At 43.2% G+C, this 112357-nt stretch overlaps 2 protein-coding genes and 1 non-coding gene across 7 annotated transcripts; 1 reads left to right on the top strand and 2 right to left on the bottom strand.

Moving 5' to 3' along the window:
• Nucleotides 1–28975: 28975 nt before the first annotated feature.
• On the bottom strand, nt 28976–42056 carry LOC132832863 (zinc finger protein 271-like). Of its 3 annotated transcripts, none has more exons than XM_060851054.1 (2): nt 39745–42056; nt 28976–30161 (listed from the first exon to the last, which is right to left on the bottom strand). In XM_060851054.1, the coding sequence occupies exon 1, from the start codon at nt 41748–41750 to the stop codon at nt 40782–40784; it is 969 nt and encodes a 322-aa protein (XP_060707037.1). In that variant the 5' UTR covers nt 41751–42056; the 3' UTR covers nt 28976–30161; nt 39745–40781. The 3 variants fall into 3 exon arrangements, with proteins under 3 accessions (XP_060707037.1, XP_060707039.1, XP_060707038.1); XM_060851056.1 differs by lacking the exon at nt 28976–30161 and adding an exon at nt 32089–32327; XM_060851055.1 differs by lacking the exon at nt 28976–30161 and adding an exon at nt 32314–32339.
• A 1732-nt stretch (nt 42057–43788) lies between these two features.
• On the top strand, nt 43789–97334 carry LOC132832744 (zinc finger protein 271-like). 3 transcript variants are annotated; one of them, XM_060850865.1, is made up of 3 exons: nt 43789–43849; nt 51656–51772; nt 91212–97334. In XM_060850865.1, exon 3 carries the CDS (start codon nt 91653–91655, stop codon nt 92481–92483), a length of 831 nt encoding a protein of 276 aa, XP_060706848.1. In that variant the 5' UTR covers nt 43789–43849; nt 51656–51772; nt 91212–91652; the 3' UTR covers nt 92484–97334. The 3 variants fall into 3 exon arrangements, with proteins under 3 accessions (XP_060706848.1, XP_060706850.1, XP_060706849.1); XM_060850867.1 differs by lacking the exons at nt 43789–43849; nt 51656–51772 and adding an exon at nt 72363–72442; XM_060850866.1 differs by lacking the exons at nt 43789–43849; nt 51656–51772 and adding an exon at nt 85714–85804.
• An 8097-nt stretch (nt 97335–105431) lies between these two features.
• Nucleotides 105432–105595, bottom strand: LOC132833030 (U1 spliceosomal RNA). Its single transcript, XR_009647023.1, has one exon. It is a non-coding gene; the product is annotated as a U1 spliceosomal RNA (small nuclear RNA).
• Between the last annotated feature and the right edge of the window lie 6762 nt (nt 105596–112357).

Raw genomic sequence — 112357 nt, 5'->3', positions numbered from 1 at the left:
ATTCATGTGTCGCTGGACATCGGAGTGCATCTGGGAAAATTAACAAACAGTGAATTTCATAATTAATCTTGGAGGAACCGATTTGGGCGAAGTTCACAACACAGAATTAGATAAGTTCATTGTTGTTTTAAGTCTGTCCAAGAGAAGGGCTGTATTAGTGAGTACAGTGGGTTCTTTCTTGATTATATGTTTTTGGAGCTAAGTCTCTTGATTAAACTTAAAATGTAAGCCACAGCTATTAACTTAACCTGGTGCAGTGTTTTGTAGAGGAATAAGACGTTGTTATTTTCTGGGTCTATAGATTGTGAAGGAGCAAAAATGGCCTTTGCAGTGATATGTACTTCTTGTCAGATGTGGGGGTTTAAAGGGAGTTTAAGGGTTACTGCGGATTATATTTGCCATAAATGCTGTTGGATGTGAATCATATCAGATCGAGTGGATCGGTTGGAGAGACAGATAGAAGCGATGAGGAATTTGCAACAGCAACAGTATGTGATTGGTGGCAGTTATAGGAAGGGGGGGAAAGTCTCATTTACAGTCACATAGATGGGTTAATTCCAGGAAGGGTAAGAGAGGTAGGCACCTAAGGCAGGAGTCTTTTGTGGATATACCCGTTTCAAACAGGTATGCTGTTCTGGAAAATGTAGGGGGTGATGGATTCTCAGGGGAAAGTGGCACGAACAACCAAGTTTCTGGTATTGAAACTGTCTCTAATGCAATGAGGGGTATGTCGGCTTCCAATAGATCAATTGTGTTAGGGGATTTTGTAGTCTGAGGTACAAGCAGATGTTTCTGTGGCCAGCAGAGAAAAAGCAGAAGGTTGTGTTGTTTCCCTGGTGCCAGGATCAAGGATGTCTCATGGAGAAGAGGGGCCAGCAGGAGGTCATTGTCCACATTGGAATCAACAGCATAGGTAGGGAAAAGGTTGAGATTCTGAAGAGAGATTACAGAGAGTTAGGCAGAAATTTAAAATGGGAGTCCTCAATAATAGTAATATCTGGATTACTCCCAGTGCTAGGAGCTAGTGAGGGCAGGAATAGGAGGATAGAGCAGATGAATGCATGGCTGAGGAGCTGGTGTATGGGAGAAGGATTCATATTTTTGGATCATTGGAATCTCTTTTGGGGTAGAAGTGACCTGCATAAGAAGGACAGATTGCACCTAAATTGGAAGGGGACTAATATACTGGCAGGGAAATTTGATAGAACTGCTTGGGAGGGGTGGGGGCCGGGGGGAGGGAGTGGGACCCAGGGAGATGGTGAGGAAAGAGATCAACCTGAAACTGGTACAGTTCAGAATAGAAGTGAGTCAAACAGTCAGGGCAGGCAGTGACAAGGTAGGACTAATAAATTAAACTGCAATCATTTCAAGCAAGGGGCCTAACAGGGAAGGCAGATAAACTCAGGGCATGGTTAGGAACATGGGACTGAGATATCATAGCAATTACAGAAACATGGCTCAGGGATGGGCAGGACTGGCAGCTTAATGTTCCAGGATACAAATGCTACAGGAAGGATAGAAAGGGAGGCAAGAGAGGAGGGGGAGTGGCATTTTTGATAAGAGATAGCATTACAGCTGTGCCCAGGGAGGATATTCCCAGAAATACATCCAGGGAAGTTATCTGGGTGGAACTGAGAAATAAGAAAGGGATGATCACCTTATTGGGATTGTATTATAGACCCTCTAATAGTCAGAGGGAAATTGAGAAACAAACTTGTAAGGAGATCTCAGTTACCTGTAAGAATAATAGGGTAGTTATGGCAGGGGATTTTAACTTTCCAAAACATAGACTGGGACTGCTATAGTGTTAAGGATTTTGATGGACAGGAATTTGTTAAGTATGTGCAAGACAGTTTTCTGATTCAGGAAGTGCATGTACCCACTAGAGAAGGTTCACAACTTGACCTACTCTTGGGAAATAAGGCAGGGCAGGTGATTGAGTTGTCAGTGGGGGAGCACTTTGGGGCCAGCGACTATAATTCTGTTTGTTTTAAAATAGTGATGGAAAAGGATAGACCGCATCTAAAAGTTGAAGTTCTAAATTGGAGAAAGACCAATTTTGACGGTATTAGGCAAAAACTTTCAAAAGCTGATTGGAGGCAGATGTTCGCAGGTAAAGGGATGGCTGGAAAATGGGAAGCCTTCAGAAATGAGATAACAAGAATCCAGAGAAAGTATATTCCTGTCACGGTGAAAGGGAAGGCTGATAGGTATAGGGAATGCTGGATGACTAAAGAAATTGAGGGTTTGGTTAAGAAAAAGAAGGAAGCATATATCAGGTATAGACAGGATAGATTGAGTGAATCCTTAGAAGAGTATAAAGAAAGTAGGAGTATACTTAAGAGAGAAGTCAGGAGGGCAAAAATGGGACATGAGATAGCTTTGGCAAATAGAATTAAAAATCCAAAGAGTTTTTACAAATATATTAAGGGCAAAAGGGTAACTAGAGAGAGAATAGGGCCCCTCAAAGATCAGCAAGGCGGCCTTTGTGTGAAGCCACAGAAAATGGGGGAGACAATAAATGAATATTTTGCATCAGTATTTACGGTGGAAAAGGATATGGAAGATATATAAAAGAAATAGATGGTGACATCTTGCAAAATGTCCAAATTACAGAGGAGGAAGTGCTGGATGTCTTGAAATGGGTAAAGGTGGATAAATCTTCTAGGAGAAAGTGAGGACTGCAGATGGTGGAGATCAGAGCTGAAAATGTGTTGCTGGAAAAGCGCAGGTCAGGCAGCATCCAAGGAGCAGGAGAATCAATGTTTCGGGCAAGAGCCCTTCTTCAGGAATGAGAAGAGTGTGCCAAGCAGGCTAAGATAAAAGGTAGGGAGGAGGGACTTGGGGGAGGGGCTTTGGAAATGCGATAGGTGGAAGGAGGTTAAGGTGAGGGTGATAGGCCCGAGTGGGATGGGGGTGGAGAAGTCTGGAAGAAAATTGCAGGTTAGGAAGGTGGTGCTGAGTTCGAGGGTTGGGACTGACCCCACCTTGTCTCAGTACCTTGTCAGGTCCACATCCCCCACCAACCCAACCTCCATTCCCAGCACCTTCTCCTGCAACTGCAAGAAATGCAAAACTTGCGCCCACACCTCCCCCCTTACTTCCCTCCAGGGCCTCAAGGGATCCTTCCGTATCCACCACAAATTCACCTGCACCTCCACACACATCATTTACTGCATCCACTGCACCCGATGTGGCCTCCTCTATATTGGGGAGACAGGCCGCCTACTTGCGGAACGTTTCAGAGAAGACCTCTGGGACACCCGGACCAACCAACCCAACCACCCCGTGGTTCAACACTTCAACTCCCCCTTCCACTCCACCAAGGGACATGCAGGTCCTTGGTCTCCTCTATCGCCAGACCATAACAACACGATGGCTGGAGGAAGAGCGCCCCATCTTCCGCCTAGGAACCCTCCAACCACAAGGGATGAATTCAGATTTCTCCAGTTTCCTCATTTCCCCTCCCCCCACCTTGTCTCAGTCCCAACCCTCGAACTCAGCACCACCTTCCTAACCTGCAATTTTCTTCCTGACCTCTCCGCCCCCCACCCCCACTCCGGCCTATCACCCTCACCTTAACGTCCTTCCACCTATTGCATTTCCAACACCCCTACCCTAAGTCACTCCTCCCTACCTTTTATCTTAGCCTGCTTGGCATACTCTCCTCATTCCTGAAGAAGGGCTCATGCCCAAAACGTCGATTCTCCTGCTCCTTGGATGCTGCCTGACCTGTTGCATTTTCCCAGCAACACACTTTCAGTTCAAAGATGGATAAATCCCCAGGACCTGATCAGGTGTACCCGAGAATTCTGTCGGAAGCTAGAGAAGTGATTGCTGGGCCTCTTGCTGAGATATTTGTATCACCGATAGTCACAGGTGAGGTGCCAGAAGACTGGAGGTTGGCAAACGTGGTGCCAATGTTTAAGAAGGGCAGTAAAGACAAGACAGGGAACGATAGACCGGTGAGCCTGACCTCGGTGGTGGCAAGGTGTTGGAGGGAAACCTGAGGGACAGGATGTACATGTATTTGGAATGGCAAGGACTGATTCAGGATTGTCAACATGGTTTTGTGCGTGGGAAGTCATGTCTCACAAACTTGATAGAGTTATTTGAAGAAGTAACGAAGAAGATTGATGAGGGCAGAGCAGTACATGTGATCTATATGGACTTCAGTAAGGCGTTCGACAAGGTTCCCCATGGGAGACTGATTAGCAAGGTTAGATCTCATGGAATACAGGGAGAACTAGCCATTTGGATACAGAACTAGTTGGAAGGTAGAAGACAGAGGGTGGTGGTGGAGGGTTGTTTTTTGGACTGGAGGCCTGTGACCAGTGGAGTACCGCAAGGATCAGTGCTGGGTCCTCTACTTCTTGTCATTTCCATAAATGATTTGGATGCGAGCATAAGAGATACAGTTAGTAAGTTTGCAGATCATTCCAAAATTGGAGGTGTAGTGGACAGCGAAGAGGGTTACCTCAGATTACAACAGGATCTGGACCAGATGGGCCAATAGGCTGAGAAGTGGCAGATGGAGTTTAATTGAGATAAATGTGACTACTGCATTTTGGGAAAGCAAATCTTAGCAGGACTTGTACATTTAATGGTAAGGTCCTAGGGAGTGTTGCTGAACAAATAGACCTTGGAGTACAGGTTCATAGCTCCTTGAAAGTGGAGTCGCAGGACGATAGGATAGTGAAGATGGTGTTTGGTATGCTTTCCTTTATTGGTCAGAATATTGAGTACAGGAAGTGGGAGGTCATATTGCGGCTGTACAGGACATTGGTTAGGCCACTGTTGGAATATTGCATGCAATTCTGGTCTCCTTCCTATCGGAAAGATGTTGTGAAACATGAAAGGGTTCAGAAAAGATTTACAAGAATGTTGCCAGGGTTGGATGATTTGAACTATAGGGAGAGGCTGAACAGGCTGGGGATATTTTCCCTGGACCGTCAAAGGCTGAAGGGTGACCTTATAGAGGTTTACAAAATTATGAGGGGCATGGATAGGGTAAATAGACAAAGTCTTTTCCCTGGAGTCGGGGAGTCCAGAACTAGAGGGTATAGGTTTAGGGTGAGAGGGGAAAAATATAAAAGAGACCTAAGGGGCAACGTTTTCACGCAGAGGGTGGTATGTGTTTGGAATGAGCTGCCAGAGGAAGTGGTGGAGGCTGGTACAATTCCAACATTTAAGAGGCATTTGGATGGGTATATGAATAGGAAGGGTTTGAAGGGATATGGGCCAAGATTGGGTTGGGATATCTGGTCGGCATGGACAGGTTGGACTGAAGGGTCTGTTTCCATGCTGTACATCTCTATGACGCTATGTCCTTTAGGGAGGGAAACTGCTATCCTTACCTGGTCTGCTTACAGACTCACAGTAAAGTAATTGATTCTTAGCTGTCCTCTGGGCAGTTAGGGATGGGTAATAAATGCCCATATTCTGTAAATGAATAAAAAAAAGTAAAAGGGTTAGGGCCAAATAGGGACCAAAAAGGAGATTTATACATCGAGGCAGATGGTTTTGGCTAAAATAATACGTGAATATTTTACACCTGTGTTCCCCAAAGAAACAGGTTACCCAGGTTATGGTCAAGACAAGGAAACTTAGTCACTAAAAGTGTTCAAAATTGATCAGGGGGGTGCTGGACAAGCTGTTGGTAACTTAGAATTGACAAAACATTGGGACTGAATAAAAGATGGAAGTAGAATTGAAATTGATGGGGCATTTACCACAATCTTTCAGTCCTGCCTGGACTTGGCATGTTGGTGCCAGAGGACTGGAGAATTACAAACATTACATCCTTGTTCAAATAAAAATTATGAGGATAAGCTCCTATTACAGAGCAGTCAATATAACTTTAGTGGTGGGAAAGCTTACCAAAACAAGAATTTGGGGTAACATCAATCACATAGGCAAATACAATTTCATGAAGGAGAACCAGCATACATTTCATAAGGGAAAATCATGTTCAGTTTACCTGCTGAAGTTCTTTAAAGATGGAACAGTGAGGGTTCTGCTGTTAATGTGCTAAACGTGGACTTCCAAAGGGCATCTAATGCAGTGTCACACAACGGACTTGTGAGGAACGTTAGAGCTCATGCGGTAAAAGAGACAGTACATGGAGGCAAAATTGGCTAAGGAATAGGATATACATGCATAACGGTTGATATTTTTCAGACTTGACAATGCTTGTAGTAGAGTTCACTAAAGTACAGAACTGGACCCTTGTTTTCCCTGATTTATATTTATGATCTGGATCTTAGAGTGCACTGGACAATTTTGGTAGCCCACAATCCCATCAACACACTAAAACAGCAGCTAATGAATTTAAAAGACCTTATACGGACAACAAGGAAAATAAACATCATTTACAAAATACTTCGCAAGAACTGTAACAAACATTACATTGAACAAACAGGCAGAAAACTAGCCACCAGGAAACACGAGCATTAACTAGCCACAAAAAGACATGACCCACTATCACTAGTATCCTTACGTACAGATGAAAAAGGACACCACTTTGACTGGGACAGCGCATCCGTCCTAGGACAAGCCAAAAAGAGATACACACGAGAATTCGTAGAAGCATGGCATTCTAACTGGAACTCTATCAACAAATGTATCAATTTGGACTACAGCCACCACCTCCTGAGAAAAAGAACAGGAAATTACATCAACAACATAGGAAATGGCATCACCAACCCAAGGAATTCTAAACATAAATAGAAAGCAGAACATAACACCAGCGCTTCACCAGAGGCTCACTGATTATGTTACTTGGTATGGTGATGAAACATCTGAAAATAAACCTTCCAGCTCAGTGAGCAAAGTTACATCCAGCAGTTCCTGAGTTTGATAGGGCAATAACGTGGCTATAATGTTTCCTGAGCTGGAGATGTTGAGGTTTTATTGGTGTTTGCTGTGAAAGGTGTCTCTCTGCATTACCCCACATACAACAAACTGGCACATCACCAGTTCATGGTGCTCCTAATCTGCTGTGGACAGTGCCCTGCTCATTACCCCTCATAGGCACTCTCCCTCCTCATTCACCAATGTGGGCATTGCCCCTTCCTTGTTCCCCTATGTGACCATTCTCCATCTTTAATGTGGGAACTGTCCCTCTTTATTCTCTAATGTGGGCACATCCTTTCTTCACTGTATAATGTGGACATTGTCCTTCCTCAAGTCTCCAATGTGGGCATGCCCCCTTTTCATTGTATATTGTGGTCATTTTCTCTCTTTTCCTAATTGTCAGCACTGCCCCCTCTTCACTTCATGATTTGGGTATTTCCCATCTTCACTATACAATATGAGCACTGACCTCACTTTAAAATGTGGGTGTTGCCCCTCTCCCTTGCCCTTGCAGACATAGTGTCAATCAAATAATTGCCCAAACTGTCCATTCTAACCTTACCAGTTGCAGATCCAGAGCCTTCATAACTTGGACATGAGGAAGGAAGCTTGCGGAAGATCTGTTTTACCCTTTCATTCATGAAGTGGTTTCTGAGAAGGCCAATGTTTATTGCCCATCCTTAATTGATTTGGAAGCGGTTGTGGTGAGCTGCCTTCTTGAACTACTGCAGTCCATGTAGTTTAGGTATACCCACAATGACATAAGGAAGGAGTTCCAAGATTTAGTGATGGTAATGTTATTGAACATCAAAATCATTTCTGTACTGTCAGCAATGGTCGCTGTTCGGTATTTTCGTAGCTCAAATTTTAATTGCCATGTAACGGTGCAAACTTGTATGTTGTCCAGGTTGCTGCATTCAGATTTGGCTTGCTTTAAAACCTGAGGAGTCATGAATGGTGCTGAACATTGTGCAATCATCAGTGAACATAAAAGTCTGACCATATAATTGAGGGAGGGTCATTGATGAAGCAGCTGAAAATAGTTGGACCTATGTCACTACACTGAGGAACTCCTGCAGAGGTGTCCTGGAGCTGAGATGCCTGATGTCCAACAACTACAACCATCTTCCTATGTGCCAGGTATGACACTAGCCAGTGGAGAATTTCCTCCCCGATTCCCATTGACTCGTTTTGCGAGGGCTCCTCAATACCACGCTCAGTCAAGTGTAGACATGATGTCAAAGGCTATCACTCTCATCTGACAAAAGAGTTCATCTCTTTTCTCTGTATTGGACAAAAATAATAAGGTCAGGAGCTGAGTGGCTCTGTCAGAACCTAAACTGAGATTCAGTGAGCAGGTTATGGCTGTGTAACTGGCACATGATTACATTGTTCACAATCCTTTCCAACATCAAGATTGGTCTGAATGGGAGCATTTATTAACTGGATTGGATTTTTCCTGCCTTTTGTAAACAAATGAGTAATTTTCCATATCACCAGGTAGATGTCTGTATTGGAGCTGTGCTGAGATGTCTTGGCAAGGGACAGGTTGACAGTTTAGTGAAGAGCTTAAAAATGTGTTTCTGGAAAAGGGCAGCAGGTCAGGCAGCATCAAAGGAACAGGAGAATCAACGTTTCGGGCAGTAGCCCTTCTTCAGAACGGCTTATGCCCGAAACATCGATTCTCCTGTTCCTTTGATGCTGCCTGAACTGCTGTGCTTTTCCAGCAAAACATTTTTAAGCTCTGATCTCCAGCATCTGCAATCCTCACTTTCTCCTAGTTTAGTGAAGAGGGATGGGAGGAAAGGATACCCGATGGAGTCTTCAAGATATTAACAGGAAAAGTCAGGGTAGAGAAAGATAACTTATTTTCACTGGTTGGGGATTCTAGACGGTGGTGTACTCTGAGAATTAGAGCCAGACTGTCCAAGAGAGAGGGAGGTAGATGTTTGGAACTCTCTTCAACAAACAGCAGTGGATGCTGGATCAGTTGTTAATTTTAAATCTAATTTTTATAAATGTTTGTTATGCAAAGGTATTAAGGGATATGGACCAAAGGCAAGCATGTGGAGTTTGGCCACAGATCAGCCATGATCTCAAAGAATGTGAAACAGGCTTGAGGGACTGAATGGTCTACTTTTGTTCCTGCATTCCTATGAAAACTGGCATTGAACTGATAGGCCAACTGTTCCTTTGTTGTATAATATGGTGCACTGGTCTTCTCTCCAGGTTAGGGCATGAGTTTTAAGGTTAAAAGGGAAAGATTTTAAAGGCAATGCTTTCACACAGAGGGTGATGTGTGTATGGAATGAGCTGCCAGAGGACATGATAGGGGCTAGTACAATTACCACATTTGAAAAACATTTGACAGGTATATGGATAGGAAAGATTGAGAGAAATATGGGCCAAATGCTGGAAAATGGGACAACTTAAGTTTCGGAAACCTGGTTGGAATGGATGAGTTTGGCTGACAAGCCTGTTTCCTTGCTGTATATCTCAATTCCTCTATGAGGTGGCAGATGGAGCTCATTGTGGAGAAGTATGAAATGATCTATCTTGGTAGAAAGAACAGAGAAACCATATAAATTGCAGGTCTTACTCTAAAGGGTATGTAAGAGCAGAGAGACCTGAGTGTGTATGTGCATACATTATCAGGACAGAGTGGTTAATATATCTTTCATAGAATCCTTACAGTGTGGAAGCAGGCCTTTGGCCCTTTGAATCCACATTGACCCTTTAAAGAGCACTCCACCATAACCCTACATGCCCAATCCTCCTAACCTGCACATTGTTATGAAGTTGAAGGTGTGTACTGTACCTTTAAGAGAGAGTAAATGCTTTTCTGAACTGAGAGCATACAAGCACCTGTGATCTGACAAGATGGCTGTCTCAGAGTGTACTGGAAAATTGAAAATATGCAATGTTTGGCTGTGAAATGGATTTGGTGGTTTTGACAACTCAAATTTAACCAATCAGTCTAAATTATGCCTCAGGATACTAAAACCCAATTGAGTTTGAATCTATTGTTTTGCCAATATTGAACCAATGTGACGATCCAAAGTTGGTGATATAAAAATGCAAGCATTTTGAAAATTGGAGACAGAGCAACTGCCATTGAGAGAGACCCAAGAAATTAGAAAACACTCTATCAAATGTACCTTTTGATATGAAACATGTTCACAGTAAAAAGAAAGAAGACAACCCAGAGAGATCTTCAGACGAAGAAAGATACTGAAGACAACAGCTGTTAGGTAATTTTGAAATTAAGTTGATGTAATTTTAATAAGTGTGTTATTGGGACAGCATTTTGTTATACAGTTGGAGGCAGGTAATAGGCAGTTAAGAGAAAGGGGGCTTACAGTTGTGAATAGTTGTTTAATATTCACTTATGGAGTTAAAGAATAAATAGATGTTATTTTCTTTAAATAGTGGAATTTGGGAGTTCTCTGTCACTCATATTTTAACAGATTACAAGGCGAGGTGAACTTTTTTGGGTGTTAGTTTAATTAACAGAAAGGTTCATCGCTGTGTCATAACAACATCTTTGAACTGTCGGAAGAAACCAAAGACCCAGGGGAAACCCACAGGGAAAATGTGCAATCTCCAAACAGACAGTTGCCCAAAGGTGAAATCAAACTTAGGTCCCTGGCACTGTGAGACAGCAGTGCTAACCAGTGAGCCGCCCCTTTTCTGTATCCTGTTTTAGTGTCCTATGTGTTATTAACAGGGACATTGAGAACAAGAGCAGAGATGTGCTGCTGAACCTGAAAAGATACCAGTTAAGTCTTAGCTGGGGTACTGCATATAGTTGAGAGTGCCAGGATGTGAACTCATTGAAGAGAATGCACAAGAGGTTTATGTCGGTGGTTCCAGGGATGAGACACTTTAGTTATGAGGATATATTGGAGAAATATGGATTGTTCTACCTGGAGAGAAGAAAGCTGACAGAAGACTCGATTAACTTTTCAAAATAATGAGAGGGTATAGTTAATTGGAAAAAACTGCTTCCAGTTGTAAAATAATCAAAAAAGAGAGGGCACAGATTTAAAGTGATTTGCAAAAGAATCATTGCATGATTTTCATACAATGATTAGCTTTGGTCTAGTATGCACTGACTTGTGTTGAAGGCAGGCTCATTTGAGACAAAAAAAGGAGGAAATACTGACAGAGTATGGCAGGAGAATGGCCTCCTTCCACACTAACAGCTCTGTGACACTTTGAGGAGGTGGTGTGTTTATTGATGGCTGTGGGTCTGGACTTACATAATCATCCAACACAATTAAAAAGACATTTGTGAACCAGAAACATTTTCACAACAATCCAGAATGTTTACATGTGCACTATTAGACTAGTTCTTTTTTCTAGATTTTATTAAATTCAAATGTCATCATCTGCCATAGTGGGATTTGAAATCATGTCTCCAGAACATTTCCTTGGAGTTCTAGATTACAAGCTCAGTGACATTACTACCAGTTTCCCCAAGTGAGGAATGGACCAGAATATCCAGCAGAGATGAAAGAACCAGGACTTCTTCGGGAGATGAACTTGACATCATGAATACTGGGGCTCAGAAACTGGAGCTGAGAACAGATTCTTTATGGGTAACCCATGGACTGGGCAGATATCAACACCGAGGACATCTTCTCATGCAGTTAGCCCTATTTCATTCCCAAAGACATCAGATTTCTTCTCAAGACATAAAGGCACACTACAATCACTTGGTCAATCTTGTCTCTCCCTCTATGACACTCTCTATCCTGACAATTCTTCGTGTTATCTCCCTTTTGCAACTCTCCTTCCTGTCATGTGCTGATCCCTTCATTGCACATCATCACTGCCAAGGATACTGTGAGTCGTCTTCTGATCTGCTATCAAACACATTCAAGGATGCACATCCCATACTGATGTTGTCAGTTTGAAAGCCTCTGAGGATGAAGAATGCTATTCCCACATTTGAAATCTCTGGCAAATATTTACCAAGGCAACTGAGACAGCAGCTGCAATAAGTGAGGTTTTATTCAGATGGGACAATGGCAAGTTTAAATCTCCCCCTGACCTACTGCTGAAAGTCACCTCCATCTCACCAGTCAGTTTCCGAAGCTTCAGAAAACTTGTGTTGCTTTAGAAATATTTGGATTGACTGTGAGAAACATCAATCAGAGAGCCCACCCACTCTGCCCACTCACTCTTCTTCCTCTTCCAGAGCTGTTGTGGAGGAACCGGCATTGGACTAGAATGGATAAAGTTAAAAATCACACAACACCAGAATATAGTCCAACAGGTTTATTTGAAAGTACAAGCTTTCAGTGTGCTGCTCCTTTGTCAAGTAAGGAGATGGTGAGTGAAGGAGCAGCTTTTATATAAAATTATATCCCATAATTTTGTCGTCTGCAAGGTGTTAGAAAGGATTCTGAGGGATAGGATTTATGACCATCTAGAAGAGCATGGCTTAATTAAATGCAGTCAGCACGGCTTTGTGAGGGGCAGGTCATTTCTCACGAATCTTATTGAGTTCTTCGAGGATGTTACTAGACAAGTTAATGAGGATCGAGTGGTGGATGTGGTGGAGATGGATTTCAGCAAGGCATTTGATAAGGTTCCCCATGATAGGCTCGTTCAGAAGGTCAGAAGGAATGGGATACAGGGAAATTTAGCTGTCTGGATACAGAATTGGCTGGTCGACAGAAGACAGCGAGTGGTAGTGGAAGGAAAGTATTCTGCCTTGAAGTCAGTGGTGAGTGGTGTTCCACAGGGCTCTGTTCTTCGGCCTCTACTCTTTGTAATTTTTATTAATGACTTGGATGAGGAGATTGAAGGATGGGTTAGCAAGTTTGTAGATGATACAAAGGTTGGAGGTGTCGTTGACAGTATAGAGGACTGTTATAGGCTGCAGCATGACATTGACAGGATGCAGAGATGGGCTGAGAGGTGGCATATGGTCACAGAAATTTGAGGGTTCGTACATTAGGTTGACCTTACATGAGGATCAATGGTCAGCACAACATCATGGGCTGAAAGGCCTGTTCTGTGCTGTACGGTTTTATGTTCTAATATCCGCACCAATCTTCAGGCAGTCTGACTATCCTGTGGGCAATTGGGGTGGAAATGTCCCTTATGCTGTGTGAGATGATCCATTTGAGAGAGTTGTTTACGGTGCCTTGTGCTGAACTGTTTGACTGGAGCTGTATGTTGGATATTGAGTGTGTTTATTGGAAACATTTTCCTTCTGATTTCCAGGCTGAGTTTTGTTGATGGCTCATTTCTGATTATGAGAAGGTGAGGTATAATTATCTGATTTTCATTGATTTCCTATTGCTGAGTTTTTCCTGTCTTTTCAAACTCCTCCAAGACCTCCAGTACCCTATCTCTGTAACCTCCACACAAAAGAAATCATTTTTATTGTTATGGGACCTTTCAGAGGTTCCAAACGCAGTCAATTTGAAGTCTGGTCATTGCAGTAATGTTGAAAATGTGCAACCAGTGTGAATACAACAAAATTTGACAAACAGCAATTTGAAAATGACCAGACAGGTGGAGGTGATGAAGACAATAATATTGGTCAAGATATTGGAATTAACTCTGTATTTTCATTATTTCAAAAGGAAACAAAGAGCTTAGGGAAACAAAAGATGTCCCTAAAATGTGGTACCTCTGACAATGCAGCATTCCCTCACGGTAAGTCCCGGTGTCCATATTCTCAAATGGAATATGAAGCCACAACTTCTGATTCAGAGCTGAGGATATGGCCTTGATAATCACTTCAATCTTAGATCCTGTTAAGTCACCATTGCTCCTCTAATTTTAGTCTCTGTAGCATCCGTTTTATCTGTTCCATTTTTGGTGTCTGTGCCTTCAGCTTTCTGAGCCCTAATCTCTGGAATTCTCTCACTAAATCTCTCCACCACTCTCTTTCTTTAAGATACTTCTTCATATCTACCTTTTTGTTCAAATATTTTCTCATCTTGCTTAATATCTCATGTGGCTCAGTGTCAAATTATGTCTCACACTGAGCCCGTTTGTGGAGAGAGAGGCTGAGGTGGTCTGGGGAATGTTCAGCCATGAATGTTGGAGTTGGTACAGAAGAAATTTACTGGAATTGTTCCAGATTAGAGAGGATTACATGGAGAGACTAGTTTGATGATAATCATGGAATGACGGCACTGCTGGACTGTGAGAATGTAATGGCATACAATCGCGCTGCTGGTAATGGCTCACTGCACCTCATTGACGCCCAGTTTTGGGAACCGTCCTAAATCTACTTCTCCCATTGGTGGTGAACATGATGAATGACTCCTTCATTTGTTGGGAGAGAAGTGGTAGTTTTCTTTGAATTTGCTTGATCTGAAGTCAGAACTCCTTGGAGTCAATATTGAGGTCTTACCCACCTGCCAATGTGATTGGACATTCACAGGGATGGTGACAGGGGAGTTTGGGATGTTTCCAGATTAATATGATTCAGATTGAGTAATCTGTGGAGGAGCTCTCCTCACCACAGACCTTGGTAAGAGAGACTACACAGATTTCACTGGGTTGAGATCACTTTCATTTTATTCTGACACAATGTTGGGATACTCCAGATCTCTCTGATTTTCTTTAGTGTTGGACTTTACAGTGACTGTATATCATTGTTTGCTCAGCCACTTCAGAGGGCAGTTCAGAATCAATCATGATGTGAGCGCATAGTGAATTGATGGTCCATTTTGCACTCTGCCTAACTGTCTTTTCCATTGCCTCATGGACTTGGGAAGATGGGGGTCCAAGCAGAGGAAACAATGTAGCCACATTGGATAGTAACCAGGAGCAGGCGATGTCCTGACTTGAAACAAAGGGTGTGTGAAAGTCAAGTGAGGAAAACGAAAGAGTCCCTACACGGGAATAGCAGACTGGTACTCACTGTGGAACAGTCTCTAACTGAGGAATCAGTCCCTTCAGCAAAAGAGGAGAGGGAGTTGGAGAAAATCATATTTCCTTTTCCTGTTTTAGAGAAGGATTACAGTATTCTGGTTTGGAGAATACAAAGAGGACTCCACAGGCTCAAAATGTTGTCCTAACATGCAAGATCTATCTGTTGAACTGCTGAGTGAAAGTGAAACTATTCAAGTGAATTGTGCAAGCAACACTTCACACATTCATTAAACGTCATGAAACGCCTACATACATTCACTGGGGAGAAGCCTTTCAAGTGTAATGTGTGCAACCAATCATTGTCAGATGCATGGCATTTCCTTGCATTCATATGTGAAATGTGTGAGAAACCATTCTCAGAGTTAACGAACCTCTGTGTACACCAATGTATTCACATGGGGGAAGATGTTGTTCATATATGAAGTGTGACAAAGCCTTTACACGATTATCGAACCTCCTGGTCCATTAGACAATCCCCATTTCAAATTGAGATTTGCAATAAAGTTTTTGTGGCATCTATGAGACTGCTGATACACCAAAATGTTCACACAGAGGAAAAGCCCTTCTGCTGTGACAAGGTTTTCACCCACTCTTTTGATCTGAAGAGACACAAGAGAATTCACACTGGGGAAGAAGCCCTTCAAATGTGAAGTGTGTGACCAAATCGTTACACATGCATCAATACTTATGAAGCATTGACGCACCCACACTGAGGAGAACCTGTTTGAGTGTGAGGTGTGTAAGAAATCGTTCTCACAGTCGTCTACCCTCTGTGATCACCAGCGCATCCACACAGGCGAGAAACCATTCACATGAGAGGTGTGACAAAGCATTCCCATGGTCAACCCACCTCTGTGCACACCAAATGATTCAGACAAGAGAGAAATCATTTAGGTGCGAAGTTTCTGATAAAGCTTTTGTGATGCCCTTGACCCTTCTGAGAGCAGAGAATTCACACAGGGGAGAAACCATTCAAGTGTGAGGTTTGTAATAAAGCTTTCCTTGTGTCCTCAAGCCTCCTGTTACACTACAGGATTCACATGGGGGAGAAACCATTCCAATGTCAGGTGTTTTACAGTGCACCCACACTGGGGAGAAGCCTTTTAAATGTGATGTGTGTGACAAATCATTCTCTCAATCATCACCCCTCCACACACACTGGTGCATTCACAGAGGAGAAAAGCAATTCATGCATGAGTTGTGACAAATCATTCTCCTGGTCAAATACAAATCTTGAACACAAACATCTTCACACAAGGGAGAAACTATTTACATATGAACTGTATGAAAGATCATTCTTGGCATTGCCAAACCTTTGCGCGCATCAGCACTTCAACACCAGAAAGAAACATGAAGTGTCAAGTGTGCAATGAGAGCTTTGGATGATAATCCAACCTGGTGGAGCACCAAGGCATTCATGCTGGTGAGAAATCAGTAAGCCTCGAGGAAGAGTCGAAGAGTGTGTTGCTGGAAAAACACAGCCAGTCTGGCAGCATCCGAGGAGCAGGAGAGTCGACGTTTCAACCATATGCCCTTCATCAGGAATGATAATGATGAGGATGCTGGCACGGTGGCACAGTGGTTAGCACTGTTGCCTCACAGCGCCTGAGACCCGGGTTCAATTCCCGGCTCAGGCGACTGACTGCGTGGAGTTTGCACGTTCTCCCCATGTCTGCGTGGGTTTCCTCCGGGTGCTCCGGTTTCCTCCCACAGTCGAAAGATGTGCGGGTCAGGTGAATTGGCCATGCTAAATTGCCCGTAGTGTTAGGTAAGGGGTAAATGTAGGGGTATGGGTGGGTTGCGCTTCGGCAGGTCGGCGTGGACTTGTTGGGCCGAAGGGCCTGTTTCCACACTGTAAGTAATCTAAGTAATCTAATCTAATCTCGAGGAGTAATGAGGATTCCCAATGAAGGGCTTATGCTCGAAACATTGACTATCCTGCTCCTCAGATGATGCCTGACTGGCTGTGCTTTTCCAATATGTTGGAAAAGATCTGCTACCCTGCCAACCCATAATAGACCCACACAGAACATAGGAAAGCAAACTTGGCCAACCTATACCAAAAGCACCCAGAATGCCTCAGCAGGGACCAAGCAGGCTGACAAGCGAAATCAGACAGCACTCGCAGACAAGAGAATACACTTCCCAACACCCACTAATAATGGCAGATCAACACAGTTGTTCCAAAGCCCCAAGGGCAGTCTCATAAACCAGCAATATCAAAGCCACATAAGAACAGGTCAGACAGAGAGGCACTACCATGAGTATTGCTCCCAGGACAAGACAATGGAAGCACCTTACTGTTTCAGAAGAGACATTAGCACCTACCTGCGAAGAGAACTGGAAGCTCTGGATCCATTGATACTGTCAGGATGTTGCCATTGTATCGAGAATCAGGACATTCATCTGATAACTGTTTTCCAATTAGCATCATTGTATCTAGATTACCTCATTTCCAGATACATTGTATCTTTCCCCATTTCTAGTTAACCTTATTGTACAAGATTATTATAAAACCTGGCTTCTTCCTCAGCTCAAGGAAGACAACCCTTGATCTCCCTGTACAGACTGTCAGTTCTGTGTCAGCCTAGTCAATTTCTCTTCCAGCAATATCACTTGTAATAAACAGCTTGTCAATTTCATCCAATCTGGTTTGTGTGGTCTCTACTTTATTGGGCTAATTTCTCCGACACAGCACCACACTCTTCGACTGATCTCCAGCACCTGCAGTCCTCACTTTCTCCAAGCCTCAAGGAAGACCAAAGAGTGCGCAAGAAGTCACCATATTTAAGAAATTGTGCTACAACTTGTATGTGGTCATGGAACTACCAAATAAACCAATACCTTCACAGTAGAGAAAAGTATGATGTATACAGTAAATCATGCACTGTTACAATTTCTTGCCTTCACACAGGAGTAACCATTCATGTGCAGTGTATTGTTCTCCAGAGCAAACGTCTTCATCAGAGGATCCTCAAAGAATCAAGCTTAAGGTTTGTGGTGAAGCTTTGATGGCTTCCTCAACACCCTGGGCCATCAGGTAGTTCACAGGTGACAAATTCTTCAGGTGCAATGTTTGTGAGAATCCTTTCACCCACTCTTGCCACCTCTCAAAGCATCCTGAGATCCTCAATGGTAAGAAATCATTCATGTATGAGGTGTGAGACAAGGTTTTCAGAGACAATGAATCTCCTGGTCCATCAACATGCTGACAGAGTAGGAAGAATCCTATCAATGCAAGTTTCATAATGAAGTCTTCAAATGGTTGTCAGACCTCCTGGCTCATCAATGAACTCACACTGGATACAAAACCTTCTCATATGACATGTACCAGGATTGTTTCACCTCCTCCTCTTCACTCACTGTGTGGATCCACATGACTTGGAACCAGGAGACCTGCTTCTGTTGCACGGAGAGCTGTCGATGTTGTTTCCCCCCACTGCTCACACAGGGGAGCTGTCATTCAAAAGCACTGTCTGTCTCAGCAGGGTCCGTCTCAAACTTCTCCCGCCATCAGTCCCATTTTTGACAAAGAAGGTTAATTTTACTTTTGATCTGATCACCAAAAGAAGACATCAAATGTATAGAAGCTCCTATATAAACTTAGAATCAAAGATTGACTAGTGTGCAATCAACATCGTGTCATCATTGCTAAAATCAAAACAACTGTGAGAAATAATTTTCCACACTTGTGGTCAGTCTATTGTACTACAGAATTCTTGTCTACTTTTTGGACAGAGAGAGACAGGGAGACAGACCGACAGGGAGACAGGAGTGATAGTGCTTTAACCTGAGGGTTACCAGAAGAGTCCTTTGTGGTAATTTCGGTCATTCAGGAAATTGAACCCACAATGTTGGCAATACCCTGCATCACAGACCAGCTAGCCAGTGAACTGACTGCCCTCAAACCATCTGGTTTTGTCTGTCTTGTATATGAATTCATCCTTTTATGTTTGGGATTTAAAAGGGTACATTTTCAAGTCATCGAGTGAGATGTGCAGAAGGGAAACAGACCCTTCAGTTCAACTTGTCCATGCCAACCAGATATCACAAATTAATCTTGTCGCATTTGCCAACACCTGGTCCATATCCCTCTAAACCCTTTCTATTCATATACCCTCTTCATATTCAGATGCCTTTTAAATGTTGGAATTGTACCAACCTCCACCCCTTCCTCCGACAGCTCATTCCACACATGCACCACCCTTTGTGTGAAAAGTTTGCCCCTTAAGTCACTTTTAAGTCTTTCCCCTCTCACCCTAAACCTATGCCGTCTAGATCTGGACACTCACACCCCAGGGAAAAAACCTTGTCTATTTATCCGATACCCCTACCTATACCACTCATGATTTTATTAACCTCTATAAAGTCACCCCTCAGCCTCCGATGCTCCAGGGAAAACAACCCCAGCCACTCAGCCTTTCCCTATAGTTCAAACTCTCTAACCCTGACAAAAGACTTGTAAATCTTTTCTGAACCCTTTCAAGTTCCACAGCATCCTTCCTATAGGAGGGAGACAAGAATTGCACATAATATTCCAAAAGTAATCTAACCAATGTCCTGTGCAACCGCAACAGGACTCCCAACTCCTATACTCAATGCTCTGGCCAATAAAGGAAAGTATACTAAATGCCTTCTTCACTATGCTATCTACCTGCAATTCTACTTCCAAGGAACTATGAACCTGCACTCCAAGGTCTCTGTTCAGCAACTCTCCCCAGGACCTTACCATTAAGTATATAACTCCTGCCCTAATTTGCCTTTCCAAAATGTAGCACCTCACAATTATCTGAATTAAACTCCATCTGTCACTCTTTGGCCCATCTGATCAAGATTCCATTGTACTGAGATAATCTTCTTTGCTGTCCAATACACATCTGCAAACTTACTAACTATACCTCCTATGTTCATTTCCAAATCATTTATATAAATGACGAAAGTCAATGAACCCAGCGCCAGTCATTGTGGAATATCAATGGTCACAGACCTCCAGTCTGAAAGGCAACCCTCCATCACCATCCTCTGTCTTCTATTTGGAGCCAGTCTGTATCCAAAATGGTTAGGTCTCCCTGTAATTGATGTGATCGAACCTTGCTAACCAGTCCACCTTGAGGAACCTTGTCAAACACCTAACTGAAGTGCGTATAGATCACATCCACTGTTCTGTTCTCATCAATTCTCTTTGTTACTTCTTCAAAAAGCTCAATCAACTTAGTGAGACATGATTCCCCACACACAAAGCCATGACGACTATCCCAAATTAGTCCTTGCCTTTTCAAATACATGTAAATCCAGTTCCTCAGAATTACTGACGTACCAGTATACTGTTCCTGGCTTTTCCTTACCACCTTTCTTAAATAGTGGCACCACATTAGCCAACCTCCAGTCTTCTGGCACCTCACCTGTGACTATCAATGACACAAATATTAGTGAGTTTGGAGAAGATTTGTAATCTTTGTAAACAAATTTGAAAACAAGTATCTCAGCAAGGGGCCCAACAATCACTTCCCTAGCTTCCCACAGAGTTCTAGGGTAAACATGATCAGGTCCTGGGGATTTACCCACCTTTACCCATTTCAAGATATCAAGCACCTCCTCCTCTGAAATATGGACATCTTTTAAGATGTCACTATCTATTTCTCCCATTCTGTATTTTCTATGTCCTTCTCCACAGTAAACACTGATGCAAAATACTCATTTACTATCTCCCCCATCTTCAGAGGGTCCACACACAGGTGGCCTTGCTGATCTTTGAGGACTGCTATTGGTCTAGATGTCCTTTTGCCCTTAATGTATTTATAAAATCCTTTTGGATTCTCCTTAACTCTATTTGCCAAAGCTATCTCATGTCCCCTTTTTGTCCTCCTGATTTCCTCTTAAGTATACTCTCCCTGCCTTTATACTCTAAGGATTCACTCGATCTCTGCTCACTATACCTGACATATGTTTCCTTCTTTTTCTTAAAAAAACCACAAGTTCTTTAGTCATCCAGCATTCCCTATACCTACCAGCCTTGCTTTTCACCCTAACAGGAACATACTATCTCTGGACTCTTGTTATTCATTTTTGATGGCTTCCCATTTTCCAGCTGTCCCTTTACCTACAAACATCTGCCCCCCCCATTAACTTTTGAAAGTTCTTGCCTAATATCATCAAAATTGGCCTTCCTCCAAATTTCAAACTTTAACTTTTTAGATCCTATCTATCCTTTTCCATCAGTATTTTTAAAATAATAGAATGATGGTTGCTGGCCCCAAAGTTCTTTCCCACTGACACCTCAGTCACTTGCCCTGCCTTATTTCCCAAGAGTAGGTCAAGTTTTGCACTTTTTCTAGTACGTAATTCCCGTATTAAATCAGAAAATTATCTTGTACACTTGATAAATTCCTCTCTATCTAAACCCTTAACACTATTGCAGTCCCTGTCTGTTTGAAAAGTTAAAATCTCCTTCCATTACCAGCCTGTTATTCTTACAGGTAACTGAAATCTCCTTACAAATTTGTTTTTCAATTTCCCGCTGACTATTGGGGGTACATGCATAATAATAGTCATCTTTTCTGGTTTGTTAGAACATAAGCTTGTTTACAGTCAATATTTCTTTCCCTGCTAACGTTGAAACCTTGTGTGAATCGTTTGTGTCCTGAGAAGCAGTCAGGCAAGTGGATTCACCCTAGAGAAGACACTATTGTAGTGTCAGAAACTTGGCAGTCAATATATGCACAATAAGAATCCGCAAACTGGCAGTTGATCATGACCAGATTATCTGTTCTTTGTGAACTGCATCGAGGAATTCCCCTCTGCATTCACGCGGGAGAACCAATCAGAAGCAGCTTCCAGGTTGTGAACTTTCCAGGGAACTAATCAGGAGAGGGATGTGGAATGGAGGAAATACAGTAAGTTAAAAGTCACACAACACCAGGTTATAGTCCAACAGGTTTAACTGGAAGCACATTAGCTTTCGGAGCTTCGCTCCTTCATCAGGTGATAGACTATAACCTGGTGTTGTGTGATTTTTAAGTTTGTACACCCCAATCCCACACTGGCATCTCCAAATCAGAAATACAGTAATCCTGGTTTTTGCCAGCAGGGGTCGTCATTTACACGTGCGCACCTCAAATTCCAGCGCTGCCCATGGACCAGCCGCTCGTGCCTCAGATTTGAACCGCCGAAGACAGGCTCCCCACACCTGCAATGCAGTTAGAACTACAGCTCCCGTCAGACACCGCGGGCAGGTTCTTTCCGCTTATTCCATACAGCTACCTCACAGATCGCAGGCCCCAAATGCAGCATGGGTAATGTAGTTCAGAGCAGGAGCTGAGTCCCTGTGGGGGGTTTTAAGGGAGAGCTTTCTAGGCTTGGGCCTGCAATTCAGACAGGTTTGAGGAGATAGTTTATGCTTTTTTAGGCAATCAGTTATGGCATCCCCTACATCAGGAGCGCTTTTTATAAAGTCAGAGAACTTCAGCACAGAAAAAGGCTATTTGGCCCATCAAGTCTGCGCTGGTCAGAAACGACCCCGTAATTACTCTAACCCCGTTTTCCAGCACTTGTCCCAGAGCCTTGTTTGTTTCGGAATTGTAAGTGCGCATCTAAATACTTAATTGTTACCGAGAGTTTATGTCTCCTACACCCTTGCAGGCAGTGAGTTCCAGATTCCCACCTCTCTCTGGGTGATAAAACCTCCCCTCACACCCCCTTCTCAGACTCCTCCCCCTTACCCTTAAATTTATATACTTGGTTACTGATGCCTCCACCAAGGGGAAAAGGTTTCTCCCCGTCTATACCCCTCATAATTTTGAACATCTCAATCACCTCCCCACTCAGCCTCCTCCACTCCGGGGAAAACAGCTTCGTCTATCCCACTGTCCGATCTCTTTGCAGCTGAAACTCTCCAGCCCAAGGAACATCCTGGTAAATCTCCTCAGTCACCACCCTCCACATCCGTCCCGGAATGTGGATTCACGAATCGCGCACAATACTCTCGCAGCATTGGCTCCCTGCTCCTATAAACAGCACATCTCGGCTTAGAATGGCAAGTGGTCCTTCCTGAACCACTTTATTTTACCTGTTCCTGATACCTTAATAATTCTGGTCTCCTTCCTTTCGGAAAAGTCAGAAAAGATTTACAAGGATGTTGCCAGGGCTGGAGGATCTGAGCTACAGGGACGCCAGATACCTTCACCATCAAAGTTACAACATGGACTACCTTAGTCGGACAGGCAGACGTTTTTGGAAAAAGGGGGACATCCACATTGAAGCTTCTGCCGAGGTGTCATTTGTTAATATTTTGTGGAACTTGATGTAACACAACCTTCTGCCTTAGAGCTGAATGTACAGATACCGCGCCAAGACTCACCGCAACAAACCAGGGTGTGTTCAGGAGAGGAGATAAAAATTTCACACACAAGGCGAAAGTGGGGTTGTTGTCGGTCAGAAAACGAGAACAACTGAGGTACCGCCCGCGCTCGAGCACCTGACGACGGGCTCCAACCGCCCGCGCTCGAGCACCTGACGACGGGCTCCAACCGCCCGCGCTCGAGCACCTGACGACGGGCTCCAACCGCCCGCGCTCGAGCACCTGACGAGGAGCTCCAACCGCCCGCGCTCGAGCACCTGACGACGAGCTCCAACCGCCCGCGCTCGAGCTCCTGACGACGAGCTCCAACCGCCCGCGCTCGAGCACCTGACGACGAGCTCCAACCGCCCGCGCTCGAGCTCCTTGACGACGAGCTCCAACCGCCCGCGCTCGAGCACCTGACGACGAGCTCCAACCGCCCGCGCTCGAGCTCCGGATACTGGGAAGCTCTGGACTACAGCTCCCAACAGGCACCGTAGGTCGGAATATCACAACCATTCACCCATTCCCAAGCTTCCAAATCCCTCCTAGATCTTCCACCAACCTATCTAGGTAACCTTCTCAGAAAATAAAACACTGCCTTTTATGTAGAGTTATCAGATGTTCCAAAGCTCATTGCATCAATGATGTACTTTAGAGGTATGATCAATGTTGTGACATACACGGGTGCTGTGTGCTGAACCGTTTGAAACTGTTTGTTGGACATTTAATGTTTATTTGAAGCATTTTCCTTCTGATTTGCAGGCTGTTTTATTGATGCCAAGGGAGGAGAGAGCTGGGGATGCAGGGTTCACCAGAGTCAGGGATGCACTGAATGGCAGAGGAATGAGCTGGATAACGCTGGCACAGTTGGCCACGAGGGCATCCGTCCGCCTCTAGTTTGCGACCCGAGCCATCCAGAGCCTGACGGACAAGACTCTCGGCTCTGGCACCTTGTGTAGACTTGAAGTAGTTCAAGTTTGCGATTGGCTTCCAGGCGAACTGACCCGTCTGTCCGGAACTTGACATCGACCCATGCCGTGGACCCTCTCCGGTGGCGCAGTGCCCCACAATTGGAGCCATCTCAGGGACATCCTCCCAGTGTCCTTTTGCACAGCGCGGGGGTACTATCTGTATGGGTTGATGCTGCACTTTCTTCATTCCTACACTTTCGCCTGCCGCCCAGACGCACCTTGGCATAACGTTTTGACCCCAGTGGTGGAGATCTCTGGTGGAAGGCCCTCTACACATGGGCTCTGGGGCTGGAGTGCTGCACGCGTCTGTCCCGTGAAACCGGCGACTGAGCAAATTTCTGTGGATGTGCGTGTCCCGTGGCCTGGAGGAGATGGTATTTCACATTTAAGTTGAGTGAGTTCATTAGCAGCCCCTTTTTGGCTTTTTGAGGGGGCTGTTGCTAAAACTTTATTTGCACTACATCCCCCACGCACCTGATCTATGGGCACCTAGTACACCTATGCACCTTCTTGTTCCTGGACCTGGCCAAGATGGCCATTAATAGATCCACATATCAGGCCGAAGAGGGCATCGTTATTTGTGACTATATGCCCCTCTGTCACGGTTATGTCCACACTCGGGTGTCCCTGGTGCAAGAGCACAGGGTGCTAACCGGCATGGTGGTGGCCTTTCACAACCGATAGGTGCCGCAGGGGCTGCAGTGCATTATCACCTGGATAACGACGTTCTGGTTTAGTTTTGTTTCCTTAGTGTAAGTTTCCATTTGATTTTGAGTTTGCATTTGCTTTTGGTTTGGTGCCCCTGGAAGAGACCTGCTTTATTCTCCCTTTGTATCAGCTTTGGACTCCTTGAAAGAGCCAACGGGGCTTTTAATTTATCTTTGTACTGTCCCTGTCCTAGACATGCTTGATTGAGTTTGTGTAAGGGGAACTTTATTTTCATTTGCAATGGGTACAGGGACCTTTCCCTCTGATCTTTCGATTATTGTTCCTGTCCCAGGAGCATTCGTTGAGGAATGAGCTGAGGGATCTTGATTTTCAGTCGCCTTTGCGTACGATTGAGTCAAGGAATGTTTATTCCACATTTCAGCCCCTTATTGTACCTACCCCAGAATCAAGGAAAGCCGTTTGTTTATTTGTGTGTTTTCCAGTGAGTCACAGGAACTTTATTTCAGTTGAGAGTTGGGGAAACTTTTACTTTTGTTTTAAGAGAGTAGAGTGAGCTTTACTCTATACTTAACCTGGCATTGCTCCTGTCACAGAAGTGATGGGGGCAGTTTCAGTGGTGGGGGTGGTGCGGGAGTGCTGATGGTGGGGAGCTTGACTTTTCTGTTTGCATCTTTTGTGACCAGTGGTGTGCCACAAGGATTGGTGCTGGGTCCACTGTTGTTCATCATTTATAAAAAGTGTCGATAAGAGTGTTGGAGATATGGTTAGTAAGTCTGTGGATGACACCAAACTTGGTGGTATAATGGACAGTGAAGGCAGTTATCTAAAAGTAAAATGGGAGTTTGATCTCTGAGGAATGGCAGATCGAGTTTAATGCAGAGAAATATGAAGTGTTGCATTTTGGTCAGACAAATGAGGGCAAGATTTACACAATTAGTGGTAGGGCCCTAGGGAATGTTGTTGAACAGAAACAACCAGGGATGCAGGCACACAGTCCTTGAAAGTGAGTGCAGGTAGACAGAGTGCTGAAGAAGGCATTTGGCATGCTTGTATTTTTTGGGTAAAGCATTGAGTACAAGAGTTGAGATGTCATGTTTTGGCTATACAAGGCCATATTTGGAGAATTGTGAACAATTCTGGTTGCCTTGCTATACAAATGATGTTATTAAACTGGAAAGGGTGCAGCGAAGATTTACAAGGATGTTACAGAGACTGGAGGGCTTCAGTTATAGAGAGTGAATGGATAGGCTGGGACATTGTTCCCTGGAGGCAGAGGGGTGAACTTATTGAGGTTTAAAATATCATGAGGGGCACAGATAAGGTGAATAGCAAAGGTCTTTTCCCCAAGGTAGGGGAGTCCAAAACTAGAGGGGAATGATTTAAGGGGAAAGTGGAAAAAATTAAAAGGGACCTGAAGAGCAACTTTTCCTTCACAGAGGATGGTGTGTTTATGGAATGAGCTGACAGAGGAATTGGTAGTGGTGGGTACAGTTACAACATTTAAAACACATTTGGACAGGTACACAGATAGGAAATATTTAGAGGAATATGGGCGAAATGCAAACAGATGTGACTAGTTCAGTCTAGGTAACCTGGTTGGCATGAATGAATTGAGCTGAACGACCTGTTTTTGTGCTGTACAGTCCTATGACTCCCCACCTGACGTCTCTAATCCTGTTCACTGTGGACAAGGATCATGTCAGAAGCATGTTATGATTCACTTGCTGTTCTGAAAAATTCAACTGACTTTGTGGAAAGAATGCAATACAGTCTATTTAGCAGAGATAAGAAATTAGTTTCATTCCTTGTAATTGCTGGACAGAATGATTTAAGGGACTCTGTGCAGAAGGTTGCCTAACAACACAGCCTCTGAACTGAAGGTGGTTTTTCACTTGGTGCTTTAGTTGAAGGAACAAACCATCAAGAAGCAACAGGACACTACAGGCCAGTCAGTGTAACCTCGGTGGTGGGGAAGCTTTTGGAAGCAATTCTGGAGGATAGAATTAATCTGCATTTGGTGAGGCAAGAATTAATCAAGAGTATGGTTATGTTAAGGAGAGGTCATGTCAGACCAACTTGATTAAAGTTTTGAAGAGCTGACCAGGTATCTAGACAATGGCAATGCTTTTGATGTCAGCTATTTGAATTTCAGCAAGGCTTTTTAAAGGTTCCTGCATGGGAGATCGATAGAGAGACTACAAACGCAAGGAAATTTGGCAAATTAGATCCATTAGACTGAGTGGAAGGAAGCAGAGAGGTGTTCTTTTGACTGGATGTCTGTATAGAATGGTGTCCCACAGTGGTCAATATTGGGGCCCTTGTTATTTGTGATTTATATCAATGATTTAAACTTGAATGTAGATCATTAAGTAACTTCAGTAATATTGATCAGAGTTTTCAGGTGATACAAAAATTGATGGGATGGTAAATAGTGAGTTGAAAATGTGTTGCTGGTTAAAGCGCAGCAGGTCAGGCAGCATCCAAGGAATAGGAAATTCGACGTTTCGGGCATAAGCCCTTCATCAGGAATCCTGATGAAGGGCTTATGCCCGAAACGTCGAATTTCCTATTCCTTGGATGCTGCCTGACCTGCTGTGCTTTAACCAGCAACACATTTTCAACTGTGATCTCCAGCATCTGCAGACCTCATTTTGTACCCTGGTAAATAGTGAGAACAGCCTTAGACTACAAAAGGATACAGATGGGCTGATTAGTAACAATGTAATTCAATCCAGAAAAAAATGTGAAGTGGTACACTTGGGCAGGACAAACAAGGCAAGGGAATACATGATTGACCTTGGGAAGCACCGAGGATCAGAGGGACCCTGGTATGCATGGTCATCAGCCCCTTAAGGTATCAGGATAAGTGGATAACGTGGTTAAAAAGGCATATGATATACCTGCCTTTATGAGTTGAGACAGATAGTTTAAGAGCAGGGAGATTATGCTGTAACTATACAAAACATTGGTTCGGCCATAGCTAGTGCAGTTTTGGGAGTCCATATTATAGGAGGGTTGTGATAGCATTGGAGAGGATGCAGAGGAAACCTGCAAGAACATTGTCTGGGTTGGAGAGTTTCAGTTATGAAGGGAGATTGGACAGCCTGGGTTTGTGTTACAGAGTGCAGAGGAGGTTGAGAAGGGACATGCTTGAGATGTATAAAATTAAGACGGCATACATCCCTTGGTGGAGAGATCAATAGATTTAAGGTAAAGGGCAGGTGGGTTTGAGGGGGCGTGAGAGAAAAATGGTTTCACTCAGAGGATGGTAGCAGTCTGGAATTCACTTACTGTAAGAGAAACAAGGCTATGGGCTAAGTACTGGATAATGGAATTAAAACAGTTAGGTGACTGTTTTGGTCTGGCACAGACTCAATGGGCCAAAGGATCCTTTTTTGTGTTGTAGATATTTATGACTCCAAATTGGCAGCAAAAAGATCCCTCTCTGGAGGAACCAGTCACCCCAACAGTTGTTTAGGTTCTGTGGAATTCTCGGGTTGTGAGAGTGGAGAGAAATTGTTAAGTTATCAGAATGAAAAGAGAGGTTTAAGCCATCAGAATTGAAACCAAAATGCCAGCAGATTTATAAAGAAATTGTATACTATTCCAGCAGTTCAAGAATCAGACAATAGAATCAGACAATGAGAAAGAAGTGATATTTATCAGGAATTGAGTATCTGTAAAGGATAGTGTTGGGAAACAGGTTAAAACAGGTTAAAACATTGTACTGCTTATGCTAAGATCTTTATAGATTGTCAGAAAGCTGATTTGTTGCTTTTCTTCCTTTGTATGATAAACATTTTTTTTTCATTAGAAGTAAAGTTGCCATAGTCCCAGAGGATGATAGAGCTACTCTCTCATCAGAGAGAGGATTTGGTGGTTTAACCTGAGGGTTACTATGCCTCAGGCAAGGGGTGAGGTTATGAAGGTGGGATTTCATGGTAACCTCAGCCAGTACGATTGACCAAGCTGTTGGCATCACAAACCTATCATCCAACCAACTGAACTGACTGACCCCCTCCTATGTGTTCAGAGAAGAACCATGCTAACCATAAGAAAAATGAAACTTCTGATCTAACATGCCAGGCTTCATTTTGGAGTCCGATTTGTTGGTTTTACCATCAGCTGACATCATAACACAGTCATCTTTCAAAAGTTTCTTAAATATTTTATTCAGAAGAGGCTCATGAAAAGTGGTTCAAGATGTTAAATATTTGAAAACATAATTTGTTTAAATAATCTTTTGTTTGAACAGCTGAGTTTTACCCTCTTCAGCAGTAACTATTTCAAAGGTCTTTCCAATGGTAAGGCTGGACTTGTAAGTACCATTCTTGTTTTATTTTGAGAGGAAAGGAAGGACAGACAGAGACTGTTCAATTCACAGTGTCTGAAAGCAGATGCAACCAGGCAATCTTGAGTTGCTATGATGGCAGCTCTTGCTGGAGACTTCTCACGTTCTCTGAGCAGCCCATCTGCATCTGGATCCACATTGCGCTCCTCCAACTCTTCAATTTCTGGCTCAAAAGCATTCTCTGGGTGGATGGCAAAGTTGTGCAACACACACAACACTCACCAGTGAGAATCATAAAGTGCTTTCTGACCTCTCCAGGTAATGGAAATGTGACTTGAGGAACCAGATTATTCTGTCCACCACCTGACGTGTTGCTACATGTGTACGATTGTGTCATTCATACCCTTTGTTGCTCGTCCTCAGGTACAGTTTCATCAGCCTCGTCCTCAACAGATATCCCTCATGCCCCAGTAACTAGCTTGTAATTCCCAGTGACACACTCATGGTAAGGTACAACCTTGAGGTCACTAGGACAAAGGAATCATGTGCACTTCTCCAGTTATCCACATTTACATTTAGGATCTTCATATGGGTACCACATTCAATCATCATGTTCAGTGAATGGAAGCTCTTCCTGCTTATGAACAAAACAGGTTTCTCTTTTGGTGCCTTCAGTGGAATGTGTGTTCCATTGACAGACCCAATCACATCTGGGAAGCCAGTGATCTTAGAGAACATAAGGGCCCTTTGTTTCATCCTCATAAAGGACATATCAAAGTGAATGAAATCAGAAGTTCTATGGAAAATGGCCTCAGTGACCTGGTGAACACAGGCCCTCATACTGTTGTCGGGAATGTAACACAAGTCACCAATATCAGGCTGAGGTGACCCAGAGGCAAAGAAATTCAGTGCTGTCGTGACTTTCATCAGCTCTGATAAGGCAGTGCGGCATTTTGAGGCTGTCTTCAGCTCACCATCCAAATTTCAAAGAGATGTCCAATCATTTCCTTGCTTGTTCTGTGCCCTCAGCAGAAGGCTCATGGTTACAACACACAAAGCACGATTTCTGAGGTGCCAGGAGGTAAACATATCTTCTGTTCAGGGTTTGATTCCACAATGGATTCCGGAAAACCTGTTGAAGTAATAGCTCACATCAGCTTACAGGCAATTCGTGTATGTGGTTTATAACACATTGCATGTTTTAAAAATATTCTTAAATCAAAATGACATAATTCATTGCTCCTAATGTAATTAGCAAATTAAAGAGCTCCTTGTTACATGTATCACTTTTAGTTTTGAGAAATACTTCACTCATGAGATTCAAAAGGTGAATACTTCCTACTGCATCAGGATGCCCTTTTTAAAAGCAATAAACACCGGAATTATGTGAAAACGTCTGTACACTAAATGATATCTCCATCTTTTTCACACATTTTCCAGAGTTACACAATTGGAATACTTATTAAACATCAAAAAGCAGTTTTACAAGTTCTCCAATTCAGCTGCTGCTTTTTCTTGCTAGTGTTAAATTATTGATGAAAAAGACAAAGGAAATCTTTTGAATTAGCCTGGTATCATCCAGGATTTCAGTGAAAGTCTGCACTGCTGTTAAGATTTACATGGCTATCAACTAAGAAATAAAATATTAACTGGCAGTTTAAAAATCAGACTGGACATCTTCTGCATAGGTTCATGCATTAGAATTTCCACAGGGTCTTGATGCAGAGCTTTAGTCCAAACTGCTGAAAAGACGATCTTCATGTCTAAACATATGGGCCTGTCTCTCCAAGTTTATGGATGACACAAAATTAGTGGCATGTAAGCAACATATATAGAAACATCAAATTACAAAAGGCACATTGACATATAGGTATAGAGATTAGGCCAACATCAAAAAACAGAGACAGAAATTAGTCAAGAAGTCCAATGGAATGCTGTCCTTTATAAACAGAAAAATAATACAAAGGGACAGAATAAACAAAGAACTGTAGATGCTGGAGATCTGAAACAATCAAATACAAGGGGTTAGAAATCATGCTTCGGTGATACAAAGCCCTGGTTTGATTACGCCTGGAATACCAGAACAGTCATGGGAACCTCACCACAGGCAGGAGATATTGACCTTGGAGGGGGTGCAGTGTAAATTTACCAGAATGATCCCTGGACTGGAATGGTTACATTATGAGGAGAGATTAAACAAACTAGGATTATATTTCCCAAAGTTTAGAATGTTACGGGGGAATCTGATCTATGTTTTGAGATATTAAGGTGAAAAGATCAGATGAATGGAGATAATCTTGTTTTTACTAATTAGAGAGTCAATGATGATGGCATCATCTAAAAATTAAAGTCAAACCTTTCAGGACTGAAATGAGAAAACACTTTGACAGACAAAGGATGGAAGAAGATTGGAACTCACCTCTACAAACTACAATCGGTGCTAAATCTACTGCTAATATTGGCCCAGGTTTTCCAACCAGCGATGAAAACCCAATTTACGAAGAGCTTTCTGAATCAGGAAGGATAAATCCATGAATACAAAGAACCAACAACACGTGGATCAGAGGGGTTCCCACACCCTCTTTTATAGTAGGAAATATGCTGTATACAGTTGTTTAAACATGCTGCAGCCACTTTTGACTCAGCAGCTGCTGAGAAGCTGCTAAGGACTGTGTCGCTGGTGGGTGAGGGGTAGGGTGGGTTGGGGGAGGGTGGCAGATGGGTGAGGCGACAGGTGCGGGAGTAGGGCACTGGATGGGCGAGGTGTTAGGGTGCTCAGTGGTTGAGAGATCAGGTTACTGCTTCAGCGTGATGGTAAAGTACTGGGTTGGTAAGGCACTGGGATGTCAGAGAGGGCTTAGGTGTTTGCGTGTACTTTAGGTTGGGGGTGAGGGATGTCATGTCATGGGTGAAAGGCTGTGGATTATGGGACATGCTGGTCAGGGGTTGTTGGTTGGGGGGCTGTAAAGGTTGTATTAGGGAGGGGTTGTGTCAGTCACCGGGTTACCATGGGTACGGGTGTCAGTTTAGAGAATGCATCAGTCAGGAAGCAGGTCAGGGGTTAGGAATACTGCTGCAAATAACTCACCTCCTGACTCCCCGAAGCCAGTCCACCATGTATAAGGGACACGTCAAGAGTGTGATGGAATACTCCCCACTTGTTTATTTGAGAATAGCTCCAACAATACTCAAGAAGCCCATGAACCATCCACGATAAAGCTGTCCTCTTGACTGGCAGCACATCCACAAGCATTCACTTCCTCCACCACCGATGCTCAGTAGCAGCAGTGTTTACTATCTACAAGATGCACTGCAGAAAGTCAGCAAAGATCCTTAGATAGTACCTTGCAAATCAATGATCACTTCCATCTGGAAGGACAAGGGCAGAAGATACCTGGGAACCACTAGTTCCCTCCCTAGCCACTCAACATCCTTATTTGGAAATCTATCGCCATTCCTTCACTGTCACTAGAACAAAATCCTGGAAATCTCTCCCTGATGGACTGTAGAAGTTCAAGAAACCAACTTCCAACTGTTATGAAGGGGAGATTGACACCCCTCTTATAATTAAAACCGAAACATCCAAAGAGGAACACCTCACCTCATAATCTGATGAAGAAGTGTGACAGGGGTATAGCCTAAATCTCATCCCACAATCTGTTATAAAGGAGTGGTCAAATGAAATGAAATCCTTTTACTCACTCTACAATTAACGATTATCAGTTTATTTATCTAACTCCAACAGTGAACAAATTAACAGAATTCCTAACAAACTGAACAATTACTCGCTAACTACTACCTATTTCCTAACTGAACGAAATTCTAATGGTATGCTGTTTCATTAACACAGGCCCCACTTATATAAATCCAGGTAATAAGAATAATAAATTAAAACTCAGTCTCTCAAAATTCACACAGTTTGTATTCCAGGAATGCTCCTATTCCTCGCCACAGATTCTGCTGTCGGGGATGTTTTCTCTGTAATTCTTCTGTTCTGAAAATCGCTCTTTGTTGAATTCTGGTGTCAGGAATATTTGCTAAATGTGCCATGTTTTTTTGAGAATGTGGAGATTTCTTATCTCTTCAGATGGCAATTAGCTCTCCCCTCTCTGTCCAATTGCCCCTGTTTTTATACCATATGGACATATTAATTTCTTTACAACCTGATGGGTCCAACTTTGTCAACACCATCAGATCTAAATTTAATTGGTGCTGAGTTTCCAAATGCCTTTTGAAATTAATTGGCTGATCTGTTGTCTGGGTAAGAATGCTGCTTGGGCCTGCTAACTGAATGACGTTTTGATACAACATTTCAGTTCAAGCACCTGTAGCCGCTGACAGACATTCATTTTAAAATCTGTAAGCATTGAAAAAAAAACATTTTTAAAGGGACAGTGTAATGCTTTCCCCCATTTTACAATTTTAACACACCAACTTTGTGACACTACCACCTTCTCAAAGGAAGCTAGGGCAACAAATGCTAGCCAGCTAGCAATACCCAAGTCCCATGAGTGAATAGAATCATACAGTCCTACAGCACGGAGGTAGGCCATTCAGCCCAAACTGGTCCATGCTATCCAAAATGTCCATCTACGCTGACCCCATTTCTCTGCACTTGGCCCATATCCTTCTAAATCTTTTCTATCCATGTTTTTGTCCAAATGTCTTTTAAATGCTGTTAATGTTACCCACCTCAACCACTTCTGCTGGCAGCTCATTGCATATGCATACCAGCTTCTGTGTAAAAAAAGTTGCCCCTCAGGTTCCCTTTTATTCTTTCCCCTCTTACCTTAAACTGATGCTCTCTAAGTTTTGAGTCCAAACCCTGGGAAAAAAGACTGAGTTTATTCACCATATCCATGCCTCTCATGATCTCATCCACCTCCATAAGATTCCTCCTCAGTCTCTTACGGTCTCGAGAAAGAAGTCCTAGCTCGTTCCAATCTCTCCCTATAACTCAGACTACTGAGTCCTGGCAACATAGTTGTAAATTTCTTCTGCACTCTTTCCAGTTTAATAACATCCTTCCAAAAACAAGGTGACCAAAACTGAATACAATACTCCAAGTGCGGCCTCACCAACATCCTCTACAACTGCAACGTAGCTTCTCAACTTCTATACTCAGAGCTCTGACTGATGAAGGCTAGTATGCTAAAAGCCTTCTTCACTGCCCTTTCTACATTTGACTCCACTTTCAGAGAACCAGGCACCTGAACTCCAAGGTCCCTCTTCCACTACACTCTTTTAAGACCCTACCATTCACCATGAAACTCCTATCTTGATTTGACTTTCCAAAATGCAAGACCTCACACTTAACTATATTAAACTCCATTTGCCATTTCTTAGCCCACTTGCCCAGCTGATCAAGGTCCTACTGCAATTTCTGATAACTTTCCTCACTGTCCACATTACTGCCTATTTTAGTGTCACCAGCAAAGTTACTAATCATGCCTTGGACATTCTTATCCAGAACACTGATATAGACAACAAACAGTAATTGGTCCAGCACTAACCCCTGAGGCACACCACTAGTCACAGGCCTCCAGTCTGACACGCATCTTTCCACTGTTACCCTCTGCCTCCTACCATCAAGCCAATTGTGTATCCAATTTGCCAGCTCCCCTTGGATTCCATGCAGTCTAGCCTTCGATATGGAACCTTATCAAAGGCCTTACTGAAGTCCATAAAGACTACATCAACCATCCTGCCCCCATCAACCTTCCTGGTCACTTCATCAAAGAACTCCTAACAAGTTTGTGAGGCATGATAACTACAAAGCCATGTTACTACTTCTAATTGAATGTCTTTCCAAATGCATGTATATCTTATTCCTCAGAAGCTTCTCAAATAACTTACTCACTACAGATTTTAAGCTTACCGGTAATTTGTTCCCAGGTTTTTCTTTGCAGTCCTTCTTGAAAAAGGGCACAACACTGGCTATCCTCCTATCTTCCAGATCTCACCCGTGGATAACAATGATGCAGAAATATCAGCCAGGGTCCCCACAATTTCTTCTCTAGCCTCTTGCAAGGTTTTTGGATATATCTGGTCAGGATCAGGAGATTTATCCAGCTTCATATATTCTAATACATCCAACACCTCCCTACTGTGATATGGATTGTCCCAAGATATCACCACTAACCTCCCCAAGTTTCCAAGTCTTATGTTTTTCTCCATATTAAAACTGAAGAGAAATATTCATTTAGGACCTCGCTCATTTCCTGCAGTTCCACAAACACATGTCCACTTTGGTCCTTGAGGGTTGCAATTCTCTTTCTAGTAATTATTTTCCTTTTAATATACTTAAAGAATCTCTTTGGATTCACCCTAATCTTCTCAGCCAAGGCTATCTCATGCCCCCTTTTTGTCCTCCTGATTTCCTTCTTCAGTAAACTCCTGTATTCCCTATATACCTTCAGAAATTCCCTTGATCTCAGCTGCCTGTACTTGGCCATGCCTCCTTCTTCTTTCTGCTCAAAACCTCAATATCTCTGGTCAACCAGGGTTCTCTATTCCTGCCAATCTTGCCCTTCACCCTCAGAGGAACATATGGACCTTGAATTCTAGCTATCTCACTTTTAAAGGCCTCCCACTTGCCGTAGGTCCCTTTTCCAGCAAACAAATACTCTAATCAACCCCTGCAAGTTCCTCCTGCCTAATTCCATCAAAATTTGCCTTGCCCCAGTTTAGAACCTGAACCTATGGACCCGCTCCATTATTATTTTAAAATTAATACAACTGTGGTCACTGGTCCCAAAGTGCTCTCCCACTGTCACTTCAGTCAGCTGTCCTGCCCTATTTCCCAAGAGTAGGTTGAGTTTTGCCCCATCCCAAGTAGGACCAAATTGGGAGGCATTATTGCTAGTGAGGAAGGATATCAAAAATTACAGAGGGATCTTGATCAAATGGCAAACTGGGCTGAGGATTGGCATATGCAATTCAATCCAGAGTTCCGTACTGTATATCTCTGATTCGATGACCCTAAGTGTGAGGTGTTGCACTTTGGAAAGTCAAACCAAGGTGGGACTTATACAGTAAATGGTAAGGTACTGAGGAGTGTTGTAGAACAGAGGGACCTAGGAGTACAAGTACACAGTTCATTGAAAGAGGTGTCACAGTTGATGAAGAAGACATTTAGCCTGCTGACCTTCATCAATCAAGGCATTGAGTATGGGAGTTGGGACATTATGTTACAATTTTGTAAGTCATTGGTGAGGCCGCTCTTGGAGTATTGTGTACAGGTTTGGTTACCCTGTTATAGAAAAGACATAGTCAAACTGGAAAGAGTGCAAAGAAGATTTACGAGGATGTTGCCAGGACTAGTAGGCCTGAGTTATAGGGAGATGTTGGCCAGGATAGGAATTTAGCCCTTGGAACACAGGAGAATAAGGGGTGACCATATTGAGGTGTATAAAATCATGAGAGGAATTGATAGGATAAATACAGATCATCTTTTTCCCAGGGATGGGGAATTGAAAACTGGAGGGCATAGGTTTAAGATGAGAGGGGGAAGATTTAAGACGGACCTGAGGGATAACTTTTTCATGCAGAGTGTGGTGTTTATATGGAATGGGCTGCCAGAGAAAGTGGTTAAGGCAGGTAAAATAGCAACATTTCAAAAACATTTGGATAAGTACATGGATGGGAAGGGTTTAGAGAGATATGGACTAAATACGAGCAGTTGGAACTAGCTGAGTGGGCATCATGATCAGCATGGACCAGTTTGGGCTGAAGAGTTTATTTCCATGCTGTATTACTCTATGGCTGTATGATCCTGTTTATACTGCTTGAGGAAATTTTCCTGAGCGCTCTTAACAAATTCCACTCCATCTAAGACTTTAACACTCTGGCAGTCCCAATCTATATTAGGAAAATTAAAATCCGTTATAATTACAACCCTGTTGCTCCTGCAAGCCTCCCCAATCTCCCTGCATATTCATTCCTCTAATTCCCGTTAACTATTTGGGGGCCTATAATATAACCCTAATAACGTTACCATTCCCTTCTTATTTCATAGCTCCACCCACAAAACATCACTGGGTGATCCTTCAGTTATTTCATCTCTGACTATTGCTGTGGTACCCACCTGAATCAAAAATGCAACTCCCCCTCTCCTCTTTCCATTGCCTCTGTCCCACCTAAAGCACCTGCACCCAGGCACATTACGCTGCCACTCCTGACCCTCCCTTAGCCATGTTTCTGTATAATAAACAAAAAATTGGACGAGTTGACTAAGTGGGCAAATGCATGGCAGCTAAGTATAATATCGATAAAAATGAGGTTTTCTACACTGACAGAAAAAAATGGGAAGGCAGATTACCACCTGAATGGCAACAGATTAGAAAGGAGGAAGTGCAGTGAGGCCCAGGTTTTCTCCTACACACAGTTACTGAAAGTAAGCATGCAGGTGTAGCAGACTGTGAAGGCGGCAAATGTTGTATTGGCCTTTATACTGAGAGGATTAATGTACAGAAACAGGAATGTCTTGTTGCAATTGTACAGGGCCTTGGCAAGACCATATCTAGAGTATTGTGTGCTGTTCTGGTCTCCTTATTTAAGGAAGGATGCTCTAGCTGGAGAGGGAATGCAAAAACCATTTACCAGACTGATTCATGGGAAGCAGGACTAACATATGAAGAAAGACTGGATGAGTTAGAATTACATTCACTGGAAGTTGCAAGAATATGGGGAGATCTTGTAAAAACCTTTAAAATTCAAACAGTAAATGCAAGAAGGATGATCCCAATGACCAGGGAATCCAGAACCAGGGGTCACAGTTTAAGGATATGGGGTCAGCTATTTAGGCCCAAAATAAGGAAAAATGTCTTCATGTACAAAATGGTGAGCGTATAGAATTCTCTTCCACAGAACGGGCTTGAGGCAAAAACTTGCTTGTTTTCAAGAAGAAGTTAGATATAGTTATGGAGTCATAGAGATGTACAGCACAGAAACAAACCCTTTGGTCCAACTCATCCAATGCCAATCAGATATCCTAAGTTAATCTCGTCCCTTTTGCCAGCAATTGGCCCATATCCGTCTAAACCTTTCCCAAGTACCCTTCCAGATGCCTTTTAAATGTTGAAATTGTACCAGCTTCCACCGCCTCCTCTGGCAGTTTGTTCCATACATGCACCACCCTTTGCATGAAAATGTTGCCCCTTGGTCCCTTTTAAATCTTTTCCCGCTCACTTTAAGCCTATACCCTCTAGTTTTGGCCTGCCCTACTCTGGAAAAAGACTTTGGCTATTCACCCTTTCCATGTCCCTCATAATTTTATAAATCTCTGTAAGGTCACCCCCTAGCCTCCAATACTCCAGACAAAATAGCCCCATCCTGTTCAGCCTCTCCCTATAGCTCAAACTCTCTAACCGTGGCAACATCCTTGTAAATCTTTTCTGAACCCTTTCAAGTTTCACAACATCCTTCCTATATGAGGGAGACCAGAAGTTAATGCAGTATCCTAAAAGTGACCTCATAGTGTCCTGTACAGCTGCAACATGACATCCCAACTCCTAAACTAAATGCACTGACTGACCAATTATGGCAAGCCTGTCAAATGCCTTTGTTACTATCCCATGTGCCTCAAGGAGCTATGCTTCTGCACCCCTAGCTCTCTTTGTTTGGCAACATTCCCCAGGACCCTACCATTAACTGTATAAGTCCTATCCTGATTTGCCTTACTTAAAATGCAACACCTTACTTTTATCTAAATTAAACTCCATCTGCCACTCTTCTGCCCATTGGTCCATCAGATCAAGGTCGAATTGTATTCTGAGATAACTACACCACCAATTTTGGTGTCATGTGCAAACTTACTAACCATACCTGTATTTATCCAAATCGTTTATATAAATAACAAAAAGCAGTGGATCCAGCACTAATCCAAATATAAACCTAAGAAATAGCTTCTTCATGTTTAAAACATGATTGGAGCTGGTCCCTTATCCTGAGACTGTGTTCCTATGATTCTAGATTTCCTGATCAATGGAAGCAAACTCTCAGTGTCCATGATTCAAGCCTTTTTACAACCTTGTATGTTTCAATGAAATTGTCTCTAATTCTAAACCTCACTAAATATTATTATAATTTACTGAGCCACTCATCACAGTACATCCCTCTCATCCCAAGAGACTAAGTTAAACCTTCACTATAGTGCCTCCAGTACAATATTTCCTTTCTTAAGTGTGGAGATCAACAATGCACAGAGTCCTCCAGATATAATCTCAGCAAAGCCCTGTACAATGGCAGTAGCACTTTTCTTTGGCTGTTCTTCAATCCCTCGCTGTTCATTGTCTGAATTGCTTACTATATCCGCTTGCTAACTTTCTGCACACACTTTTCTTTGAACATCCACACTTTGATCTTTCTTACTTTTTGAAAATTATTCTCTTTCTCTACTCTAATGATCAAAGTGAACAGCTCACACTTCCCCACAATATACGTCATCGACAATCGTATTGCCCACTTACTTAATCTGTCCATCTTAGTAGCCTTTCTATGTCCTCTAAACAGCTTACCTTTCCATCTACCTTTCCATTAGCAACTTAAAGAATGAATAGGTCTACTCCAAGCGTCATCTGTGGACTGTTTGGGATGTCACAAATCATGAGCAGCTCTTTATCTTGTTTAGTTTAATGTTCATTACAAGCACTGCACTGGCTGATGTGATCCTTCATTTCGTTACTCATGTTTGGCCAGTAAAACACTGCTCTTACCTTCCTCAGACTGGACTCGATTCCTTAATAGTTTGTGTGGGATGTGCTTCAGCATCTCTTTTGGAATAATGAACCTGCTTCTTTTGCATAAGATACCACCTTGAGTGATTACTTGCTTGTCCAATACTCTCTCATATTAACAGAGTGCCCTTGATGAATTCAGTCCATTCCTTCATCATAATGTCCTTTTACATTTGAAAGGTTGTATCTTGGTGTGAAATTTGTTTGATCTCAGCAAGATGTCTGTCTGTGACATTCAATGTCTCTGCTGGGTTGATGATTTCCAGAGCACGTCATGCTGTTGCTTCTTGTTGAATCTGGAATATTTCAGATACTGTATCAGCACAAACTTCCTTCAGAGTGCAGCTCTTGACAGCAAGTCAGTGACATCCATCTGTTTCCATTGCTTGTACTTCACTTCCACGTGACAACTCAGCAAATTAAGTGATGTCCTTTGCAAATAATTTGGAATAAATAGAAATGTTTTTCGCAAGATGTCATTGGCTTGTGGTCAAAATTGACACCTAGTTTCTCTCTAAACAGGTACTGGTTGAAATACTAAAGACGATATTCCATCCATCTTTCTCAATCTGTACACAGTGTTATTCAATTTGTCTGGATACAAACATTCACTGCATGCGGGTCACTCCAAGTCCTGTTTCATTGATATCACACTGCCGTGTGACTCCATTATTGACATTATAATCCCTCAGCACTGGTGATGTCATCATTAGTTGTTTGATGGGAGTGAAAGCTGCTTCTTGTTCTGTGTCCCAGTCCCACTAAACGTCCTGCGCAGTGAGACTGTATTGAGAACCAACTCTGATGGCAGTTGATAAGAACTTGCCTAGGTCTACTTGTGTTTGCTGAACTTCCAGGAGGACCATCAATTGTGTGAAGACTTTAGAAGATTAGCATAGTGAGTGAGTCTTTTCACAAAAATCGCACCTGAAGAGTTTCCCCATTGTGAACCTGTGAGGTTTCAGGAGGATCAAAGGTATTATGAAGGTTTTTTAAAACATCTCCCATTTAAAAGGCTATTCCTGTGTGTGAATTCTCCAATGGAGCAAGAGATGCGATGACCTTGAGAATGATTTCTCACACACCTCACACTTGAAAGGTTTTTCTCCTGTGTGGAGCCTCTGATGAACCAGAAGGTTGGAAGACCTTGAGAATAATTTGTCACACACCTCACACTTGAATGGTTTCTCCCCAGTATGAACACGATGGTGTATGCGGAGAAGTGACGATGTTGAGAATGATTTATCACATAACTTGCACAGGAATGGTTTCTCACCTGTGTGAATACGCTGATGCACACGGAGATTCGATGAATACAAGAATGATGTCTCACACACGTCACACAAGAACGGTTTCTCTCCTGTGTGGATACGTTGGTGTCTCCGGAGACTCGATGAATCTGAGAATGATTTGTCACAGATCTCGCATGTGAATGGCTTCTCCCCAGTGTGAGTGCGTTGGTGTCCATGGAGGTGCGATGATGATGAGAAAGATTTGTCACACACCTCACAAGCGAATGGTCTCTCCCCTGTGTGAACCCGTTGGTGTCTGCGGAGACTCGATGAGTCTGAGAATGACTTGTCACACACCTCACATGAGAATGGCTTCTCCCCGGTATGAGTGCGTTGGTGTACACGAAGATTTGATAAGATTGAGAATGATTTTTCACACACATCACATGTGAATGGTTTCTGCCCTGTATGAATTCTCTGGTGCCTCAGAAGATGGGAGGAGTGAGTGAAAGCCTTCTCACAAACCTCACACCTGAAGGGTTTGTCCCCAGTGTGAATCATCTGATGTGTCAGGAGCCTTGTGGAGGTCATGAAAGATTTATCACAAACCTCACACTTGAATGGTTTCTCTTCCATGTAGCTGTTTGTGTTAATAGTTTGTCTAACAAAATACACCTTATCTGCTAAACTTCTGGAGCCCGCCTCACACACCTCACACTTGAGCAGCCTCTCACCAATAGGAATGAGGCTCATAAGGCTCAATGAATGATTAAAGTTCTCACCACATTTGGAGCCCACTCACACTTCTTCCCAGCCTCATCCTGACCGATCACCTAAACTTTCAGAAAGGTTGGTTACGTTGGAAGGTTCCACACCACTGACCAGTTTCAGATCTGATAACATATCAGAGCTTCCAAGACCCTACGAATTTCCAGATGATGGTTTTACTGGCCAACCTTCTCTGTGTTGAGCAATGCTTTGAAGGGACTGGATGTCCTCCCACAGTTCCTTGGGTGATGGTCAGGATCTATCTGCAGTGTCTGGTGTAGTACAGTGCAATCCTTCTGTAAACAGGAAAAAGAAATTTGATTTGTGTCAGCAACATGGAGTCCCATGGATTCAGGTCAAACGAGTTCAATGAAAACTACCACACCCCTCCCAAATGATGAGCAGTTCCTCATGTTCATTATCATAAGGGCTAAGGACAGATTCCAAAACTGGGTGTTCATGAGGTGTAGTGAGCCATCAGCAGCAGCAAGATTGTATTCCACCATAATCTCACAGCCTGACACAGCCCAGTGAAGAGGCAGGTTAGGAGCAACACTGGGGATACTTTAGAGTCCAGGTTTGAACCTAGTGAATGTATTACAGAGGGTTACATATATAGACATAATCCAGGTTAAACACCAAGAGTAACAGGTAATAAACAGAATATCCTAGAAATGGGGGTTTCCTCTCTGTGAGCTGCCAAGCAGAATGTGGGAGAGAATACACCCTGTAGTTGAATATACATCTCTGGTTGAAGAGATAGACCCTGTGACAATTTAAAGACTACAGAATATTCATCTTGGTGTAGCCAGGGAAGGAATCACTGGAGGGAGCCTTAGTGTTAACATTTAGTTCAGATGTCTCTGGAAACTCAGACAAATGGATTTTGACAAATACGATTTAAAGAAACAAAAAAGGGTGTTTTTTTTAAAGCTATGGGTGACCAGATGCACTCTGTGAAGACTGTGATTCTACAGTTAGCAACACCTGAAGTATCGCTTTAGTATCTTAAAACTTAATGCATGAGTTCCTGTTTAGGGATTCTGAAGGAAAGTCACTGAACTTGAAACATTGGCTCAGTTTCTCTCTTCAGAGATCCTGCCAGGACTTACAAAGTTACTCCAGCAATTTCTGTCATTGTTTAGTTAATGTTGCTTTTCCTTGATTTACTAACTAAAAGTCTGAAATCGTCATGCAATACATTTAAAATAGTGACTGGGAATAGGAACCTCTTGAAAAGTTATAAGTCTCTGCATGGCTGTTAACAATCCCTCAATCAACTCCAATAAAAATACATCATATCGCTGCTTGTGCAAGAACCATTGGCACACACTGGCTGTCACATTTCCTACATTATAACACTGCTTTGAGGCATAGTGTCATGAAGCCTCTATATAAATTCAAAGCTTCCCTTTTTTTTGAGGTGATTATAGAGATAGGGTGACAGGAGGCTTTGGGGGGGGGGGAGTTGAAAATACAGGAAACATCCAATCGCAATAGAGAGAACTAACCATTCACTGTCCACAGGACAATACTCAGCTCCCAACGCACACAGAATTCAACAACAAAAAAATCAGTAAGAATCCTTAGACACGCCGCATCTACGAGGTATTTCCACCTCACCTCTTCATATTCAGGAATGAACCATTCACAAACAGCTTGGAAATCAGAGGGAAATGCTTCCACTAAACACACTCAATATCCAACACAGCTCCAGTCAAACAGTTCAGCTCAAAGCACCGAGTAAACAGCTCTCTCAGCTGGATCTTCTCACACAACATAAGGGACATTTCTACCCCTGACTGCCCACAGAATAGTCAGACTGCCTGAAGATTGGTGCGGATATTATGGGATACAATTTTGTATAAAAGCTGCTCCTTCACTCACCATCTCCTCACTTGGTTTTCAGTCCCTATAGGAAGTGAACCAGCTCTAGAAGAGGAAGAGGAGACAATGGGCAGAGTGGGTGGGCTCTCTGATTGACGTCTCTCACAGTCAATCCAAATATTTCTGGAGCAATATGAGTTTCCTGAAACTTGGGGAACTGACCGGTGCTATGGAGGTGACTTTGAGCAGCAGATCAGGTGGGGATTTAAATTTGTCATTGTCCTATTGAATAAAACCTCACTTATTGCTGCTGTTGTCTCAGTTCCCCTGGTAAATGTTTGACAGAAATTTCTAGTGTGGGAATGGCATTGTTCATTCTCGGATACTTTCAAACTGACAATATCAATGTGGGATGGGCATCCTCGGATGTGTTTGACAGCAGATCAGAAGAGGAAGACCTACAGTATCCAAGACAGTGATGACAAGCAATGGTGGGATCACCACATGCCCAGGAAGGAGGGAGGGGTATATGCAAAAGGTTATGAGAGGGAGTCTGCACTGAAAGTAACACAGCGTCACAGGAAGCGTCACTTGGGCTTTGGGGGTGATTTCATGAATGCTTCTCTTCTCAGACAGTAGTATTGTAAATTGAGGATTTACTTTGTAGCTGGGGAGTGATTGACTCAAAAATTGACGCTAGCGTGACCATCTCTGAGGAACACTCTAACTTTGAGATCCAAATAGGCAGTGATGCTGTGAATACAGTGGGTGGTAATGGAAAGGGGGAGGATTGTGTGGATAAAAGTCGGAGACCTGTGCAGGGGACACCAGAGGTAAAGGTTGTGTGACAGTTGGAGGAACCTCCTTGCATTGCACCTAGTTTTTTGATGAAGGGTCAGCTCAAGCTGAAATGTTAACTCTGTTTCTCTCCACAGATGCTGCTCTGCAGCCGGTCAGCCCAGGCTTTCTGGTTTCAGGGGTAGGGATATGACCACTTTGCCCCATGAGGAGCTTTAAAGTTGAACACAAATTCCACCAACTACAACAGTGAGATTCAAGCCCAGTTCTGCAGGCATTCCTAAGTTACTAGTCCAGCAATGTTACCACTAGACCATTGTCTCCCCACCTTATTCTAGTTTCAAAAACACAGAAACAGACCATTTGACCCAACTGCTTCCTCCCTGTGTTTATGCTGCACATGAGCTTTCACTCTCCCTATTTTGTCTAACCCCGTCAGCAAATTATTTTATTCCTTTCTCCCTCATGGACTTATCAAGCTTCCTAATTGAAACTATTTTGTCAACCATTCCCTGTGGGAGCAAGTTCCACATTCTTATCATTGTTTGTTGGAGAGTTTCTCCTGAATTCTTCATTGGATTTATTAGTGACCATCTTATATTGATAGCCCTTAGTTTTAAGCTCTCCACACATAAAGACGGGGAATTTCCCTTCCATTTACCCTAGAGTTCTTAATGTGAAAGATTGGGAAAATTACTATTATGTCAGCCCTCAGCCTTTTCCTAGGGAATAATGTGCTGCTCTGTTAAGTCTCTTTGAAAGTTACAATGTCTCAATTCTTAATCTCATCCTTGTCAATGGTTTTCACATCTTATTAAGTTCCTTGATGTCCTTTTTCAGTATGGAGATCATACTCCAGTGCTCTGAGTATGTTCTGAATAAGATCCCAGACAAGTTTAAAGGAATGTCTCTGCTTTTCAATATTCTTCCTTGATATTTAGACACAGTGTTTTTAAAACAAAAGTGGTTTTGTTTCCCTGTTGACATATTTGTGAAATTAACAAGGCTTAATTTACTGTCTTGTATTATACAGATACTTGGTGATGAAAAGTCTTAATTAGTCTGCATTAGGAGGTTGTTGAGAAAATCTTGTTTGGCATCTCTTTAGAATATAGAACACTGAATAATAGAGCACAGTATAGGCCCTTTTGGACAACAGTGTTGTGCTGAGCATTTATCTTAATCCCAACCTAGCCTACACACCCCTCAATTTACTGCCGTCCATGTGCTTGTCAAGCAGTCACTTAAATGCCCATAATGTCTCTAATTCTACGACCACCATTGGCAGTGCATTCCGCGCACCCAATACTCTCTGGATAAAGAACCTAGTTCTGACACCTCCCCTATACCTTCCTCCAATCACTTTAAAATTATGACCCCTCGTGACAGCCATTTCTGCCCTGGGGAAAAGTCTCTGGCTATCTACTTTATATATGCCTCTCATTACCTTGTACACCTCTATCAAGTCACCTCACTTCCTTCTTCTCTCCAGTGTGAAAAGCCTGTGCTCACTCAACTTCTCTTCATAAGACAAGCCTTCCAATCTAGGGAGGAGCCTGGTAAATCTCCTCTGCACCCTCTCTAAAGCATCTGCATCTTCGTATAATGAGGTGACCAGAACTGGACACAATATTCCAAGTATGGTCTAACCAGGGTTTTATAGAACTGCAGCAAAACCTCATGGCTCTTAAACTCAATCCCCCTATTAATGAAAGCCAAATCACCATACGCCTTCTTAACAACCCTATCAGTTGGGTGGCAACTTTGACAGATCTATATACAAGGACCCCAAGATCCCGCTGTTCCTCTACATTGCCAATAATCTTATCTTTAATCCTGTATTCAGCATTCAAATTTGACCTTCTAAAATGAATCACTTCGCATTTATCCAGGTTGAACTCCATCTGCCACTTCTCAGCCCAGCTGTACATCCTGTCAATGTAATGTTGTAGCCTGAAACAGCTCTCGATACTATCTACTTCACCGACTTCTGTGTCATTGGAAAACTTACTAACCCACCCTTCCACTTCTTCATCCAAGTTATTTATAAAAACTCCAAAGAGCAAAGGTCCAAGAACAGAGCCCTGCAGGATACCACCGGTCACCGACCTCCAAGCGAAATACTTTCCATCCATTACCACTCGCTGTCTTCCTTTGGCCAGACAATTCTGCATCCAGACAGCCAAATTTCCCTCTATCCCCTACCTCCTAACTTTCTGAATGAGCCTACCATGGGGAACCTTATCAAAAGCCTTACTGAAATTCATATGCATCACATCCACTGCTCGACCTTTGTCACTTGTCTCGTCACATCCTCAAAGAAGTCAATAAGGCTTGTGAGGCATGACCTGCCCCTCACAAAGCCATGCTGACTATCTTTAATCAATCCTTTCCAGTACCTTGCTGACCACTGATGTAAGACTGTAATTTCCAGGGGTTTCCCTATTCCATTTCTTGAACAGAGGAAAAACATTTGCCTCCCTCTAATCAGCCAGAATTACTCCTGGGGAGAATGAGGATGCAAAGATCATCACCAGAGGCACTGCAATCACATTCCTAGCTTTCTGCAGTAACCTTGAATATATCTGGTCCGGTCCTGGGGATTTATTTATCTTGATGCTTCCCAGAGTTTCCAGCACATAGACTTCCTTAATATCAATCTGTTCAAGCCTATTAATATGGTCCACAGTGTTCTCACTATCAACAATGTCCCTCTCTCTAGTGAATACTGAAATAAAAAACTCATTTAGGGCCTACCATACCTCTTCCGACTCCAGGCACAAGTTCCCTCCACTATCACTGATTGGCCCTCCCCTCTCTCTGATCATTCTTTATTCCACACGTGCATGTAGAATGCCTTTGGGTTTTCCCTAATCCTTCCCACCAAGTCTTTTTTGTGCCTCCTCCTAGCTCTCCTCAGTCCATTTTTGAGTTCTTTCCTTGTTACCCTGTAATCCTCTAAATTTGTGCTAGATCCTTGCTTCCTCAACCTTAAGTAAGCTTCCTTCTTCTTTTTGATGAGAAGGTCCTCTGCTCTTGTCATCCAAGGCCCCTCATCTTATCCTTCCTTGTCTGTCTCAGTGGGACAAAGTCATCCAACACTCGCAACGTGTGCATCTTACACAGCCTCCACATTTCTGTTGTGCCTTTCCAGTAGAACAATTGTTCCCAATTTATACTCCACAGCTCCTGTCTAATAGCAATATAATTTCTCCTCACCCAATTAAATACTTTCCAATGAAGTCTGCCCCTATCCCTCTCCATGGCTATGTTAAAGGTGAGGCAGTTGTGGTCACTGTCACCGAAATGTACTCCCACTGAGAGATCTGACATCTCGCCTGGCTTGTTGCCTAGCACCAAATCCAATATGGCCACCTGTTGGTCAGCCTATCTACATGTTGAGTTAGGAATCCGTCCTGGACACACCTAATAAAATCGACTCCATTCAGACCATCTGCATTAAGGAGGTTCCAATCAATATTGGGGAAGTTGAAGTAACCCATAATAACAACTCTGATACACCTGCACCTTTCCATGATTTGCTGTCCAATCTGTTCTTCCATCTCTCAGTTACTATTGCGGGGTGGGGGTTCCGATAGAAAACATCCGATAAAGTGACTGTTCCTTTCCTGTTACTGACTTTCACCCAGAGTAGTTATGGTAGGGGATTTTAACTTTCCAAACATCAACTGGGACTGCCATAGTACTAAAGGTTTAGATGGAGAGGAATTTCTTAAGTGCGTACAAAACAATTTTCTGATTCAGTATGTGGATGTACAAACTAGAGAAGGTGTAAAACGTGACCTACTCTTGGGAAATAAGGCAGGGCAGGTGACTGAGGTATCAGTGGGGGAGCACTTTGGGGCCAGTGACCATAATTCTATTTGTTTTAAAATAGTGATGGAAAAGGATAGACCAGATCTAAAAGTTGAAGTTCTAAATTGGAGAAAGGCTAATTTTGATGGTATTAGGCAAGAACTTTCGAAAGCTGATTGGAGGCACATGTTTACAGGTAAAGGGACGGCTGGAAAATGGGAAGCCTTTAGAAATGAGATAACAAGAATCCAGAGAAAGTGTATTCCTGTCAGGGTGAAATGAAAGGCTGGTAGGTATAGAGAATGCTGGATGACTAAAGAAAATGAGGGTTTGGTTAAGAAAAAGAAGGAAGCATATGTCAGGTATAGACAGGATAGATCGAGTGAATCCTTAGAGAGTGTAAAAGAAGTAGGAGTAAACTTAAGAGGGAAATCAGGAGAGCAAAACGGGGGACTTGAGAAAGCTTTGGCAAATAGAATTAAGGAGAATCCAAAGGGTTTTTACAAATATATTAAGGACAAAAGGGTAACTAGGGAGAGGATAGGGCCCCTCAAAGATCAGCAAGGCGGCCTTTGTGTGGAGCCACAGAAAATAGGGGAGATACTAAATGAATATTTTGCATCAGTATTTACTGTGGAAAAGAATATGGAAGATATAGACTGTAGGGAAATAGATGGTGACATCTTGCAAAATGTCCAGATTACAGAGGAGGAAGTGCTGGATGTCTTAAAACGGCTAAAAGTGGATAAATCCCCAGGACCTGATCAGGTGTACCTGAGAACTCTGTGGGAAGCTAGAGAAGTGATTGCTGGGCCTCTTGCTGAGATATTTGTATCATCAATAGTCACAGGTGAGGTGCCAGAAGACTGGAGGTTGGCAAACGTGGTGCCACTGTTTAAAAAGGGCGGTAAAGACAAACCAGGGAACTGTGGACCGGTGAGCCTGACCTCAGTGGTGGGCATGTTGTTGGAGGGAATCCTGAGGGACAGGATGTACATGTATTGGAAAGGCAAGGACTGATTAGAGATAGTCAACATGGCTTTGTGCTTGGGAAATCATGTCTCACAAACTTGATTGAGTTTTTTGATGAAGTAACAAAGAGGATTGATGAGGGCAGAGCAGTAGATGTGATCTATATGGACTTCAGTAAGATGTTTGACAAGATTCCCCATGGGAGACTTATTAGCAAGGTTAGATCTCATGGAATACAGGGAGAACTAGCCATTTGGATACAGAACCAGGTCAAAGATAGAAGACAGAGGGTGTGGTGGAGGGTTGTTTTTCAGACTGGACGCCTGTGACCAGAGGGTGTGACAAGGATCAAAAGCTGGGTCCTCTGCTTTTTGTCATTTCCATAAATGATTTGGATGCAAGCATAAGAGGTACAGTTAGTAACTTTGCAGATGACACCAAAATTGGAGGTGTAGTGGATAGCGAAGAGGGTTACTTCAGATTACAACAGGATCTGGACCAGATGGGCCAAAGGGCTGAGAAGTGGCAGATGGAGTTTAATTCAGATAAATGTGAGGTGCTGCATTTTGGGAAAGCAAATCTTAGCAGGACTTATACACTTAATGGTAAGGTCCTAGGGAGTGTTGCTGAACAAAGAGACCTTGGAGTGCAGGTTCATAGCTCCTTGAAAGTGGAGTCGCAGGCAGATAGAATAGTGAAGAAGGCGTTTGGTATGCTTTCCATTATTGGTTAGAGTATCGAGTCCAAGAGTTGGGAGGTCATGTTGCGGCTGTACAGGACATTGGGTAGGCCACTGTTGGAATATTGCATACAATTCTGGTCTCCTTCCTATCGGAAAGATGTTGTGAAACTTGAAAGGGTTCAGAAAAGATTTACAAGGATGTTGCCAGGGTCAGAGGATTTGAGCTATAGGGAGAGGCTGAATAGGCTGGGCTGTTTTCCCTGGAGTGTCAGAGGCTGAGGGGTGACCCTATAGAGGTTTACAAAATTATGAGGGGCATGGATAGGATAAATGACAAAGTATTTTCCCTGGGATAGGGGAGTCCAGAACTAGCGGGCATAGGTTTAGGGGGAGAGGAGAAAGATATAAAAGAGACCTAAGGTGCAACGTTTTCACACAGAGGGTGGTATCTGTATGGAATGAGCTGCCAGAGGATGTGGTGAAGGCTGGTATAATTGCAACATTTAAGAGGCATTTAGATGGGTATATGAATAGGAACGGTTTGGAGGGATATGGACCAGGTGCTGGCAGGTGGGACTAAATTGGGTTGGGATATCTGGTCGGCATGGACAGGTTGGACCGAAGAGTCTGTTTCCATGCTATACATCTCTATGACTCATACTGACCCAGTAGACAAACCCTCGTCAACAACCTTCTTGTTCGTTGCGAAGAAGACCATAAGATCAGAAGACAGCAGCAAAAATTAGGCCATTTGGCCTATCAATTCTGCTCTGCCATTCAATCATGATTGATAAGATTTTTCAACCCTGTTTTCCTGGTTTCTCCTTGATACCCTCAGCAATCAAGAACTTATCTATCTCTGTTTTAAATATGCTCAAGATCCGGCGTTCACAGCCTTCAGCAGGTTTCCACAGATTCACCACTCTCTGACTAAAGAAATTCCTCCCTATCTTCATTCTAATGGGTCTTCCATTTACTCTTAGGCTGTGTCCTCAGGTCCTTGTCTCTCCTGCCAATGGAAACATTTCCTCAATTTCCACTCAGTCCAGGCCATTCAGTATTCTGTAAATTTCAATTAGATCCCCCTTCATCCTTCTAACCTGCATCAAGTATCGTCCCAGAGTCCTCAAACATTCCTTTATATGTTAAGCCTTTAATTCCTGGGATCATTCTCATGAACCTCCTCTGGATCTGCTTCAGGGCCAATACATCGTTCCTGAGGTATAAGGCCCAAAATTTCTCACAATACTCTAAATGTGGTCTGATCAGAGTCTGATAAAGCCTCAGAAATACTTCCCTGCTTTTGTATTCCAATCCTCTCCAGAAGAATGACAACATCATATTTGCCTTTCTAACTACCAACTCAACCAGCAAGTTTACCTTAAGAGAAACCTGGACTCGGACTCTGAAGTCTCTTTGCATGTCAGATTTCTGACATGCCTCTATTCTTCCTACCAAAGTATGCGATATATAGTATTTCATCTGTTAACTTCTTTGCCCACTGTCCTAAACTGTCTAAATCTTTCTGCAGTCTCCCTGCCTCCTCATTACTTCTTGTCCCTCCACCTATCTTTGGATCATCTGTAAACTGAGCCAGAATGCCCTTCATCCAAATCATTAACATATAAAGTGAAAAGTTGTGGTCCCAACATTCACCCTTGTGAACATCACTCATTACTGACTTCCATCCTAAGAAGGATCCTTTTATCCCCACCCATTGCTTTCTGCCAGACAGCCAATCTTCTATCCATGCCAGTATCATGCCTCTAACACCATGCATTCTTATCTTACTCAGCAGCCTGTGCGGCACCTTATCAAAGGCCTTCTGGAAGTCCAGATAGATAACATCCATTGGCTCTCCTTGGTCGAACCTGCTCTTTACCTCCTCAAAGAATTCTAACAGATTTGTCAGGTATGACCTCCCCTTGATGAAACTATGCTGAGTTTGCCCTATTTACCATTCACTTCCAAATATTCAGAAATTTCATCCTTCACAATGGACTCCAAAAATCTTACCAATGACTCAGGTCAGACTAATGAGTTCATAATTTCCCATCTTTTGCCTTACTCCCTTAAACGGAGGGAGGGATTGGGTTGTGTTAGTAATTTTCCAGTCCTCCGGGACCCTCCCTGTCTCCGGTGATACTTGAAATATCATTACTAAAGTCACCACTATCTCTTCAGCTATCTCCTTCAGAACTCTGGGGTGTAGTCCATCTAGTCCAGGTGATTTTATCCATGTTTAGATCTTTCAACTTTTCTAGCACCTTCTTCTTGTTGATCGCCATGGTACTCATCTCTGCTCCCCAACTCTCTTGAAATTTTGGGATATTATTCATGTCTTCCACTGTGAAGACTGATGCAAATTACTTATTCAACTCCACAGCTATTTCTTTGTTCCCCATTACTACTTCTCCAGCATCATTTTCCAGTTCCCCAATGCCCACTTTTGCCTCTCTTTTTCCCCTTTCTATATCTAAAGTATCTCTTGCAGTCTTTCCTAATGTTATTGGCTAGCTTGCCCTCATATTTAATCTTCTCCCTTCTTATTTCTTTCTTCATTGTCCTCTGTTGGTCTTTGTACGCTTCCCAGTCCTCTGGTTTCCCAATGCCCTTTGCCACATTATAGCTTTCTCTTTGTTTTTATGCTGTCTCTGACTTCCCTGGTCGTCTCTAATTTTAGGCACATACAGAGAGGAGTGAACTGAGTTGTATTTAGATCACATTTTACATTTTTGGGCTTCTCTGAGCTGAGCTTTTTCCTCTGTGTGATTTACAGAGTTCTACAACTGAATATTTAAGCATTTTCTTCACTTCCAACTGGTGAGAGATGATCTTATTGAAACATATAGGATTCTGAGGGGACTGAAAAGGCTGGCGCTGAAAGGACTCTTTCCCTTGTGGAAGACAGATAAACTAGGGTACACCATTTAAAAGTAGAGTGTTTCTTTGAAATCAGATATCAAAAGATACTCTTTCTTTCAGAGGGTTGGAGGTCTGAGGAATTCTCTTCCCCAGAGAATGGTGGAGGCAGGGTCACTGGATATTTTCTAAAGTAGTGGTTGATAATTTTTTCACTAACAAGAAAGTCAAAAATACTCAGGGTAGGCAGACATTTGGAGCTGAGGCCGAAATCAGATCAGCCATGTTCTCACTGAAAAGTAGAGATAGCTTGGGGGGCCAAATGGCTTTCTCCTGCTCACAATTCAGATGTAGTCAGTATGACTGATCCACAGTAATCACTGGGCCTGATCTATGGTAATCATTGGGTTGATCCTCTGAAGTCAAACCCTTGGTGCTATCTGTTGATATAAGCATAACTAATACAGCTGATCATTGTTGGATATCCTTGCCAATGGCAATCTTTTGAAAGAGGTGTCTTGAGGTCTGGAAAGTATTCAACATATGTTGTGGTTCTGCTTGCCGAGCTGGAAGTTTTTGCTGCAAACGTTTCGTTCCCTGGCTAGGGAACATCATCAGTGCTGTTGGAGCCTCGTGTGAAGCGCTACTTTGATGTTTCTTCCGGTATTTGTATTGGTTTGTTCTTGCCGCTTCCGGGTGTCAGTTTCAGCTGCAGTGATTTGTATGTGGGGTCCAGGTCGATGTGTCTGTTGATGGGTGTTCTTGCCGTTTCCGGGTGTCAGTTTCAGCTGTAGTGGTTTGTATATGGTGTCCAGGTCAATGTGTCTGTTGATGGAGTTTGGGGATGAATGCCATGCCTCTAGGAATTCTCTGGCTGTTCTCTGTCTGGCTTGTCCTATGATAGTGGTGTTTTCCCAGTCAAATTCATGTTGCTGGTTGTCTGAGTGTATGGCTACTAGAGATAGCTGGTCGTGTCGTTTTGTGGCTAGCTGATGTTCATGGATGCGGATTGTTAGCTGTCTTCCTGTTTGTCCTATATAGTGTTTTGTGCAGTCCTTGCATGGTATTTTGTAAACTACGTTAGTTTGACTCATGCTGGGTATTGGGTCCTTTGTTCTAGTGAGTTGTTGTCTGAGCGTGGATGTTGGCTTGTGTGCTGTTATGAGTCCTAAGGGTCGCAGTAGTCTGGCTGTCAGTTCTGAGACGCTCCTGACATATGGTAGAGTGGCTAGTCCTTTTGGTTGTGGCATGTCCTCGTTCCATCTCTTAGGCATCTGGTGATAAAGTTGCGTGGGTATCCGTTTTTGGCGAATACCTTGTATAGATGTTCCTCTTCCTCTTTTCGCAGTTCTGGCGTCCTGCAGTGTGTTGTGGCCCTTTTGAATAGTGTCCTGATGCAGCTTCGTTTGTGTGTGTTGGGGTGGTTACTTTCATAGTTTAAGACTTGGTCTGTGTGGAGAGATCCAAGATGGCGGCGACTCAGCAAGTCTGAGTCTACAGAGCCCTTCCCAAAACCTGGGTAAAGTGGGTTTCCTGTCCCCACCACACTTGCCAAACCACCCAAAAAATTTCTTTAATCTTAATTAGCTGCTGAATATTATATTTAAATAGTCTAATACTGAGTGGATAATGAGTAAATCAAAGGGACCCCGCAACTCTCAGAAAACAAAGACCCCTCCCCCACCCTCCTCTCCTCTGGCTGCAGCTGATGTAAAAACAGGCCTTATAGAGATGATTGCTAGACTGGAATCGACACTCGTCAATTTCATCGCAGAATCCCGACAGCAATGGAATGCATTCGAAGAAAAGCTGCAGAAACAGAATCAAATCATGGAAGAGCTGCAGGGCCGAGTGGAGGGGGTGGAACTAAAGGCCACGACCTCTGAGGCTGCAGCTCAAACAGTTGCAGAACAGGTGAGAGCTCTGGAGCAGAGAGTCAGGGCCTTTGAAATTTACATCGATGATATTGACAACAGAAATCGGAGAAAGAATATTCGGCTGCTGGGCCTTCAAGAGCAAGAAGGGAAAGAACAGTTAGTAGCATTTCTGGAGCGATGGCTGCCGCAGATTTTAAACCTGGGGGCTGAAACTGACCGGGTAAGGGTGGAGTGGGCCTACCGGGTCGCAGTACGCGGATCTGGCCCAAACCAGCGCCCACGCCCGGTCCTGTTCCGGCTGCAGAGTTATAGGGAGAGGCAGATACTCCTGGATGCCTCCAGAAAGCTTGGAAAGGATCCTAAAGCTATGATTCATGAAGGATCCAAGATTATGTTATTTCAGGACTTCTCCCCGGCTTTGGCACGAAGAAGGAAGGCGTTTGATGAGGTGAAGGAATGTTTAAGGGACTTAGATATTCAATACACCTTACGCTACCCAGCGACGTTATGCTTTACCCACGAAGGATCCGAGTATAATTTTAGATCATCGGAAGAGGCCAAGAAACTTTTAGACTCGGTTAAATAAATCGTAAGAGACAATTTATGTTGGCTTGCCTCTCCCACACTCCGTGGGGAGAAATGGTTACTTTATTCTACTTTACTTTTGCCTCTGGGAGCGGGGTTGTCTTCCTTGCTATGTTATTATACTTAACTGTAATCTGTTGGAGTTGTAATTTTATAGTTATGTGTGTTTGTACGTGGCATTGATGCTATTAGATATACTCAGGTATGGGTGGGGTGGGGTGGGGGTGCGGCGCTCACTGTTAACTCTAGCTCGGTATTATATCTAAATCCTATTAAGGAGCGCCCGGGTCGAGGGTGGGACACTGTTTGGGAGAGGATATGGTGGAACGTTGGAAAGGTAGTAAGGCCCCCTGAGAACAAGGGGGAAGATCTCCATTCAAACATGTTGAATTTTTTTTTTGTTTGTTCTTATTGTTTGGAAATAGCTTCCTTTTAATCATACTGTTATGAGTGTATTAGAGAACATTTTCTCTTATTTGAAGGATGTAAGCGACTCAACTATACACTCTGGATGATTGTGGATTAGTTGAATTTTGATGATTATATATTTAAGATCTATTTTTATATTAATGTTTGTGCTTGAAAATTCTGCTTATTTTTGTAAATTTGTCAAAATGTTAAATTCCCAATAAAAATATCTATAAAAAAAAAGACTTGGTCTGTGTGTGTTGGTTTCCTGTGTACCCTTGTGGTGAATTCTCCGTTGGGTGTTCTCTCTACTAACACGTCTAGGAATGGGAGTTGGCTATCCTTTTCCTCTTCTCGTGTGAATCGGATTCCTGTGAGTGTGGCGTTGATGATTCGGTGTGTTTTTTCTATATCTGTGCTTTTGATGATTACAAAGGTGTCATCAACATATCTGATCCAGAGTTTGGGTTGGATTTGTGGTATGGCTGTATGTTCTAACCTTTGCATAACTGCCTCTGCTATGAGTCCCGAGATTGGTGATTCCCATGGGTGTTCCGTTGATTTGTTCGTATATCTGATTGTTGAATGTAAAGTGTGTGGTGAGGCACAGGTCCAGTAGTTTAAGTATGCCGTCCTTGTTGATAGGTTCGGCCTCCTGTGTTCTGTTATGTATGTCCAGTAGGTTGGCTATTGTTTCTCTGGCTAGGGTTTTGTCAATTGAAGTGAACAGTGCCGTCACGTCGAATGATACCATGGTTTCTTCTTTGTCTATGTGTGTATTCCTGATGACGTCCAAGAATTCCTGTGTTGATTGTATGGAGTGTTTGGATCCGCTGACTAGGTGTTTCAGTTTTTGTTGTAGTTCTTTGGCCAGTTTGTATGCTGGTGTCCCTGGTAGTGATACTATGGGTCTGAGTGGGATGTCTGGTTTGTGTACTTTGGGTAGTCCATAGAATCTGGGGGTGTTGTTGCTTTCAGGTTTCATTCTTTGCTGGTCCGCTTTGGTTATCTGTCCCTTTTCTTGTAGATTCCTTAGTGTGTTGTTTATTCTATTGGTGAGTTGTGGTGTGGGGTCGGAATCCTTCATTTGGTAGGTGTTGGTGTCTGCGAGTAGTTGTTGTGCTTTACTGATGTAGTCTGATTTATCTAGGATGACCGTCATTCTGCCTTTATCTGCCGGTAGTATGATTATGTTTTTGTCATTTTTCAGTGCTTTCAGTGCTTCCCTCTCCTTGGTGTTGAGGTTATGTGTTTGTCGTTTTCTTATCATCATGGGTACTACCGTTTGTCTCGCTGTTTGTCATCCTAGATAAATCAGATATACGAACAAATCAACGGAACACCCATGGGAATCACCAATCTCGGGACTCATAGCAGAGGCAGTTATGCAAAGGTTAGAACATACAGCCATACCACAAATCCAACCCAAACTCTGGATCAGATATGTTGATGACACCTTTGTAATCATCAAAAACACAGATATAGAAAAAACACACCGAATCATCAACGCCACACTCACAGGAATCCGATTCACACGAGAAGAGGAAAAGGATAGCCAACTCCCATTCCTAGACGTGTTAGTAGAGAGAACACCCAACGGAGAATTCACCACAAGGGTACACAGGAAACCAACACACACAGACCAAGTCTTAAACTATGAAAGTAACCACCCCAACACACACAAACGAAGCTGCATCAGGACACTATTCAAAAGGGCCACAACACACTGCAGTACGCCAGAACTGCGAAAAGAGGAAGAGGAACATCTATACAAGGTATTCGCCAAAAACGGATACCCACGCAACTTTATCACCAGATGCCTAAGAGATGGAACGAGGACATGCCACAACCAAAAGGACTAGCCACTCTACCATATGTCAGGAGCGTCTCAGAACTGACAGCCAGACTACTGCGACCCTTAGGACTCATAACAGCACACAAGCCAACATCCACGCTCAGACAACAACTCACTAGAACAAAGGACCCAATACCCAGCATGAGTCAAACTAACGTAGTTTACAAAATACCATGCAAGGACTGCACAAAACACTATATAGGACAAACAGGAAGACAGCTAACAATCCGCATCCATGAACATCAGCTAGCCACAAAACGACACGACCAGCTATCTCTAGTAGCCATACACTCAGACAACCAGCAACATGAATTTGACTGGGAAAACACCACTATCATAGGACAAGCCAGACAGAGAACAGCCAGAGAATTCCTAGAGGCATGGCATTCATCCCCAAACTCCATCAACAGACACATTGACCTGGACACCATATACAAACCACTACAGCTGAAACTGACACCCGGAAACGGCAAGAACACCCATCAACAGACACATCGACCTGGACCCCACATACAAATCACTGCAGCTGAAACTGACACCCGGAAGCGGCAAGAACAAACCAATACAAATACCGGAAGAAACATCAAAGCAGCGCTTCACACGAGGCTCCAACAGCACTGATGATGTTCCCTAGCCAGGGAACGAAACGTTTGCAGCAAAAACTTCCAGCTCGGCGAGCAGAACCACAACAACGGATACCCGAGCTACAAATCTTCAATCAGATTTTATTCAACATATTCCAGAATCTCTCCTTCAACACAGAGGGGAAGTAAAATAATTAGCTGACCAGGTGTGGGCTGATGACTGAGTTTTCTTTTCACATTATCCAAGGACAGGCTGAATATCTTATATGGAGAATTAAAGAGATTGAGAATGGTTTGCAGATCTGTTGCAGATTGGACAATACAGTGGAGGATGTTTCCCAGATCATGGTGAGGGAGGAAGAAATTCTATCACTAGAAGGGATTAAAAAGGAAGGAGTCTTAGATAGATTGCTGACATTTAAAGTTAACAAGGCACCAGATGCGGATGAGACATATTGAAAGAGTTGGAAGGAAGTGAGGGTAGAAATTGCAGGGGCTCTACCCATCATATTAAAGTCTTCCCTGAACTTGGGGGAGATGGCAGAAGAACGGAGAAATGTAAACATTATGGCCTTGTTCAAGAAAGGTTGTAAGGATAATCTGGGCATTTACAAACTAGTCAGTTTAACTTTGACGATTGTGGGGAATCTTTTGGAATCAATTATTTGGGATAGAATCAGTAGTCACATGGAACACGGTGGGTTGATTAGGAAAAGTCAGCATGGATTTCTAAAAGGAAAAATGTTTTCACTAACTTACTGGAGTTTTTGAAGGGATAAGGGAAAAAGTTGATGAGGATAATGCTTATGACATGATACAAATAGATTTCCAGAAGGCATTTGTGTCTCAAAACAGATTTGGTGGAGAGGAAGAGCCTCCACATCCCAGAACAGCAGAAAAGGCTATTTAAGAGCTGGGCACGTTTTGCCCCTGCACTCCTTGCAGCTTTCATATGGTCTGCATGCTTATTCAAGACCACCGCACCTTCCCAAATGTGATACCTCACTGGACCTGACCTCACATTGACCATGTTTCTTACCCATGCAGGTATATTTCTGTTGTTACTGCACCAAACTTCGTCCACTGATGTAAACCATTGCTGTTCCTTAGCAGAGTTCTATGTCTGGCATAGGTGTTCCTGATGCCAACTCAAAGATTTCTGTTGTCAGCGAATTTTTCGGGAACATGCTTTTCTCTCGTCGTCAGAGAGGCCAGTATCTCTTCACTAAGTCACTCTTTATTTACTCGTGGAGAATCCTTGACACTGATTCTGTTCCCTCAGTGCTAGCTCTCAGATTAAACAGGATGTCTGACAGGGCTTCCAAATATTCCCAAGTTAACAACTCCAATCAGAGAACCCACAGTCTGTGAGGTCCACCTGGCTAACCTCATTACAATCACTACAGTAACCTTTTGCATAATTACTGGATCATATGAACACTGTAATCTATCATATTTTGATATTGTAAAATACATTGTAGCTATTGATCTGTGAGTCAGAGGAGAGACATTACTCTATTCCTTGGCTCCCCTGCGTACTAAATTGGCGGAAGGTGAATTTTGGCAGTATTGGGCAAGAACTTTCAAAAGTTGGTTGGGGGCGGATTTTCACAGGTAAAGGAACAGGTGGAAAACGTGAAGCCTTCAAAAATGAGATAATGAGAGTCCAGAGTCAGTTGTGTTCCTGTTAGGGTGAAAGGCAAGGCTAGTAAGTGTAGGAATGCTGAATGTTGAGAGAAATTGAGGTTTTGGTCAAAAAAAAGGAAGCATATGTCATGTATACTGAACAGAGATCAAGTGAATCCTTAGAATAATATGAAACTAGTAGCTTTAAGAGGGAAATTGGGAGGGCATACCAGGGATGTGAGATAGATTTGGCAAATTGGGTTGAGGAGAACCTAAGGGATTTTATAAATACATTAACTACAAAAGAGTAACTAGAGAGAGAAAAGGGCCCCTCAAAGATCAACAAGGCAGTCTGTGTGTGGAACCGCAGAACTTGGGGCTATACTAAATGATTATTTTGCATCAGTGTTTAGAATGTAGGGAAATAGATGGTGACAATTTGAAATGTCCATATTACAGAGGTGGAAGTGCTGGATGTTCTAAAAAGCATAAAGTGCATAAATCCTGAGCACCTGATCAGGTGTACCCTAGAACTCTTTGGGAAGCTGGGTCCCTTGCCGAAATATTTGACTGGAGGATGGCTAATGTGGTGCCACTATTTAAGAAAGGTGGTAAGGAAAAGCCAAGGAACTGTAAACTGATGAGCCTAACATCAGTGGTGATAAGTTGTTGGAGGGAATCCTGAGGGATAGGATTTACATGTATTTGGAAAGGCAACTGGTTTCCCACAGCTACCTGGACTACACCTCCTCCCACCCTGCCCCCTGTAAAAACGCTATCCCATATTCCCAATTCCTTCGTCTCCACCGCATCTGCTCCCAGGAGGACCAGTTCCAATACCGTACAGCCCAGGTGGCCTCCTTCTTCAAGGACCGCAGATTCCCCCCAGACGTGATCGACGATGCCCTCCACCGCATCTCCTCCACTTCCCGCTCCTCGCCCTTGAGCCCCGCTCCTCCAACCGCCACCAAGACAGAACCCCACTGGTTCTCACCTACCACTCCACCAACCTCCGTATACAGCATATCATCCGCCGTCATTTCCGCCACCTCCAAACGAACCCCACCACCAGGGATATATTTCCCTCCCCTCCCCTATCAGCGTTCCGCAAAGACCACTCCCTTCGTGACTCCCTCATCAGGTCCACACCCCCCACCAACCCAACCTCCACTCCCGGCACCTTCCCCTGCAACCGCAGGAAATGTAAAACTTGCGCCCAAACCTCCTCCCTTACTTCTCTCCAAGGCCCCAAGGGATCCTTCCATATCCGCCACAAATTCACCTGCACCTCCACACACATCATCTATTGCATCCGCTGCACCCGATATGGCCTCCTCTATATTGGGGAGACGGGCCGCCTACTTGCGGAACGCTTCAGGGAACACCTCTGGTACGCCCGGACCAACCAACCCAACCACCCCGTAGCTCAACACTTTAACTCTCCCTCCCACTCCACCGAGGACATGCAGGCCCTTGGACTCCTCCATCGGCAGAACATAACAACACGACGATTGGAGGAAGAGCGCCTCATCTTCTGCCTGGGAACCCTCCAATCACAAGGAATGAACTCAGATTTCTTCAGTTTCCTCATTTCCCCTCCCCCACCTTGTCTCAGTCGGTTCCCTCAACTCAGCACCGCCCTCCTAACCTGCAATCTTCTTCCTGACCTCTCCGCCCCCCACCCCACTCCAGCCAATCACCCTCACCTTGACCTCCTTCCACCTATCACATTTCCATCGCCCCTCCCCCAAGTCCCTCCTCCCTACCTTTTATCTTAGCCTGCCCGGCACACTCTCCTCATTCCTGATGAAGGGCTCTGGCCCGAAACGTCGAATTTCCTGTTCCTGCCTAACCTGCTGCGCTTTAACCAGCAACACATTTTCAGCACTGATTAAGGATAATCAACATGACTTTGTGCATGAGAAATCATGTCTCACTAACTTGATTGAGTTTTTTGAAGAAGTAACAGAGAGGAATGATGAGGGCAGAGTAGTGGACATGATCTACTGAGACTTCAATAAGGCATTTAACAAGGTTCTGGTTAGTAAGGTTAGATATCATAGAATCCAGGAAGAGCTAGCCGTTTCGAAACAGAACTGGCTCGAAGGAAGAAGACAGGATGGTGATGTTGGGTTGCGTTTTAGACTGGAGGCCTGTGGCTATGGTAAATATGAATACAACCACAAAGTAATACATGTTGGGATGTTACATTAGTGTACATTTTGGGTTATGTGCTTGAGTCAGCCTTGCGTGACTGCAGCCTGTCAGGCGACAAAAGGTAAAGAAAGATGACCACGGCACAACATGAGGGTCTGCAGCAATCTAGAAGACAATTGTGGCAGAGTCTGATTAGTCACGGGAATACAATGTAGGCTTAGTGTGATGGGTTATGCTAATGTAACAGGTATAGGGCATGGCTTTTAGAACAGCATAAATATTAAAGTATGCTTGCTGTTCAGAGTCTTTCAGGGTTGTCTGCTCTGATGGCCACAGCTTTTGTTTTCAAATACAGACTTATCATCTTGAGGAATTATTTTTTAGATTAGATTCCCTACAGTGTAGAAACAGGCTCTTCGGCCCAACAAGTCCACACCGAACCTCTGAAGAGCAACCCACCCATTCCCTTACATTTACCCATGACTAATCCACCTAATACTATGACCAATTCACTTGACCTGCATACCTTTGTGACTGTGGGAAGAAACCCATGCGGACTCGGGGAGAACATGCAAGCTCCACACAGTTGCCCGAGCCGGGAATAGAACCAGGCTGTGAGGCAGCAGTGCTAACTACTGAGCCAGCGTGCTGCCCTCATTCCTGAAAGGTGCTATCAACCACAATAGAATTGGCATTGAGAGCAGGGTCAGAAAGAGACCTACACAAAGGAAGTGGCAGCCCAAGGCTGTTTCCTGGTCTATTGAGGACCCTCCCGAGCCTGACAGAATAAGGGCTGGCCACCCACAGAAAGAGATAAGTGTTTTGCTGATAGTTCAGATTAAATTCTGTTGAGCAAGGGGGGTCCTTGGGGATGCAGAAGTGCAGAAAAGCTGCTGAAAGGTCTCTCTGATCCAAAGAGTCCAGTAATAAACTGAAATTTGAGGAGACTCTGAGGATTGGTCAAGATAATTGTGCAGTGCGTGAGTGAGAATAGAAATTGTCTGATATAAAATTCCACGTTAGTAAGTCCTTGTGGTTACCACCTCGCCGGTCGCAAGTGCCTGCTCAGGCAGGACCTGTGTGTGTGTGAGAGAGAGAGAAACTCTGTCTCAGTGCTGAGTTCCTGGCTGCTTGCAGAAAAGTTCGTGTGTGTGTGTGTGTGTGAGAGAGAGAGAGTCAGACAGACAGACACAGACACACACACACACACACACACACACACACACACACACACACACACTCCAAGTTTAATCCTTTGTGATCTAGTTTGAATGCACAATTGCTTGTTGGTGATTGAGGTGGTTAAGGAACTATCAGTGATTGGTGATTTCTGCGGATACAGCCCTAGAACAATAGGGGTCTGCATAGGTAGAACAAATGAGGATAGATTGTCTTTTTTAATTAGTTGAAACCAAGGAAGTTTAGATCGATAAAGGACAATTACAAGCTGTAGAATTAGGGAATACTTATAATAATTGGTGAGGCGCTACTGGACTTGTAAGGCAAAGGGGAATGAACTGAGAACAAAGGCAATAGATTAGCTGGACTGAAATATATGTCAGAATGAACAAAGAAACTACAGTTTAAATATTGGGTAAAAAAACTCGCTGTATCAAAACATGACATTGCGAGGATCTTAGAGAAATGGGAAAAAAGAACTTATTAACTAAGTGGCCAAAATCAGGTACCTTTGATATAAATATTTGTGAAGAAATGGAAGGATTAATTAAAAATTACAAACCAAAAGATGATTCTAATAAGAGAAATCAGAAAAGGGAATAGGAGATAGAATTTTTAAAAATTTTCAGACAAGAGGGAGAGAAACTGATAAAAGCATACCAGGCAAGCTACCAAACAACAACGTATGCAGTCTGTGAAAGCTGAAGGTCAGAAAGACAAGTCTCTTTTGTTTCCTAACTTGCAGGAACTAGATAAACTGCCACCTTACTCGAACACAGAAAACACAAAGCAATGTCCTTTGATTCAGGGAACGGTGAAAATAGGAGAAGAGATTGAATGGACTGAGGACGAGGACAATAAAGCTAAACTGAACCAGAGAAGAGAGGAAGTGAAGGAGTTAATCAAGGAAAGGCAGCATGAGAGAGAATTGTTATGGGACATAGTAGACAAAACTAAAACACTAAGGGTGGAATTGGAGGAGGAAATCAGGTCACTGTGGACAATTAGGGAGCAGAAACAGTACGAGAAGTCTCTAAACAATAAACAGACTATTGATTGGGATTAGAGAAAATGTGACCCTTTGAAGGAGCAAAAGCGTATCAGAGGAGGGTCCAAAGAGAGCCAGCACACGACAGGTGGGATGAGTTGGAGATAGAATCAGGGTCAGGATCTGAAGGCAACTACCTGGATGAGGATGATAGCAGGGAGAAAGAGCCCCTACAGGCAAAAGGAATGATGTCTTTGCTCGTAGCCGAGGGGCAGACGGTCACAATATGTTCCCTGGGGAACCCATGATCTGGAGGGGCTGAGAAATGCATTGCCCAGGGAAGGGAATGGGAAGCGGATTAGAGCCTTTGAAGATGAAACCACAGGACAATTGTTGTCTATGGGAGATTTGAAGGTGTTGCTATAATAGGTAACGGGGCTCCCGAAGTTAGGTTGCAGACTACAAAGTAATACATGTTGGGATGTTACTGGGTTGTGTGCTTGAATCAGCCTTGTGTGACTGCACAAATTTTTGCTATAAATTCTGTGTTACGATCGAGCCCTCCACAATCACCTGATGAAGGAGCGTCGCTCCGAAAGCTAGTGTGCTTCCAATTAAACCTGTTGGACTATAACCTGGTGTTGTGTGATTTTTACCTTTGTGTGACTGCAGCTGTCAGTTGAAGAAAGATGACCATGGCACAACATGAGGGTCTGCAGTAATCCAGAGGACAATTGTGGCAGAGTCTGATTGTCAAGGGGATATAATTTAGACTTAGTGCGATTGGTTTTGCTAATGTAACAGGGATAGCGCATGACTTTTAGAGTATGCTTACAGTTAGGGGGCTTTCAGGGTTGTTTGCTCTGATGGCCACAGCTTTTGTTGCAAATGAAGGCTTACCAGCTTGAGGAATTCTCTGCATCTCCTGATCAATCCTAAAAGGTGCTATCAACCACAACATGACCAGTGATTTGTCACAAAGATTGATGCTGGGTCCAGTGCTTTTTGTCATTTATGTAAATGATTTGGATGTGAACATAGGAGGTATAGTTCGTAAGTTTGCAAATGACACCAAAATTGGAGATGTGGTAGACAGCAAAGAAGGTTACCTCAGAGTACAATGGGATCTTGATCAGATGGGCCAATGGACTGAGGAATGACAGATGGAGTTTAATTTAGATAAATGGGAGGTGCTGCATTTTGGAAAAGCAAATCAGAGCGGGACTTATACACTTAATAGTAAGGTCCTGGGGAGTGTTGCTGAACAAAGAGACGTTGGAGAACAGGTTCATAGTTCCTTGAAAGTGGAGTCACAGGTAAATCGGATAGTGAAGAAGGCATTTGATATGCTTTCCTTCATTGGTCAGAGAATTGGGTCTCGTAGTTGGTCATGTTGCAGCTGTACAGGACATTGGTCAGGCTACATTTTGAATATTTTGTGCAATTCTGGTCTCCCTCCTATAGGAATGATGTTGTGAAACTTGGAAGGGTTCAGAAAAGATTTACAAGGATGTTGCCAGGGTTGGAAGGTTTGAGCTATAGGGATAGCTGAACAGGATGGGGCTATTTTGCCTGGAGTACTGGAGGCTGAGGGGTGACCTAACAGAGATTTATAAAATAATGAGGGGCATGGATAGGGTAAATATACAAGGTCTTTTCCTGGGGTGTGGGAGTCCAAACTAGAGGGACTTAAAAGGGACCTAAGGGTCAGCTTTTTCATGCAGAGAGTGGTGCATGTTTGGAATGGGCTGCCAGAGGATGTGGTGGAGGCTGGTACAATTTCAACATTTAAAAGGCATCTGGATGGGTTTCTGAATAGGAAAGGTTTAGAGGGATATGGGCCAAGTGCTGGCAAATGAGACTAAATTAATTTAAGAAATCTGGTCAGCATGGAAGAGTTGGACTGAAGGGTATGTTTTCTGTGCTGTAGTAAGTCTCTATGACTCTATATGCTTCAATAAAGTTGCTTAATGAGAGCTCCCTTGAGTGTCTGGACTAGATTCTTCTTTTCACCACATAACACTTTGTATCATCATCAGGATATTTGTGTTTGGAAGACAGAAAACAGATAAAGAATTACAGAAGATCCATAGAATCCCTACAGTGTGGGAACATGCCCAATAGCCCAACAAGTCCGCACCGATCTTCTGAGAGTAACCCACCCAGCCCCATTCCCTAGTATCCTATATTTACCCCTGAACAATGTACCTAACCTCCACACTCCTGAACATGAATGGCAATTTAGTCCAGCCAATTTACCTAACCTGCATATCTTTGGATTGTGGGAGGAAATCAGAGCACCCAGATCCAGCCCAGGCAGACACAGAGAGAATGTACAAACTCCACACAGACAGTCACCCAAGGCTGGGATTGAACCTGGGTTCCTGGCATTGTGAGGCAGTAGAGCTAACCACTGAGCCACCATGCTGAGTGATGACTGATGGGTCAAAGGTAGGGGAAAGTGAGCATGAAGACAGAATAGCAGGAGATGTTTGGAGTCAGGATGGGGACCGGAGGTGTCCATATTGCAGTATATCTTAAGTGAAACATAAGAAACTGAGGAGATCTGAGGGAGGACAGCTTTGTCTGAATGAAGCTCATTGTGCATTCCCCCCTCTCAATTTATTGACATTCAGAAAATAATTTGTTTTTGCTACCAAAGTGGATAACCTTAAATTATACTGCATCTATCATGCATTGCCCACTCACTCAATTTGTCAAAATCACTTCATCATCTTCACAGTTCACCCTCTCACCCAGCTTTTTGATCTGCAAATTTGGAGATATAACATTTTATTCCTTGCCTCTATCATTAGACATAGGAGCAGAATTTAGGGCATTTAGCCCATCAAGTCTGCTCCACCATTCAAACACTACTGTCTGGCTGAATATATATTGTGCATTGCTGGGATCCAGTACTGATGCCTGTGGAATCCCACCTCCCCATCTAGCACCACCCCACCCACCCCCAAAAAAATCGTGCTAGCATCTCAGAAAAAAAAGCTGTTAATCTCAGCTCCCTGTTGCCTGTCTGCCAACAGTTCTCTATCCATTTCAATTCCATATGCTTTAATTTTACATGCTAACCTCTTATGAGGGACATGGAATTGAAAGCCATCTGAAGGTCCAAATAAACCACATCCACTGGCCCAGGCTAACATGCTCATTCAGCCAGTCCAGAAGCCAGATGGGTCCTATTGGTTTACCACAGATTCTGCACTCGGTCTTCATTATTTGCTGATTTGCTAGCCACATAGCCATCTACTCATGATATTAGTCCCAGACTCCATCTTTTCTTTTTCTCGTTGATTTATCCGGTCTGATTGCACGGTACGTTGGAGAGTTACAATGGAGTGCTATCCGCATTAGTTATTATCCACCAGAAGACCATACCCCAATACTCAACAGAGTGGGTGTACAGCCTTAAATGAGATGACCCCGCAGAGTACCCTATAGTTCCTAGCCCCACCAGGATATTTGATAACTAAAGTTTAGAACACTGGATAGTTACTGTCCTGGACAACAATGGATTTTGGGCCAACTATGATCGGTTTGCTGAATACCATAATTACAGTTTCTCATAATGCATGGTGTAATGAACTTGCCTGACCCCAGGGTTCCACTATTGCCCAGATAGACTTCACTGGGCTGCTCCAGCAAATATGATAGGAGGAGAGACCCTCCTGATTCAGTGAATTGATGACCTGCTACTGACATCTGCAGGGATTAAAAAGTGCATGTCAGGGCCTTATTATCCCTGTTAGAAGGTGTAGACTGTGGCAGATTTAAGATTAGCTTCAAAAATGCCCAAGTGGGGAGACCTCAGGTCTCCAACATAGGAACAGGATCTCATAGGGACTGACAGATATGTCTGAGACCTGGAAATTTGATTTGATTTATTATTGTCTCGTGTACTGAGATACAGTGAAAACTATTATTTTGCGTGCCATCCAGTCAAATTATACCTTATATAAGTACATTGGATAATTAAACAGAATGTAGAATATCGCATTACAGTTACAAAGAAGAAATATCAACTCTAATATGTAAGAAGTCCATTCATAAATCTGATAACAGCATGGAAGAAGCTATTCTTGAATTTGTTGGTGTGTATTTTCAAACTTTTATATCTTCTGCCTAATGGGAGTGGGTGGAAGTGAGTAATTGGGTGGGAGGAGTCTTTGATTATATTGGCTGCTTTTCCAAGGCAGCAGGAAGTATGAATAGACTCAATGGAGGGAAGGCTAGTTGAAGTGATGGACTGGGCTGTGTTCACAACTCTGTAATTTCTTGCAGTCTTGGCAGAGCAGTTGCCATACCAAGGCTGTGACACATCCAGAAAGGATGCTTTCTATGGTGCATCTAAAAAATTAATAAAAGTGACCGTGGACATGCCTAATTTCCTGAGCCTTTTCATAAAATTCCTACAGTGTGAAAACTGTAGGGATTTAGCCCAACAAGTCCACACTGACCCTGACCCATTCTTTTACATTTACGCCTGACTAATGCACTCAACCTATACATCCATGAACACTATGGGCAATTTAGCACAGCCAATTCAACTAACCTGTGTGTCTTTGGACTGTGGGAGGACCAGAGCACCTGGAGGAAATTCACAGAGACAGGGAGAATGTGCAAACTCCGCACAGATATATGCCTGAGGCTGGAGTCAAATCCAAGTCCCTGGTGTTGTGAGGCAGCAGTGTTAACCACTGACCCACCGTACCGCCCATACTTCGAGGAAGTAGAGGTATTGATGTGTTTTTTTTATCATAGTATTGACGTGGATGGACCAGGATAGATTGTTGGTGATATTTATTCCTAGGATCTTGAAAGTCTCAACCATCTCCACCTCAGCACCATAGATATGGACAAAGGCATGTCTTCCACTCGCTTCCTTAAGTCACTGACCAGTTCCTTCGTTTTGCCAACATTGAGGGAGAGATTGTTGCTATTACACAAAATGAGCCATTTGAAAAAATGTCGCGACTCACAAATACATAGAACTACTGAGGCTGTCTAACTATTATAGAAACTTTGTTGAGAGCTGCACAGAAATGATAGCTCCCTGCAGTTCCTTGTAAAGGCAGCAGGATAGGGTTGTCCTAGAGACAAGGTGATACTTTGGGGTGAGAAAAGAAAAGGCACATACCAAAATAAAGAAAGTCCTCTTGAAAGCACCTGCAGTGGGACTTCCACATCTTGAGAAGGTCCTTGTATCTTGATGAAAGAAAGCACCATGGCACCATACTGACTCAGAAGCATAGAGAACAGATGTGGCTTTTGGTGTCCATCTCAAAAACACAGTCACTGGCGGTGGCAGGTTTGCCATGCTATGGAGCAGCCATTGATTGTGCCTTGTGGCTCATGAAGTCTGTGATCTACTCACAATGAACAGTGGAAGGTTATTATACAAAATGCACTGTCCTGTAGGGACTAAATGAGAGATGGCTGCAATTGGTACCTGACAACTGTCAGGCAGCTTGGGAAACCACATTATTCCCTCAGGGTGAGTCTGTATGAGTGGTGCAGGCTATAGGATATTACTTAGCGCATGGAATGACACTAGGATAAGGAAATGCCTATGAGTGCCTCACGTATATAGGCAAGAGGGCAAACTAAGGATTTGATAGAAGAACCCCTGAAAGGAGTGGATATGGAGCAGTATATTGTTGGCTCATGGAAGCATTAGGGTGGAAATACTGGAATAGGGGATACTGTGGTGGTTGGAGAAGGTATGGTGTGTAAGATGGAACAATTGTTTGGGGACTACCCGACCCAAGTGGCGGAGTTCATCGCCCTGACACATTCCCTGGAGTGAGCGAAAGGTAAACAGGTCACTACTCCTTTGGGTTACAACTTCATGGTAACATGGAGCAGGAAGGGGTCATGTCACCTCCAGTGGAACTCAATACAGGCCTGAGGAAATACTTAGGCAACTGGTAAATGCTACAAAAGGATTCATGGCTGGAGATGCGATTAAGATTAAGGCCCATAGGAGGCTGACAACAAGAAGAATGTTGGCCAAAAGGCATTTGAGGAGAAACTAGAAGAAGAAGAAATAAAGATATTTGGTCTCAGGATAGAGGAACTGGCAGTGCAAGAAGTACAGCACTTAGCAGATAGAGTAGACCATGAAGAGTGGGAACTGGAAGGAGTGATGGAGAGATGTCTGATGAAGGGCTCATGCCTGAAGAAAAACATCTTTTCCAGCACCACACTCTTGACTCTGATCTCCAGCATCTGCAGTCCCCACTTTCTCCTTATCTCTGTTCTTTGGCTGTTCTGCGTATGTTTCGATAAAGGTGATCAGTACGAGATACCTCATGCATCTGGACTGGATAATTCCTCTTACCGAACAACATGGGAAAACTCAGGCAGTTTGATAGGAGGTGAGGCTACTGAATGTCATGGAGCAATAGTATATTTATCTTTGTTGTCGCACGCTTAAAGAATAAATTTTGTATACAATAAAGCAGTTATTTTGAGTTTATTCAAGCAACCCACTGGAAACCTCCTTTGTTTTGGATAACAATGATAAAGTGAAGCAATTTGGCCCATTTGATGATTCAATCAAAACACGTGTACTTGGGGTCCAGCTCCTGAAGTATTGGAGGCTGATTTCTAGTTCTAATTCTACAAATGGCTCAAGAATTGATGTGGAGGCCATCCATTTCTGAGGCATTGGTCACCTTTGTGTGCTGCTGCATCAAATTGTGCACAGATCCTGGATACACAAACACCAAATGCCACTAGGTACTGAGTTTCTATCTGTCACCAGTAGAGGTAGGGATGGGACTGGCCTCATTGCTGCAGAATGCTACAAGTGATTGAACTATATAATATCATCTGTCCTTTGTGGAGAAATTTACAAAGAAAAATACCTTTGACCACAAGTCCATCAGGAAGTGGTCAGCACATAGTGTCCTCAAGACCCTGAGGGTGGATCCTGTTGCGCAGTTCCCTGAGCAGACTGTCAAAGTCATTTGACAGAATGCCTCATCACCAAAATTTTCCAACAAGGACCAAACATCACTAGGCCGGTGGTGAAAAGGGCACTACTGGTGAGATCCTTTATATATGCCCTGGTTAGTCTGCGCCATCATGTACTGTCCTTGAAGTGGCTGTAGGGTGGTAGACACTGTCACATGGGGATGGCGGTGAGGTGGTACAGGGCCTGATACTCTTCAGAGGGCTGGTGTGGACTTGGTGGGCCAAATGGCCTGTTTCCACACTGTAGGGATTGTATGATCTATGATCTCCTGCTGGAATGTGCCTTTGCAGAAGAAGACTGGAGAAAAATTCAGTGGTTTTTGTCAAGATTCATCCTGACCAGCTCCATATTGCACAACTCTGTGCTCTACAGTCTGTTCCCCACAACAAGGATCGACTGTATCTGAAGGACTCTCAACTCAGTGAAAGTCACTCTTCGGTCTGCCCAAAACTTGTCGATCTTCCAAAACAAGGAGTTGACCCCAACTGAATGTTGCAGACTTTAAACGACAAAGTAAATCATTTCAAGGCACAAACAGAGGCAAATAGGTATGATGGGAAAGCATTAGTAAAGCACAAATATGACTGGGCAATCATAGGGAGTGGGTGAGCCCTGACCAATGGGCAAGTAACCAAGAACAGTGAATGAAAAGACTCTGGCCAAAAAATGTATCATGTTGGTTAACATCATGTTGCACAGGTTTGGATGTAACCTCTTGTGTAATTGATGGGTCAAGTGAACACTGTAATCTATCATACTTTTGAAACTAGAGATAAACTGTAACCATTGTTCTGGGAGTCAGAAGAGAATAGGAAAGGTTTAGGTGGATATGGGCCAAATGCAAGCAAGTGGGACTGGCTTAGTTTGAATACTTGGTCGGCATGGGTGAGTTGGATCAAATTGTTTGCTTCTGTGCTGGTATAACTCTATGACTCTATGTCACTCTGACCTTTGACTGACCCACATATGCTTCAATAAAGGTAACCAGTATGAGGTATCCCGAGTGTTTGGACTGGGTTATTCCTCTCATCAAACAACACGGGAGATCTATGGATATATTTGTGGACTATATGAAAAATCACTGTTGGCCACTTGCTGGAATATTTGCCTCTGTGCTGCTAACAAACCTGGTTGGGTTTCACTTCTGCTTCCAGAGGGGAAAGCATGATAAGGAGAAGCAGCAGAAAGAATCAGGAGGCTGCAGCACCTCTGTCTCTTTCTCCTGGTTGTAATTCAGAAACTTGAGAAAATCAACACTGGAATATTGTTACTAAATGGCAAACTCCGAGAAGGTTAGCTGTGACAAGTTTCCACAAGCTTGGGACCAGTTTTATTTCCAATCTAACTGAAGTTTTATTAGATAAGTTCTTCATAGTAAATGGCTGTCAGCAATTCGATTTTGCCAATGAGAAGTTAAGTGGACTACAAGGACTCATCAACCTCTATCATTTGATTTACGGAACAACGGTGATGAAGATGATTTTTCCATTTTGTTTATAAAATATTATTTCTGAAGAGCCTCTTTGTCCTCTGAGTGTGTGTGCATGTTTGTTTGGGTTTAGAAGGGGATAGAGTTCTAACTCGGAATTAAATGTTAACCAATTTTGTCATGTGATTCTAAGAATATGTTTTTTGTTATAATGAATAGATTATGTTGAGATTGTTGAAGAAGTAAAATGAAAGTCTTTTTATTGGTGAAAATCTCTTTACTGGAGAGCAGTTCCATAGAAAAACAATTGGCCATTCTGGTAACTGAATTCAAACACATAATACTGATATTGCAACTGTGCAGTAGTGTGACTTGATTATCATAATTAGAACATAATTAAGTTTTAGTCTTCACTTATGTGGCTCTCACCCCCTCTCCCACGTCTCTCTCTCTCTCTCTCTCTCTCTCTCTCTCCTGTGCATGTGCTGATCCCATCCACTGCCTTGGACGCTGTGATCAGATCTGCTGTCATACACATCTGAGGATGCACATCCAACATTGATGTTGTCAGTTTGAAAGTCTCTGAAGATAAAGAATGCTATTTCTATACTGGAAATTTCTGTTGAACATTTACTAGGGGAACTGCGACAGCAACTTCAATAAGGAGAAAGTGAGCACTGCAGATGCTGAAGATCAGATTTGAAAACTGTGGTGCTGGTCAGGCAGCATCCTAGGAGTAGAAGAATCGACTTTTTGAGCATAGGGTAAAAACAAGGACTGCAGCTGCTGGAAACCAGAGTCTAGATTAGAGTGGTGCTGGAAAAGCGCAGCAGGTCGGGCAGCATCCAAGGACCCAGGAAAATCGACGTTTCAGGCAAAAGCCCTTCATCAGGAATAGAGGCAGGGTGCCTGCAGAGTGCAAAGGTAAATGAGAGGGGGATGGGGGTGGGGAGAGAGTAGCATAGAGAACAATAGGTGAATGGAGGTGGGGATGGAGGTGATAGATCAGAGAGGAGGGTGGAATGGACAGGTGGAAAGGAAGATAGGTAGGTAGGACAGGTCATGAAGGTGGTGCTGAGCTGGAAGGTTGGAGATGGGATGAGGTGGGGGAAGGGTAAATGAGGAAACTGGTGAAATCCATATTGATGCCATGGGGTTGAAAGTGTTCCAAGACGGAAGGTGAGGCGGTCTTCCTCCAGGCGTCGGGTGGTGAGGGAGCGGAGGTGGAGAATGCCCAGGACCTGCATGTCCTTGGCAGAGTGGGAGGGGGACTTGAAATGTTGGGCCACAGGGCGATGGGGTTGATTGATGCGGGTGTCCTGGAGATGTTCCCTAAATCGCTCTGCTAGGAGGCGTCCAGTCTCCTCAATGTAGAGGAGATAGCACCGGGAGCAGCGGATACAATAAATGATATTGTTGGATGTGCAGGTAAAACTATGATGGATGTGGAAGGCTCCTTTGGGGCCTTGGATGGAGGTGAAGGAGGAGGTGTGGACGCAGGTTTTGCAGTGGCAGGGGAGGGTGCCAAGAAGGGAGGGTGGGTTGTTGGGGGAGCATGGACCTGACTAGGTAGTCACGGAGGGAATGGTCTTTGCAGAAAGGGGAAATGGGTGGGGAGGGAAATATATCCCTGGTAATGGGGTCCGTTTGGAGGTGGCGGAAATGTTGTTGGATGATGTGGTTTATGCAAAGGTTGGTAGGGTGGAAGGTGAGCACCAGGGGGAGTTCTGTCCTTGTTACGGTTGGAGGGGTGGGGTTTGAGGGTAGAGGGGTGGGATGTGGACGAGATACATTGGAGGGCATCTCCACACCTACACCAGGTCCTAGCTCCCAGCCCTGCCAAGTTTTCACCGTTCCCCCTGACCCCAGCCCTCCTCCCTCCTCACTGAGGAGTGAGGCACAGCCGCAATGTATTGTGTTGAACTATGATGGCTTCTGATTCCATGAAGAGTTGTCCATTATGATCTCTGGCTCTCACTGTCATTTCCCTATATCGGGTCAGGAATAGGGAAACCATGCGCAGGAAGAGGTGCACGATGTACTGAGAGCCAGAGACCAGTGAGTTCCCGCCTCAGCTGATTTGCTGCTGAAACCATCATCCATACCTCTGGATGTTAAAGTAAGCAGCACTGATGGAGTGGTGCCCTGTCACTCCTGGCACTGAGGCAACAATACTATGTATCAGAAGTGCAGAAGTTTAAAAGATTGTCCATTTCAATCTGGTTTTCTTCACAGTGAGGAATAAGTGCTGACCCAATCAGTGATGCTCACTTTATCTGGAACAGGAGTCACATGGAGACCAGACGAGGCAGTTGTGGCAAATTCCCTTCTCGAAAGGATAATATTTAAGTTTTTAGAAATAAATTACATTGTCTGCTTCTAGTCACAGGATGTGATAAGTGAAGGCAAAAAAAGGACTGGTGTCTCATCTCCCACACAGGGGCATAACTGACTGGCGCTCACTGTGGAACTGAAAAGGAGGTGGTGAGGTAGTCACGAGTGATCCAAAGGCATAGGGTAATCTTCTGGGGACATTAGTTCAAAGCCCATGACAATACTGATAGAATTTAAATTCAATTAATAAATCTGGAAATATAAACTAGTCTCAGTAATGCTGACTATGAAACCACTGTAGATTACCATAATAACTCATATAGCTTGTTTACATCCTTCAGAGAATGACATCTGCTTCTTTACCTAGTTTGGCTTACATATGATTCCAGAATCAAATATAAATGCCAAAGAAATGATCAATAATTTACAAAAGTTTATCAAATTTCTGTGAAGTTATAAAGGAATAAATCAACCGTATCACAAAAAATAAAAATGGCAAACCCAGCCTAGTCAATCCTGAAATCCTCCTATCCAACAGTTGGAGACTTGTTCCCAGATTAGGAGAGCAGACCCATAAGTAGTAGCCTGACATTGCCTGTAAGTTATGTTTCTGTAAGTATAACATGTCCCAGACACCACCATCAACTTCTCTGGGTTCTCCCACAAGAGATGGTGTTGAAAAAGTGGCGTACAGTTGAAAGGGGGCTGCTGTCAGTGTCCTCAACATTGTCTCTGGTTCTTATGGCATCAGATCAAATATGGGCAAAGAAATCTCTTCCTGATTGCCACCTACCATCACCCTCAGCTGATAAATCAGTCCTGCATGTTGAACATAGATTGGAGAAAGTACTGAGGGTGGCAGGGGCACAGTATATACTTTGGGTGAGGAACTTCATTGACCATCACCAGGAATGTCACTGTGGCATCACTGCTGAGCTGGTCAGGTCCTAAAGGACATAGTTGCTAGCCTGTGTCTGCGACAGGTTGCAAGGGAAACAACAAAGGAGAAAAGTGTCCTTAACCTCATCCTCAGCAATCCAAATGCACAGGTACATCTATTCATAGCAGTATGGGCAAAAAGTGACTACCATACTAAATGCTTTAGTTTGCAAATAAATCTATTAACGTAAAACTGACATCCAAGAGGTGTTGTGGGCCATCACTCATTGAATTGTGTTCAACCACAATCTGTAACTTCATGTCCCACCATATTTCCCACTTTGCCATTACTATCAATCCAGAGAATCGATTCTGATTCAGTGAAGAATGCAAGAGGGCATGGTAGAAGCAGCATCAGGCATCCTTAAAAATGAGGTGTCAACCTAGTGTACCAACAACACATACTTACACCCAAACAGCACAAACAGCAAGTGATTATATAAAGCTCAATGATCTTCAGCCCAAAAGATTAGATTGAAGATCTGTAGTCAATTGAAAACGTTAAATAACACACTGAGGAGGAAACTTCAGAAATATCTTCATCCTCAATAACAGAGAAGCCCTGCACATCTGTTCAAAAAGCAAAACTGAAGCCTTTATATCTATCTTCAATCTGAAGTACCAAGTGGATGATCCATCTGAACCTTCTCCAGAGGACCCTCTCATCACAGATGCCAATTTGACTCATTCCATATGATAGCAAGAAATAGCTGAAGACACTGGATACTGCAAAGGAAATGGACCCTGACAGCATTCTCACAATAGTATTGAAGATTTGTGCTCCAGAACTTGCCACTCTCTGAGCCAAGCTGTTCTGTACTAGCTTGGTGCCTACCTGACGTTGTGGAAAGGTGTCCAGGTATGCCTTGTTCACAAAAAACAGGACAAATCTGAGCCAGATAAATACTCCCTCTCTCTGTCATGGGAAGGGTCTTTAAAATTATTATCTGCATCCTGCTCACAGATGCCCAGGGTCACTCAGCTCCTAACCTCATTCCAGCCTTGGTTCAAACATGGACAAAAGAGTTGAATTCCTGAGGTGAGGTGAGGGTAACAACTCTTGGTATCAAGTTCACATTTGACCGATTGTAGCATCAAGGACCTCAGCAAAACTGGGAACAATGGACATCAGGGGAAAACTCTCCACTAGCTGCATACATACAACAAAGGAAGATGGTTGCATGTGTTGGAGATCAGTCATCTCAGCTCCCAGACATCTCTGGAGGAGTTCCTCAGGGTAGTGTCCTAGCCCCAACTATTTTCAGCTGCTTCATCAAGACTTTCCCTCCATCATAACCTCAGACGTGCTGATGATTGCACAAATCTTTTTAAAAATTTATTCAAGGGAGATGGTGGTCACTGGCTTCCCCAGTATTTATTCTTCAATCGCTGCAGAAGCTGGTGGTGAACTGCAGAAACTATAGAAGAGGAACAGCTACTGATTGTTCAAGGCAAGGCAAGAAGCTGTGGAAAACCAGAAGTCTATGTGTTGAGACACCTGCAGAGCTATTTGAGAGGAAGTTCCAGGATTTAGGCCCAGCAACAGTGCAGAAAACATAATTTAGTTTAATCAGCGGCATAATAGCTCAGTGGTTAACACTGCTCCCTCACAGCACCAGGGACCCAGGTTCGATTCCAGCCACAAGGAATTGTCTGTGTGGAGTCTATGCATTCTCCCTGTGTCTGCATGAGTTTCCTCTAAGTGCCCCAGTTTCCTCCCGCAGTCCATAGATGTACAGGTTAGGTGGATTGGCCATGCTAAGTTGCCCATAGTGTCCAGGAATGTGTGGGCTATGTGGATTAGACGTGGGAAAATGCAGGGTTGCAGGGGTAGGGTAGGGCTCTGGATGGGATGTGTCACACTGCTTCCACACTGTAGAGATTCTGTGAAGTCAGGATGGTGTGTACAGTCTACACTGGAGGAACACAGTAAGGCATCTTTGACAGCACTTTCAGACCCATGACCGACTACAATTGAAAAGCTAAGGGCAGCAAAAGCATTAGACCACCAGCACCAAGCAACACCATTCGGATTTAGAACTCTTATCATTTATTACAAAGCCAAAATATTCTTTAACAAAGCACATGGACTCCAATTGTTCAAGACGGAGGTGTCAGCATGAAATTCTCAAAGGCAATCAGAGATGGACCAGAGATGCTTTCTTACCTGGTGATGCCCACAGCCTATAAAAGAATAAACAATAAAAAAACTGAGAAATCAGCCACTTGAACAGGGTAGAAGTGAGAACTGGAGGAAATTGTATTTTCTTTTCCTGTTTTACAGAAAGACAGCACTGTACCAGAGGATACAGAGAAGTTAGACATGCAGATAGATCCTGACCATTATCCAAAACACAGCTCCACGGTTGTGAAAAGTCATCCAGTCCTTTCACAACATTGCTCAACACAGAGAAGGTTAGGCAGTGAAACCAAATTGGTTGAGTCAGGGGCACATTGAGTGATTGGTTAGGATCAGGCTGGGAAGAAGTGTGAATGAGCTCCAAGTGTGGTTATAGCTTTAATCAATCATCGAACCTCATGAACTACTAACTCACCCCTACAGATATGACTGTTCAAGTGTGAGGAAGACTTAGCAAGCTGATATGAATTCCTAACACAAGAATAATGTTTGTACATGGAAGAGAAACAATCAAAATGTGAGCCATATCACTCAGCTTTTATACATTCATCAACATTTGTGAATCATCAATGTATTCAAACTGGGGAGAGACCATTTAAATGTAGGGTGTGTGACAAAACATTTTCATAGTCATCAACACTCCTTGTGCACCAACACACTCACACAGGAGAGAAGCCATTCACATGCAAGGTGTTTATCAAATCATTTTCTGATTGATCAACACTCTGTGTTTATCAATGCACTCATATAGGAGAGAAACCATTCAGTTGCAAGGCATGTGACAAATTTTATTGACCCTTCACACTCAGTAATGCATTCACACAGAGGAGAAACCATTCAATTGCGGGATGTGTGATATATCATTCCCAGAGACATGGACCCTCGGTGTACACCAACGCATTCACACAGGGAGGAAACCATTTATGTCTGAGCTGTGTCTCAAATCATTCTCACAGTTGTTGACCCTCCTGCTCCATCAGAGGATCCACACATGGGAGTAATCCTCATGTGTAAGGTGTGTGACAAAAATGTTTTTGAGATCATCAAACTCTCAGTAGCAGGAGTGTGTACTATATACAAGGTGCACTGCAGAAATTCACCAAAGATCATCAGACAGCACCTTCCAAACCCAAGACCTCTTCCATCCAGAAGGACAAGGGCAGCAGACATATAGGAACACCACCAGCTTCAAGTTCCCCTCAAGCCACCATTGTGAATTGGAAATATATCACCGTTCCTTCACTGTTGCTGGGTCAAAATTCTGGAATTCCCTCCCTAAGGGTATTGTGGGTCAAGACACAGCAGGTGGACTGCAGCAGTTCAAGAAGGCAGCTCACCACCACCTTCTCAAGAGAAACTAGGGATGGGCAATAAATGCTGGCCAGCCAGCAATGCCCACATCCCACTAAAAAATAAATTTTTAAAAAATGTCTGTACACATTCATGTATTTGTACCAGGGACAAGCCATTCACATACATTGTATGTGACAAGTCATTCAGAGAATCCTCGAACCTTCATAATCAGCAAGACATTCATATTCTCCAAGTTCAGATTCATTTGCCCTGTACAAACAATAATGTCTTCACACTAGGGATAAACATACATGTCTGAGATGTTTAGGCAAAAGTGAGGACTGCTGATGCTGGAAATCAGAATCTACGTTAGAGTGGTGCTGGGAAAGCCAAGCCGGTCAGGCAGCATCCAAGGAGCAGGAAAATCGATGTTTCGGGCTTCAGTCTTGATGAAGGGCTTTTGCCCGAAACGTCGATTTTCCTGCTCCTCGGATGTTGCCTGGCTGGCTGTGCTTTTCCAGCACCACTCTAATGTACGTTTGAGATGTATGACAATTCATTATTGATATTCTCACCCTCTGCACTCATCATCACATCAAAATAGAGAGAAATTATTCAAGGCTGATACATCAATAATCATACTCACTCTCATCAAATGCTCTGCTCCATCAGAGGACCCCACACAGGGGAGCAATCATTTAAGTGTGATATTTCAGAGAAAGATTTTGTGTCATTGTTGACTCTCCAGGGACATAAGAGAATTCACATAGGGAACAAACTCTTCAGGTGCAATGTTTCAGCCATTCCCATGATCTCAAAAGACACCAACAGATCAACATTGGAGAGAATCCATTGGGGTGTGAAAAGACCTCCAAACAGTTAGCAAATCTCTTCATCTATCAATGCATTCACATGGCAGAAAGCCTGTCTGTGTGAGTTCTGCAATAGAACTTTCACACAGAGGTTAGACATCCTAGAATATCAGCAACACATGAGGACTACTCAGCTACATTCGTGCCCAATCTGTCCTCAGTGTGCAAACCTGTACACAGTCTTACTGTGCAGGATGTTGAGTGGGACTGGGACACAGAACAAGAAGCAACATTCATTCCCATCAAACATCACTAGTGCTGAGGGACTATGATGTCAATGATGAATAAATAATAAGCTGACACAGATGTGTGCAAGGTCATCTTAGAATGGACAAACACACCTACTAAAGGCATGGAGATTTGACCAAACCAGTGATGAATATCACACTACAAGAACTACCCTTCCAATTGAAAAAAACTAATGAGGCCAGAAGTAACAACAGTAACAAGATAAAGTGAAATGACAGAAAGCCAAATGTCACTTCGATAAAGCTTCCAAATTATTGCCAGAGCTTGGAATCGGAGAAGTGATCAGAATACAATCATTCAACATGGGCAAAAAATGTTAAGGTGGGCTCAGAGATAGAATATGGGAAGATAGGAAAGATATTTGAGAAAGGTCTGTTTTCATGGGAGACGGAGTAGTGTTTACAAACCCAGAAGACAAATACTGTATTAGGAAGAATCGTCAGGTGTCATGGACAATTTTGAGAAGTTCACCCAGACTTTCTCCCAGAATTTCATGGGACCTTGAAGACCTGACATAGACATATAGACGTTTTCACTACAATAGCATGAGGAGAATCACAAAATTAAGCAGTAATTAGTGTTGAACTTTAAAAAAAGAATACATTAAAAACACCTAAATCTTAATCTTTATCAAAATAACTTGTAAGAGTGACAGCCCTTGACATCAAAGTCACATTTGCCTGAAAGTGGCATCAAGAAGCCCTAGCAAACTTGGAATCAATGGGTATTTGGGCAAATTCTCCATTGGTTAGAGTTATAACTAGCAGATAGGAAGATGTTTGTGGTTTTTGGCAGTCAGTCATCTCAGCTACAAAACATCTCTGCAGGAGTTTCTCAGGCTAGTGGCCTGGGCTCAACCATCTTCAGCTGCTTTATCAATTACCTTTCCTTCAGCATAAGGTTAGAAGTGGAAATATTCGCTGATGATCGCACAATGTTCAGTACCATTTGCATCTCCTCAGATCCTGAATCAGTTCAAATACAACAAGATCTGGACAATATCCAGGCTTGGGCTGACAAGTGGCAAATAACATTTGCATCACACAAATGCCATATCCAAGAAGAAACAACCTATATTCAGTGGTGCTACCATCACTGAATCCCCCACTTTCAACATCCTCGAGGTACCATTGACCAAAAATTGAACAAGATGAGCCATTTGAATACAGTGGCTACAAGAGCAGGTCAGAGGCTAGAAATCCTGCAGCAAGTAACTCATCTCCTGACTCGCCAAAGTCTGCCCATCACCTGCAAGGCACAATTCAGGAGTGTGATGGAATACTCCCCATTTGCTTGGATAGGAGCAGCTCCAACAAAACTTAAGAAGCTTGACATCACCAAGGACAGAACTTACCTGGCAGCATATCCACAAGCATTCACTACCTCCACCACCAACATTCAGTAGCAACAGTGTGTACTATCTAACATGCACTGCAGAAATACCCCAAAGATCCTGAGGCAGCACCTTCTAAACACGCCACCACTTCCATTGAGAAGGACAGCAGATAAATGGGAACACAACCACCTTCAAGTACCCCTCCAAGCCACTCACCATCCTGACTTGGAAATACATCAGCGTTCCTTCATTGATGCTGGATCAAAATCCTGGAATTTCCTCCCTAACAGCATTGTGGGTCAACCTATAGTACATGGACTGCAGCAGTATAAGAAGGCAGCTCGCAACCGGTTTCTCAAGGGAAACTGGGGACAGGCAATAAATGGTTGCAGGTCAGAGATGCCCACACCCCATGAGTGAATTAAAAATAAAATCTTGAGGTGACATATGTGACATCTTCCAAGAAGTTTTTTCGTAAGGCATACGTTTTTAAAATGTATATTAGTCCTCCAATGCATCCCTCACACAATCCCACCATGAATAAAATAAGTTATTTTCAGAAGTACTATGTTAGTAAGATGGAGGACAGGAAAAAATTGTGACTGTAAGAGCTGCTCCTTTTTTGAGGTATTTTCAATGTTGGAGCTGATTTCCTCCAATTTTAGCAGCAGCAATTACTGCTTTATAAGCTGTTGCAGTGTTTAGAACCTTTGGGAAAAAAATCCAAAACAACAAGCACTTTGAAAAAGGAAGAAGAGAGACAAAGCAGGGACTACGTGGAAGGTGAAACAAATGGAGAAGTAAACCAGCACAACTGTCTGACCCAGCAGTGAATCTTCAATGCTGACTGCCTCTGCTGTTTCAAATAAAATCATGAAGAGCATGGATTGGGTGAATAGCCAAGGACTTTTTCCTGGAGTGGATGAGTCCAAAGCTAGAGGGCATAGGTTTAAGATGAGAGGGGAAAGATTTAAAAGGAACCTAACAAGCAAAGTTTTCCCACAGAGGGTGGTGCGTGTGTTAAATGAGCTGCCAGAGGAAATGATGGAGGCGGGTACAATTATTACATGTAAAAGGCATCTGGATGTGTATATGAATAGGAAGAGTTTGGAGCAATATCGGCCAAGTGCTAACAAGTGGGACTAGATTAATTTAGGATATCTGATCAGCATGGATGAGTTAGACTGAACAGTCTGTTTCCATGCTGAACAGTTCTTTGACCCAATGACTCTATAATTATTTGAATTATCTACTTGTTACTTGGAAGAAATTGGTTAACTTTGACACAATGTAACGTCGAGGTCTGAATAAGATCTCTGAAAGGCTGACACAAGACATTAAAAATCTGTGTATTTATATTTGGATTTAAAGTACATCTTCTGCAAAATATTTGTATATCTTCAATCCATTTTGAGGTGGATTTGAAAACTATATTTTTAATGTTCTTTTTATTCACTGGTGGGACATGGGTGTGGCTAGTTGCATTAATTGCCCATTACTAGTTGCTCTTGAGAAGATAATGGTGAGATGCCTTCTTGAACGACTGCAATATATTTCCAAGTCAGGTTGGTGAATGGCTTGGAGGGGAACTTGCAGGTGATGGTGTTCCCATGTAATTGATACCTTTTTCCTTATAGATTGAAATGGTCGTAGGTTTGGAAGGTGATGTCTAAGGATCTTTGCTGAATTTCTGCAGTACACCTTATAGACAATAAACACTGCTGCTTCTGGGTGTTAGTGGTGGAGTAATTGACTGGGGATGTGGTGCCAGGATGCTTCATCTTGGATTGTGCCAAGCTGCACTCATTCAGGCAAGTAAGGAGTATTCCATCACACTCCTGACTTGTGCCTTGTAAATGGTGAATAGACTTTGGGGAGTCAGGAAGTGAGTTACTTGCTGCAGGATTTCTAGCCTCAAACCTGGTCTTGTAGCCACTGTATTCATACGGCTGGTCTAGTTCAGTTTCTGGTTAATGGTAACCCTGAGGATGTTGACAGTGAGGTATTCAGTGATGGTAACAGCACTGAATGTCAAAGGGTGATGGTTAAATTGTCTCTTATTGAAGATGATCATTGTCCGGCATTTATGTCATGCGAATGTTACTTGCCACTTCTCAGCCAAGGCCAAATATACCATAAAATAGCTTCAGAATATCCAAATATTTTACAAAAATATGTATTTGAAATGTCAAGATAAATTTTAAGTTTTTTTGTCTTGTCTTAGCCTTTAGAAGCGGTTAAGTTCAATTTTTTTCATCAATAAGTATATATTACCGGCATTATTTTTTGGTGGGTCATACTGTCATGGTTATTTTCAGATGAGTTAACTTTTAATCATCCTAAACTACATAATATTATACTCATTACATAATGCAACCTAGAATTGATTCTTATAATAAAATATTGATAGTACTCATTGAAAAATTGTAGACTCACATTTAATGCCTCAAGGACCCATTCCAGAAAACAAACATAAATATTCTGGAATTCACAAGTTAGGATTCTGTTCAGTGATAGTAATTAACTTGTGTGAGTTGTTTCTTAAAATCATAGAATCCCTACAGCAGAAGGAGACCATTTGACCCATCAAGTCAATACTGATCTTCAGAATAGCACCCCCCTAGACATAGCCCACCAAGGTTATCCACCTAGCCTGCACATCCCTAGACACTACAGGACAATTTAACATCACCAGTCCACCCTAATTGCAATTCTTTGGACTGTGAGAGGAAACCAGAGCACCCGGAGGAGACCCACGCAGACAAGGGGAGAATGTGCAAACTCCACAGTCACCCAAGGCTGGAATTGAACCTGAGTCCCTAGCGCTGTGAGGCAGCGGTGCGAACATCTATGATGTACCTTTGTAGATTAATTTCATCCAGAGATAAATTTGGCAGTCTCCTCGAGTGGAGATCGTTTTGCATGTGGCCTAAGTCTATAGCAAGTAATATTAATTGAAACCCAGGAATGATTTAAAGTCTCTCCCATTTGAGATTTCAAGGTAGCAATACGTTCAAATGGATAAGTTAAACTTGCTGGGTGTAAAGACAGTAGAACCATAAAACAATATCACCTTTGAATTGAGGTACAGTTAATGAGCAGGAGGGGATGACTAAAGGTTTCCTCAAAGTGGCGATAACTATGCAAAGACTTAAGGAGGGAATTCATGAGTATGAACCCTGAATGCTGAAGACACAATTGGGAAGTGAGGAAAGTGGCATGGATGAACTAAACTCCAGAGTTGGAGAAGTGTAGAGATCTCAAAAAGAGATGGGGCTGAAGGTGACAGAGATTGGGAGTGAGGCCATGCAGCAATTTGTACTGGAGCATGAGAATTTTACATTAAAGGTACTGGGAACTGATGATGTGACTATTAAGCCTCAGAAATTGAAGTTGAGGGGAACTGAATCGCTGTAGGTGGGAGCTGTGAGCAAGGCCGGGAAGTCAGATATCAAGTCGAGGGCCACACACAGTGTGACACAGCTCACTTGCCAAGTCACAGAATCATTCTTCAGCACCCAGTCAATCATTTCTTGTTATTTCTTCTCTGTCCGTTTCCCTTTTAACTCCCAACGTGTTCCTCCCGCCTGTTCATGTGCTGATCCCACCACTGCACATCATCCATTCCTTGGATGCTGTGGGTCTGCTTCTTCTGATCTGCTGTCAAACACATCCTAGAATATACATCCCACATTGATGTTTTCTGTTTGAAATACTATGAAGATGAAGAATACTATTCCCACACAAGAAATCTGTCAAACATTTACCAGGGGTACTGAGACAGCAGCTGCAACAAGTGAGGTTTTACTCAGATGGGACAATGACAAGTTTAAATCTCAACCTGATCTGCGGCTCAAAGTCACCTCCATTTCCCCGGTCAGTTTCCCAAGTTTCAGGAAATTCATGTTGCTCCAAAAATATTTGTGATGTGGAGGTGCGGGTGTCGGACTGGGGTGGACAAAGTTAAAAGTCACACAACACCAGGTTATAGTCCAACAGGTTATTTGGAAGCACTCACTTTCGGAGCATACCTGATTAAGGAGCGGCGCTCTGAAAGCTAGTAATTCGAAATCAACCTGTTGAACTATAATCTGGTGTTGTGTGATTTTTAACAGAAATATTTGGATTGACTGTGAGAGACGTCAATCAGAGAGCCCACCCACTCGGCCCATTTCTCCTCTTCCTCTTCCAGAGCTGGTTCACTTCCTATAGGGACTGAAAACCAAGTGAGGAGATGGTGAGTAAAGGAGCAGCTTTTATACAAATTGTATCCTATAATATCCACACCAATCTTCAGGCAGTCTGACTATCATGTGGGTAATCAGGGGTGGAAATGTCCCTTATGCTGTGTGAGAAGATCCAGCTGAGAGAGCTGTTTACTCGGTGCTTTGTGCTGAACTATTTGACTGGAGCTGTGTGTTGGATATTGAGTGTGTTTATTGGAAGCATTTCCCTCTGATTTCCAGGCTGAGTTTTGTTGATGGTTCATTCCTGAATATGTGAAGGTGAGGTTTCATTATCTGGGAGATGCAAGGGTCTGAGGATTCTTATTGATTTCCTGTTTTTGAGATGTGTGTGTGTGTGTCGGGAGCTGGTTATTATCCAGTGGACTCTGAATGATCAGTTCTCTATGCGTGTTAGGATCTGTGTGGAGACATAGAGTCATACAGCGCAGAAACAGAACTTTCGGTACAAATAATCCCAAACTAAACTAGTCCCACCTTCCTGCGCATGACCCAACCAATTCTTATTCATGTACTTATCTAAATGCCTTTTCAACGTTGTTACTGTGCTTGCATCCCCCACTTCCTCAGGAAATTAATTCCACACATGAACCACTCTGTGTAAAAAAATTGCCGCCATGTCTTTTCTAAGTCTTTCTCCGCTCACTTTAAAAATACGTCTCCTCGTCTTGAAATTGAACTGAAAGAAAGGACACCTGACATTAAACCTATCTATACCCCTTATGATTTTATAAACATATATAAGGTCACCCCTCAACCTCCTATTTGCTCCAGTGAAAGAAGTCCTAGCCTATCCAGCCTCTTCTTGTTTCTCAAACCCTCCATTCCCCCCACATCCTGGTAAATCTTTTCTGACCCCTCTCCAGTTTAATAATATACTTCCTATAATAGGGCAACCAGAACTGGACACAGTTCTCCAGAAGAGGCCTCACCAACATCCTGTACAACCTCAACATGCCTTTCCAACTCTTCTCCTCAGTGGTATGAGCAATAAATCCACCCTGTCTATATGTGATGTAAACTTCAAAGAATTACATACCTGAACCTCTCAGTCTGACTGTTCTACAACACTACCAAAGGCCCACTTTTGAATTGTATAAGTCCTGCCCTTGCTTGTTTTACCAAAATGCAATACCTTGACCTAATTAATCAAGAACTCTTTGTAATCTTAGATAACCTTTCTTCACTGTCCATTATACCACTAATTTTGGTGTCATCCACAAAATTACTGACCATGCCTCCTATATTCCCATCCAAATCAGATATATAAATGACAAACAAAAAAAGGGAACTGACACTGATCCCTGTGGAACACTGCTTGGAACAGGCATCCAGTCCAAGAAACAACCCTCCACCGCCACTCTCTGTCTCCTGCCATTAGGCTAATTTTGTATCCAGTTGGCAAGCTCTCCCTGAGTCCCATGTGATTTAACTTTATAATTAGTGTGGAACCTTGTCAAAAACTTTACTAATGTTCAAGAAAACAATATCTACCACTTTGCCCTCATTAATCTTCTTGGTTGCTTCCTCAAAAAACTCAATCAATTGTGAGACACAATTTCCCTCTCACAAAATCATGGAAACGATCTCTAATCATTTCTTGCCTTTCCAAATGCATGTAAATCTTATCTTTCAGAATCACCTCCAACAAATGACCCACCACTTAAACTTTATCTTGCTCCAATTAAAAACTTTAACTGTTATGGAAGGCCTATCCTTTTCCATAACCATTTTAAAACAAATTGAATTATGAATATTAAACTAAAAGTGTTCCCCTAATATTACTTCAAGCACTTGCCCTGCTTTATGACGCAAGAGAAGGTAACGTTTTGTTCCTTCTCTAGCATGTAGTCCCAGTCAATATTTGGAAAATTAAAATCACCTTCTATTTCAATTTTATTATTTCCACATATATCTGTGATCTCTTCACATATTTGTTCCTCAATTTCCCTCTGACTATTAGTGGGTCTACAGTACAGTCCCATCAAGGTGATCATTCCTTTCTCATTTCTAATTTCAACCAATGGATGATTTTTCAGAAATATCTTCTCTAGTTACAGCAATAATGTTTTCCTTAATCAAAAACTCTACTTCCCCCTGCTCTTTTGCCTCCCTTTCCATCCTTCGTATAGCATCTGAAACTTGGAACATTGAGCTGCCAGTCCTGTCCAGCCCTCAGCCAAGTTTCTGTAATAGCTATGACGTCCTAATCCGATGTTCTCAAACATGCCCTGAGTTTATCAACCTTACCTGTAAAACTTTTTGCATTGAAATAAATGTAGTTTAATTCTTCAGAATTACTTCATTTTCTGACTTGCTTTTGTCTGTCTTTTCTGATTAACTTGTTCTTTTCAGGTTCAGAACGATCCTCATCTGTCTCTGCTACTTAGGATCCCACCACACATCCTCTCTAATAGTTTACAGTCTCCCATAATAGAACTGGCAGATCTCCCCACCAGAACGTCAGTCCCTTTCCAGAACAGGTAAAGTCCATCCTTTTTGAACAGAAGAGATCCCAATAATCCAAGAAAAATCATGAGAGGCATAGAAAGGGTGAACAGCCAGGGTCTTTATACCATGGTAGAGCAGTCCCAAACTTGACGGCATAGGTTTAGGGTGAGAGGGGAAAGATTTTGAAGGGACCTAAGGGGCAATGTTTTCATGCTGAGTGTGGTGCGTATGAAATGAACTGCCAGAGGAACTGGTGGAGACTGATAATATTACAACACTTAAAAGGCATCTGGTTGGGTGAATGAATAGAGGGATATGGGCAACATGCTAGCAACTACGACTAGATTAATTTAGGATATCATGTTGGCATGGACAAGTTGAGCCGAAGGATCTGTTTCTGTGATGTACACCTCTACAACTCTAACTGAATCCCTGAACAATATAACACCTCTTCAGCCATTGCTTTATCTCCTTTAACCTTTTATTCCTTCCCTCATTCAAATTTGACACCGGGACTAACCCAGAGATGACTACTTTTGAGGTTAGGTTTTTTAATCTTCTACCTAACCTGTTATTTTCATTCTGTAAAGCCTTCATCTTGCATGTTGCTTTTCTCCAAGTGCTTGTTGCACTATTCTTTAAGACATCTCGCCGTCTTGTCTCTGTTACCTTCTCAGAAAATAAATTTTTAAAAAGGTTATGGAGAGCCTTTTAAATCCAACAAAAATTCCATACTGATTTACAGAAAATGAAGTACTTTTGAACTGGTCATAGTTGTAATGTAGGAAATGTGGTAATCAAGGTGTGCACAGCAAGATCCCACAAACAGCTATGTGATAATGACTGGATAGTTTCATACTTCTTGGCGTTGATTGAGGGATGAACATTGAGCTAGGAGTCCAGGGATACCTGCCATGTTCCTTTTCAAAACAATACTGTGTAGGATCTTTTACCATCACTTTTACACTGAGAGAAGGAACCTCATTTGAGATTTCACCTGAAAGATGGCTCTCCTGACATTTCAGCTCTGCCAAACTCCTTTTGTGTTAAGCTATTTTATGATGGTGTCTGATTCTATAAAGAGTTCTCTGTCACCATCCCTGACTCTAACTGTCATTTCCTAAAGTGGGTCAAGAGCATGGTCATCAACATAGTGGTTCAAGCCAGATGTTGGCCTTTCCCAAAAGCCTGTGCTTGGATTTGATAGTTTTGTCTTATGCTATGTCTGATATCTGAATTTGAGATGTACAGACTGAGCAAGTGCAGTGTATCTAATCTCCCAGGATAGATCAGAACCTTTCAATCAGCTATATTGAAACAATATTTTGCTCAGCTTCTCACATGACCTAGTGAGGTTTGAGAAGATTTGTAATCTCGCACTACCTACCTAGTATGTTTTATTCAAATAACTTTGGAAAGCAGCAGATAAAATTTCACAATCCCCATTGAATAAATTTCTCCTGAGCTTATTTTAATATGAAATACATAATCTAAGGGTAAAACTGGTCCATGCCAGAGTTATTTGAGCTCATAGTGAATTGGAAACCTGTTTTACACTCCACCTGACTGTCTTGCCATTACCCTCACCGTGCTTGGGAAGATGGGGGTCTGGGCAGAGGAAAGAAAGTAGCCTCATTATTAGCTCTTGGTCACTATGTGGTGTCCCTGTTAGAAACAGTGGGTGTATAACTGTCAACTGAGGAAAAAGAAAGGATTTGCATCTGATCCCACATCACAGGGGAACAGCAAACTGGCACTCACTATGGCACTCACTCAGTTTTTAACTGGAGAGTCAGCTTCTTCAACAAAGGAAAAGAGGGAGTTAAATTATATCATGTTCTTTTCCTATTGCTTTGATCCCAGCTGGAGCTTATATTTATCTGTTGAGAACCCAGAATGAAAACATGGCTCAATGGATAGTAAGTTTCATTTTTGTAGTTGGCTACTGTGGTGGCCTAAACATGTACCAATTACGCTGCAAATGTTCAAGTTGTAGAGTCATACTGCACGGAAACAGAACCTTCAGTCCAAGTTGCCCCACTGACTAGACATCCCAATCTGACCTACCAATCTGACCTAGTCCCATTTGCCAGCATTTGACCTATATCCCTCTAAACCCTTCCTATTCATGTACCCATCCAGATGCCTTTTAAATATTGTAATTGTACCAGCCTCCACCATTTCCTCTGGAAGCTTATTCCATGCACGTACCCCCCTCTGCATGAAAACATTGCCCCATAGGTCTCTTTTATATCTTTCCCTTCTCACCTTAAACCTATGCCCTCTAGGTCTGGACTCCCCCACCCTAGGAAAAAGACTTTGTCCTTTAACAAAAGGACATAAATTGTTTTACACAAAAGAGGAATAAACAAATAAAGCTACATGTAGAGACATTTATGAAAGTACCAAACATAAACAGTGAAATAAAATGACAACCTATTCCCAGCAATATTCTTCACAGATATTCAAGCCCTTAGAAACATCATTTCTGACTTACCTCTTTAATTTCTTCCTCAAATGATTCTTCCCAGTTTTTTTCAGATCAGATGGTATGAACTTTTTTCAATTCTGATGGCCTAAATATTTTTCTTTTGTAGCTCTGACAATGTGAAAAGATATATATAAGCACTCAGTACTTGGAGGCTTCATAAACTAAAAGCCTACTGCTAAGGGGACTGAGCTGAAAAGTTAAATATTCTGCTGTAAAGTCAAATCTAAATCTCTGATCTTTTTCTTCTCTGTCCATCATAAACTTAACAGTGTGAACCTTTGATCAAATAAAACCACACAGGTCTTTTTGGCGTTTGCCTTTTTGAAAATTGTATCTTGAATTCACTGTCTCTAATGATTTTCTCGCCTGAATCTTCTAACAGAATTGAAACCAACACACATGACTCCAAATATCCCAATTCCAAATGATAGTAATGTATGTTATGTACTTTTTATCAGGTGTTTTACAGAAGGATTGCATGATATTAACAGAAAGGATAGACACCGCAGATAGATCCTCAGCATATCCCAGAAACAACTGCAAAACTGTGGGAAGACATCCAGTCCCTTCACAGCATTGCTCAGAGAAAGTTGAGCAGTGAAACCATCATCTGGAGATCAGTCAGGTCAGGGGAGCTTTGACATATCATCAGATCTCAAACTGGTCAGTGGTGTGGAGCCGTCCATCAGAACCAATCTTTCTGAAGGTTCGGCTGTGGATGCTCGTTCAGGGTGAGACCGGGAAGAAGTGTGAGTGGCTTTAAGTGTTCAATCATTCATCGAGCCTCATGAACCACTGACTCATTCCGACTGTTTAAGTGCAAAGAGAGTTCCTCAGGCTCAGATCTCCAAACTCACAAAGTACATCTGTTTCACAATTGTTAATACGAGGGCAGCTACATGGAACATGAACCCTTCAAGTGTGAAATGTGTGACAAATCTTTTGAGGCCTCTTCAACTCTTCTGAGACATCAACGTAATCACACAGGGCAGAAACCCTTCAGATGTGGCATTTGCAAGATGACTTTCACCCAATCCTCTGATCTCCTGACACACCAGAGAATTCACACAGGGGAGAAACCATTTATTTGTGAAGTGTGTGACCAATCATTCTCCCGCTCATCAACCCTCCGTGCACATCAACGTGTCCACACAGGAGAGAGGCCATTCACATGTGAGGTGTGTGATAAGTCATTCTCACACTCATCAACTCTGCGCACACATCAGCACATTCACACAGGGCTGAAACCATTCACTTGCGAGGTGTGTGAGCAATCTTTCTCACGTTCATCAACCCTTCGAACACATCTACGTATTCACACTGGGGAGAAACCATTCACATGCGAGGTGTGTGACAAATCGTTTTCACACTTATCAACTCTTCGGATCCACCAGCGCGTTCATACAGGGGAGAAACCATTCATGTGTATGGTGTGTGACAAATCATTCTCACACTTATCAACCCTCTGTACACACCAACGGATTCACACAGGGGAGAAGCCATTCACCTGCAAGGTATGTGACAAATCATTCTCAGACTTAGCAGGCCTCCATGTTCATCAGCGGATTCACACAGGAGAGAAATCATTCACGTGTGAAGTGTGTGACAAATCATTCTCACAATCATCAAGCCTCCGCAGACATCAACGCATTCACACAAGGGAGAAGCTGTTCACATCCAATGTGTGCGACAAGTCATTCTCAAGGTCATGGAATCTCCTGCTCCAATAAAGGATCCACAAAAGGATTAAACCTTCATCCAATTTCTCAAAGCACCAGACTATTTGCATAGGAAAGAAACTATTCATGTTTGAAATATTTAATGAAACATTCATTCAGTCAATGTATCTCCTGATCCGTCACCATACCCACAAAGAGAAGAAACTCTTATTATGTGAGAATTCTGTAATAAAGCTTTTATGCAGTTGCTGGAGCTCCTGGATCATCAGCACACCAACATAGGAGCTACCGACAGATGTGAAGGCAGTTCAGTAATTTTATTGGGTTTGTGAACTAGCTCACTAAGTCTTAGCCCAATCTGCTCTCATAAGTGTTTACCTGCACCCAGTCTCACTGTGCAGGGTGTTCAGTGGGACTGGGACACAGAACAAGAAGCAGCTTTCACTCCCATCAAACAACTAGTGATGACATCACCAGTGCTGAGGGATGATGATGTAACAATGGAGTCACCCTGCAGTGTGATGTCAGTGAAACAGGACTTGGAGTAACCCTCAGGCAGTGAGGACAGCCCGCTGTGTTTGTATCCAGAGGGTTTACACAAACTGAACACTGTACACAGATTAAAAAAAGAGAGACTGGATATTATCTTTGTTTGTGAGCTGCTCAACCAGCACCCGTTAAGGAGAGAGAAAATGATGGTAGAGTCTGACCACAAGGCAATTCAGAGCATCTTTCTCAAATCACCTGCATTTGCTTTAAAGCAGCTACAAAATATGCCAATTCATTTAGAGGCATGTCACTGGGAAGTGAAGTACAAACAAGGGAAGCAGATGTACATCAGTGACATGATGAGAGCTACACTCTCTCTGAAGTTGATGCTGATGCAGTGTGTGAAATATTTCAGATTTAACCAGAAGCAACAGCACAACATGCTGTGGAAACCAGCAATCCAGCAGAGACATTGAATCTGACAGATAATATCACACAAAAATAATGCTTCAAAGGCTACAGAGATGAAGTGATTGCCCAAGATGGCAGGATATTATTGTCATTACAACAACATGGCTAAGGGATGGATGGGATTGGTAGCTTAATGTGTCAGGGTACACGTGCTTTATGTGGGACAGGGATGGTGGAAAGAGGGGAGAGGGAGGTTCCATGTTTGATTAACATGAGTATCACAACAGTAATCAGAGATGAAATTGCAGAAGAATCATCCAGTGAGGCTTTATGTGTGGAGCTATGAAATAAGAAGTGGATGGTGACGTTATTGGGGTTATACTATAGCCCTCAAAAAGTATACAGGAATTCAAGGAACAAATATGCAGGGATAATAGGGAGACTTGCAGGAGCAAAAGGTTTGTCATAGTGGGAGATTTTAATTTTCTTTACATAGATTGGGACTGCCATAGCATTAAGGGCTTCGATGGAGAGGAATTTGTTAAGTGTTTTTCGGAAATTTTCCTCAAACAGAATATGGAGAGTCCTACTCGGCAAGGGTTGAAGAATGTGAATCTCCAATACCTGCAGTCCTCACTTTCTCCAATGCAGGAAGAGGCAAAACTTGATCTGTTCTTGGGAAATAGAGCAGGACAGGTGACTGAGGTGACAATAGGGGAGCACTTTGGAACCAGTGATCATAGTTCTACTAATTTTAAGATAGCTATGGAGATGGAAAAAAAACTGGTCCACAGGTTTAAGTTCTAAATTGGGGCAAGGCGAATTTGGATGGAATTAGACAGGAACTTGCAGGACTCTGATTGCAGTAGTTTGTTTGCAGCAAAGAGACCTCCGGCAAGTGGGATTCCTTTAAAAGTGAGATAGCTAGAATTCAAGGTCTGTATGTTCCTGTGAGGATGAAAGGCAAGGTTGACAGGGATACAGAACCCTGGGTGACAAGAGATATTGAGGCTTTGCCAGAAAAAAGAAGGCATAGCTCAGGTACACTTAGCTCAGGTGCAGCATGGTGGCTCAGTGGTTAGCATAAAAAGTTTAGTGTCATCTGCAAACTTACTAATCATACCTTGGACAGGGATGAGAATGTCCAAGGTATGATTAGTAAGTTTGCAGATGACACTAAAATAGGCAGTATCTTGGACAGTGAGGAAGGTTATCAGAAATTGCAGCAGGACTTTGATCACCTGGGGTAGTGGACCAAGAAATGGCAAATGAAGTTTAATATAAATAAGTGTGAGATCTTTGGAAGGACAAATCAAGGTTGGAGTTTCATGGTGAATGGTAGGGCCTGAAGGAATGTAGTGGAACAGACGAATCTTGGGGTTTGGGTGCAAGGTTCTCTGAAAGTGGAGTGAAAGATAGACAGGGCAGTGAAGAAGGCTTTTGGTGCACTAGCCTTCATCAGTCAGAGCTCTGAGTATTGAAGCTGAGAAGTTATGTTGTAGTTGTACAGGATGTTGGTGAGGCCATACTTCGAGTATTGTATTCAGTTTTGGTCACCTTGTCACCTTGCTCTAGGAAGGATGTTATTAAACTGGAAAGAGTGCAGAAACAATTTATAATGATGTTGCCAGGACTCAAGAGTCTGAGTTTTAGACAGAGGCTAGGCAAGCTAGGACTTTTTTCTCTAGAGCCCATGAGACTGAGGGGGGAGTCTTAAAGAAGTGTATAAGATCATAAGAGGCATGGATACACTCAGTCTTTTTTCCCAGAGTTGGGGAATCGAGGACAAGAGGGCATCAGCTTAAGGTTAGAGGGAAAAGAATAAAAGGGAACCTGAGGGGCAATGATTTTACAGAGGTTGGTATGCATATGAAATGAAGTGGTTGAGACGGGTACATTAACAATATTTAAAAGGCATTTGGACAAATGCATGGATAGGAAAAGTGGTTAGCACAGCTGCCTCACAGTGCCAGAGACCCAGGTTCAATTCCCACCTCAGGCGACTGACTGTATGGAGTTTGCACATTCTCCCCGTGTTTGCATGGGTTTCCTCTGAGTGCTCCAGTTTCCTCCCACATTCCAAAAATGTGCAGGTTAGGTGAATTGGCCGTGCTAAATTGCCCGTAGTGTTAGTGCAAGGGTAAATGTAGGGGAATGGGTCTGGGTGGGTGCGCTTCGGTGGGTCGGTGTGGATTTGTTGGGCTGAAAGGCCTGTTTCCACACTAAGTAATCTAATCTAATGTAATCATATGGGCTTAGTGCAGGGAAATGGGGTTAGCATAGATGGATATTTTGGTTGGCATGGACCAGTCTGGGCCAAAGGGCTTGTCTCCAGGCCAGACTCTATAACTCTATGACCATTCGCCCTAAAAATATGAGAAAAGAGATGATGAAACATATCCCAAACCAAGAATCCAGGACTCGAGTCCAGTCTGAGAAAGGTCACAGAAGTGCTGTACTGGCTAAACATGAGTAAAGAAATGAAGGACCACATCAGCCAGTGCAGTGCTTGTAATGAACATCAAACTCAAGAAGATAAAGAGCTGCTCATGACTCATGACATTTCAAACAGCTCATTGATGAAGGTTCGAGTAGACCTCTTCACTCTCACTGGAACTGATTATCATCACAGTCAACTACAGTGAAGAATTCAGACACTTCCGGAATGACTGAAAAATTCAGAACCACACATCTTTTCCACACTATCCCCAGTCAAATGGAAAGGCTGAGGCAGTGGTAACAATTGCTAAAATAATGATCAAAAAGTTTAGCCAGCTACCAATATCATGTCGTGGCCAGACTGTTCTTCCAACAGTACAAACTTAATGAAGCCTCAACTTGTAACAGCCGAGAGTAACGTGGTCAAAGTAAAATGACAGAAATTCAAATGTCACTTTGATCAAGTTTCCAAATCACTTCCAGAAGAAATAGTCAGAATGTAAACATTCAACGCACTACACAGAAGTCAGCTCATTTTGGCAACTAGAGACCTGTGTGGAGAAGTTTCACCTTGGATGTAAATGATGAAAATGAATGGCCAGATCTGTTGTCTCACCTGCAGATATTTATGTGTCCATCTGGATAACTGCTCCTTCACTGTAGTAGCTGATGAGTTAGGTTTGATTTCACCAACCGAACAAAGAACTGAATGCCCATCAGTACAGTGGTCAATCCTTTTCCAACACATGTACAACAACAATATCTTCCCACGGCAACAATGTTCCCCAGAGAGACTGAAGGATTCAGGTTCAAAATACATGCATACAAATAGTTTAAAAAGTGCTGATCAGAAAAACTGACTGGTGACTGCAGTTTTTAACCAAGCTCATTTGCAAGCCTAACATGATCAATTCCCTTCACAAGAATGTGAAGCTGTTGATGAGAATTACACACAAATAAAAAATGGAATCGTGTGGATTCCTGCTTTAATACAAACACAAATGTTATTGTGAGATCTGATAGGTAAATAAGAAAAAACAGATAAAAGAAACACTAGGCCCCAAGTCTTAATGTCTTGTTTGAAATGCTACCGTGAATAATCAGATTGACCAACATGACTGCTCCCTAATGCTAGTTCTCAAGAATAAATTTAAGATTGTTTTTAGGAATTAAATAGGCATCATCATTACAGTCCAACACCGGCATCTCCAAATCATCATTACAATAGATTGTCCTCTTCGCTTAATCTAGGACAGTATTTTGGTGCTCTATTATTTCTTGAGTGACTATTACCATGCAACCTCTTAAATACAGAATGCCAAAAATTTATTATGAGTTGTTCAACAAAACATGAACAATTTGTATATTTGTTGAATTCAGTCAGATTTACTTCAAATTCATTGTGAACCCATTATCCCACTCTCTTGGGGGTCAAAGTTTAGTTTAACTTAGCTTGAAGTTTGACAGATATCCTTACCTCCTTTTAAAAGTGCTTTGTTTGTAACAAGTAATGTCTAAATGAGCTGTTTTTCCTTTTTATTTAGCTTTGCAATTTATGATGTATATAACCACCAAGTAGCATGCTTTGTTAAAATTAAATTGTGTGATTACCTAAAATCTAAATTGTCTCATCTCGTTATCTACATGAAGACACTCAATGAATCGAGAAAAGTTTGTTAGGGATTTCTAGTGTGGGAATCGCATTCTTCATCCTCAAAGGCTTTCAAACTGTCATCAGTGTGGGATGTGTATCCTCGGATGTGTGTGACCAATCAGAAGAGGAAGACCCACAGCATCCAAGGCAGTGATGAGCTACAGTAGTGGGATCAGTACATGCCCAGCAGAAAGGTGCACAAAACATTTGGAGGCAGTAATAAGAAAGGGGTCTTATTTTCTCTTCTGTTTATTCTGTCTTTCCTACTTTGCTCTCTCTTCCACCTCATTGTTTTTTCCACCTGTCCTCCATCAGCAATCCTCTTCCTCCTCGCTATCTCTGTCCCTTTGCTATCTCTCCTCATCTGGCATTATGCAGAGCGTGTGCACTATTTTAAACTCTATCACAAAGGAAAGCAAAGCAGAAAGTCTGTGCAGTAATGTTATTTTGACTTTTTTAATTGTCTTACAACTATTTCACCTGCTGATGTGTCACAAATTAAAGTTATCTATAATCAACTAAATTACTGAAATAATTGCTGGCCACATCATGTAGACAGGAGTCATAGTGACATAGTATAGAAAGATGCCTCAATGGTTTTATTACCTGGTTCCAATTTCCTATCTTTTCCCAATACTCATGCATTTCATTTCTATCCAAATAATCATCCAATGCATTGCTGAATGCGTCAGTTGAACTTGCTCCACCAATTTCCAGGCATTGCATTCCATACCTGAACTGTTCACTGCATGAGAGGTTTATCCTAACTTTAGTCTTGCTCCTTTTGCACATCATTTTAAATCCACACAGCTTCTCCATATTGACCTTGTCCAGTTTGCTCTCGATTTTGAAAGCCTTTATCAAATCTCCTGTCAGCCTTCTTCTTTCGAAGGATTAGATTAGATTATTTAAAGTGTGGAAACAGGCCCTTCGGCCCAAGAAGTCCACACTGACCCGCCGAAGCGCAACCCACCCATTCCCTTTACCCCTTTACGTAACACTACAGGCAATTTAGCATGGCCAATTCAGCTGACCTGCACATCTTTGGACTGTGGGAGGAAACCCGAGCACCCGGAGGAAACCCACGCAGACACAGGGAGAATGTGCAAACTCCACACAGTCAGTCGTCTGAGTTGGGAATTGAACCCATGTCTCTGGCACTGTGAGGCAGCAGTGCTAACTACTGTGCCACCATGCCAGAAAACAATCCCAACTTCTTCAATCTATCCTCATATCTGAAGTTTCTCATTCCTGGGATCAGCATTAGCAACTTGAGACAGTCAGTATGGTTGTCAGGGAGGTATGGTCTGGCTAACCACCGAAATCATGAAAAGGTTACTATCAGTCATTTGACCACCTGATGACAACCCTCATCACATCGGAAGGCCCATTGCCAGTTTTGTGAGTTTACTTGTAGCAGCTCCGTGTACATATAGATGTGAACATTTATTCAATAAAGAAGCTTGATTACTCCACACATTTGTTCTGCAGCAGAGGAGGTGTCTACAGCTTCTTCAGTCATTTTACAACATGGCTGTGTTCCATAAATGGTGGTTAGATGTTAGTGGAGGGGGTGGGTAGGGGGAGCCCCAAAGTCTGAGGAAATCTTTGTATGGCCCTGACGACAACTTTAATTCATGTTAATGGAATCATTGATCTGCAGTTGGAGTTGAACCAATAAGCTTGCTCTCTGCGTCAGATGGTTGCGAGTTCAATCCCACCCCAGGAATGGAGCACAGATAATCTCTCTGACATTCCATTGCAATGCTGAGGTGTGGAAGAGATTACAGAGGTCAGGAGGGGTGAGGCCATGCAGGGATTTGAAAACAAGCTCAAAAACCTCACTAAAACAAACATGAGCTTTCCTAGGAAGAGTGGATAATGCCTCAAGTTTTATTCCTGACTGGCTATTAGAACTGTGTCTAAACAATAGAACTTTCCTGAGTGAATGAAAGCAGAATGGTCCATCAGCAGCACTGATTGAAGACAATCTCTTAAGATGTCCATTCCAGCTGACACCAGGGACTTCCACAGATTCAGGAACCCAGACACAAAGACAACACTGACACCTACATTGAGAGGGTTTTACACCAAATAAAATCAACAAATTCAACTTTAGAAGAGCTGGAGAGTTTTTTTAAGCTAAAAGAAAGCAGCCATAGCTTTGAGATTTTTGCAGTCCTTTGATGAAGATACGTATAGACTTATGCCAGTCAACAGGAAAGGACAATATAAAACTAGATTGCCTTAGAGTAAAGAGTCAGTATTAATCCCAGAATGAAGAATTGGGCTAAAAGTCTTAAGAGGTTATTTGAAGCTATGTTTAAGCTCTGGTTCTTAAATAGCTCCAGGAAGAAGCTTTATACAGTTCCAGTTGTTAAATTAAAGTCACGAGTAGCTTAAACCAAACAAGGTGTTCAAGACAAGTACTGTGATGTTAGAACTGTACAAGTGGAATTGTTGGGTACTGGACTAGGTGTTTATTTTAGGATCTTATACAAAAGATGTCGATCTTTTTAATCTATAAAAGCTCATTTTGGGATTAATGGGATTACACCTTTCCTGTACATTTTAAAAATTCTTTAAATTTGTATTCTAAGGGGATAGTTTGGTTTATTTTGTTTTCTATTTTGTTAATAAGCTTTTTTATCATTAAAGAAAACTATGTAGCGTTGTGTGCTTATCTTTCAGCAACAGATCACTGAAATCAAAACTAATCAACATTTCATCTATCAGTCTCAGTTTCAGTCTTGGACAGTACTAACATTAGTTGGGATCACAACAATTAAAGTAATCATTTTAAACAGTCCACGGAATTCCACAGTTTGCTAATGACCTTTTTAAGTTGATTGGACAATGAGGGAATTACGATTTTGTGTGCATTGTATGCGCTGAGTTCATATTTATTACAGGTTGAAATAGCCTACATGGTACAGATGAAACCCCATCAACTAGTGGCATATTTGCACTTTCTCCTGGTGGAGGGGTGCTCCTGTGAATACTTAATTCATGGTTCATATATTTAGGAATACAATTTTTAGTTTTAGGATTATAACTTTTAGACTGAAAATGTGTTGCTGGAAAAGCGCAGCCGGTCAGGCAGCATCCAAGGAACAGGAAATTCAATGTTTCGGGCTTATGCCCGAAACATCAAATTTCCTGTTCCTTGGATGCTGCCTGACCTGCTGCGCTTTTCCAGCAACACATTTTCAGCTCTGATCTCCAGCATCTGCAGACCTCACTTTCTCCTATAACTTTTAGACTGTCATTTATGTAATTCAGATTTGAAGGGAAAGAGCCGAATCTAAAGGACAAAACACACATATTTTAAAATGCCTGATTCAGCACAGTTCTACTGTTGTATGGTGGTGCAAATATCTGAAGACACATTTTGACAACACTTCCAAGGCAGAAGAAGAAAGACCTTGCTTGTGCTGTCGGCTTTCTTCTCAGCAATGAACCAGATTTTAAATTTATTTTTATAACTTAGGGATCTTAGGCCCTTGAGAGATAAGAAACTTTCGCTATCTTCACTGCTTTGTGTTTAGCATGTTTAACATTTACTTCTGGAATTTGACTTAATTCACAAACACTACTTATTCATACCTTATTATGACAGGTACAAATAAGAACACATTTTTGTAAATTAAGAATGTGGAATTTGCATATTTGAATCCAAAGAATTTAAGATCTCAAGATGCTCAAACCTTTGCACTACGTCCAAGCTATGCCTTCTTTTAAAGGTATCCTATGTTGCTGCTAATCTTTGATTCCAGCCTATTCAACATTGACCCATTCTTATTGCACATTGGGAGTAACTTAATTTATCTTACTGTAGAATGTTCTTTATCCCTTTCCATAGCCATCACGAATGTTCTCTTATAGATATATAATCTATTGGTCCACCTCATTCCCAAGAATGCTGCCTCTTCCCCAATTAGACTGAAAAAAGTTGTAGAAAATATTGGTGAAGAAAGTATTTCTAGGACTTCTTTCACATCTCTGCACTTTACACTACTACCATCCCAGTCTAGATCCCCATTCTAACTACTCAATAATTTTACTGCAAAGTTGTTCCTCCACAGCCTTTTCACTAGTTGGTGATCTATAGATTACATTAAGCAAAGTTATTGCAACTTTTTTTTCTATATATTAGCTCTAGTCAAATAAAATGTGTCCTCTCGATATCCTCTGTCTCTCCAGTCCAGCAAAACTCTCTTTACTTGGTACTATCAGTAAGGTGGAAATATTTAAATACTTGAAGTATTTAAAATGCAGTCCTGTCACTGAGCCAGGTCTCCATTTTTTTATTTCAAAAATATACTTTATTCATAAAATATTCATAAAATATTTGATACACTGTACATTTGGTAATGCCATACATATGTCAACATTTATATACACAGCTCAGAATTTTCATTATTACATACAGATCTGTGCATTTCTCACTCACATATAGAGCTGAGGCGTCAGCAGACCCCAAATGACTGCAGGGCCCCCTGATCTTCTTTAGACAGGCAGATGTTAAACGGTGGTCTTTCCCCACCGCGCCTTGGCGGCAGCTGCCCCAAGCTTCAGCGCGTCCCTCAACACGTAGTCCTGGACCTTGGAATGTGCCAGTCTGCAAGACTCAGTCGGGGTCAACTCCTTCAGCTGGAAGATCAACAGGTTTCGGACCACCCAGAGAGCGTCCTTCACTGAGTTGATGATCCTCCAGGCGCAGTTGATGTTCGTCTCGGTGTGCGTTCGGGGGAACAGGCCATAGAGCACGGAGTCCCGCGTCACGGCGCTGCTCGGGACGAACCTCGACAAATACAACTGCATTCCTCTCCAGACTTCCTCTGCATAGGCACATTCCAGAAGGAGGTGTGTGACAGTCTCTTCCCCTCGCAGCCACTTCGAGGGCAGCGTGCGGTGTGGCTGAGAGTCCGGGCGTGCATAAATGATCTCACAGGTAGAGCCCTTCTCACCACCAGCCAAGCCATGTCTTGGTGCTTGTTGGAAAGTTCTGGTGATGAGGCATTCTGCCAAATTGCTTTGACAGTCTGCTCAGGGAACCACTCGACAGGATCCACCCTCTCCTTTTCCCGAAGGGTCTCACGTACAACAGCAATGACAGTGCCTCACACCTGATGACCAGGTTTTTTCCCGTGATGGAGAGCGACCGTAGCTTCCATCTGCCCAGTTTCTGCCTCACTTTACTGATTCGCACCTCCCAAGACTTAGCACATGCCCCAGCGCCCCCGAACCAAATACCCAGCACCTTCAGGTGGTCGGTCCTGACGGTGAAGGGGATCGAGGATTGGTCAGCCCAGTTCCCGAAGAGCATGGCCTCGCTCTTGCCTCGGTTTACCTTGGCCCCCGAGGCCCGTTCGAACTGGTCACAAATGCACATGAGTCTGCGCACAGACAGCGGATCCGAGGAAAAACGACGACGTCATCCATGTACAGGGAGGCCTTAACCTGCAGACCCCCGCTGCCCGGAATAGTCACCCCTCTCAGGCTCGCATCCTTCCTGATGGACTCGGCAAATGGCTCTATGCAGCACACAAACAAGGCAGGAGAGAGAGGGCAGCCCTGCCTGACTCCAGATCTGACAGGGAAGCTATCTGATTCCCACCCATTGATTGAGACTGCACTGATGATGTTGGTGTAGAGCAGTCTGATCCAATTGCAGATTCCCTCCTCAAAGCCCATTTTGGAGAGAACATCTCTCATATACCTGTGTGATATCCTGTCAAAGGCTTTCTCCTGGTCCAGGCTGATCAGGCAGGCGTCCAACCCTCTGTCCTGCATGTAGGCGATTGTATCCCTGAGGAGTGCGAGACTCTCAGCGATCTTCCTGCCCGGCACAGCACAGGTTTGGTCAGGGTGAAGCACCGACCCTAGAGCAGACCTGACCTGGTTGGCGATTACCTTTGACAGGATTTTGTAATCCGCATTCAACAGTGTGATCGGTCTCCAATTTTTAAGTTCCTCCCTCTCCCCCTTCCGCTTGTAGATGAGGGTGATGATGCCTTTCCTCATGGATTCACTCATGGTACCTGCCCGAAGCATACTGACATACACCTCCAGCAGGTCCTGGCCAATCAAGTCCCACAGGGCGGAATAGAGCTCGACCGGTAAGCCATCGCTTCCGGGAGTTTTATTCTTTTCGAAGGACTCGAGGTCCTTGGTCAGCTCGTCCAGAGATAGCGGCTGGTCCAGCCTCTCCCGCGTTCTGTCGTCTAAGACCTCCGTGATAGACGACAGGAACGACAGGGAGGCCGCGCTGTCGGTCGGCTTCGCGTCATACAGACTGGCATAGAAGGATTTACTGATCCTCATGATGTCAGCCTGAAATGACGTTATCGAGCCGTCTTCTTCCTTCAGGCTGCTGAGCACGGAGCTCTCTTTGTGCTCCTTCTGGAAGAAGAAACGTGAGCACGTCTCGTCCTGCTCCACCGAGCGGACCCTGGACCGGAAGATTATCTTGGAGGCCTCTGAGGAAAAGAGCGAGGCTTGCTGGCCCTTAACCTCCTTGAGGTCCTCCGTGACATCGACCCCCATCGTCTGCAGCAGGAGCAGGTTCTGCATACTTTCCTGGAGCTGGGACATTTTCCCCGCCTCCTGAACCCCTTTGAGGATGAAGAACCTCTTGATGTTCCCTTTTACTGTTTCCCATCAGTCCGCTGGGGACTCAAAGAAGGGCTTCACGGTTCTCCAACCTACGTAGTCCCTCAGTGGAAGCTGCTGCAGGACGGCCAACCGTTCGCTCTTACCCACTGGGGCGTACACATTGATCAGTCTCAGGGGAGCATTCCTGTACATGACGTCGGTGACAAGGAGGCGCCCACCGTCCACCTCCTTAACCTCGGAGATGGTGAAGTTGCCTCCTCGCAACAGGATAGAGCTGAAAATGTGTTGCTGGAAAAGCGCAGCAGGTCAGGCAGCATCCAAGGAACAAGAGATTCGCCGTTTCGGGCATAAGCCCTTCTTCAGGAATGAGGCTTATGCCCGAAACGTCGAATCTCCTGTTCCTTGGATGCTGCCTGACCTGCTCTGCTTTTCCAGCAACACATTTTCAGCTCTGATCTCCAGCATCTGCAGACCTCACTTTCTCCTCGCAACAGGATACCCAGGCCAGAGGCGCGGCTATCGTTGCCCCCCGACCAAACTGACGACCCATGGGCCCACAAGCTTGACCATCTCCTGTAGCTGCTGAGGTGCGGTATCCCACACTCCTGCAGAAACAGGTCGTCGGCTTTAACATCGGCCACGAACACATCATGTAGCCGATTTGATGCTACGCACATTGATGCTGGCAATTTTTAACCCCATTTTAACAGTTTACGAGGTTAACAGTGTCCATTTGCTGCTGGTCCTGCCTCTCTGGGGTAGCTGTGTGCATCCCTGTGGTGACGGCAAACTGCTGGACCCTCCCAGGGCTGAGGCTGGAGCTATTTCCCCACTCTGGTGTCTTCAGATTAGGCCCAGGGTCCGCACCGTCCAGTTCTCTATCTGACAGCGGGGCTGTCACAGGTTCGCTGCTCCCAGTTACCTCTCCTTTTACCTGGAGCTGGTGGTGAAGAATCAGTGGACAGAGCTGAATATAATCTGTCGAATAAATTGTTGAAAGAGGCACTTTGAGCAACACTGGAATAGATAGGCAGTAGATTAGACTACTTACAGTGTGGAAACAGGCCCTTCGGCCCAAGTCCACACAGACCCGCCGAAGCGCAATCTAGCCATACCCCTACATTTATCCCTTACCCAACACTACACTGTGCCGCCCACTAATAGAGGGAAATGGAGCAAATGTGGGCGCAGATTTGGTTATTTGAAGGGCTTGGTCCTCTTATGAAAAGCTTTGAACACAGTAGTTTATTGCAGGATGAAGTAAGACGTGGGGCATTATCTGTCCATTTGGAGAAAACGGAATTGAACATCGGTGCGCGGGACATAGGAAGCCGCATGAAGCACAAGTGAGCGCCATCTACTGAAAGATCTGCTTTTTGCTTGTAAATCAGGGGAGAGCGCGAACGCAGTCCCCCACTACCACAAATTTTGCAGTCGAGTATCCCGCATTTGGGGACATCGCAGGCGTCAGCACACCCGAAGTGCAATGGGATAGCCTCGTCCTGGGAGAACCACCTTGTTGATCATGGTATCTCCCCTGCCAGGTAAGTATGCTCAATACTCTCACTCGCTCAAACCCAACAACACCCCATACCTCTTACACTCATACTAACTGCCGGCTCGAAAATCGCAAATAAACCTCTCTAAAGTCACCTGTCTGTACAACAGCGCAATTTCTCACCCGGATCACAGATCATCCCGAAAGGCTCAGCTTTCACTCAATCCGACACTCACTGGGCGACCTGAGAAGCTGCGATAATTTGCATATCGTCCTTAAACGGAAAAGCTCCGCCCTTCCCCGCCCCCTTCACACTGCCTTCTCTTTCACCAAAACAAAGCCCCAACCATCGCTCATACACTTGAAGCAATCTGTTACCAAACACTGTTTACAATGTGAGGTGAACGCGAATAAAAGCAATTTTTAAGCTTTGCTGGTAAAACTTGAAAGCTATTTTGAAATCACTTTTTCCTAATCCCTCCAAATTGAACAAATCTTCTTTTGTGAAACTGCAGCTTTGCAATCTTCCCCCCTCTGTGTCCCACCATGCAAATCAATCACTACAGGAGACCTCACGGTTAAGGTGAAAGGTGCCAGGAACAAGGAAATATTTCTCAACGCTGTTTGGATGTGACATTAAACTGAGAGCAGCACCACCTTTTCTGGATGCACATTCCACGTTTTCAACACCCTCTGTTGTTTCGAAAAACAGTCGCCTGTGATTCAAATGTAAATATTATTTTCATATATGTCTTTGATTTACTTGCTTACTTATACTAATATTGACACGTGTTTTACCATGACACCTGGTTATTATGGTTAAAGTACAAGATTAGATTCCCTAACATTGTGGAAACAGACCCTTCAGCCCAACAAGTCTACACAGACCCTTGGAAGAGGAATCCACCCAGAACCATGGATAAAAGCAAATTAATGTGGATGCTGGAATCTGAAACCAAAAGAGAAAATGCTGCAAAATCTCAGCAGGTCTGGCAGCATCTGTAAGGAGAGAAAAGAGCCGACGTTTCAAGTCTAACTGACCCTTTGTCAAAGCTAAACAAAACGGGAGAAATAGGGAGGTATTTATACTCGGCTAGGAGAGAGAAGGTGAGTCATGGCTCCAGAAGCAAAGGGAGCAATAAAGAGATGATAATGACAGAGATTATTGGGAGATTAGGAGCTGTGAATGACCAAGACTGAAGCCAGTGCTATATGACAAAATATATGGGGGATGGATGAAGCAGAGGCAAAATGGAGAACAGGGAGAAGGGTAGCAAAGGGGGAAGAGGAGAGGAAAAAGGTGACGAGAGAGTGGGGAGTGAGAGGAAGAGAGACAATCATATATAAATATATATATATTTTATCACAAATGCAGGATACAGAAGCATAACAAATTAGTTACTTGATGTTAATTGACATTCTACCTCGGGAAGACTGTTACAATAGACAGTGTTGGATATTGTCATTTCCCTATTGACCGAGCAGACCTGAGGAGCCAAACTGTCTCAATAGCAGTTCGACTGAAACTCAGATCTACTGTCCCACCCGAAACCTTGCAGCATTGTCCTGTCAGCACCTATTCAATCAATCAAGTTGAATGGCCTGTATATCTGCCTGACTTGATCGCAGTGAATGCTGCAAGCTTCCTGCCTTCATACCGCAGTTCCCACTGTCCTATTAAAACCTGTTCCATATCATCAATCAGGGGAACAGTGTGCATACCTGTTGGTCTGGCCTGATCCAACTTCAGTTATCCACTTTTCCCAGCAGGCCATTCAATTGGCCAATGTTGTTTTCAGAAGCCCAAAAGAGCTGTAATTTCTTTAAAAAGGGACAAGACAGCAGACGATGACATATCCCTCCCAGACCGTCTCAACACCTTCTATGCTCGCTTTGAGCAGAATTTCGGTTGGGAGGTAACACCTATTCTGACAAGTCCTAACGAACCTATCCCAACAGTCACTGCATTAGAGGTCAGATCAGTTTTCCTTCGTGTGAATCCAAGGAGAGCGATGGGACCAGATGGAGTACCAGGCCGTGCACTCAGAGCATGCACAGACCAACTGGCAGAGGTCTTCTCGGACATCTTCCAGCTCTCCCTGCAGCCAGCCACTGTCGCTGCCTGCTTCAAGAGGGCCAACATCATCCCTATGCCTAAGAAGTTTCATGCAGCATGTGTCCATGACTACTGCCCAGTGGCCCTAACTTTGGTGGTCATGAAGTGCTTTGAAAAGCTGGTCATTGCATTAGTCAACTCCAGCCTCCCCACTCCTCTTTGACCCACTCTAATTTGTCTATCGGACCAACAGATCCACGTCAGGTGCCACATCACTTGCCCTTCACTCCTCCCTAGAACATCTTGACACCAAGACTCCTTCTCATTGACTACAGTTCAGCCTTCAGCACTATTATTCCCTTGAGGCTGATTACTAAACTCAGTGATCTCAGACTGAGCCCCACTCTCTGCAACTGGATCCTCACTTCACTGACCCACAGGCCACAATCAGTGAAAACTGGGGACAATGTTTCACCTTCACTAACACTCAACACTGGAACCGGCCCAGGGGTGCATACTCAGTCCCTTACTGTACTCACTGTATACCCATCACCAAATACCAGACTAATGCCATTTACAAGTTTGCTGATCACATCACCACAGTCATTGAATCTCAGATGGCGACAAAATTGGTCACAGACGGGGAGGTGGAAGACCTTGAAAAATGGTGCACTGAGAACAACCTAGCTCTCAATGTCGCAAAACCAAGGAACTCATTACTGACTTTCAGTGGGATGTAACCCATGCCCCTTACCCATCAATAGCACAGAGGTGGAACGAGTGGAGAGTGTCAAGCTCCTGGGAGTGGTCATCCACAACAAGCTTTCTTGGACTCTTCATGTGAACGTACTGGTTACAAAGGCCCAGCAATGTCTCTTCTTCCTCAGGCAGCTGAGGGAATTTGGCATGACGGTGAATACCCTTGCCAGCTTTTATAGGTGCACCATCGAGAGCATTCTGTCTGGGTGTTTCACTACCTGGTATGGCAACTATACCATTCAAGATCAGAGACGGTTACAGAGAGTGGTGAACTCAGCCCGGACAATCACAAAGGCCAACCTCCCATCTATAGAATCCATCTACTAGGCCCACTGTCAAGGAAAGGCCGCCAGCATTCTCAAAGATCCATCCCACCGGGGCAATGTTTTGCTACAACCTCTGACCTGGGTGTGTGGAACACTAATGCTCCTGCTCAGGGCCTGAACATAATCTAGCAGGGCAGTGGCAGCAAATCCCGGGGCATACCAGGACTGCGTTAAAGTGTGCATCATGTCCCTCTTGCCCATGTGGCCAATGACATGGGCTGCGAGGGTCAGTGAGTGTAGGTGGGCTCTTGGGTAAATGATGTGGCCAACAGGGTGTCTGAGCAGCTGTAGGGAAGGAGACTGTGTGGTCCCAATGTGGGGCCCAACTCTCCTTTCCATGTGGTGGAGAAGCCTGTTTGGCATCTCACACTGTCTCCATAGGATCAGGCAATACTGGGGCCTTCCCTATTCTGGGGTGGGCAGGGGGTGAGTGGTGGGGGTCAGTGCGGCCTCCCAGGCTGCTGGGTCAGCTGAGGCATTCCCCAGGGTGACACGGCCAGTGGCAGAGGTATGGACAGCTCATTTTATAATGGCTAGGACGGAGGATAAGAGGACTACTTCCAGGAGGTTAGAGTTCAGCACAGCGTGTTGTAGTGGCCTCCCTTCTGACGTGATGAAGCCTCTCTGTTTCCAAAGTGGGCTAAAATCATGGACGACTCTGAAGGCCTATCTAGAGTCAGTATCAATGTTTGCTGTGTAATCTTTTGCAATGATGCAAGCCCTAGTGACCCCAAACAGCTCCGCAGCCTGTGCAGATGTGCCATCCGGCAGTGCAGCTGACTCTCGGACTGTGAAAGGGGAATAGACGGCATACCCTGCCAGTGTACAGTGGTCTGAGGGCCTGAAGGAAGACCCCCCAGCCCAGTGATTTTATAACACCCCGCAGTCATTTTATAACAACCCCCTCAGCCCAGTGTTTATATAATATACCTCAGTCATTTTATAACAGCCCCAGCCCGGTGTTCATATAACTCGCGTGATCATTTTATAAGAACAACCCCAATCCCAGTGTTTATATAGCACCCCTCCCCCAGTCATTTTATAACAATCCCCCCCAGCCCAGTGTTTATATAACACACCACAGTCATTTTACAACAACCCCCAGCCCTGTGTTTACATAACACTACTGACCACCCCCTCAGTTGTACTGGACCCACAAAGGGTTTTCTCAGAATGGGAAAGGGTGAGCTGGCTATATTCTGTCTCTTGTCATGCTGTACCCCAAATGAACTCCAAACAATGTCCAAAAAAACCCACAAATTCATGACAGTCATAAACCTAGGTATGTGATTTCCAGGAAATAGGCCCAAGCAATTAGTTTGAACTACGTGACTTCCAAAATGGTTTTTCAAAAGGAGACTTAATCTGACATTTTAATGACCCTTTTTAAATCAAAAATAGTTCAAGAATCTTCTCAGTCTCTTCAAACCAATTACTATCCACAATCCTATAAACATGAATCAGCTAAAAAAACCTTCGAAACAACCAATTTAAAACATTGTATACACTTCAACAGCTAAGTTACAACTAATATTTTACATAAAGTACAAGTAACTTTCTCTCCCAGCACTTTGCTCTGACATTGTCCATTAAATAATTATCATGGCAGATTCATCATGATTTATATTCAACAATTCAATATCTGTAATGTCCAAAATTTAAATCCTTATTTTACTTTGGGTGAACAGCAAGAAACTGTGGTCCATGTTGGGGGCTTATGTAGGATGGAGGATGCGGTATATCAATCAGAATTCTGGGAGTTATATAGAAAGTTATCCCACAGCACCTCAAATGTAGTCATCTCAAGATTCTTCCCAGTGCAATGTGCAAGTGAGTGCAGAAGTAGGAGGATAAGACAGGTGAATGCATGGCCTCAAACATGGCTGGAGCAGAAGGGAGGGCTTTGGATTCCAGGGATTCTAGGACTGGCTCCGGGAAGATGTTGCCTGTACAAGTCGGATGGATTGCCTGAAACCTAGCTGGGACTGAGTTCCTGGTGAGGTGTAGGCAGAGGTGTGGGATCCAAGAGATATGAGAGATGAATAGCAATGCAAACAAAATACTTAAGAATATAGTTAGCACTAGCATAGAAAATAGAAAGGTAACATGTGAAGTTGAAACAGGGGAGAAAGAAAGTCCAAAACAGAGTTCCCATGCTTCTATGTAAATATACAGAACACAATTCATAAAGTTGAGGATTAAGAGCTGCTGATTGCAATGTGGTCTGATGATGTTGCAGCAGTGACAGAGATCTGGTTCAAGGAAGGGCAAGACTTCCTAGGCATAAGTGACACAGGAAAGATGAAAATGGAAAGAAAGGAGGAGGGGTAGCAGAATTGGTTAAAGCTGGCATTTGCAGTTCCAGAGAAGGAAAATATCTCAGAGGGTTCACAGAGAGAGTCAATTTGGCTACAGTTGTGGAATACAATGGATGACATTATATTGCTTGGTGTAGTCTACAGACCACCAAAAAGTGGAAAGGATTTAGAGGATCAAATCTGCACGGAAATTACAGAGAAATGCTAGCATTATAGAGTACTTATAAGGGGGGACGTCTATTACCCAAATATAGGCAAGGGTAGTGGTAGTGTAAGAGGCAGAGAGGGCCAATTGTTCCTCCATTGTGTTCTGGAACGTTTTGTACAGCAGCATGCATTGCTGGATTTGGTCCTTAGAAATAAGGTGAATCGAGTGTCAGTGGGGGAACATTTAGGAGATTAGCATATCATAAGATTCAGAATATTGAAAAATGAAATGCAACAATCCAGAGTAAGTGAAGTCAATGAGCAGAGAGTTGACTTTAATTGGGCAAGAATAGAGCTGAGCAGGATTAATTGGAATTAGAGATTGGCAGGAAAACCAGTACCTGAAAATGGATCATCTTCTCCGATCAGTGGGGACTTGTAGGGCCTAATGGATGATTTCCACGCTGTGGGGAATTCTATAAAAGGTGCATAAACAGTTCAAGGAGAAGTAGGGCCGATCAGAAATCAACAAGGAAGCTTTCGGATGGAGGCAGGGGCATTGTTAACATATTAAATTAATAGTTTTCATCTGTCTTCACAAAAGAGGAGGAGGCTGCCTGGATTGTATTGACAGAGAAAGAAACTCTGTCATTAAAAGAGTCAAATTTAATCAGGATGAAGTCTTGGGGAGATTGTTGGCAACAAGGCACTGAAAACAAATGAAATGCATCCACCGACTTTGAAGGGAGGATAGAAATCGCAGATAGAAAACAAATGATTCTTCCCAGTTTTTTTCAGATCAGATGGTATGGACTGTTTTCAATTCTGATGGCCTCAATATCTTTCTTTTGTAGCTCTGACAATGTGAAAAGATATATATAAGCACTCATTCTTGGGGGCTTCATAAACTAAAAGCCTACTGCTAAGGGGACTGAGCTGAAAAGTTAAATATTCTGCTCTAAGATCAAATCTAAACCTTTGATCTTTTTCTTCTCTGTCCATCATAAACTTAACAGTGTGAACCTTTGATCAAATCAAACCACACAGGGCCTTTTGGCATTTGCCTTTTTGAAAATTGTATCTTGAATTCACTGTCTCTAGCTGTCAGTAGCTGTCCACTGCAGTGGCCGGTATATAGGGTCTATGTCAATGTGTCTGTTGATCAAATTCATGGATGAGTGCCATGCTTCTAGGAATTCCCTGGCTGTTC

The sequence above is a fragment of the Hemiscyllium ocellatum genome, chromosome 35 (assembly GCF_020745735.1).
Source record: "Hemiscyllium ocellatum isolate sHemOce1 chromosome 35, sHemOce1.pat.X.cur, whole genome shotgun sequence".
NCBI classification, from domain to species: Eukaryota; Metazoa; Chordata; class Chondrichthyes; order Orectolobiformes; family Hemiscylliidae; genus Hemiscyllium; species Hemiscyllium ocellatum.
Note: the sequence above shows the minus strand (reverse complement) of the source record. Positions and strands in the feature narration are given on the sequence as shown.

Coding starts and splice junctions, on each gene's coding strand:
- LOC132832744 (XM_060850865.1), top strand. CDS start 91,653: ATGGAACATGAACCCTTCAAGTGTGAAATGTGTGACAAATCTTTTGAG.
- LOC132832863 (XM_060851054.1), bottom strand. CDS start 41,750: ATGAGCCTCATTCCTATTGGTGAGAGGCTGCTCAAGTGTGAGGTGTGT.